At 40.7% G+C, this 105,495-nt stretch overlaps 9 protein-coding genes across 12 annotated transcripts in view; 6 read left to right on the top strand and 3 right to left on the bottom strand.

Annotated features, from left to right (window-relative positions):
- Positions 1-1,310: 1,310 nt before the first annotated feature.
- dhh (desert hedgehog signaling molecule) lies at positions 1,311-8,256 on the bottom strand. 2 transcript variants are annotated; one of them, XM_077512968.1, is made up of 4 exons: positions 7,954-8,256; positions 7,418-7,774; positions 4,076-4,337; positions 1,311-2,769 (listed from the first exon to the last, which is right to left on the bottom strand). In XM_077512968.1, exons 2-4 carry the CDS (start codon positions 7,709-7,711, stop codon positions 1,988-1,990), a joined length of 1,338 nt encoding a protein of 445 aa, XP_077369094.1. In that variant the 5' UTR covers positions 7,712-7,774; positions 7,954-8,256; the 3' UTR covers positions 1,311-1,987. The 2 variants fall into 2 exon arrangements, with proteins under 2 accessions (XP_077369094.1, XP_077369093.1); XM_077512967.1 differs by having other exon boundaries at positions 7,418-8,256.
- Positions 8,257-16,768: 8,512 nt separating this feature from the next.
- lmbr1l (limb development membrane protein 1-like) lies at positions 16,769-30,714 on the bottom strand. Its single transcript, XM_077512966.1, has 17 exons — positions 30,361-30,714; positions 26,308-26,392; positions 23,431-23,464; positions 22,943-23,082; positions 22,566-22,669; positions 22,367-22,490; positions 22,202-22,270; positions 22,054-22,118; positions 21,370-21,442; positions 21,203-21,292; positions 21,045-21,121; positions 20,878-20,955; positions 20,730-20,803; positions 20,529-20,619; positions 19,510-19,576; positions 19,203-19,364; positions 16,769-18,712 (listed from the first exon to the last, which is right to left on the bottom strand). The coding sequence occupies exons 1-17, from the start codon at positions 30,421-30,423 to the stop codon at positions 18,627-18,629; spliced, it is 1,482 nt and encodes a 493-aa protein (XP_077369092.1). The 5' UTR covers positions 30,424-30,714; the 3' UTR covers positions 16,769-18,626.
- Positions 30,715-31,627: 913 nt separating this feature from the next.
- dnajc22 (DnaJ (Hsp40) homolog, subfamily C, member 22) lies at positions 31,628-34,049 on the top strand. 2 transcript variants are annotated; one of them, XM_077515263.1, is made up of 4 exons: positions 31,628-31,709; positions 32,627-33,230; positions 33,305-33,597; positions 33,805-34,049. In XM_077515263.1, exons 2-4 carry the CDS (start codon positions 32,684-32,686, stop codon positions 33,979-33,981), a joined length of 1,017 nt encoding a protein of 338 aa, XP_077371389.1. In that variant the 5' UTR covers positions 31,628-31,709; positions 32,627-32,683; the 3' UTR covers positions 33,982-34,049. The 2 variants fall into 2 exon arrangements, with proteins under 2 accessions (XP_077371389.1, XP_077371390.1); XM_077515264.1 differs by lacking the exon at positions 31,628-31,709 and having other exon boundaries at positions 32,633-32,938; positions 33,036-33,230.
- A 1,025-nt stretch (positions 34,050-35,074) lies between these two features.
- ikzf4 (IKAROS family zinc finger 4) lies at positions 35,075-44,493 on the top strand. Its single transcript, XM_077515262.1, has 8 exons — positions 35,075-35,141; positions 37,216-37,276; positions 37,350-37,430; positions 37,498-37,773; positions 37,879-38,046; positions 38,882-39,037; positions 39,150-39,281; positions 40,657-44,493. The coding sequence occupies exons 2-8, from the start codon at positions 37,216-37,218 to the stop codon at positions 41,448-41,450; spliced, it is 1,668 nt and encodes a 555-aa protein (XP_077371388.1). The 5' UTR covers positions 35,075-35,141; the 3' UTR covers positions 41,451-44,493.
- A 313-nt stretch (positions 44,494-44,806) lies between these two features.
- Positions 44,807-65,926, top strand: wnt10b (wingless-type MMTV integration site family, member 10b). Of its 2 annotated transcripts, none has more exons than XM_077512965.1 (4): positions 44,807-44,878; positions 60,051-60,313; positions 61,945-62,339; positions 64,330-65,926. In XM_077512965.1, the coding sequence occupies exons 1-4, from the start codon at positions 44,814-44,816 to the stop codon at positions 64,828-64,830; spliced, it is 1,224 nt and encodes a 407-aa protein (XP_077369091.1). In that variant the 5' UTR covers positions 44,807-44,813; the 3' UTR covers positions 64,831-65,926. The 2 variants fall into 2 exon arrangements, with proteins under 2 accessions (XP_077369091.1, XP_077369090.1); XM_077512964.1 differs by lacking the exon at positions 44,807-44,878 and adding an exon at positions 59,140-59,320.
- wnt1 (wingless-type MMTV integration site family, member 1) lies at positions 50,985-56,717 on the bottom strand. The gene is made up of 5 exons (XM_077512963.1): positions 56,337-56,717; positions 56,121-56,236; positions 53,197-53,450; positions 52,597-52,862; positions 50,985-52,517 (listed from the first exon to the last, which is right to left on the bottom strand). The coding sequence occupies exons 1-5, from the start codon at positions 56,469-56,471 to the stop codon at positions 52,026-52,028; spliced, it is 1,263 nt and encodes a 420-aa protein (XP_077369089.1). The 5' UTR covers positions 56,472-56,717; the 3' UTR covers positions 50,985-52,025.
- A 4,175-nt stretch (positions 65,927-70,101) lies between the features above and the next one.
- arf3a (ADP-ribosylation factor 3a) lies at positions 70,102-76,146 on the top strand. Its single transcript, XM_077512962.1, has 5 exons — positions 70,102-70,174; positions 72,269-72,451; positions 72,542-72,652; positions 74,080-74,204; positions 74,304-76,146. Exons 2-5 carry the CDS (start codon positions 72,304-72,306, stop codon positions 74,463-74,465), a joined length of 546 nt encoding a protein of 181 aa, XP_077369088.1. The 5' UTR covers positions 70,102-70,174; positions 72,269-72,303; the 3' UTR covers positions 74,466-76,146.
- A 3,391-nt stretch (positions 76,147-79,537) lies between these two features.
- erbb3b (erb-b2 receptor tyrosine kinase 3b) lies at positions 79,538-98,334 on the top strand. Its single transcript, XM_077512961.1, has 28 exons — positions 79,538-79,764; positions 82,059-82,213; positions 82,412-82,598; positions 83,417-83,542; positions 83,638-83,700; positions 83,862-83,980; positions 85,513-85,654; positions 85,748-85,861; positions 85,943-86,060; positions 87,563-87,636; positions 87,769-87,859; positions 88,242-88,444; positions 88,541-88,673; positions 89,000-89,093; positions 89,595-89,752; positions 89,839-89,895; positions 91,563-91,704; positions 91,791-91,910; positions 91,994-92,092; positions 93,081-93,266; positions 93,336-93,491; positions 93,567-93,642; positions 95,256-95,402; positions 95,475-95,572; positions 95,639-95,809; positions 95,885-95,947; positions 96,906-97,209; positions 97,282-98,334. The coding sequence occupies exons 1-28, from the start codon at positions 79,686-79,688 to the stop codon at positions 98,055-98,057; spliced, it is 4,251 nt and encodes a 1,416-aa protein (XP_077369087.1). The 5' UTR covers positions 79,538-79,685; the 3' UTR covers positions 98,058-98,334.
- Positions 98,335-99,046: 712 nt separating this feature from the next.
- LOC144013768 (proliferation-associated protein 2G4-like) overlaps positions 99,047-105,495 on the top strand; it is a 6,993-nt gene continuing 544 nt past the window's right edge. The window contains exons 1-13 of the mRNA XM_077512960.1: positions 99,047-99,354; positions 101,169-101,297; positions 101,365-101,470; positions 102,438-102,507; positions 102,597-102,689; positions 102,776-102,839; positions 102,914-102,992; positions 103,869-103,947; positions 104,055-104,188; positions 104,574-104,668; positions 104,734-104,861; positions 105,031-105,084; positions 105,195-105,495. The exon at positions 105,195-105,495 is cut by the window's right edge and continues 544 nt beyond it. Of these exons, the coding sequence (XP_077369086.1) occupies positions 99,267-99,354; positions 101,169-101,297; positions 101,365-101,470; positions 102,438-102,507; positions 102,597-102,689; positions 102,776-102,839; positions 102,914-102,992; positions 103,869-103,947; positions 104,055-104,188; positions 104,574-104,668; positions 104,734-104,861; positions 105,031-105,084; positions 105,195-105,278 (1,203 nt within the window). The 5' untranslated portion in view covers positions 99,047-99,266 and the 3' untranslated portion in view covers positions 105,279-105,495. The remainder of the gene's footprint in view (positions 99,355-101,168; positions 101,298-101,364; positions 101,471-102,437; positions 102,508-102,596; positions 102,690-102,775; positions 102,840-102,913; positions 102,993-103,868; positions 103,948-104,054; positions 104,189-104,573; positions 104,669-104,733; positions 104,862-105,030; positions 105,085-105,194) is intronic.

Here is a 105,495-nt window from a genome sequence, read left to right as displayed (position 1 = left end):
GACAGAATTTGGGTCTCCCATGTTCTTTATCATTCTTCTTATTATTATTATTATTATTATTAGGTCAGGTGTGTTTTCATTTTTCTTACTCTATTGGTATTCCAGCGCATTATTTTTAGTGTGGCATGTGTGCCACATGAAAGTCGTCATGTCAGTATGTATAATGTAACCTAATCTATCTGCACAAGATTAGGTTCTGCACATAGGCCTACGTGGGTTTTTTTCTTCTGATTTTTATCCGCTTAGTAAAAGTCATTTTTCAACTACAAATGAAAATGTACAGTCCATGTAAAAGTACTGCTTATCATTACATGTGAATCAATTCTGCTAATTAAGAGCTCAGTGTTGAAAAAGTGGTAGCTGCAAGAAGGAAGCGTTATACAATGTGGTCGAGACCGTGTTTACCAACCTTTATTGAGCCTGGATAGTGGATGCATATCGTATATTGGAATAATTGTCATTGATGATAAGTAATTCTGTTGTATGAATGGCAACAGATAGGTTAATGGAATCTTATGCTATCTAGCGGAAAAGCATTTAAATTGTTCTGCCTGTCAGTACAGATCGCTGGCATAGATTGATAAACAAGGGCGCATTATTCGAGGTAATTATTGCCATAAATGCGCCATAGTTTATATTTCGTAAGATCTATTACTGTAAATCTCCAACATTTCAATCAATTAAACTCTCAACAGTGATTGACTTCCTCACTCCATTTTCAGTTTTTTATTTTTTATTTTTTTTTTATCATGTGTCATCAACTGCAGAGGTTAATAAAAGTGGCATTCTTTTTTTGACAAAATAATTAGCAAAAAGCACAGCTCTATAATGTCAAATGTAAGGAATATAAATTAAAAAAATAAAATAAATACTCCAGTACATACCTGAAAAATGTACTTAAGTACAAAAGCCTGAACTAAATTCTGTATTTAAAGGGATACTTGACTCATTGAGCCATTTTCAGCAGTAAAAAGTTGGTTTTTTTTCCTATAATTAATGTGGTAGCTTCATTATTTTTCATGTACAATACCTTTAAAAAGTACTTTTTCTACTTGATGTCAACTGATAATATCACCTGTGCTGAGGAAGTAGGTAATGACCAATCATGGCTCACCTGTTTTCTGGGTTTGGTCAGAAAATGAGCAATGATTGCTCGTTACCTACTTCCTCAGCACAATTGATGTCATCATCAGTTGAAAGCAAAAAAAAAAAAAAAAAAAAAAGTACTTTTTAAATGTACTAATTATACATGAAAAATAATGAAGTTATCAAGTTAATTCTGGACAAAATAGTAACTTTTTACTGCTGAAAATGGCTCAATGAGTCAAGTATCCCTTTAAAACTTAAGAATGTAAGCATATCTTCTGAGAAATAAACTATTAAAATTTTATCTACAGTGATGCCTTGAGATATGACTGCCCTGAGTTATGAGCTTTTTTTTTATATACAAGCCTTAATGACCTTTTATTATTATTATTATTATTATTTTGTCTTGATGTACAAGCAGTTTGAGATGCGAGTGTGCTACAGACCCCAAACACTAGATGGCGGCAGCACACTTAACATCTAGCCACCGTCAATCCAGTATCAACCCCCGTTTCTGAATGCCGTTAGTTTACAAACCAACTACTAGAAAAGAAGGAGGAAGGCACACAGATATGATTTGCCAGTGTGATGCAGCAGCTCGGCTAACCATTCTACTTTGTTGTTAAAAACAACAAAACATTATTACGTCGTTAAATTACATTTTAATATTTGATGACAAAATGTGAAGACAAAAATATATCCAGTGCAATTATTAAAATATGAAACATATATTACATTTCAGATAGTACAAAAATATAAAATCTATTGATTTGACAAAAAAATCTAATGCGTGTGAAAAAATGTCCATATTCAAAAGAATAATTACATATAATCCAGTGCACAGACAAGTAAAGAAAAATGTTAGTTATGCTGTAAAAAAAAAAAAAAAAAATCTACAATTTTAAGGATGAAAAGAATTAGAGTCTAAAATGATAGACCCCACACTGTACAAAACTCGAGCATACCAGTGCACGTTTGATGTCTTACGATTGAGTATCTCTTTCATTTCCATTCTTTGAGCTCCATTCACATCCTGATGTCTGATATGAGAACTATTACTCACGTAGAAACATGTGTTACAATGAAGCGAGGTTGTGTTTGTGCAAGTCGTCTGCTCTTGTGCTGTGCTTCCCCCCCAAAATCGGCGCTCGAATAAGGAGATGAGTCGCAGAGGTCCGAACGCCCAGTGCGCCAGCATGTGCCCCTCCACCAGCGCGTAGCTGGACACGAGCACCCCGTCCACAAACAAAGTTCCATCTTCTGTCAACGGTGCATACACTCCCGTGGTCTCTTGCACTGAAACGGAACTGATTCGAGACGGATGTATCTGACCGTCTGCTGTGTGGATCAAAACGCAGTTCTGGGCTCTGGCTCTACTGGCGAACCGAGCTTGGTACTTACTATTGTCAAGTGTGCAGTCGAGGTCTAAGAATACCAGGTGATGTGGCGTGACGGCCATTCTATGGCCGTCTTCTGTCTCCAGAGACAGAACAGTGACCCGGGCTTCCTGATCCCGATGTAGAAAAAACAGGACGGAGCTAAATACTATTTGACCTGTCATAGACATGGCCATCACTTTGTCCCCAGGAGTTAGTGATGACATGCTCTTCTGACTTCCTCCAGCAACAGTCACCCGGGCCCAGCCTGGGAAACAGCCTCCTTTTTCCACCGCAACTGAGTGATCTGCAGAAAGAAACAAAAGAACATGAAGAGTTGAATCAAAATCTTCTGGAAAAAGGCCTTAAAGGTCAATCATAAAGAGCAAATCATCTAAGAGATTGTACTACCTTGTCTGGGGTCAGCGATCTTAACTTTCAAAAGAGCCATTTTAGACAAAAAGATCATTATTTGATCATTATGACGAACGAAACAGTGTGTTAGTGTTATTCTAATGTAGTATGGGCCCAAGAGCCAATTAGAGCTGCACCATAACAAAAAATGTGCAGATTCCAATGCTTTTACTTTTTAAACTTAGTTTTCATACATTTTTAGACTTTTCTGTCAAATTCTGACATTTTTGACAATGTTATGGACATATGATAATTTTCTGCCTCTCTTCTTCCTTTCCTGGACATTTTAGTGTTTTTTTGTGTTGTTTTTTTGTTTTTTTAAATTTTCCTGCCTTTTTGCTATTAATTTTCTGACATTTAAAAAAATGTGTACATTTTATTGTAATTTTGGGGATTTGTTTTGGTTTTGGACATTTATTTTTGAACATTTTCTTTTTTTACTTTCTTTTTTGAATGAATGAATGTTTTTTTTTTATTAATTAAGTTATTTATTTATTTATTTTACTTTTTTGTCAATTGCAAGGACATTTTATGGGAATTTTCTGTCTTTGTACTTTCGTTCTTAGACATTTTATTGTTGCTTTTTGAACGTTTTCTTTTTCACCTTTTTTAAAAAATAAAAATAAACTTTCTGACCTTTTTGCCAATTTTGTGTACATCTTATGATAATTTTCTGATTTGTGGACATTTTTAATGATTTATTTTTAACTTAGTCATCTACCTTTTGTCTCTCTTTCTTATAACTTCCAAATTCGGACTGACACTTTAAAAAAAATTTAATCATTCCTTTTTTTAATCTAAATAATTAATTCATTCAAAGACATTTTTTATTTAAAAAATAAAAAATATATATACAACCTTTTTTTTTTTTTACTATAGTTGTTTTTATTTATTCATTTATTTGCTTATTTATGTATTTATTTAGTTGCTGTGATTGGCTGGCAACCAGTTAAGGGTGTACCCCGCCTGCTGCCCGAAGCCGGCTGGGATAGGCTCCAGTACCCACGCAACCCTTGTGAGGAGTAAGCGGTTAAGAAAATGGATGTATTTATTTATTTAGAGATCCACAAGGAGCCACAGGGGAGGGACCGAAGAGCCACATGTCGCTCCACAACCCCAGGTTGCAAACCCCTGTCCGAGGTGTATTCACTGAAGCATTCTACCCGAAGACAGTGTTTTCAGCACAGATGTGATCTTACCAGCTTTTACAGAGCAGTGGATGTGATATTTGGACTCGTAGTGGACCCAGTCGAAGCCCGCCTCCACAGCCAGCTGGGCGAGCAATCCGTATTTGTCCGTGTCTCTGTCGTCGGTCGTGATGTCCACAGCTCGACCTTCATAGTGCAGCGATCCCGCAGGATGATGACCATCTTCGTCCCAGGCCTCTGTCACCCGGAGGTGCACCCCTGGCCACTGGTTCATCACTGCGATCGCCAGCCTGTTCAAACATTCCTTGCAGCGCTAGAATAAGAATCAAACACAGTGGGGGTGTATCCGGAGTCGAAATCATCAGCATGTTATTAGACATATTTTACATACAGTTCTGTTAACATTTTTGTTTTTTATATTTTGTTAACTATTCAAATGAAATGATAAATAATGCATTTTACAATTCTTATTGTATTTTCCATCTCGGATTGACCTGGGCCAGCTCTCTGTTGTGAAAACTCAAATGTGGCCCTTGAGCTTAAAAGTTCGCCCACTCCATACTCGATAACAATTTATTCCCAACATTGCGTGGTAGTGGCACATTAGTACACCATGAATGCTCATCAAATTTCATTTAATTTGCCCCCCCCCCCCCCCAACCCCCCCTTTTTTTAATTAAAAAGTACTGTAGGGCGAATAAACCTGTCTACTGTTGCCATTCACACCAGAATAAAAGTCATGGCTTCCTGCGAGTATCAGCCTTGCGTCCAAACAGGTCCATATTCCACACTATATTGAGAGTAAATGAGACAAGATCATCAGCATTCATTCTTTTGTGACTTTTTGTTTGGTGTTTGCCAGTAGATTTTAAATTAAAATGGCTGCATTGGTTCAGTGAAAGATAGGGAAAGGCAAACACCGCAAATAGTAAATCTAATGGTATCAAGGAGCATATGACATATTCCTCCTTTTGTACACATGAGGGCGCTAAGAAGTTTCTTAACTGTGACTGAAGCTGCTGTGAATTTAGTACTGCATTGAACTGCACTGGTAGTGGTACTTATGGTTGCTTGCCTTTACATACATTGGAGCAACAAATCTAGTATTTTGTAATGCATATTTTTATTACTTAGTGAAAAAAGTCATATGGAAATATGTATTAACCTAGGTATTCATTTCACTTTGTTGCTTTCATAGTTCTAACCCATAACAAGAACCGTAAATGTGTTGAATGGAACATTTGTTGCACTCCTAGACACACGTGCACACACAGTGGGTGTTGTACCCTCGTAATTGGTTTGCCTTAGATCAATTGCTTTTTGTTTGTTTCAGCTAAATAACATCATTATGAATACGGGCTGATTATGATTTTCTGTGCTGTGTATAGTGGGTACGCGCGTTTGGAGAGCTCTCAAGCACAAATGTCTTATACACTTGATATTATTTACTAAGATGGGGAATGATGCTATGTGGGTTCATTGCGCACTTCAGCTAACCTGGCAATAGCCCCTCTCCACCTGCAATTTCGTCAGGAAAAGGCGGGACATTCTCTACAATAATTCGAACTGATTGGACGATGCGACATTCTACACGTTTGTTGTAATCAATCACAGCCACGGTTGAAAATGTCATCTCCGTTCATGCCGAAGGGGGGAAAAGCACGAACATCTTACCAGCTAGAAATGCACGAAGCGCCCCTCACTGTTCAACATTCAGCAAGGAAACGGTGAGTAATTCTGCGAGAACAGAATTAATTGCAGTGTCCATTCGTCCATGTTAGGTTTGTTTGTTAGCTCCGGCGTCGGCCCTGGCTTCCTGGTTTCGTCACAGTTGCATATCCCGCCCCCAAACACAATGTCGCTCTGTGATTGGTCAGAACCGAACAAAATACCGTGAGAATTCATCTTCCGAGAGCAAGGTTTTTTTTGTTTAAAAAAAACAAAACATTTGTTACACCTCAGCACTTTCAAGCAGAAATGGGGATTCGAGACTTGGCGTCAAACTCGTCAGAGACTGAAGTCACTATTTTTATTTATTTATTTTTTATTATTTTTTTTAAGACTTGCAACTCGACTAGACACGTCCACCAAAGACTCAAGTCTTGATTCGGACTCTTCTTTTGGGACTTGTAACCATTATGAGTCTCTGTTGTGTACTCTGTACTCCAAATGACTCGTGGTCAGAGACTTGACTTGGACTTGGAACTAAAGTCTTGGACTCGTGGGTCAAAGACTTGACTTGGACTTGACCTTAGAGAATTGAGCTTTCTACTTTCAAGTGTGACCATAGAGAATTTGACTCTATTGCACTCATTTCAACACTATCTTCTACAATGTTATAATCGTTTGTCTTCTGGTGCATAAAATCCTCCTCTCCCTCCTCAAAATCAGGATATGAGACAGGGCTACAGTAGCAAGTTTGCCACATTCCTTTGCCTTTTTCAACAGCGTGACAGAATAATCAAGGCCATTTACTGTCTTTGTTACAAGCCAGAGTTTCATTTGATCAGAATTGTGACTCCTAGTCCTCCTGTGGGCCTTCAAGGCCTTGCAGACTTTAAGTGACCAAACAACATTTGCCTAGAAGCTAAGGAAAGAATCGTGAAAAGAAAAAAAAGCTACGTGAGAAAGGGATCTGGGCATGGGAGAGAGCGCCACTATATGCGCTAGGCATATGGGAAAATGTATTGGCATGCACTTTGGAATGTGACAGTAAAGGGTGAGAACGAGAGGGACAGAAAGCAAACTAGATACATTTTCCTCCCAAAGCCATTGAAGAGAGGCGTTTCATTGTCACAACTACAATAGTGGCTTTTCCAACGGTGCCATTACTTCAGCAGGCGGGAATTCCGTATAGGCGACCTCTCTCCGAGTGACGCACAATGAACGTCTTTCACATTTGGGCAAAAGAGGGGCACGCACACATTGACACTCAAAAGTGGGCATGAGAAGGGCACACATCACAACCACTGATATTCATCACACAGATTTATAGCCTAAACAAGTTTAAAAAAAAAAAAAAAAAAAAGCCAAAGCATCACTGGAGTGGGAAGTGTCGCATCTGTTGATGCGTGGGAAATCGAGTTTGGGCTCAGAAGCCCATATTGGGTTATTTGGTGCACCTGTTAGTAGTATCCCCAATAACAAGGTTTTTGATTAAAGATGAAATGCTGTTGCGTGTTCCTGAATGGTGTTTTCGGCCTCTTATGAGGGAGTGTTGAATTTGTTTTTCTTATCTTTAGAAGAGGGAGGGGAAATTTGTTTGCGCTAGCTGGGCAAGGTCAAACGGCAAACAATGAATGAAGGTGCGTGATTTATTTGATTGGTGTAAAGCAGTATACAGTAGGCGTGCGAGGGCAAATTAATGGAAGCAAACACCACAGTCAGTCCTACCTTAGTCATGAAGCGATCCGCATTGGTGTTCTCTTCATCTTTGAAGACAATATCTGGGTTGTAGTTGCACACCAGTTCATTGAAACGCTCCGAGTTCCTGGTGATCTTGCCCTCGGCCCTCCCGCTGGCCCCCAGGTTGTTCTCAGAGAAGTTGGGGAAAAACTGCTTGTAGTGCATGGGTGAGAGTTTCCTGGGCCTGGAGCGAACGCCATAGCCCGGGCCCGGCCCGCATCCCTCGGCCAGGCACAGGCAGGTCCACAGGCCGAGCAGGCCGAGCCGGGTGGGCTGCTTCATTGGGGAGGCTTGATGGTTCAGGTGGGGGAAGTGCAGGCCGGGTCCATTCCAAAACACTGACAGCTTGAGCATCAAAAGTCAATTAGTGTTAGGACATCCTTTTGGTTTCATTCAAACTGAAAAGCACAAGATCATCAGCTTCTAAAAACTATATTCCCACAGGGTTCATTAGAAAGGTTGTACTCATGCGTATTAGCTGATTTAAAGCCACCTGCGCACTTAAAGTCATCTTCATCTTGTACCTGTCTGGTTGCGACAGCTTTTGCTCCTCTGTAGTCCCCGCGCAAATCCACCTCACGCACACTAAAGTCCGACCGTCACGCTGTCATCCTCCTCTTCTTGGCCCCGCGTGCGCTCCTGCTGAGTTGCGGCGCTCCTGGCCACCTTGCAGTAGCCATTGGGTCTTATTAGAGCCCGGAGCAGATTGCCCTCCCTTCCTCTCTGCGCGCTCCCGCTGCGCCAGGGCAGCACACGCCTCCAATTCAAACTTTGAAAGGACATATGATTAGTCTGCTTGTGTTAACACAATGACACCACTCCACCCACGTTATCCTCTCTCACTCACATTTCAGTCGTATCAGATCAGGACGCTCTGGCCACTTTGCTCGCATCCAACTGCGAAGACAAATGAGGCGTAGAAGTTCAAATGCACTTTTGGATCATCAATCAATAACCAGGAAAAACAGGTCAAATCAAGCGCGTGTTATTAATAGGACTTGAAAGTTAAGGTCATGCCGAGAAAACAAGTGTCCAGCCTTGACACCCCGAAAAGTCTCTCTTACTTCCCGTGTTTGAGGAACCAAGTTACTGCCCCCAAAGACCTTTCTGCTGAAAACACTCAAAAACAACATCTTTATTTTTATCCATCTCAGAACAATAGCTGGGAGAGCCATTAAATGTGTCTGATAAAAATGCCATAAAGGAGGAGAGTGCAATCATTTGCAGTCCCAAGACTCATCTGACATCTGCGACCGGATACTGTACGGGTTGAATTTGTATGTATCAAATTATCTTCCCCTACTGAAATGAATGGAAATGCCATTAATCCGTTCCAGACTCCCTCTCAAAAAAGATTAAAATATATATATATATATATATATATATATATATATATATATATATATATATATATATATATATATATATATATATATATATATATATATATATATATGTATATTTGTAATGTGTTTTTAACTCATTCACTGCTGGACATTTGTGACTGGCTCTGGCAAAAGGGTCCTCATGTGTCTGAAAAACAAAAGGAAAAAAAAAAGAGAGAGATTCACATATTTTAATTCTACACTTACTTCCCTTTAAAATGATAAATAATACATGGACGTACCTCAAAAATCTGCAGATTTAAAGTTTTGGTACTGGTACTTTTCAAATGTCCATAACCACCTTAGTAAAGAGATATTGAGCCCAAAATTTTCAGAAACTATTAAAAGATCACTGGAAAGTCAATTCCAATAGCAGGTAAGGACATCATCCGAGATTTGAACCCTTTAAAAGTTTAGGAAGTTTGACCTCTCAACACTGCAATTGGTTGGCAACCAGTTCAGGCTGTCCACCGCCTACTGCCCGAAGTTGACTGGAATAGGCTCCAGCCCCCCCCCAACCCTGGTGCGGAGTAAGCGGTTAAGAAAATGGATGGATGGACCTCTCAACAGATGAATCAGCCTCAGCTTTAAATATCACATTGAGCTTACAATTCATCTTCTGAGGCATCATCAAAGTTAGTTTTCCATTGTGTGTGTGCAGTGGGAGGCATCTGCTAGTTAGCATCTGTTAGCATCCTTTTAGCATCTGCTGGTTTAGCCACCATGTGTCAAGTGCTGGATCACGTCTTTCATCATCATTTACTAATAAATAACAAAGCCATCAAGCAACAGCAATTTCTACATGACTAACTGATCTACAGGATTGGAAAATCCAGGTCCAGAAACAAAACCCTGAAACAGCTTAGCTTTAGCCACAGGTGCTTCTAGTCAACTGGCAGGCAAACTAGCTCATTTCCACCTGTGGCTAAAGCTATTTCAGGGTTACTTCCTGGACCTGTATTCTTCAACCCCGATTATTTATTTATTTATTTATTTATTTATTTGTCCGTCCATCCATCCATCCACGACAACCTAATTCCTCATGTGCATCGGTTGCCGCGCTTTTGCGAAGGTCACCAAAGGTCGCAGACAAGCATCCTAGCTGGGGGAAGGTTCCAGAAGATCCCAGGATGTTGTAGGGAGGGGTGGCAGGGTGAAATGGCATTTTCCTGTCTTAATGAATAAACAAGGCCGAGCACAAGTCTGGCGCAGGCAGCACAGATGAGAGATATCGGTCTCCATGACAAACGCAGGGCATGACTCGGACAACAATAAAATAGTAACGTTTACATCTTCACCGTGTCGACATGTTTCATCAAAGCAATTTGAGAATGTTACATGAATGGGGGGAAAGGAAGCAAGCGAGCATCTGTGGCATGGAGATGGAAAGAAAATTGTTGTTTTTTTATTTTATTTTGGCGCCCAGTCCTTCTGCCTCCCCCCATGTTGCCGTTTTCTGCATCGTCTGAACTTTTTACTCCCCCGTTTCAGGATGGGAGTACATGACTGGGTGACTGCCTGAGCTTCCTGCAAAGCCACATGAAGGAAAATGACATCTCTCTTCAACCGGTTAGCCATGTAACACTTTGGCATTACTGTCCTAAAACAGTTTTTGTGGCGATGCAGTGGCAATTACTTGTTTGTTTGGTGTTAAAGTTTGAACAAATTGTAAAAATCATACCCAGTATAAAAATCAAGTGGTTAGAAACTTTCCATTAAGATTCTATTGGAAGTTAAACGTAAGAAGTTTACATTGCAGTACCCTAAGTGCTCCATTTTCCCCCCACTTCACTCAAGTGATGGAGTGTCTGAAGATTGCAACACAAAGCAGCAAAAAAAACAAAAAAACAAAAACAAAACAACCCTTTATCCTCTCTTTACAGCATTCTGCCCCCCCAAAAACATCAAACATTTAGAGACGATTTTAAATTGTGAAGTAAATGTGTAATGCCATATTACACATTTACTTCACAATTTAAAACATTACTAATATGTTTCAAACAATGTTTGAATGTCACTTACAAAATGAACACATACAAATAAACACCAGAGACATTTTCTTCTGATGTGGCTATACAAAATCTGCCTGGCAACTTAACAAAAATGTTTTTTTGTTTTGTTTTTTTAATTACCCAAGCCTATGTTAATTTGCAGTTCATGTGACATTGAGATCTTGTTTATGGAGTTAAATATGGATTTAAATATGGTGCAAAAGTAACTCGTAAAAAAACAAAATTGTACCTGTAGAAAGAAATATAATTTTTTATCTGTAAAAGGCATGATTTGTACCTGTAAAATTATTGGGTTTTTTTATGAGTTACTTTTGCCATACTCCATACTTGTTTGAAAGTGTCACTAACTTAGCTGTAGCTTTTTTCCCAAGTTGAGACAGTAACTATTATGTTCTCCCCCACATGTGACTAGGAATGTCATGATAACGGCAATATCGATATCGCCAAATTGAAATTGCCACAATATCGCCGTCGTCATGCAACAATATTAATAGTAGCACATCTGTAAAAACATTTTTTTCTAAGTGTGCAGTTCAAGCACCCTCTGGTGGTTAGTTTGTTAAATGCAGTTAATTTTAATTAGGCATGTTTTGGCCATGGATGTTTAAGACCCATGTTAAAGGGATACTTGACACATTGAACCATTTTCAGAAGTAAAAAAAAGTTAATATTTTGTACAGAATTAATTTCATAACGTCATTATATTTCATTAGAATTAATACCTTAAAAACTGATTTTTCCACTTGCTGTCGACTGAAGATGACATCACTTGTGCTGAGGAAGTAGGTAATGACCAATCATGGCTCAGTTTGCTGATCAAACCCAGAAAACAGGTGAGCCATGATTGGTCGTTACCTACTTCCTCAGCACAGGTGATGTCGACAGCAAGTAGGAAAATTAGTTTTTAAAAAAGTATTAATTGCATATAAAAAATGTAGTTCCATCCATCCATCCATTTTCTTGACCGCTTATTCCTGGGTGCTGGAGCCTATCTCAGCTGGCTTTAGGCAGTAGACGGGGTAATGCCTGGACTCATTGCCAGCCAATCGCAGAAAATTGTAGTTATTAAATTCATTCTGGACAAAATACTAACTTTTTACGACTGAAAATGGCTCAATGAGTCAAGTATCCCTTTTAATTGCCATGAAAGGAAATGAAACGAGTTCCTGCACACATTAAAAAATATGACAGCATCAGCTGAACACATTCACACATTCTGAACTACATAGACCATGATGCTTTGCGCCACTGAGCCAACAGGCATGACAATAAAATGACTGCCTAACTTTATTTCTTTGTCACCGCTGTTATGTACAAAAACACAAAGAGCTCTTTTTAAAAAATAAAAACGAGTTTTTATACAGGGTCGCAAGCGGGTTTTTTTTATTTCTCTAACCTCCCCACAATATTGTGATATCGTCATGTTCCATCACTACATTTGACCATAGCATAAGTTTTTAGGAACGCATAAATAGACATTTCTTGAGCTTTCCTGGCATGTTTATGTGTAATTGTCCCACCATTTTCCCCTCATATTAAAGACTCCACTGAATGGACCTGTTGTAAGATCAAATGTATGTGTTGGAACAATGCTGGCTTTGACATCTCAAGTGTTTGTCTTGTCTCTCGAAGCTGAATCGACGCTGCGCAGGTTCCATTTCCTCAAATGGAGGCCGCCCGAAGGGTCGGGGGGAAAGAAAAGTCAAGGATCTGACACTGCTCCAACACCCATCCTTTCTTTCGGCCCACCGGCATCTTTCACTGTGTTATCAGCGCAGGAAGAGGCAGGGCGGTGCATTCTGATTCGGTTGCACGCCCAGAAATGTGTTTCACGTTACTTTGTTGAGCGTTTTAATTGGGAATAGCCTTGTCGACTATACAGAAAGTTAAGCTTATTAGTTGAAGGCGGTTGAGACGTTTGTCAGTGGATACATATGAGGCACTACCTTGTTTTGTGAACCTGTCACAAAATCCGCCCCCGCATTTAGCATCTGTTCACATATTTCCGAAAACAATTCATAAATGTTTCACCCGCCCCCCAAAAAACAAAACAATCAATCCAAAAAATCCCACAGGCCAGCCCGTGTGAAGCAAGCGTGCCGCGAGCGTGCACGCAGGATGCTGGTCAGAGAGTGCGATTGCCATTATCAGTCGATTAGCCAGCTAGTCTCGCCTTTTTCCTGTGAGTGCTTTGGTCATTTGCGAGCACACAAACGAGGGTGCAACGGCGTCTAATTCATTTTGGCATACAGTTCAAACGACACACTGTCAGGAAAGCTAATCTGTCTCTCCCACCACCCCCCTTCATTCTTATGTTTTGACAATAAAGATAGCCTATCTCATCCCATTACAAGCAGCCTGTATGCTGCCTTGTCCAAGATACGCCTGACAACCAGTCTAATGTTGTGTGTCACCCATTGGGACTGCTGTAACCCTTTGATTGCACCACTTAGTACGCTTAATATTCTTCTGGCAGGGAGAGGGACACTCTCCGACTTCTAAATTGCCGAGATATGAGCCATTTGGCTATTTTTTGCTTTGAGTTAAGAGGAAAAAATATGAGAGTTGTATGATGACAGTAGGGTTGCCAACTGTCCTGTTTTACCTGGGACGCCCCGTATTTTGGGCTGAATTGTTTTGTCTCATATGGGACCTCAAAAGTCCCGTAAAATAATTCTTAATATTTACACAAAATGCAGCAAACGGCATTTTTGCTATTTTTGGACCACGGCTGCTCCCGTAGGTTGACAAGTGACAAGGAAGTTGCTCGTAGCCAATACAATGAGTCGCTGGGTATGACGTTATGTGGAGATCTTGCAAGGTAAGAGAGGCAACTGGAGACAGAGAGAGAGAAGCACTTCCTGGTTTCGTCACAGCTTCATGTCGCCTACATTCTAAACGCCAATCTTAATACGTTGGCTGCGAACGTATCAGCGGGAACAATACAAGATGTATTCTCGTACTATTTATGAACAAATACTGTGAGAATTTAGCTTGCTGGCAAGTTTCACAATCAGCGCTTAACACAGCAAACCGCACTCAGGTCCTAGATCAGCTAAAACGGCAATGTTACGAAGCACAGCACCTGTCAGTCAATCACAGGCATCAGGCATCGTCACGTGCATTTGCTGTAGCAGCTTATACTGCTTAAGTTGCTAGAAAATAATAATAATAATAATAATAATAATAATGTGTCGTGTTGTCTGGTTGGTTAAGAAGAGAGAATGGATAAACCTGTAAGAAAGTCTCCATGGAAAAAGTAAATTTGGTGAGTCATGCTCCTCTTTTGCACCTGTTTTTTTTTTTTTTTTAGGTAAAGAGGCAAATTGTGGTTTCTTTGAGGTTTTGTATGAGGTTACATAATGATGGACTGCAGTAAGGATTAAAGGGAATGTACAAACTTTGTGCATTTCGAATCTAATTAGAATATACATTGATTTCACACATCATGCTCACACCACCATGGCACCGTGCCGTGCACCTGTCCCTTATTTCGGGATGAGAAAATCCTAGGTGACAGTGAACATCATACAGCTAGTAAATAAATCTTTGATAATTCAAGCTGCTTAATACTACTTCCAGGTAATGTTTACTGTAAACACAACAGAGAATTGCACAATGTGTATTCACAACAACCACTTTGTATTTCAGTCTGCTAGCTTAATGCTAACACTTAATGGGAAACGCCATGGACGGGCTAATGAATGCTGTCAAAATGTTGTAAAGCTTAAAATGAACAAATATGAACACAAATTTAGTAGCTAGACAGTAGACAAAAAGTAAGTAAGTAGTGTAACAGTGTAGATGTTGTTCTTATGTTCTGTTACATCCAGATGATATTGTGAGTTGTAATTTTGCTGACTATGAATGTTAAGTTTATGTTAAAACTTATTTAGAATCAGTTATACATTATCGTTGTCTGAACATTTTGCACAGGAATTATTTTTGAATAAAGGAAACCTTTAAATAAACGTTTGTTGGGTTTATTAGATTAAAATCTATCAAAATCGTAATCATCTTGAATGAGTGAAAATATATCGAGATTTTATTTTTTGGCCATATCGCCCAGCCCTACTATAGATAACTGAGTCACAGTAGTTGAGTAAAACTAAAACTAAAACTTAATCTTTTTTTTTTTTTTTTTTTTTTTTTTTTTTTTAAGAGAATCGATTCACAAAAATGATTTATTTCAATGTCTTTTTTCCCCCCATAAATTGATGGGGGAAAAAAACTATTGGAATTTAAAAGTATTTTATTAAATTTACGAAAGACCTGACTTATTACACTTTGACAATTCAGAATCGTTTAAATTTCTATTCACAATTATTGAATTAATTATGAAAATATTATTTACATCTCTGCTGATGTCAAAGCTTTTGGACACTTACGTGATAACATGCACGTGTTACTTTCATTAACAAAAATAAACAAAATCATTTAACCAGTAACGGCCTCTGCATAATTTAACATTTGTGGGGTTTTTCATCATGTCCTTGAAACTTAAATAAAATTAATGTAAAAATAATTAATGAAAGATTAAATAAAAAAACAAGTGAAATGTTTCTTTGACTGTGTGCTTTTTTCACTGCAGTGTGGTGGCCTATTCAAGCACATCAGAAGGAGCTGCAGTGAATTGATCATTATGTAAAAACTGTTTAATTCTATTATGTTATTACTAGAGTGGACCTCCCCATATTGTGGTACGGCACCGATGACCACACCAATTGACAGCTTTTTTGTTTTCAATGTTTTTTTTAAACACATTTTATTTATTTATTTTTGTTTTGGGGATTTTCACAGAGGAAGATAACCCCCATTGAAAAACTCTTTTTTCCTCTACTGCACTTCAATGGGTGTCGATTATACGCAGATTTTTGCCTTGTTGTGGTCCCTATTTCACCATGACTATCGAGGGTCCACTGTACAGTATCCATCCATCCATTTACTTAATTTAACGGCTTGCTCCTCACAAGGGTCTCTGGGGGTGCTGGAGCCTATCTCCGCTGGCTTTGGCCAGTAGGTGGGATACACCCTGAACTGGTTGCCAGCCAATCACAGGGCACACAGAAACGAACAACCATTCATACACACAAGCACACCTAGGGACAATTCGGAGCACCCAATTAACCTGCCATGCATGTCTTTGGAATGTGGGAGGAGACCGGAGTACCCGGAAAACACCCTCGCGGGCACGGGGAGAACATGCAAACTCCACCCAGGAAGGCCGGAGCCTAGACGTGCTAGCCACTGTACAGTATGTTTTTATAAAGTACAATCTTACAGTGCTATTTTCCATACTTACATTTGATCTTTTTCCCCCCACTGCCAAAAACTGTTCAAAAACTTGTAAAAATTAATCTGCGTAAAAGTGTACTAGCCTGTCTCTCAACACACCTTATATCTGGAACTTCCTCAGAGTTCAACCAGCCACCAGATGTGTTCAAACGCAACATCAACGTTTGAGTTCATTTCCTTTGTGGAGAGGAAACACAATGCAAAACAAACCCTAAAGAAAATAAGCGTGATTAAGACATCCAACGAAACAAAACAAGAAATGCAAACAAAAATCAAGCGAGAGAAATTAATCAGGAGTCGGCCTTTTCTTGAACTGACTTCAGAAAAATGGGATGAGGAAATGGACAATGGGCAAGGAAGAGTGATGCAGAAAGACGGTGGGCGGATGGCGGAGACGTGAATGTCAGCGCTGCCGATTCAAGTTTTATTTTTTTATCTGGCACGTGCATCGAAGAAGGGAAAGCGTGGGCTACGGTGAGAGTGGCGTCGTGGTTGGCCACCGCTGAAAGATGGGCCAAAATAAGACTTTCTTCTTTAGCTGATTAAAAGAAGTGTAACCAGAAGGGCGGAGGTCACAAGTATCCACCACAGATCAGACAAATGCTTTTGTTACAGTGTGTGCGCATCAAAAGGCAACCAAAAACACCTTTAAAAATGTGACAACTTTTATTTATTTTTTGCTGTTTAAAACGACAAATGTGTTTTAAAGTAGACAATGCACACTATTTGGCAATCTTTGAGAAGAACTCTAAAGATTGTGTCCCACCTGTACTACAATCAATAACGATCAACATAAGTTTTGGTGCCAAGAACGTTTCAACAGATATTTTGATATAGTTGAATCTGAAAATGAACGACTTGGCTCTAATTTTTGAGATATTACATATTTTTAGTTTAAAACAAAAAGCTGTTAAAATATTCATTGGTATTTATGCTACAACTGTGATGAAGCTGCATCTGTCTTTTTAAAATATGTCCTATAGAATATTCTTTCACTTTTGATGCAAGATCTGAAAGACGGCAATCGTTATCGCTGATGGATGGAAATCATGTTTCATGTGAAATATCAAGCAAAAATTTGGAAAAATCAGCCAATATTAGCCCATTATGAAAAGTTTTTTTTCATAATGCAAAAATAGGAGACGTCAAAGCATAAGCACTATTTTTAGTAATGATCAAAGTGCATTCCAAAGCACATTAATCATACACGTACAAAAAAAAATGTTTACAAAATATTTTTCAGCAGTTCATGTGTGAACACCATGCTGTATGCATTTTTGATATCCCCATATCAATTGTCAATTGTATCAACATTTCAAAAACTAGAGCCAATTCAAAGAAACGGATTATATTTTCAGACTCACCAGCCTACAACTACCCAGAAACCATTAAAATATCTTTGGCACTTGAAAAAAAACAAAAACAAAACAAAACAGGCCAGTGTAACTTGATAACAGTTTATATGAAGCTCCTCCAATGCCCTTACATATTAATTATATGGTTAATAGTGTCCCCTGTGATTCGGGGAAAAAAAAAAAAAAAGGACAAGGAAAAGAGAAACCTCAGAGTGATCCATGTTTAAAAAAAAAAATCAAAAAGACTGCAAAATACAGGGAGGTTGAACTTACGATACATTGCCCCCTGCTGGTCACATCAATTTGTAATAACCTCAGCGGGAAAATGTAAAAATATGAAAAGAGGATCACCCTTTATCCATTTACAGCTGATAAAAAAAAAAAAAATAATTATCCGAAAGTTTAAACTGGACCTATGAGAAACAACCACGCCTACTAAACACAATCACACAGCTGAGATGAACACAGTATAAAATCCCTTTTATAAGTTACGTGTGCTTTACTTTACATATTGCACTTCCCTACAAAATAGCAAATTAATTCACAGTATGGTTGGTCAAAGTCACATGTTCCCCCAAAAGCGGTTTCATTTGGAATAAGAACGTGTAAGGCTTTTCCTTTTTGTGCAATTTTGTAAGTCAGAGGCTGACTTTGTAAACTTGCTCATTTAAAAAAAACAAACAAAAAAAACAAAACCTTCATCTAAATAAAAATTGTAAAGGTACTTAGAGTCTTCATTCCTCACAGCCTACAAATGGTACCCCGTCGTCACATTTACACTCTCTCACAGTTACAGGATAACACTCGAAAATAGCTTTGCTGACTTTCAGAAGCCATCGCACCTTGGCTCCTCGTTTGGGGGGGGGGCTTCACTGCCCGCGTAATATGGCTCTGATCCACGTTTCACCCTCTTGGAGTCATAACCGCGTCTCAGGTTGGACCTTAAGGCTCACCATGAAAGCATACGCCTTGAGATTTTGGTCATCTAACATCTGAGGAGAGCACCCGCCGCACACACAGTGGACTCATCCCTTTGCTCAGTACAAGCCATGTCGCCATGACGACGGGACTGCGCTGCACTTCCACGGGGTGTACATTTGGCTCAGTTCCTTTTTTAAAAAGAAAACAAAACAAGATGAAAAGGTAAAAGTCACTGGATTTTGGACAGTCCACTTGCCAGGAGGAGTCTGAACGGAACAGTGGAGCGCGAGACAGTTAAGGGGAGTCGGTGGAGACCTGCAAAGGAAGAGAACAGAATTAAATTGTGCACAATTATAGGGTGGAGTGCTAAAACCAGGCAAAAGAGTGGTTTAGGTGAAATTAATCATGGAACAAAAGTGAGCTGGGAGGCAATGGGAAAGAATACGTGACGTGGCCTTAGCGCAGAGATGCTATCTGAACTCTAAGGAAGGGGCACAGTGCGTGTGCGTGCATGTGTGCGCTTGTTTGTGTTGGGTGGAGGGTTCGAGGGTGTGTGTGCTGTAAGGGGGTCCAGGGCGGTGGGCCTGAAGGTCCCCCAAGGGAATCTGACTCTCCTCCTGTCCTTTTACACTTTCCTGTATGAATTGTATTCTTTCTATCTGAGGAAAAGCGACCAGCCCACAGGGAAATGGGGCCCGATGCTGGGAAACTCTTGACGGCTATCCAAAGTGCAGTCTATTTCAGCTCAAATCGCTCAGGCCATTTGGACGTGCTGTCATTTGGACACCACTGAAAGAACACCCACCAAACGCGCGTATGAGTTCCCTCTGCACCGCCCACGTGACCGTCTTGATCAGCGAGGCGGAGGTGAGGCCAGCAAACAGCATGTTGTACAGGAACACCACGTAGAAGTTCCCAAGCCAGTTATAGCGGCCAAAGTCTCCCAGAAGATCGAAGCGCGTGATCCCTAAAACCACAGCGAAAATCATAAAACGTCATGTCTGAACCACTCAAGTTTGGCTTCACATGTGGCAAAGGCTACAAACACCCTCTTGTGGCCGTTATTAAAACTACAGGTGCTGACTAACCGTGTGCTGCTTTCACATCCTTACCAAGTGTACGTGAAAAAACTGGAAGGGCTGAGCTCAGGATGAGGAGAGAAACACAGTTGGCAATCATCTAAAGGGAGCAGAAAATACAGCTTATAAATTTTTGTTTCATGTTTATATGCACATGGGCTCTTTGTGTGGTATATTCAGAAGATAAAATGTGGAATTGGGCTGCATTTGCATAACTTTGTTAAAAGTGATAATTTCAGTTGTTTGTTTGCAATCAATGAGACAGACATACAACGTTTATCAAAAAAAGTTGGTACTATATATATATATATATATATATATATATATATATATATATATATATATATATATATATATATATATATATATATATGGAAAATAACTGCCACATTGATCAGTAGAGTAACATGGAGATAATTTGAATTTAAACGATTGGGGTGATGGTATGTAACATGCGTCTTATTTAAAGTCCCTTTGAGGTAAAAATAAAATGCCATTTCAATTTGACACACTGCACAAAACAGTGTTGTTCACACCTAATGAATTTGTATGATTAAAAAAAGGCAAGTATATGAAATCAGGCTTCAAAATGGTGACGAAAAAAAAAAATCACTCTTTTCTCCCCTCCACCACAAACACTGTGGACGTGTGTACTGAATGCGCCAAAAACTACCAATCAAATACCCCTACTACGCCCTGGAAAAATGTATGCGAATTTGTCTAGCATCTCTTTTTATACCTAAATTTAACACCGTTTGGGTACAAAAATCCACTTAAGCGTGTAGCCAGTGTGCACATACTGGCTGTCAAAAGCAAGACTTTTTCAAATAAAATATGAAAAAAAAATACCCAAATAACCTCCATCTTCCATGTGCGATGTGCACACACTCGAGGCAGACAACAAGACACTCTAAAGAGGCCACACCTGTACATAGTTGTTTACATGCATTTTAGATATCTTCTCCTGTGAATTGTTTCGGGCGTTCATTCAATATAAACAGCGATATAGAACCAAAAAAACAAACAAACAAACAAACAAAAACTAGAGTTACCTGTGTGAGGTTGGTGTCCTGTGCACGAGGCACCAAGCTGGTGAAGAGAGGAGAGCTATAGAATCCAACAACTGATGACACCATTAGATAGCTGTGAGTCATTATTAAGGACAACACAGAAATGTATAGAATTCTTCACGAGTGACAGCCCCACACATTTCAAAACACAAAACATCAAATTGCCGTTGCATGAAAGGATACAGTATAAGAACTACTTGAACTGCTGCACCCAGTGAACCGAACATTGAGAAGGAGGCCATCCCAAGGTGCGGGTCCTGAATGCATAAAGAACAGCTGTCATTTGTCGACATACGCCACTTCCTGCAAAAACAGCTCACGAAATCCTTACTTCCATTCCTCTGGGCATAGCCGTCTCATCCAGGAGCAACTCCAGCACATTGAAACAGACCATCAGCACACACAACACCTGAGGACACATAAAATATTAGCAAGAGTCCCATTTGCGGCCTGAAAGAACAGCTTTAATTAGCCTGGGAGAACATCATGACTAATTACGGTGAGGGCGAGGAGCATAAGCATGGCCAGTGGATAACCCAAGTTCCTTTGCCACGGCGAAGCTTTTCTACGCATCTCTGGAAAGACCGAAAGAGGAAATAAATTAAGAAAACAATGACTGGACATTGAAGAACTGAAATTGAAGAAGTGAAACACACCCAAGGCAAGACGCTTTGTTCGGATCGCTTGGTGCTCTTTCTTCATTGCCTCAATGTTCAGCTTGACCCAGCAGGACTGTGAACCGCCACCTACAACCAGAACAAAACATCACCTTGAAACTTCAAAAACAAACAAAAAACAAAAAGAAGGTTCAGAAACTACTCACACTTCAATTTCCTGGAGAGCGAGTCCTCCTCCATTGTGGTGCAGCTGAGGGCATCGTCGACATCTTCAAACAGCTGAGGGAGATCAGAAAAATCAGTAAATACGCTGGATTGTGCGCAACAAAAAAATTCACCGTGATGTTTATGATCCATGACCCTGGCTACCAGTAGACATAAAAAATTTTTTTTTTAGCAAGCTCACACATTCAACCCATGTGTGAGGAGGGTGAATCAAATAATTCTTATGATGTTGCAGTATTTTTCCATAATTGTGGGAAGACATACTTGAAAGGATAGTTAAAAAAAGCAAAAAAAATAAAAATAAATAAATAAAAAAAAAACAGTCATGGAGTGTGACACTTGACATTTGATCACATACTTCTATATAATCAATATGTACACTCTAAAAACAGCTAAAAATAACCCTATTTGGGTCAAAAAGTGACTAATCCGCTACTTGACCCAACTGTTCAAAATGACCCAATTTTGGGGGTTGTTCTATGCAAAACGACCAAGAAAGTTGGGTCAGATTGACCCAAGTAGTGGATCAGTCATTTTATTTATTTATTTATTTTATTTATTATTTTTTTTAAATACTCATATTGGGTTATTTTTGCCTCAACTATTTTTACAGTGTAGCCTCATTGAATATATTGTCTGGCCTAATGTATGGCTCGTTCACTCACCCGAGGTTTGACCAACAGGCTGCCTGTTACACTGAACATCCGAGACAACCCAAAAGGTGTACACACTAAGGAGAGCAAAACCACAGAAGATGTGTTTAAATATCAACGACAGTTTGAAACTCTCAAATCAATGATGAGTAACACCTACACAGGAGCAGTAGAACTCCAAAAAGAGAGATGCCAGAGTACAAGTAAGGAAGGTAATATTCCCACAGGTCTGCAATTTAGAAGTACACACAGGCAGACGCGTAAAATGTGTAAAATGCTGCCACAGACCAAACAGGTGCACTTTATCATTCTGTAGGAGACTCACCATAGAGGCTCTTCCTGGCCAAGTTGTCGTGGAGAAGGGCTGATGCCACCCACACAATGCCCAACACCAGGAGAGCTAACAGCAACAGCAGGACAACTGCCTCATATACTCGCGCCATTACTCCCTACACACAAACAAAACATCTGTCATAATCCATTAGCATATTAGAGCATAGATGATGTTAAGTGTGCACTATTACCTTTTTGGAACCTACAAATCCCTCAGACTCAGTGAAGAAGTAGGCAAATGGCATGAGGAAGACCAGGGACAAATTAGAAAAAAGGAAAACTAGGTTCCACAACCCTGTCAAAAGAGGATGAGCTTTCAGTGCATGCAATTCCACAGTAGACCACTGGGAGGCACAATTTTTCTCTTACTTCTAACTCGTTATGCATCATGATTACAGAAATGAAAAGAAACCTTTTTGATTTTAGGGTGCGGTACAGTGTAGACTATATTAAAATGAAACAATGCCATACATGCTTCCCGATGAGACTTGCGGTATTCCCCTAAAAACTTCATGCAATCACAGTTTCTGATGCTTTGGAATGTAAAAACACGGATAAGAAGATGTACCGTGAATAAGTGAACCATTGAGCCATTGCATGTAGTAGCTCTGCGGGAAGGTGAGCAGCACCTCATTGGACAGAATCGAGATGGGGAGAAGCAGCACCGCACACACTGCAACCGACAGCGTGAATGTACACAACCACAGCCTGGAAGAGGAGACAAGGAGGACAGTTTGATTTAAGTAATACTTCCAACTACGGTCACATTTTGTTTGTTTGTTTGTTTGTTTGTTTTTAACACTGGTCTAGCAGAGCAGCAAAGGTAAAAATGTCTAAGGTGGTCCGTAGAGGTAAGACGACGGTGCCAGCGTGTAGGAACAAAGGGCAAAGGGATACTGGACTGTTCCTATCACAATCAACAGTCTCACACTCGACGAAAAGGCAATAAACTTACAACTGCATGCGTCTCTGTTCACTCACACTGACACCAATCAACGTGAGTGAGTGAGAACAGATTGCCCCAAGTCAGTTAATCATTACAAGCTTTTCACTTACGCAATTTTGTTGACGGTGGCATCCTCAATATCATCTGAAAGAGAGCACAGACATACCTTTCATTGAGTTTTCATTAACAAAACATTGTTATTGAGTTTAATGAGTATTTTAAATATAACTGAAGAGACATGAGTCTTATTGATAAATTCAAAATTGGATGTGTGTAAACTCCAGCTTCATGTATTCATTGCAGAGATATTGTGGAAGCTATAGTAGCAGCGGCCCATAAAGGACTGAAACAAGCTCAAGTTGTCGCTGGCCTCAGAGAGGGGCGTGGAGTCTCCAGTAAAAGGGATTAACAAATTTAAAAAAAAACAAAAAACAAAAAAATTAGTCACTGAGAATACCAATTCTTCAGGAAATAAACATTATCATTCAGTGTAAAATCTAGTGTTGTTCCGATACCGTTTTTTGGCCCCCAATACCGATTCCAATACTCAGTTTTGCTGTATCGGCTGATACCGATACCATACCGATACCTAAGTTTTTTTTTTCCTCAACATGAAAAAGCTGTCCTGCCATTGGTTCAGAGCATTCAAGGGCCAATAGGATATCTTATATCGGGATGCAGTGATCATGTCACATATCAGTGAATGTCGTGCACGAGCAAGACACAAGATGCTGCATCCAAAATCCTATATTAGCGTTAGAATTAATGGTATCGGCATGTTACTTGTGAGTACTCACCAATACCTATACCACTATTTTAATGCAGTATCGGCGCCTCTGCCCGATACCAGTATCGGTATCGTAACAACACTAGTAAAATCCTTTACTTTTGACATCATGGAACAACAGCAATTAAAAGCTACCTTGTATGACCAGCCATACATCTGTGGAACAAAAACAAATTCTTGGCTCCAACTTCCACCAACAACTTGAGATGCGAACATAGTATAAGATTGTATTGCTCAAGTGCCATTTAGCTGCAGGGCCGTACTGCTCCACATGCACTGGCAGTTATCCACAAAACGTAATGAAGTCCACCCAGCCACGGCAAAACAAAGTGACTTGGCCTGTTGGACATCCTACAGCTGCTTTCAATGAAGGCAAGTTATTGAATTGCTTATGTAACCGCCGGCCCCGTAAGCCCAAAGAAATGTAAACAGGATTTTTGCACTTTTGACAACAAAAACTAACACGCAAACATAGTGCGCATGCTAGCCAATCAATAGTATTAATTGAAACAATTATACAGTACATCTCACACGTGAGAAAATCTACCTTCAAAAATATTGAACTAAAAAGAACAGATTTCCCACCCGTTTCTCTACTAATTTATTGTGTACATGCACAATGTTAACACACAAACACTACCGCAAGCTCATGAGCTAGCATGAGACGCTAATAAATCAGTCTACATAGGGTGGCCTGATTTTCAAAATTAGAAACTGCAACGCTAAAATGTGGCCAAATAAATAAATCAAATACACAACAAATTCTCACTAAATTCAAATCGCTAGTCAATCATCGTCAATTGGCACTGAATGCCATTTTGATTGACAGTTCAACAGAGATAAATAAGTGAATGCACTGCCACTATTATTCATTTTTTGCAGCTATTGGGAGCTGACTATGTAGTTTACCTCTCGACGCGTTGGAAACATGCCGCTAGAAAAGCTCAGTTGGTGTTCGCGCTCTCCAGCGACCTCAGCAGCAGGAATAATTTCCCGTTGATTCTTTTGACACGGGAGCAGGAAGTAGTTCTAGTTCTGGTTAGGTATGACCAAAACTTCTCCCGATAAGATTCGAGGGTGAATGAGAATGCAAACGTACATTTGGAAGTAATAGGAAGGAATTAACAGTCAAATTCCCTCTTAATAGGTTTATCATATGAATCACTATGACAACTGTGTGACTGACATGCATTTTGCCAGCGTAAAAGGAGCCTGAAGCTACAAGTCAAAAGTACAACTTTGTGTTTATCTTGGAACATTCTTCACCTCCCCTTCCTTGTCTTGATCCACAGGGAAATCGCCTGGAGACATAGCTGCATGACACCAAACACACCTTCTCTACTTTCAGTATTCCCTCCACACTTTCAGCCACGGAACTGTGTATAGGTGGGTTAAATTTACATTCATGCATACATTGCAAAGTCCTATAAATAATTATTTAACACTGTATACATCAGGAAAGTAATATAACCTGTATGGTTGTTATTTTAATGTTCTGTGTCTGATGAATGTTTGAAGTGGTTGAAAATGAGACTCCCATCTCCTTTCACCACAGCAAATACAATAAAAAAAAAGACTAAACTGACACTGAAGATGGTGAACTGTGCCTAACCATCAATTCTACTCTTGCACTTCACAGTCACGTGAACTTGCACATCACCTTTCACATTGTCCGTCAAAAAACGCTTTTATAAAAGAGCTTTTTCCCTTGTCGATGGACCATGTGAGAGGGACCGACACTGACACAGAACTGTGTGGGCTGACGAGAAACCACAATTTTCCTCGCTTTAGTGGCGGAACAGTGGCTCGGTGAGAGGCTATAGTTGAAAGCCAGGCTTGACGTGTAAAATTTGTTCCAGTGGTCAAGAGGCCATTAGAGGACAATTTACAATCATAGAATGTGCTCCATGTAGTTGGAAACAGGTAACGTAAAAAAGGAGACACTGAGGTTCTCAAACAGTCAAACAGTCTTCAAATTGTGACTTCCAATGACAACTTCAAGTGAACCAGTCGAGAGACGAGATTTCCGAATAGCAATGGATCCCCTCCCCCCACCAGAGATGTGTAATGCTTTGCAGACTGGCCTAACCTCAATGTAGACACACAGTTGAAGGGTTTTATAACATGTCTCCAACTGATCAGGGACAGTCAGCTGTGAATTATCTCCAAATAAGCCCCCCAAAAAGATAGTTTTACTTACCAGTGACAAACTCTGCAGTCTTCTTGAAGCGTGCAAGTATGAGGTAGGACACAATGTAGAGGCACGTAAATAGGAGTACACAGATCTGCACAAGACACAGAACGACATGACATTTGAGGCACATTCATCATAGAAAGGGAAAAAGGTTTGTCAACAGTTTTGTACATAGCTGATTTTTACGCAACTCAAGTCTGATTCAGGCAATGTATATGAGGCTCTAATGCCAACATTATCCACAAGAGAAACAAAAAGAGGCTCAGACAGACAGACTGTCATTCTAGAATATTTTGTTTTGTACATATTAAGATAAAATGCAAAGACGAATCAGATTAAAAACAAAAAAAAGCATGAACAGACAGATGGAGCCAGAAGATTATCACCTCATTAAAACAAAGAGTTATTAATGGGTGACAGTGTTATAAAGGGGAGATTAAGAGTTAAATGTGGGTGATATACCAAGTAATGAAGAGCTGCCCGCAGATATCATTGCTTGACATAAGGCTGTCAAATATCTAGGTCAAGTCTATTGTTTATGCTCTGTTAGCTGATTAAACTCAACATTTTGCCCCAGAATGAAGTACACAGAAGAAGTGTTGGTTTCACAACCACACCAAAAGAAAGCAAATATCAGCATATCCATTTAATGGCCTCTTAGTTAGCCGCCTAAGGGAGAGCTGAAAGCCTCCAATCACCTGTCCTGAACAGTGTTTAAGCGCGCTCAACTGGATTTCTAAATTTGCTTCTCAACGATGTTGACCTTGCTTAATAAAAAGGAAGCGACCTCTCAGCAAACAAGCCTAAGATCAACTTGACTCAATAGAAATACAATACAAAACACTTTTTGTGACTGCAGCACACTGTAATTTATACCATAAAACTGAACACCAAGTTTCAGGATAAATGTCATGACACGTAGGTATGGCAGATACAGTTTCACACAACAGAACTTTGTGTGACTAATTGTCTGTACTCATCTAACTCTCCGTTTACAGTACAAAATAAAAATGTTGACTTAAAAATAAGTATGGCATTACAATTTCATTTCATTAGCTCAATGAAAAAAAAAAAATACAGCTCGGTACGGTAGTATTAAAGGGGCTGTCTGCCGGATTCACTCAGGAAAATGCACTTTTTAAATACAGGATGTACACACTTTAACTTTCTCTCAGTCTACACATCTGTGTTTATGTTAATCTTTGGTGTTGATTTTGTCCTAACCCCCCCCAGCCTGTATTTTGGCATTTTGTGTTTGTTTTGTAAACAGCGGTTTCTGTGGAAAGACAGTGTTTACACCCCTCCAGCCAATTGCAGAGCGGGGGGGGGCGTGTCGCAAACAGGGCCGGGCAAACGTGTAAGCTGCGTGACGTCACTCCCGCGGCAATTTGAAAGCACGCACAGATTATTATTTTTTTTTTCACTCACTCACTCACTCACTCACAGGCGCTTACGTGTGTGAATGAGTGAGTGGAGAAAAAAAAACGTGCATGCTTTCAAATTGCCGCGGGAGTGACGTCACGCAGATGACACGTATAGGTGGAAAAGTTCAGAACCAAATGATGCAATGTTAACTCATTGACTGCCATTGACGGAAAAAGACGTCAAATAATGCATTTTTGCTGGGCTGGCAGTGAATGTTTTAAACACAATGTGCCAATATATTTTGTGATTATATTGCAGCATCCTTTTTTCCCTTTTTCTTTTTTTAAGGCAAATTTTGCTTAAAAATCCGTCAATTTTGGTTACATCTCATCTTAACTCATTGACTGCCATTGACGGAAAAAGACGTCAAATAATGCATTTTTGCTGGGCTGGCAGTGTTAATGATTGACAAAATGTGATATTTTTTTTAGGTCTACTGAAAAGTGATGATTTTGGCGGTACAAGGATTCCGCACGACACCAGTGATATTTTTAGAGGAATCGATTCGCCTAATAATTTGGCAAGCAAACAAACAAATCCTCTGAACTGGATTTGACTTCCCATCCCTATTTTAAAGTTGGCATCAGCTAAATCTCCTGTTGTGGGGAACGTACAGTATGTCAGCTGCCAGATTTTATTGTGACTTACTCGTCAGACATCCTTGATCTCGCTCCAGGTACAGGGTGGGCGCTATGGGTGGCTCTGGAATCTATTTAAATATATTACTGAAATTGTCTTTGGAACGTTACATTCCTGTGCCAAGGAGGTAGAGTTCAATTTGATTGTTTTTCATTATTTTTGTGGTGGCAACGTGAGGCCTGGTTTATTACATTATTAACATGCAATGTGAACCATCTTCCACCATCTTAACATGCATTTTTACCGATATTATGGAGTCAACCAGTCAACCACGCAGCAATTATCCTTGCTACAACTGATGGTTTTATAGAGTGTGTTAATATTTGAGAAGAGGGTAACTAATTCTAAATTACACTTTTAAGGACCATTCAAAATGGTCAGTTATCTCTGGTGAGGGAGGAAGGCAAAATGTGTTCTGGAACCTCAGTCAGGAATGTGGAAAATATGCAACTCGACATGGAAAAGCCAGCCAGCTGGCAGGTTCAGCTTCAAAACTTGTCGCTGTGAGGAAACAGAGCCAACCACATCTGAATTAATTCAATCTATTCATAACAAGGGTAAAATGGACATTCACTTCCTGAAATTCACAGAGCACTAATTATTTACCATCATACAACATCAACAATGTAGTTCAAGGTGCATTTCAAATAATACATCCAAAGGACTTGACGATTAATGTGAGTTCATCTAACTAGTGTGTGAATGTAAAAAGCTCCAACTATGAGAAATATTGTTTACATCACTTACGGTTGCTTTATCCAAGTGTTGAGAAGCTGAGTAAAGTACAAACTTGTAGATATCATATCTCAAATGTGTTAAACTATGTTTTGGCTATTTGAAGAATTACAAGGAAACACGCTGACATTTTCACCACGGTCAAGCATCAATGCAGCAAACTAAAATGATGTACAGTAAGTAAATCATATCACAATCAAAGTAGACGTTCTCACTTTGGTGACGTCATGCTGGGACTCTGACCCTAACTGAATTAATTTTATATACTGTGGAAATTTTCTCAGAAGAGAGTGCGTCACATAAAATACACATAATCATGAATCATGTACTGCATAAAATACAGATTCACAATATTTTACGTGACACAGGAAAAGAACCAAATCAATTACATTTAATTAAAAAAATAATAATAATCAACAACAACAACAAATATAATCTGACTGGACTGCCAGTTGAAGCAAATTGATTTTTAGCTGCTTTTTAAATGTCAACTGAAGAGACAGCTCTTTGATTAAAAAAAAAAGAAAAAGAAATGCATTCCACAAGTTGGGACAAACTGACTGAATGGCTGTAGTTAGCAGATCACAGTGACCGTACTGGAGTCGGACACTTACTGAAACACATGTACTCATGTAGTACTGAAGTATTTTCCCAACTTATTGTGCCAAGGCACATATTCAGTTGAACACAAAACAGGAAGGCATGATTTATTTTGTTGTATGAAGGGCAGCAGGTTAATTGTACCTCCTGCTATTTTACTGTAAAAGCATTTGTTCTTCCTGTCTTCCTTAGTTGGTGCTTGCCTAGAGACAGGTTATGAAAGGTAATTATGTGTTTACTAGAAATAATCTAAGTAACAATGGTTGGTATCAACTGTAATAGTATAGACAAAGTTGTGTCTTTTCGCACATGCTCTGATGTAACTGTGGATGAAATTATCAGCACATGATCCAAGTGAAAACATGCACAGGACTAACAGGAAAAGAAGAGAAAAATAAGTATTGTCAAACGCAAGAGGTGATGGGGCCACCCCACTTCCTCTCTACTAGCTGCATCGTGCATTAAAAAAAAAAAAAAAAAAACTACACGCCTGATAGACTTGATTATTTAAATGACCGTTAAGAAGGGCCACACACGCAACTGTTACAATTCAAATTTAAGTTGTACGATTCCAATGGGCTAAAAGTTCAGCATAAATTAAAGTGTGATATTGCATTGTTTTGTTTGTTGGCATCATAATGAAAGTAACGCAGCACTTACGATGGTCTCCCGGACACGGTTGTGGAAAAGTTGCTCTCTCACCGACACGTCGTCCGTTTCCATCCTCCGACACCATAACAAAGAAAGTGTCCGGTTCAGAAGCCGTACAGTTGTCGGGGTCGTCAAAACGTTAAAAGACGAGGCATCTTGTCAAGAACGCCGTGGTTGGAAAGCGGAGCAGCCCCGGATGAGCGTGTGCTACTATTAGCACCATGCTACTCCACTCAGTTAAAAGCCAGGGGGCGGGTCTGAGGGGCGGGGCTAAGGAGAGGAACGTGCGGCAGGTAGCTGTCAATCATTCTCATCATGGAGCGTCTCAACGTTGTCACAAAAAATGCGGATAATTATGTGGCTGACTTCATTCTAAACATGCCATCTCAACGCTGAAGGTTAAGTTCAGCACACGCACGCGCGCACACACCCTCGCGCGCGCTTTTAATACCTAGTGTCTGATCGCTTTAACTAGACTGACATCTGTTGGCAGTTGTAGGAAATAAAGTACAAAATATATTGGTTTTCGGTAGCTGTACTTTACTTTAGTTTTACCTTTCTGAGTATGACCCCCCCCCCCTCTTTTTACTCTCCAGGAATGACAACAGACCATTTGTGACTTGGTATTTGGAACCAAAATGTCACGGTTGGAACTTGACCCCGCTTTGGGCAAAATGTGAAAAAGGCAAATAGGTTTTTACTCTGATCTCTCCTTGCATGCCTGCCTGTTTGAGATTTGGCGTTGCGTAAATTTAATTTACCTTTAAGTGATTATCCATTTAATAAATTGGATTAAATATGTTTAAAATAGGCTTGGTACTTTTTTTTTCCCAACCAGACGATGAGATGACACTGTTTAAAAAAAAATGAAATAGGAGAGGCAAAGTCAGCCAACTAAGGGAATAGAATTATGGAATATTTTAAAAAAAACAAAAAAACGTTTGCAGTGAATTTTAACGTGTTACTAATAGGTATAATTAATATCAGTTAGAAATAATCAATAATATCCATCCATCCATTTTCCGAACCGCTTGTTCATACATTATTCTATGTGATACAGCAACAGCTACTGTAACAAATTACTGTAATTGCATTACTTTTTAGAATACACAACTACTAGTACACTTAACACTGCATTAAGAAGCAATATACTATAGCATGTACAGTTAACTGGACTGAGAGTAAGTTTCCTATCCACTGAGTTGATCAGGGGCCATAAATGTTGATGTGTGTGTATCACGTGCTGAGTTTCATTGTCATGATCCAAAGTCCAAACTGTTGCAACAACGTGCAGCAACTTCAACTGTAGAAGGACTGAAAATAATTGATCATCTCAAGGATTTCAAGATTTGGACTCAGTAAGTAAAAAGTAGGCCTAGTATAAAACATTTTGCTAACAATAGTATAAAAAAAATAGTACATTGATGTTAATTTTTGTTTGTTTTGGTTTCTTTTTGTTACGTAATGTCTTACTTCTGTGTTTAGCGTATTGAATATTTAATTTGTGAAAATACAACATACAACTAACCTCCTTTTTATTTTACATTGGTGCCTTGAGATACAAGTGACCTGACTTTTCGAGATATGAACCATAGTTCTGCGGAATTTTTGTTTTGACTTAAATTGCGAGCAATCATTTGAGATACTTGTTTATTATGCCACAGCACAAGTAAATAACAATGTACGATTCTGGAACTAACAGACTTTGATAACTGTACAAAGGGGCACTTTGAGTGGAGTGGATACTAGTTTATATCAGTTAAATCTGGGTCCTAAATCAAAGCTCCACTGTACAAGACTGTACATTTGTGGATTCGAAACAACCACTTAGCGTTGCCTTAGTCTGTTTAGCTTCATGCTAACAACCACTGCTAACTTGCATAGATAGGATAAAGAATAGCGTCGATTCCATGGTGTTATAATAATGTCAGTATCTCATTGAGTGGCAAAGGTTTGCGAGTGTTTGTGAACACAGTGAAGATGTTCAAAATTTCATTGTGACAAGAAAAACTGTTTGCGACCATTAAAACTGTTGGCGAACGTCTTTGCGACCCTTTGTGACCTTCAACTAACCCCAACAACTAAAAATCTCAACTTTCGCTACCTTCGAAAACACTTTGTATTTGTATGTTTAAGAAAACCAAATTATATATCCCGTGAAAAACACTTATGCACGTTTTTGTCATTTAAAAAAAAAAAAATGTTTAAGGGATGAAACGGAACTGTTTTCATGAAATTTAGACTTAAAAATTAAACTCATGTCTCCTCTCCACAGGCACTCACTGAGCATGTTGAATTCTTACCTGCAGCAGCGGTGATCAGGGGTCACAAGATGGTCAAAAGTGTCATGGTAGCCTACGCCCTGTGGGCAGTTGGTGGTCTTTTTGGCCTCCACCATTTATATTTAGGGCGGGACAGCCATGCTCTGTTATGGATGCTAACCCTGGGAGGTTTCGGCATAGGCTGGATCAGAGAGTTCATACGCATTCCGACGTACGTTGGCGAGGCCAATCAAGACGCCGAGACGAAAAAGCGAACCCCCTCCGACATCCCGCCACCCGTCAACCCAGTTCGATTCGCTGGCCAGGTGTGTGTTGGCATCTACTTTGGCACTGCGGCGCTGATTGGACTGAGCTCTCTCAGTTTCTTCTTCTTGATTGTTCTGCCTTTATGTGTGGGTGCAGGGGTGCATCTGGTGTCCACTGTTGGCCAACAGACCTCTGATCTCCAAAAAACGCTCACAGCTTGTCTTATAACCTCCCCGATATTCTATGGCAGCACTTTATCCCCTCTGCCCATTAGCCTAGCAGCCAGTGTCGCTGCCACGCAGCATCGCAAGTACAAGAAACCACCGGCAACGGGAAACACACAGGAACTTGGTAGGTCAAAAATATTTCCTCATATTAAATCGTTTCTATTTAATGTTTATGTTTAATCTGTTTTGCACTTTTAGGTCCACGACTTTGCAGGCTGGGTCTCGCTTGGCTGGCCTTCTCCGCTCCATTGGCATATTGTGTGTTCCATAATACCACTGCCACGCTGTATTACCTGTCTGACTGTGTGGCAGCACTGCTGGATATCTTTTGGTTCCTCCCTTGGCTCAGAAGTGTGGTGGAGTACATTCTTTTAATGCCATATCGCTTCATGTGTGTCTTGACTGGTAGAGGCTATTATGAAGAGGCCTGGAAGAAGATGCTGGAAATACTCCTCAAAGACTACACTGAGCGGGAAAAAGAGGCGCTGAAGGTGGGTAATTATGGCATTGCTTTAGGAATAGTTATAATGTACTGAAATTAATGTTTGTACATATTGGACCTACGGACAACTGTTGTGATATTATTTGTCATTATACAATGCAACCATGAGCATTAAGCAAAAATCTATTTCAATGCACTGGTTTCCTAGATTTTCTAATTTCATAATCTGACTTTATTGTCTTAATATATATTTCAGGTTTTATCACTGGGAGAACAGGCCTCTCTTGAAGAGATAACTCGTGGCTTTCGGGAGCTTGCGAAGACTTGGCACCCAGACCACAACCCCAGCAAGGATGCTGAGGCCACATTTGTGAAGATCCACAAGGCGTACGAGGTTCTTCTACGACGCCACAGGCCCGGCCGCTTCAGCTAGTTACTGGAAAAACGAGTCAGCTTGCCATTCTTACCTGACGGTCAATATTACATTGCAGTCTGCATTGCCATTTGGTTGTCTTGAGCTGTCATTGGGAATGGGGATCAATCAATTCAAACGGCTTTATTTATAGCCTTGAGGGCAATGCACGGGCAAAATAGATACTCGATATATTAAAAGCAACCAGGTCTCATTTCTTCTCATTAAATATCTTAACTCATTCACTGCCAGTCATTATAGAAAATTTTTACATTTCCAATACTCACGTGATATTACATTCACTAATTATATATAAACCGAATCTACCAAATAACAGAATAGACTCCCTACTTTTTGTCCCGTCCCGTTCTTTTATAATTCACAGCAGAAAAATGTAGGTTTGCCAAAATACAGCCATTTCTCCCATGGACTCTGAAACTGTGTTTATTTCCTATAAAATGGGGCAATGATGTCATCTACCGGTGGTTGGGCATCAGTAAAGTTGTTTCCAAGTTTGATATTTACAGTGGAGCATGCTCAGATTCGCCCCCATTTAGCACCGCTCTAAAAAATACAATTGACAAGTATACTTGTCAAAGGCAGTGAATGCCTGCAACATATTAAAAACATTTCACTTTGCACTACTGACTCGTCTAGTGGGTCTTTTGAGAAAACAGTAGTTTGCTGCCCTCTTGTGGCGCTCTATTCCTATCCTCCCTTGAACTATTTTATTCCACCGACCAATGTACAGTACATTGCTGTATTACTACCTCGTCTTATCTGCCATTTATTATTACAGGTGCAACGCTTTATATACATTTTTAAGTTCGGATGAATATTGTTTAATGTATAATTTTATGATGTACTACTAATTAAATAAAGCCAGAAAAAAAACAATCATTAACATTAAAAAAACAACAACAACAACAACAAAAACAATCAGTAGTAAAATAATCAGACTCTTCGAGAGTGTTTGTCTTGATATTAAGGGCTATTAATCAATTTTCATCCACATATACCAATCGATGCATTCGGCAATCTGCTGCCCGGAAGTTGTTTGGGGTTCTCAGGTAAAAAAAAAAAAAAAAAAAAAAAAAAAAAAAAATCCAAGCGATGCTGCTGTCGCTTTGAAAACAAACCGCTATCCAGACATAAGGAGGGAAAGAAGGAGAGGTGACCAGGTAAGGAGGCGCCTTGTGGACGAAGCTCGGCGCTCGTTAACACTAGAAAAAGCCTCCATCGACTATTATTTGCAAGCATTTTTTTTTTTCCGCGGGAGTTGAACGCGGGTGAATGCCATTCGTCGTGTGTTCTGCTGCCATAGCAACGGCGCGCGAGAAACATTGAAGAAACATTGCATGGCAGCGCTATGTGCTCGATGCTGGATGACAGCCGCATGCGTGCATGGGGCTGTACAATGTGAATCATGTGACACGCCGTTTTTTTTTTTTAGCCGCGTCCAGCCGCGGTTGTTTGTCGCCATACGTAACAACGAGCGCATGGGGTTGCTCAAACAAGTGGCCGAATATGTATGCGGAGGCTAGGTAATTATTTGGAAATATAAATCGCACGGTCGCCTCCCGCCGAGATGAACGATTGTCAGTCAAGAGCCGGCGCGAGAGTGCGTCTCCCCCACCCCCCACCCTGCCGTGCCCTGGTGTGACTGGCGCGTCTGCATCCGCGCCTGTTGCTCTCCAAGCGGCCAGAAGCAGCATATCCACGTTCCTTTTTTTATTTTTTTATTTATTTTTATTTTTTTAAATCCGCCTCGCACCACCACCGCAGCCCTGCGTTTATTTGTGAACAAGGTGCGGCGTTGTCAATCGACGTATTGCATGATACCGTCACATAATAAAGCGGCACCTTGAGGTTGAAAACATTCAAGAAATATGGTCTAAATAAGTTGAATGGAATTTCCCATGTTTGATTAGATTTGTTACCAAATGTGCTCGGCTAAACTTGGTTCATACATGTCAGATTCTGACCCATTTCTGTCAAATTGGAAATACACTACTCATATAATAATGGGAACACAATCATTATCATCCCGAGTTGATCACATTTCTGAGCAGCAATGTAATTGTATTTATATAGCATGTAGGGGTGTGAATTCAATTCGTATCACGATTCATAGGTCACGATTCGATTCCATTCAATTAATCCCAGTATGATTTTATAAGTCGATTGTTGCGATTTTTCACTCAAATTTAGAAAATACTAAGTAAACTTGTACATATACACTATGAGATTTGTATGAAAATGTATTATTTATTTATCTGAAACGTCAGCCTTATAACTGTGAGCCACTGTATTTAACAAACAGGTTGTAATGTGTTTCATGTTTGAACAGCATTGAAATAAAATATTAAGGATTAATGTTCCATTAATATTCTTCCATGCTTAAGATGTGAATTCTAACCCTAAATAAGACATTTTGTTAAATATTTTTTCCATAAAAAATGGATGTTTAATCATCGATTCGGCTGTCTATTGAATTGATTCGAGAATTGTGAGCTGTAATATTGCAATACATTGCCGAATCTATTTTTTTTAACACCCCTTTATAGCACGTATAAGGCAAAAAAAAGAAAAAAGAAAAAAAAAGAATAAAAAATAATGGTCACAAGAAAAATAAAATAAAAAGACAAAAATCAAGATAAAATACCAACGCGACAGCAAAATAAATAAAAAAGATTAAATGAAATGGTGAAATGAAAACAAAGTCTCAAAACGGATGGATTGGGAAAGTTAAAATCCCAAAATGAAAGCAAAGTTGATGAAAACAAGTTATGGGGTGCAGAGAGGGCGGGGCATCAACATCAACCCCCGCAAAAAAACAAATAAATAAATAAATAAAATGTGTTTGTAGCATGCATGTTGCTTATCTGTAACAAATGCATGTAAATGTTGAAGGGGCATCCTGCTGGGATTAAGGGTCCATAAACTTAGCGAAAGTCCCTCACAACCCCGTTGAACAGCATCAAAACCGCCACTGTGAAAAAGTAGAAACCTGAGAAAACCTTGTTATAATAGTCACATTTACTAAAAAAAAATAACATGCAATCAGCTTTTCTGTTCTATGGGAAACAATAATGCTTGATAATCATTTGTTGGGTATATTCGACACGTTGTTAATAAAGTGCATTATTTCCTGAACGCTGCAAAAATGTTTTCACTTACTTAGATTGCAGTGGAGAGTTAAAATTGAATGTAGATAGTGTACCATTACAATGCCTTTTTTCTTTAATTGTGCAGATGCAGGCATCTGGTGAAAGTATGAATGCTGATAACTGCAATGGATGCTCTCATGCATCAGGTAACTTCTCTATATAAGAATTATGTAAACATGCAGTCCACACAGACAGACTTTTACTTGATGTCTCCTTCAGGCAATGGCCAAGAGTTATCGACAGAGCAGGACTTTTACGGCCCAAACAGTCAACAGTCCTTAACTCGTTGCTCCTTTGCGGGTTAGTTTTCAACTTTCCCACACAGACTGTTTTGATTACAAAGCTAAATTTGATTTTCCCTTCCCAGAAAACTCCATCAAGGTGGAGGTGTGCAGTGAAGATAAATCACCACAGTCAAACGGCAGAGGGCCTGCTGGAGATAGTAGAAGTGGGGATAACAGAATAGAACTGATAGAGGAAGGGAGCGCAGACCATGCTGGGAGTATTTACAATGAGTTGGCAGTTTCCAAAAGTGCTTCGCCTGGACCCATCCGACTTCCGAGCGGAAAGCTCCAATGTGATGTGTGTGGGATCATCTGCATTGGACCCAATGTGCTGATGGTGCACAAGCGAAGCCATACAGGTGACCAGATCTTAGCAAACAGTTTGCGATTATGATTAAAAAATAAAAATAAAAAATAGTTGATCGGGTCTGAGGGTTTTCACGCCTCCATGTGTTTGTTGTTAGGCGAGAGGCCTTTCCAATGTAACCAGTGTGGAGCTTCCTTCACCCAAAAGGGCAACTTGTTACGTCACATCAAGTTGCATTCTGGGGAAAAACCTTTCAAATGCCCCATTTGCAACTATGCTTGCCGGAGGAGGGATGCCCTAGCTGGACATCTACGTACTCATGCAGGTAAATGGGGGAGAAATGTAGAAACAAAAAGATTCTGAAATGCTCGCTTTGGGAATTGGAGAATTAATTTATACAAATTTAAAGTAAGTAAAAACAGCAAGATGACGTGATTTGATCTACCGTATTTTCCGCACTATAAGGCGCACCTCATTATAAGGCGCACCTTCAATGGATGACATATTTCAAAACTGTTTCCATATATAAGGCACACCGCACTATAAGGCGCACCTTCAATGAATGACATATTTTACAAATTTTTCCATATATAAGGCGCTACAGTAGAGGCTGGGGTTACGTTATGCATCCATTAGATGGTGCTGCGCTAAAGGGAATGTCAACAAAACAGTCAGATAGGTCAGTCAAACTTTATTAATAGATTACAAACCAGCTTTCTGACAACTCCAAAATGAATAAACAGCTGTTTTATTATTTTGTCTGAGGTAAAGTATTAGTATTAGCTAGCGATCCAAGATGGCGCGATCTTCTGCGCATGCACATCACCGATCGTGCAGGGTCACCGATAGCGTCTTGACAGCGAGACCTGTTGTGGCTCAATATCTATATATATGATCTATAAATAAGGCGCACTGGATTATAAGGCGCAGGGTCAGCTTTTGAAAAAATTGAAGGCTTTTAGGTGCGCCTTATAGTGCGGAAAATACGGTATTGTGATTTTATCATAGGACAGTAACTGAAATAATTTTAACGCACATTATGAACCATTTTTCCAAAATGACATACAGTTTAAGGGTTCAGATTTACATACGTTGTTAAATTAACTATCTTGGTAACCGTTCATTCATTTTACCTTGGGTTTGGCACTTCATAATTGCAGTTTCTTCACCACTGGGCGGAAAGCCTTTCAAGTGCATCTACTGTAGTCGCAGCTACAAACAACAGAGCACACTGGAGGATCATTTTGACCGTTGCCACAGTTTTCTCAAGAGCCAGGACCCGAAAGCAGCAGCCAACTCAAAGACAGTACAGCAGGGTAAGACACAACAACCATAAAATCCCTGTGCGCTAGTTAGTGTAAGTAGTAAGTTCATTCAATTAGTCGTGGATGTTTGTGCAAAGACAGTTGTTATGTTTTTTGTTTGCAGATGATCAGTCTCTAAATATGGAGAAAGTGGCTAAACCCGCGTTAGACATGTCCAATGAGAAACCACAATTTGCGGATAGATTAGCTGTTAGTATCACCAAGCGCAAGAGGTCAACGCCACAGAAGTTTTTGGGTAAGTTTTCTTTTTTGCTTCCACATGATAGTAAATAGTTTTGCAGTAGTATCATTTTAAATATGTTAATCTCATGCAGTTATATTTGGAGCAATTCCAGTTCCATTGCTATCGTAAAAACTTACTTTTTTTTTTTTTTTTTTATAACAAACTGCTGTAGCTATAAGTATAAGAAGTTAATCTGCCTAATAATATATCCACGATACTCTTTTCAAACTCTCTCAACTTTAATGACCAACAATAAGGAGGCATCATAAATATCTAATTTTTAATCGCTGTGCATTATTTCAGTTGTGCAGTTGTAAGATTAATCTCAAGCAATTATGCACTTTTTTTTGTTTAATAAATTCAATTAAATTCAAAAAATTTATTTCATTCTTTAAAAAAGAAATGAAATGGGACAGAATGAGGTAAAATTTGATCAGAAAATAAAATAAAAAAAGATAAATAAAATAAGAACATGACCTTGTGCTATATATATTTGTCCAATAATTGAGCTTTTATGCATTTAAAAAAAAAAAAAAAAAAGAATGGACTGAGTGATTTATGTTGAATGAATGATTTTAGTTATGTAATCCAGATTGTTCCACAGACTGACACCTTGAGTTGAAATGCATCATTCTTTTTGTTTTGTTCTGTATTTAGGTTTGGAAAAAAAATATATGTTCCTCTTAATTTGTACTCACTTTCACTTGTTTTTTTATTTGCATGTTAATTGGTAAAAATTCATGATAGACTTTATACAATAAAGACACAATTGTGTTAAAAGTATCTTGTGTTAAACTACAGTTACAAATAGGTGTTATAATTTTCTGTATTAAAGTTGAAATGTATGCTGAAGGAAAACATCGACTAACTAACTATTTCGTCGACTAAAATTGCTCTATTTTTGTCAACTAAAATTGGATTAAAATAAAACTAAAATACAATCCAATTATTAAATTATGACAAACTTAAATTTTAGTCAAAAGGCTACAACTAAACTAAATCAAAATTTCTTTTCAAAATTAACACTGGTTATATTTATCAATGAAATATGACATCCAATACACAAGTTGGTGGAGCTCAGAATCTCTCTGCCATCACTTCAAACTGACCAAAATCTCGTTACACTACCTGCGCCAATAGTTAGACGTGGTTCCAGCAGGCGTTAATCTACTTTCAGCCACCAAATTGTCAGGCGCATATAAAAGGAAACGTCCCTGGTCTGCCGGAATGCCCAACATGGTACAGAGAGAGGAAACAAATTCCCAAATAAGTGCATCAGGGCTAGCGGCAGCACAAAAATCAGGATACTCCAGTTTTTATGCTCAAGTGCCGAGCACATTGTGAAAAACACTGTCCATTGACTTTTACTGGTATTTGGTGTTCCCAGCTGAAAAGCACATCCATCTTGACCTGCTTGAAGTCCCTTGTGACTTGTCCTCTGGTTCTGAGAGGGAAGGGGATCATCCGAACCCCCAGCCAGCTGAAGACCCCACTGGCTTGAGTGGGACACCTCTGCAAGATTCCAGGAGCAGACGAGGGAACGGTGTGCTTCACCCGTCCTTCTCGTCTGAGCTGCACGCGGTTATGGGCTCTGCTAACAGCAATGTGCCTCCTCCGGGAGCCCCCGATGGACTCTCAACGGTGCCTCTTGGCCTGCCTGGTCAAGAAGCAGGTGAAGGGTGCGAAGGTCACCCTTCAGTTCATAGCCACACAACCTCGCCCAACGGATGTCCTGACTCGACAGACACCGAGAGCACAGCAGAAGACCTCAGCACAAGGGCCGCAGTCCACACACGTACCTCCAACAACAACCAGCACCTCCACTACCAAACCCTCGCACTGCCCTACAGCCTTTCCACCTCCGGCCTTGGCCAAGCTAAAGAGACGGACCCAGAGTGGGACCGAGTGTGTCCTTCACCTCCCACCCCGGTAAAGAGGAGCACTGGCTCTCCGCCCCCCTCCAGGGAGAAAGTGCAGGTGTTGGACAGGGCCGGCCGGCCCATGCGCTATTTCCACTGCCGCCACTGCCGCATCCTCTTCCTGGATCACGTTATGTTCACCATCCACATGGGATGTCACGGCTTCCACCAGCCCTTTGAGTGCAACATCTGCGGCCACTGCAGCCGGGACCGCTACGAGTTTTCCTCGCACATGAGTCGAGGAGAGCACCAACTGGCCTAATGGAGAGCAGGGAAGGGGTGAAAGAGAGGATTCGCCGGAAGTTTTGTGGGCTCATGTTTGCTCTGCACCAGATCATGCTTTAAATCCCCAGTGTAAAATTCTGAATTTGTTGTTGTATTATCTACAACCGGGTTTACATGCAGGCTTTTTTGTCATTCTGATTGAAGAGCTCTGGTCAATTTACATGTGCCACTACTTTATTCAGAACAGTCGTACAGATGTGTGATGCACAGATCGATGTAAAAATACAAGATTGGGGTGAGTTGTCTATTTAGCGCAGTTGTTGTGATAGATTTTGAACTTTTATTAAAGCGACAGCTTGATAAAAACAAATTCTCACTCACGTCATAGACCAGCTCTGATTGAAGGCCGCTTTAGCGACATCACTGCGCATTTACGTCAAAATAGAGCGAATGTATGACTTCTGATCAGATTGGAAAATGGAATACAGTGTTCCCTCGTTCATCGCAGGTTCATCTTTCACGGCCTCAAGGATTTTTTATAGCGTATATATTTTTACACTGTGCTTTTTAGTTTGTTTATTTTCTTTGGTGCTTGTGCAGCCGTATTTCTCGAACCCTACAGCCGACCGGCGACATACGGGCATCCGTGGATTCGTCTCGACGAGACCTTTCCAACGGTGTCTGTCCGGTCGCTGACATTGCATTCTGGAGATAGAAAATATATGTACTGTGCTCAATAATAAGCAAATTATACTTTTAATGGAAAAAAAAATACTGTGAATGAAAAAAACACCCCATTAATTATGAATGAAAAAGCATTCATAATAAACTAAAAATCACACCAAAATAACATATATAATAAGTGAAAAAAATATATATTGTGCTATATAATAAGTAAATGAAAAAAAAAATACTTTTAATGGAAATAAATGAAAAAATAACATATGTGATGAATGAAAAATCATTTATAACAAAGTAAAAATCAGACCAAAACGACAAAACATAAAATAAAATAAAATAAAATGGGATTTTTCATTTATTTTTATTTTTTTTAATTCAACACGGATTTCCATTATCCCTGCGAATGGCTGGCAACCAGTCCAGGGTGTACCCTGCCTACTGCCCAAAGCCAGCTGAGATAGGCTCTAGCACCCCACGCGACCCTTGTGAGGAATAAGAGGTCAAGAAAATGGATGGATGGATGGATTTCCATTATCGCGGGTAGTTTTTGGAACGTAACACCAGCTATAAACGAGGGAATACTGTACACCACTCTTGTGAATCCGAATTAAATCCCATTCAGATTTGGCCTGTTTATTACAATTCAGGTGTTTATATGAAGCAATTTCGGACATTTAATGTCATTCTGATCGGAATACAAGGCTCCATGTAAACCCAGTTTATTCAACTGAAGCGGACGCAGGTGAAGAATCTTCCAAGAGCAGCGTTTAAAAGGTTTATTGCGGAAAATTATGTATCATGATTGATTGCACTTTCCTATTGAATCATCTGGGCAAAATGTGATTTTGCTTTAAAAGTGCCTTCTTGGGGGATTTCCTCCAAACTTAAAAAAAAAAAAAAAAAAATGAAAAAAAAAAATGAAGGGAACAGGTGCTGAGCAATCTTGACTAGCCATCTTCTTGATTTAAGTTGCTCCATGAAATGGTTGTGTGCACAAGTAGAAAACAAGGCACCGTGTTTACATTTGAAGAATTGTGTTTGGTGTGTCTAAATACGCACTTAAGAGCTCTGTTTAGTGGTGCAGGAGGGCATTTAGTTAGTGAGGTGTGTGGGCTTCATATGCACTGAGAGTTTTGTGCCTCTGGAATTTGGGTGAGCTTTTGTCATAGGATAAAAAGCTGTAAAGGACTGCCTTAACTCTAACTTGTTTACAGTGTTTAAAGTTAGAAACTGGGTCGGGAACCAGTTAGACTGCGGGGATTCCCTGAAACAAAGCTAAACAGTAGCTTGTGTAGGATTTTGGATCTTAAAGTCAGCCTTGAAAATACTGGTGCAGATCAGACCATGAGCCATGAGGTTTACAAGGAAGACCCTGACCAAGCTAGGCCGGGGGTGCTTCTAAATCCGCAGGACTGCACCTGTAGACTCCCTGCTTGTATATGACAAGTCTTTGCCCCAAGCACTTGATGGCTTTACTTTGTTGTGCTCTTTCTCTTGCACTGAAATAACTGCTGAATCCTCACGATGGTCATATAATTTGCCTTTCTTATAATTTGCCTTTCTCAGATTCCCATCATGTTGCACAAGTTACTACACTCAAGTTTGCTTCAGTTTTATGACTGAAAATTGACCTATAGTTTCAGATAAAGCTCTTATGTTATGGCACTTGAGGCGGAGAGTACAGAGATGTTAATTGGCATCAAGGTTATTGTAGTAAAGTAAAACTGGGGTTATGTTGAGTTTCACTCGCAGTAGTCTATCCATTAGTGTTGCTTGTTTCAGCCTTGGTGTATTTAATCAGCTATATTCCAAATCTTATCCAGCATATTCCTCATGTGGATGAGAGATGTTACCTCCTGCTTCTTTCTAGCACCCGAATACCTTATTGCTACAGTACCGTGACTTTTCTGTTCATGTTGATTTTGCGACCACGAATGAGACCAAACTCAGTATTCTCGACTCGTTATTGTGGGTTTGCTGCTTTAATAGTTGAACTTCTTTTTTTTATGCAGAATGTAATGAGATGGTTTGACCAAAAAAAAAAGAGAAAAAAAAGAATCTAAAATAGAGAAACGTGCGTGAATGGAACACAGCATGTGTGCTTGTCACTACCCTGCTTTCACCTGAATTGTGAACAGTTTTTTTTCCAAGTGTGAAGTTAAGTGAAAAACGAGGCATGGGTTTGTCTCCTTGTGTGGAGTTTGTTGTTGCTTTATGATATTTTGTGAGTGATATTACATGACAAAAACAATTTACCTCAAAGTTCAACATGTTTAACTGCCTCATCACTTCAAAAAGTCCTGTTGCTTTCTGAGATGTTTCTGCAGTTGCAAATGTGTTGCCCTCGCTATTCTGCAAACTTTTTACTGTTAATAAATAAAGTTGGGTTTATTGTTAAAGTGATTGTGATTGCTTTTCTCATGCATGCTTTCTATATTTTTTTTTTTTGGGGGGGGGGGGGTGTTAAATAACTTTAATAATCGTTACTAGTGAAGCAAAAGCAAAAATAATGAAGAATGAGTGTACATTCTTCTTAACATCAAAGTTCAGATGTACCAAGAGTGAAATGACCTGGGAATGGGTGGTGCCTCATGCCAACTTCATGACTGGCGACTGCCTGCTGACCCTTCGGCTACATTGAGAGGGCATAGCCTACTTGGAAACTGTTACAATAAATAAATGTGGTAAACACTGATGAACAATCCATATACCACAATTTATGCATCTGTACGACTCATACAAAAGAGGGACGGGAAAAGGTTTTAGGAAGACATTTTCTTTAAGGTATGTATAAAATGTTTGCTAATGCTTTGAGTAATTTAACATAATGTTAGCCTCTTAGCTAACGTCAGCTCTGTTTCCATGTCAAAAGAATGTCTCTGCCATTAAGAAGGGCAACAGAAAAGTAAATTAATAAATATTCACTCAACTGCAACGTCTGAATCGAGACCAGCAAGTCTATTCAAATTTATTTACCGGCTGAGACGTAAATTAGGGCAGTATGGCAATGTACAACACACGTATCATCTTCTAGCTCTGGTTTACGAGTGTCATGCTGTCAAGTGTCAACCAGGGTTAAATCCCGTCCTTGCCCTGTGTTGCAGCTAGTTCCTATTACTACTATAATATTTTCGGGTTCCTCTCCGTGTATGTATGTATGTACAACTTTTTTTTCAAATCAACTTTATGTGTAGTGCCATGTTTTGACCACTAGATGACAATCAAGTCAAGTTAACACCGCTCATTGAACAGCTTTCTCACACTGACACACTGTCGTTTTTTTTCAAAAACAGAATCCTGTCTTTGTTCCTTTTCAGCGGTGTACACGTTCAACTGTACTGAAGCATACTTAGCCAGCGTTATTAACATTTTTTAAATGACATTTAAAACTTTTTGACCCCACGCCAACAGTAGGCTAAATTGCAAAACTGTAAAGTACAGTTAATAATAATAACAACAACAAAAATAATAATAATAATAATAATAATAATAATAATAATAATAATAATAATAATAATAATAATAATAATAATAATAGTCGTTAGGGCAGATTGATTGACGGGATCGAGAACCAATCGTTAATATGATCCACCCGGAAGACGCAGCGACCAAAGATCCTTGAATACACCTTTAAGTCTTGTCATCTTATTGACAGTTCTTTAAAATACCGATGTTTGGTGGTACAACAACATCAGGGCTGTATCATCCTACCAATTATGTCTTACCAATTATGAGAACATTTGTTTATTGAATCAAATTGTGTTGCCAGTCCAAGTAGTGCTCTCTAATGAGCCATGTATTCAAGTTTGCACTGCAGTGTACATTTAAATTGCCTAAATGTACGCAATGTACACATTTGTGCCCTCAGCAATGTATATCAATCCAAGATGTAAATTCAGGGGCCGGATAAGAATGAACTTTGTATTTTATTTTTTAATGATGCAGTGTGTATTGAAACACAGCTGGCAGAACTTTTAGCATCTCTGTTACTCTGGAAGCCATTAGCGATAAAAGCCTGCGTGTGTCTATTACACAGACAAAAGCGGGTGGGAGAAAGCAGTGTACATTTGACAATGTGACACCAAGAAAATATGTGTGTTTTATTGATTGGGCGATTGCAAGAATGGCATAGTTGTGTTATGCAAGCCATTCCCGGCATGCGTGCATTTGGGAAGATGTGTGGCTCCTGTGGTTACTTGTCCCCTGTCACTGCATGGTTTTAATAGAGGACTTGCCAGAAGAAATGTCTTCTTTACTAACTTTGGCTGCCAGATGGGCTGGATAATGGATGGGACTCACTGCTGGAGGAAGCATGCGTGCAGCCACATGCAAGCACACCCCAACATGCACAGCTTGGCCATTTGTGGTCAAGGATGCCCATGTTGTTGATGTGGGACATGGTGCATACTCACTGTGACACACATGGTAAGTAATGTCACTCGTCGCTTGCCCTCGGTGGCAGCGGCGCGGATTCGCTTCCCACACGTTTGTTCATGCGAGTGAGTCTGTCTATCTATCTATCTATCTATCTATCTATCTATCTATCTATCTATCTATCTATCTATCTATCTATCTATCTATCTATCTATCTATCTATCTATCTATCTATCTATCTATCTATCTATCTATCTATCTATCTATCTATCTATCTATCTATCTATCTATCTATCTATCTATCTATCTATCTATCTATCTATCCATCCATCCATCCATCCATCCATCCATCCATCATGTAGTTCTATAATGAAACCTCGGCATGTTTTGTGATTGATCCGATCCTAGAAAGTCTGACTAAAACCAAATGTGAAATCCAAAGCATTTTCCATAGGAAATAATGTAAATTGAATTTTGAATTCAATTTCAGACACCTCTTAATGGAAGACAGAGAAGGGGAGCGATGGAGCTATTTTTGTACTTTCATCAAACGAAAACCAGATTCCACTGTATCTCTTATCAATACAGTATATCCATCCATCCGAAATCCACTCCTTCAACATCTATCTAACTAGCTAGCTATTTAGCTATGTATATATAATCAAGCTATGATCAATCTATCCATCTGTCTGTCTGTCCAGCCACTCATCCAGTCATCCATCATCTAGCTCCATCCCACATGATTGATGTTTAGCCCACAAGGGCTCTAATGTTTCAGTAAGTCACTTTGAGTGAATCCATTTTGGGCGTACTGATGTATTGCTGAGGTGCTAAATCGCAGAATATATGCGTTCCTTGTGAACGTGTGAGTGCAGTTGTGCGTCTGCGAGTCGGAGAACCACTGACACAAGAATGTGTCATAGTTCCTGCAAGCCACTCGGCTCCCAAAGTGCTGCAAATAAACATTCCTCCACTGCTGTGTCAGTGCTGAGCCTTCGCCCACTCCTCCTGTAAAACACAGCTCCTAATTAAAACCAAAAAATCTTTTTTGTTCGCTGCATTGTTGAGCAGTTTAGAGATCATGGCTTGGTGCTGTGTGTTGACTCGAGGAAGGCACGTTGCGGTCCTGGCCTTGTCAACAACATGAGCCAGCTACAGTCAAATGATGGAGATCAGTTCTGTACACATGATACACACAAGGATACATGTCAATTCCCTCCCACCTTCACTACACGGCTTGTTGTCAAACTCACGCCACGGGGGCACCGAGTCTGACCACAGACACCGTACGGATTGCTCAGCGTGCTTGAGTCCTCCATCTACATTCCGAGTCTGATTCACTCTGTGCACAAACCCTCACAATAGAAAAGCTGCGGTTTGACAGTGTCTACATGTTTGCAGACAGCAGTTGGAGTGGAGTGGGCTCCGTCCCTCCTCAATCGGCGCTCTTCGCCCCTCTTGCTTGGCCCGCCACACTTGGAGCGGTTGGAGCCAAATGGACGGGTGCACGGAATGTTGTGTTGCTCTTGAAGATGGAGCGCAATGCCCCCTGAGTGGCGGAGCTCCCGCTCCTGTGTGGTCGCTTGAGGCAGGTCGCCGGATGATGAAGTGATGGAGATGTTAGGAGGCCACGCTCATTGTGATGCTGCGTTGGTCTCACTCTGGAACTGCCATCTGCCCAAAAGGTCAGTTGCTAGGGGACCATTCTCCTGGACTGGGTCTGCCTTGCAGCTGCCGCCTCCACGCATACGCACACAAACACACGCAGAGAGGAAGATACGATGCACGCACCAAGTATATGTGTGGAAACATTTCCAATATGTTCCATTGAATTTTATGGATGGATATCTATTATTTATGGATTTATCTATTCACCTATCCATCCATCCATCCATCCATCCATCCATCCATCCATCCATCCATCCATCCATCCATCCATCCATCCATCCGACCACTACTCCATCCGTTTAAACATCTATTACTGTAGTTCATCCACCAGTCCACACAGCCCATGCTTGTCCACCCATTCATCCATTCATCCTCACACTCATCCATCTCTCATCCAACCATCCACTGATAGCTCATCCATCCATGAATCCATCCATCCTACCCAGCCACCAAACATCCATTGGCCAATCTGTTATCCATCCATCCATCCATCCATCCATCCATCCATCCATCCATCCATCCATCCATCCATCCATCCATCCATCCATCCATCCATCCATCCATCCATCCATCCATCCATCCAGCCAGCCATCCATCCATCCATCCATCCATCCATCCATCCAGCCAGCCATCCAGCCATCCATCCATCCATCCGTCCACCCACATATCCATCCATCCACCCATCCGTCTATATGTCCGTCCATCCATCCACCCACATATCCATCCATCCATCCATCCATCCATCCATCCATCCATCCATCCATCCATCCATCCATCCATCCATCCATCCATCCATCCATCCAATTAATGTATTTTGAGTCATTCAATGGCTCCAGGCAATTCCTCCATTAATACTTGGGCTTCCGTCATAACAATAATCTAATAATTACAGCCTGATCCGTGACCAAAATAGGATTTCACTTCCAATCCGTTTTGCCCACACTGTCCTTCACAAAGCGACCCAGACCAAATTCTGCATTCTCTCCATTGGTACGCCCTTTAAATGAGAGGTCACTCCACCCAACAGGCAAACAGGCTTCCGTGATTCAGAGAGGAATTTTAATGTGAAGCTGCTGTGCTGTATCATCAGCTGTGATATAACTGCTCAAGCATGAGTCATAAACACCTTAAGATGTAAAACTGTCACACTCAATGGATAGGACTCTTGTCACCTCCTCGTAATAATACAGGCCCACTTATTTTCATTCATTCAAAGCAAAAGCAGCATCCCCGGCCTGCACTTCCCCTCTGGTCTTCCAGTGACAGTTTTGTTGTTTTGGACGCCGGCCGTCTCACCACGACTGCCTGCTCGCCGCCTGGCAGGCCCGTGTGTCAAAGGTGGCTGCAGTAGAACAGACTGTGGGAACAGCCGGTTAGCCTCCACTGGTCCCCTGCTCCCCAACCAGAGGGGCAGCCATCAATCCAGCTCTCCCCCTGCCTCTGTACACACACTGCAGCACAAACACACAAATGCTCAACCAAATACACACACGCACACAAAAAAAGCCGACAACGCTCACACCCTCTCCCAATAATCCTCGGAAGCAATTTCATCTCGACTCGGGTGGCGGCTCATTGTCGCCAGCCCCTTCAATCTTTCCTTATTAACTCTCGCTTTGTCCCGCATCCGAGCTTCTGGACTCATCTCTCCTACATTCCGATCGGAGCTGCTCCCAGCACTCCCGGGCAACCTCCAATCGCTAATCCCGCCTCCCCCACCCCGAGGAACTCTCACTTGTTTTGTTTTGTTGTTTTTTTCCCTCCCCTCAACCTGCCGATCACCTACTCACACAGTAAGGTAGGGGCATTAACTCCATTGGTTTTCTGAAGGCTGGAGTGTAAAGGCGGGGTGGGTGAAGTAGGAGGCGGCCACAAAGTGACTCCAGCCCAGACAATTAGAACAATGAGCCGGGCCTGTAGGGTGCTAACACGCTGCGTCACGCCTGGACGGTGGGGTATTTTGTCAGTTTAATGAATTGTCCATCAGGCCAGGGCCACATCGCAGGCTGCGCACGGAGAGGCCAGCAGGGACCCAGACACTAAGTCGGTATTTATTACACTGCCTTTGTCACTAATTGAGCTAATTATCACTGACTCCTCAGCACTCCCACAGGCAACGCCCCCCACACACCCTCCTACACTCTCTCACCCTCCAACTCTCATGCCTGCCATTTGAACTCTGCCTTCTCCCTTCTTTCTTCAAATTCCCCCATCTTTCTTATTACAAACGCTCAGAACAAATAGGAATTTTAAATATGGCATATCAAAACCAATTATGGCTATATTTATGTGATGCTCCCACCTGTAGATTCTAAACAATTTATGTCCACTTCTTGATAAAACAACCACTTGTTGCCCTGATGATGGTGCCTCTGCTATGCATGTGACCCTTGTGACTGCTCCTTGCTGTGAAGGAGAAAGTACTGCGCTTTCCAAAGTCATGTGGTTAATCGCATTGCCAAGGTTTGGAGGGAATTCTAGCTTCGGCACCATTGTTATTATTTTGATTTCTGCATAAAAATGAAGCAAAAAATATTCATTTCAATGCTGTAAAAGCCGGTGCTCTATGAGGTTAAGGTATATGTGACTGGATAAGCTGGTCCTTTTTCAGTGGTGAGCACAGATGTAAGGATGTTTTGTGAGCTTTGCTGCTGATAATAGGATTAAGCTTAGGACACCCAGGGATGACTTAGATGCTCACTTGGTTGAGCAATAAAGAAAAAAAAAAGACAACAACAAAACATAATTTGGACACATTCAAGACTTAAGTGAAAAATATAGACTTTATTGTTCTATCATACAAAAAAACTGTCACCTACATCACTTGTATTCCCTAAAGAGCATCGCTTCTTACATCTTACTATTGAAGTATAAAAATCCTTGGAAATAAATATTTTTATATTTACACTGATAAAAAAAAACAGGCGTGAATTCAGTGCATGGCAAAATACAATACGTGGTAATGTCTTTGTAAAAGTTCTGTATCAGCTACATTACTAAAGAAAATAATTATAATACAAAACAGGGAAAGTAATGACATTTTCTCCAGCATTAACAGGTGCATATACATCATTCAGCAATGACTTCATTATAAATATATCCATATATTTTGATATTTACAACATTTTGGTTCTCTTAGCTGATGCACAGTATGATGTGGGATCAATTCTTCAACATAAAACACCTCTCAGTCCTTGTGGTTTTAATCTGTTCTGCTTTGTTTTAGTGGCTATTTGGCAGTTTAAACATGCTGAGATTATGCAGGGTCACATTTACTCTTATAAACTCTTCAGCCCATTCCAACTACATCCTGTTATTGCATTATGCTATAATACATTCGAATCACATTGCCTTCATAAGATTTGGTCAGATTCTGTTTTCCTTGGCAATTACTTGGCCCAGTCGTTTAGTATTTGGACCATGTTGCGGACAGATCAGATCAGGGTTGTGGAGTAAGTGCTACTCCATCTGAAATCTAAATAGGTCAGGCCAATATGGTTGGGGAAATTTAAATTGGGCTGCAACCAAGAGAACTGAAACGTTTGCAAAAGAATTAACACTTTTCTCAACCCTTTTCGAGTACATGGAAGCATGTAAAGTACTGTCTATTTTTTAACGAACTAACATTATTTACCCGCCACTCCCATTCTCTTTGACGAACACTTTTGAGTATTAAATGTTACAAGCAAGCATATAAAGTCCTCCATACCCTGTTCGTACGTTTGTGCTTTTGTCCACTGATTGAATTTTTGGGTTGATAAAGTTCCCTGTCAGTTTACCCCAAGCATCCACCTGTATACAGTATTTGTGACTTTCTCTGCCAGCTACTTCACTTCTATCAAGTTCTGCGTGTCACAAGCCTAACTAAACACACCCGCAACCCCCATTATCAAAGACACTGGTGTAATGTTCGTGTACTGGTGCAGTTCAGGCAGCTGACGTGACAGCACCAGTGGAAGGTGCAGTTGCACCGCTCCGTGATACTCTCGGCCTGGGTCTCAAACCCACGTCCACAACATAGCAGCTCACATCCATCCAGACCTGGAGAAGAGCTGTTGCAAGTTCTACCCAAAGTTCCCAAAGTGCCAGTTTTGCCATTGTAGGAGCAGAAGTTTGGCGATTTCTCAAAATAAACCAGGTCCATGGCGGAGGGGGGTTTGTGAGCTGGGTTTTCTGGTTCCAGGTGGCGCGGGTCTGCTCTGTGGGACGCGCGATTGCTGCCTTTGTTGGCGTAAACGACTCGGGATGCCCCATCAAAGCGGTCCTTGAGGAAGTCTCCCACGTTGCGGAAGCTTGGGAGGCGCATCCAACAGGTCCGCACGGTGCAGGAGCCTGACATGCCGTGACACTTGCACTCCTGACGCATCTCTGTGGACACAGTCTGCAATGAGAGGAAACCAAAGTCACTATTGGCAGGAAGCCTCGCACTAAAAAAAACATTTGACTATCTCGATCCATACCATTCTGCCGGCCTCGTTATTGTGCAGGTTGGCGAGGTAGCGTAGATCTCGCCCTCTCTCACCGGAGTCCACAAATTCACGAGTGAACATCCTACCGAAGTCTACGTTGTCGCTGCAGCCCCCCCAATGCCAATCGGGTCCGCCGGGACCTCTGCGCCGGTAATCGCACGTGCACGATTCGATGGCCCCTTCTGAGCATGACCGTGCCACCGCGTGAGTCACCCCCGCGCTGGTGATAGCAAACACGAAGGCTGTCTCTCTGCAACCTGAAGAACGACAGCAAGACTTCACATCAGAATCCAAGTGCAGTTGACTTAGGGCACACTGGACAGAGCACCTGTCAGTCACACCTACTGGAAATAGTCCAACTGGAAAACCCCTTTTGGAGAACATGCAAACACAACACAGAAAAGCCTGAACTGAGATTCAAACCCAGAACCCTCACTGTGCAAACCACAGGATCACTTTGCTCTCATCCAAATCCCTTTCATCAATGAAATATTTCATGAAAGGGCCATTTAAATATGAACAAGGGATTCTGTTTCATCCACCCCAAAGACTTCCAAAGATCGCCTGGAGGGGAAGACAAGAGAGACTTACCACGGTTGACAATTTTGCCAAATATTGCCGGGCTGTGGGTGGTCGGGCAGTTCCAGCGGCGGTTGCGGAACTGCCACTTGCATTCTTTTATGGCTGTGTGCAGTCCAGCAGTGATGGCGTGCAAGATGCCAGGATTCTGACGAATCAGTCGACGCTGCCGACGACTCAGTAGGGCCAGGCTCGGGTCCAGGACCAACTGCACATTCTTGGAGTTGGTGAGAAGGTTCGATGAGGAGGCTACGTTGACAATGCCCCTGGTGCAAGGATAAAGATCCCAAATCAAGAGTCAAACTAAGCATCAGAATTATTACATGTGATGTTTCTCTGAGCTCATTCAGTGCCATTGATGGCCATTGACGACTCAAAAGTCCACTACTCACAAACAGGGATATTCTGCTTTCAGGTGAAATTTTGGGACAAACCTAAAATGCACTATAACATTTATAGTTGAACTTAATACACATGTCCAAATGTTCTCCGTTTAAATAATTTTGCACAACTTAATGTTTAACTCATTTGCTCCCAATAACGTGTGAATACGTTTTTTTATGTTTTTAGTGTCCCAAAGACGGATTTATACGTTTTTTTAATTTATTTTTTTTATTTTATTTTTTTATACTAGAGCATACAGAAGGCTTTGATGCAGCCTCTCAACTGCAAAGAACGGTTGCCGAAATGGTAGTTATTACACAAACGACCAGCAGGTGGCAGCAGTGCAAAGGAGACCGACCAGAGCCATATAGAAAAAAAGCTAAATTACTTACAATTTTGAATAGATTTGTGAAAACTGATGAAACTTAGCTCTCTTCTAATGCTAATTGCTGCAAAACCGAAACAGATAGAAACATACTTTTTTTTCCTGATGAAAAAAAAGGCTTTATTCTTTCTTTTGATAGCTTCCATGCTTTTATAGCAATAGAACACAATATTCTGTGAGCCTTGCAAAATCAGACAAAATCCAGTAAAAAGCCGGGAGCGAACGGGATTGTTTCTGTGAAAATGGCTGGGAGTGAAAGAGTTAAGAAGCTGAACGGCAAAACTCACAACAGATCCTTGAGCAATGAAAATTTTCTAGGACATCCAATTTTATGCCTTTCTGTGACTCTTCCAGTCTCCGAAAATGGCAAAAATCCAGGTCCCGAAAGTTAAAACCCCCGCCACAGTTTGGTTTAGCACAGGTGCTTCTATACTCAATCGGCTTGGGAAGCACCTGTGGCTAAGACCAAACTGTGGCAGGGATTTACCCTCTGGATCTGGATTTCCCATCTCTGCCAATCTTTCAATATCTCCGTGGAAACGTGCCGATTAAACTATGTGACATGCTCAGTGGCCACTTCCCCGTGAGAACATCCTGTTTGATACTGTTGATCAATTATGAGGTGTCGTCCTACCTAGACTCATGATGACAAAATGTGAGCAGCATGAGGAAGAGGACTGTTGATATACCAAATCTCGCTGAACCAGGACATTTTTTTGGTCCATTCATGGATCGAACATTTGTGTCATGATGTGGAGTCACAAAACTGATCTTCAGAAAAGATAATATAGTACTTGTAGATTTGCATATGTTGTCTGCAGAATTTGACAGTTTCCACACCACTGTCATAGATTAAATTCTGCTTTGATCTGTGTTTTGTTTGGTTTGGTTTGGTTTTGGTAGGATTTTAGTTGCCATGTGTTCCTTGTGTCCCTGTTGTCATTGTCTGTCTCATCAAGTTTTATCATGTCCACCTGTGCTTGTCATTCCGACCCCTTGTGTCATCCAACCAGCTCCCTCAGCCACGTGTGTCGTGTCCAGGTATCTCTCGTTGTCTCGTCAGGTTGTGTGGATTTTCTGATTTTGTTGGTTCGTTGGTTTGTCGCTTCTGGTTTCATGTTTGCTATTGCCACAATCCGACTCGTGTCAAGTCTTTGTCTTCTCAGTTACTATTTTTGACTTTTATTATTATTATAGAGCCTCATTTTACTTTTCGTGATTTTGAAATTAAATTGTTTTTTGAGGTGAAACCTGCATCACGTCCTTCATCCCTTATGACGACATTTCCTTTCACTTGGGTCCTCATTCCTACCACAAACAACTCAATGCCAAAACTCGACAAATTTCACACATTGATATACTTACTATTTATTTCAAATAGAATATATTTTTGGATTTTGTTCATATTTTTCCCTTTTCATTTTGTCTTTTCTAGTCTATGTCTCACATCACTTCTGTAGTGTTTCATTTGTCTGTACATAAGAAAATGACTTCGTATTCTTCCTTTAAAAAAAAGGAGGGGTGGGTCATGTTTCTGGAATGTCAGCTGTCATTTTATTGATTCTTAAACTCAAAGTTTTTGTGCGTAAAAACAGCAAGCCACTTCCAAAATGGTTTATATCTTTTGTTCAAAAGCTGCCCAACCCACAATTAATGGACATTTTAAACAGCCACATAAAAAAAATCATTGCAACGAAAACTCAAACTTAACCTCAAACCATAGCCTATAATGTCTCCTTTGTGTCAAAATACTGTTGATTAGACGAGCCAGGATAACCGTCTTCTTGTGGAATTCTATTCAGCAGTTAAATAAATTCATATTTGAGCCATTCATTTGACAAAAACGTGTTTTTATTATGTCCGAATGTTAGGGGGAAACTACATTATTATAAATGCATTAAAGCAACCATGACAGTAAATAAAAAAGAATAATAAATGAACTAGTTATCACATTGAGGAGTTTGTAAACAGACAATCTCATGTGGTAGAATTTAGAGAATGTTGCCAAAACTAACGTTATTGGAGCCTGCAATAAAACGCTGCAGCTCGGGATCTTCCCTTGCTCAAACCACCGTCAAAGTAGTTTCCTATTCTTTCTTTTCCTCTTTTTTTTTTTTTTTTTTCCCCCGTCCACGCGCATAGCTATATAAGTTGGACATGCACTCACCACCAGCGGCCACTGTTGTTGACTGCCCCAGTGCCGGAGAGCGACGACACCAGCAGGATGCACGCGGCTTTAACTCCCAGCAGAAGCGCCAAACTCCTCATCGCGCTCTCGCTCACCTTGGAAAGTGACATTTTCCCACCCCTCCATTATATTGCACATAGCCTAATGATGCAACATCAACAGACCTTATCTGCATCTTTTCTGCAAGCTACTCACCCCTCCAAATGATAAGTTAATTGACCCGAGTGCGCGATGAGACAGATTGCAGGGTGATGTCGAAGTGTCCACGCATGCGAGGATGCTGAACTCCTCCTCACTGTGTCCCTCTGAGTGATGCTCTGCGCGGTGCATGGAACGCGTGGGACAGTCCCGCAGACTTGATCCCCTCGGCGGTGACAGCAGATAGGCAACACATTCTTCTCTTATTGAGTGCTACGAGGGGGGAATAAAAAAGGGATTTGCTGCTCACATCTCCCTCTGTGTTTTTTCTCCCTCTTCCTCGGAGCCTTTTCAATAGGATTGGAGGGAGGGATAGTTAATGCTCTTCATAGGGCGCACAATGAATAAGGAAACACAACTGTGCAGAAAAGACAGATGAGGAGGGGTGGGTGGGGGGTGAAGGGGGGTCAGGGCAATCCGTAGCGTTGCGCATAACCAATCCACGCTGGAAAATATTCCCATGCATGTGTTCCTCGCAGGCTTGGAGAGCAGGTGACGTCCGGTGCTCTTGAGCGCAATATGAGCCTTGAGAGGGTAAAAAAAAAAAAAAAAAAGAAGAAGAAGAAGAAGCTCTTTTTAAACCCAAGTGGTTGGATTCGCCAACTCCCTTACCGCATCTCCTCCTCTCTTGAGACATTTGTACATGCGCACTCTCTCTCTCTCTTTCGTTTTGGGTCGACTTTAATCGAATGAATGCACCCACAGCTTCGTGTGATGATGTAAATGTTTTACGCGCACGGTGTCACAAAATGAACGAAGTAAGGGCCGTGCGCGTGCAACCTGCTCGACTGTTGAACTTTGTTTTCCTTTTTAAATTCATGTTTGATGTGAATAAGTCATTCCAACATCTGGCTTGCAGACCTCCCTCGACGCACGTGTGAGCCCGTTTCTTCACTCATCTCAATGTTCCATGTCCCCAAATTTGTGATGCGTGTTTGCGCACGCGCGTGTGTGACACTTATCGGCCGATTTACATACTTCCATATTAGTGCTGCGGAGAGGTAGAATAATCTCTGTGATGACAGTCAAAAGGAAGTGGGCTTTTGTAAAGAGGCTTTGACGACAGCCAGCCTACATTTATAGTGCGATCCTATATATGAAGGTGCCCAAATGGGGCTTCCTAGAGCAGTCATGCGACACCGAGCAGATTAGCTTCAATCCGGATAAAGGGGGGGAGCCTTTTATATACAAATCAACTTCAAATCACTTTTTAAGCCACTTAGATATACACGCCAAAGCAGAATGCTAATGCACTTTTCATTGCTGCAGCTTAGGGAATGGAAGGAGATTAGTTGATTTGGTGTCACTATGCGAGTCGTGTTCAGAGGGGGGTGTTTAACTTAATGTTGTGCATTCCCAGAGTCTATTCTGTTTTTTTGTTTTTTTTTGTTTTTTTTTATTCGCATACAAATTTTAGGCCTACCTTTAAAAGTTGACAAACTTTAAAATATTCACACCTTTATCATCACTCTCAGCTCGTTGCATATAAACACGTGTTTGTTTTGAAAATAAATCCATGCATCCAGTGATGCGTCACAGTCACATTTGAATGAATCGCTATTCCCCTAATATATGCATCCTGCGAAATAAAGACTTGACTAAGTGAAGTTGTCGCTCTGATGGAGGTGGTTGAGTGTGTGTGGGGGGTGCGTAGGGGTGTATTGTCTGTGAGGAGCCGCCTGCCTGCTGCTGCCTCCCGCGTACAGTTGCGGCAACTTCGCCCGCCGCCCCTCCCCATGTGCTTCATTCCACATCCATCAATGACTCTTCTTCAATCTTTCATGGACAAAGTATAACCACATCCATTCTTGCAGGGAGTTTGATTGTTGTTTTGAATGACTCGATGCTTGGGAAGCGGCGCTTGTGCGTAAAAGTGGAGAGAAACTTTTACGCACTGACGCAAGAAGTCCATCTATGCAAAACGGCAACAAATTGTTTTGTCATGGAAGTTAACATATGAAAAATGTTTTATTTTTTCCAACATTTGTGTAAAAATCATCTTGATAAACTGTGAAAACTTCAAGTGAATTCAACTCAAGTTGTTGCATTTCAAAATCGACAAAATGCAACAATAACTAAAATGAACGAAATATGGGGGTGGGGGGGGGCATCAAAATTGCCACAATTAAAAAAATAAAATAAAATAAAAAAGGTAATTTCAGCATGGCACTATAAAAGTTGGGATACAGACATGAATATTGATTTCCAGTATATGTAATAAATACTAAAACACGACGATTTTTATTCCCTTCACGGCAAATTCAGCTAATTTAAATTTAAGATCATTGAAACAATAAATTTGAATCCTATTGTGAGGATAAGCGTTTCAGATAATGGATGGATGGATGGATGCTCCCTCTTCATGCACAAAAAATGCAACTTGAACTGATCGAAGCACATGGACGGGTCAGTTACTTCTATTTTACAGGGCTATTTATTTATTTATTTATTTATTTATTTATTTATTTATTTATTTATATGTTATTCAATTGTTTCCTTTATCCAAAAATGCAAACTGTCTTAAATTGTTGACCTGCAGTCAGGAATTCCTGTTTGAACAGTTATGAAACACAAAATGTGGTTACTGCACTATTGTTTCATATCCCCAAAATGTTATTTTACAGAGCATGTTATGACATAATAATCTGACAGTCCAACTTCAATAGTGGCCAATATTTTGCAAACAGCCGCCTGTGGGGCCTCCTCTTTACCCCCCACACCCCCTCCCCTCCCCCCTGCTCGTCCTCCTGCTCCAGTCTGTTTCGGCTCTTCTCCTCTATCTTCACTCTCCTGTCGTTTGGCGCCGCCGCATTGATAATAAATCCTCATCTCTTAAAACAATCAATTGTCTTTATAAACACGGGACAACTTTAGCAGTGATTTAATGTCACGGCGCGATAGAAAATGGAACTACCAAACAAACTCCGCTTGGACCGGTGCCCGATTTTGGCGGCAGCATTGTTATTACTACCTGCGTTGACGTAAGTGCACTTGAGAGCAAATTATCTTTTAACTGTCGGCTTTAAGACACATTCATCATGTTTGGAAATTGAGAGTGTTTGAAGTTTTAAGAAAATCATTTAGTTTTAGTTTTTATAAAAACAAAAAAAAACGTCACAGATGTTTATGTACAACAAAGACACATACAAACACTTACACCGAGTTATTTATGCATAAACTTGAATTAAATTTAGGCTACTCTAATTCTTTTTTTTCTTCTTCAATGTAATTGTACAATTTTGTGTCTGCCTGTCTGTCTGTCTGTCTGTCTGTCTATCTATCTATCTATCTATCTATCTATCTATCTATCTATCTATCTATCTATCTATCTATCTATCTATCTATCTATCTATCTATCTATCTATCTGTCTGTCTGTCTGTCTGTCTGTCTGTCTGTCTGTCTGTCTGTCTGTCTGTCCATCCATCCAGCCATCCAGCCGTCCGTCCGTCCGTCCGTCCGTCCGTCCGTCCGTCCGTCCATCCATCCATCCATCCATCCATCCATCCATCCATCCATCTATCTATCTATCCGTCCGTCCGTCCGTCCGTCCGTCCGTCCGTCCGTCCGTCCGTCCATCCATCCATCCAGCCATCCAGCCATCCATCCATCCATCTATCCATCTATCCATCTATCCATCTATCTATCTATCTATCTATCTATCTATCTATCTATCTATCTGAATGCACTTAAACTCACCATTATTTCCGCAGTGTGCTGTGTAATGACATCCTCAGCCTGAAGGTGGCAGGAGATCCGGTGCTAACCCCCAACTCGGTGTGCCTGCGCCTGGCCGGCCTCAGTAAGCGTCAGATGAGGATGTGCGTGCGACGACCCGACGTGACGGCCTCCGCTCTGCAGGGCATCCAAGTGGCCATCCACGAGTGTCAGCACCAGCTGCGGGACCAACGGTGGAACTGCTCCTCGCTGGAGAGCCTCGGCAAACTGTTGCATCACAGCAACATTCTCAACAGAGGTGAGAGACGTGCTAAAAAAACAAACAAAAAAACAAACCAACTACAAAAAGACTTACAGGGAACCCACGTTTACTGCCTGAGATACATTCCACTATACAGTACTCGCAAAATGTGAACATTCACTTGTTTAAAAAAAAATAAAAAATCATTTTGTGTTGCAGTTTTACACTTTAAACTCGTGAGTCACAGCTATAGTGCCTTAATTGGCACATTATGTGCCATGCGTGTGTCGTGTAAAATTATCCTCAATCGGTCCTAAAATTATTATTATTACAAATATACAGTTGTTTGACAGGCTGAACAATTAAATGCTCTAGCACTAAATGGCAGGTGGTACATAATTGACTGTATCCAAACAAACTATCAATGTAATTATGTTCCTTTAAGAGGTGGGGCATGATGAGGATGCGTTTCACGTTGGTGATTCTCGAAGTTGTCTGAGCCTGAGCTGTGGCTGACAGTAGCTCCTGCAGGAGAGAGAGCTCACTCAAAGTAAATGTAATGTAAAATGTGTACATTTTCCTGGGACCAAATCTATTTTTGAGAGTAAAATGTACTCTATATGAAACTTGCGGTTTATGTCTTACCTTTGTTGTTGTTGTTGTTGTTTTTACTTATATACAGAGTCTGTACATTTTTCCTTTGTCTTTAGTCAAGAAGTTAAATTGCAGTACTTCTATGGTGGCATGTGAGCGTTTTTTTTTTTTTTTTTTGTTTTTTTTTTTTGGTGTACAAAGAATAAAGAATAATTGCACATCCACTACAGTAGGTGGCAGTGGTGCCCTCATTGTCAGAATGTGCAGGAGTATTAGCTCCTCTACAGATTGTGTGCTTACAACAATTGGATAGACAAATTATATGGAGGGTGGATATTTTGTAGTTCCTCGAGGGTGTAACAAAAACAAAATAATTGAGAAGCACTGCTTTAATTCATTCTGTGACCACACTTGTACCTCAAAACACCATCCATCCATCCATTTTCTTGACCGCTTAGTCCTCACAATGGTCGCGGGGGGTGCTGGCGCCTATCTCAGCTGGCTCTGGGCAGTAGGCAGGGTACACCCTGGACTGGTTGCCAGCCAATCGCAGACCTCAAAACACTCGTATCTCAAATCATCATTCCCTATTGAAATGAATGTAAATGACGTTAGTCCGGTCCAGTGCCCTCCAAAAAAAACAAACATTTTTGCAATGTGTGTTTTAACAAGGAAAATTGTGCTCTGTATGTTGCACTTTATTTTTCATTTTTTTTTTTTTTTAAAGTAAACACAGAATTCAAAGAATTAAACAGTTTGTGCATCATGATTATAATTCGTTGGGCTCTTTCTGATGCACACAACTTGCTCACCATGCTGTAATATTAGATGTTTTTCAGCACAGGATGAATACCGTAATATATTCAGGTGAGTAATCTTACATTGACTGGCTACATGTGCTCCTGCTTAAAATGTTATAACGCGTCCAGATGCTATGAAGTTTTCCATTAAGTGTTAGCATTAAGCTAGCAGACTTAAATGCAAAGTTATGTAGTTGTTTCAAACACGTGTAGGCTAATTCTCTAAGTTGGGGCACTCGTAACTTACATTGTGTTCACTACCACATCTTACATTGAGTACTCTCTTTCCACAAGGTTTTCGTGAGAGTGCCTTCTCGCTGGCCTTGTTAGCAGCGGGTGTGGCGCACTCGGTGGCCTCGGCCTGCAGCATGGGCAAGCTGGGGGGATGTGGCTGTGAGGGCAAGCGTCGCCAGAATCATGACAAGCTCCGGTTGAAGCTCACGCAGCTGCAGCTGCAGACGCTGCAGAAAGGCGGCCTGCCCGCCGACCTACTCCCCGCCCACCACTCCACGCGGTTCAAGCCTTTTCCGGATGAGCTCACCTCCATGCAGGAGACTTGGGAGTGGAGGGGCTGCAACCATGACTTGCGTTTTGGGGAGCGTTTCTCCAGGGAGTGGCTGGATTCCCGGGGATCGCCGAGAGACATCCACGCTCGCATGAGGATACATAACAACCGAGTGGGACGACAGGTGAGCACACAGTGTTCTTCATGTAAGTTCGGTTCTCATACATGGTATGGACATATATTTTACATTTTAAATCAAAGTTGGGCATCATGCATTGGTTAGCATAGCAGGGTAGCTATGTGACATCGTACATTTTTGTTTTACTCTGCTGTTTGTATTGCAAGTGTGAATTTATTCTCAATTGCCTTACCTGGATGAATAAATGAAAAGAAAAGAAAACAATCTCCCTGTGATTGACTGGCTTCGGTCCAGGGCTCAAGACTCGAGTCACATTACTTGACTTGAATCAGACTCGAGTCACCAATTTTAGGAGTTGGCTAAAACTTCTCAAAGACTTGACTTTGATTTGAATGACATGACTTGAAAAGTCATACTATTACTTGTGAAAATCAGAATTTTCAAAATAGTGTGCCTTTTGTTTATGAAAGTTAAGTTTTTCTTGTTGTGCGCCTCACAAACCGAGCAAACCCTGCTGGTAGTTTGCTACGAGACGAGCATTGAAGCCACCTCATTAAGCAAGTATCACAAAGGGAGCTCTAAAGATGATTACATTAGGATTCAAGTATTTTTCATAAAATGGAGACAAACAATGGCATTGTGCTGAATTTGCAACTCAAAAGATAAAGACGTGTACATACCTTCGTCACTATGAAACCCACAGATGTATGTAAGCTTTTAGCTAAGTTAGCTTCACAGTTTAGCTTACTGATAGCGAGTCAAAAATTAACTGAACTGTATATCATTTATGCATTTATTTGAAGAGACAATAATGCGACAGATAATATGGAGGCTGAAAAACATTGTGATAACAAACAAATAATATTATTGATGTAATTAATATTTTATTCTTTATTAATATATTTTTAACCTTATAGGCTAGTCCTCCTGGCTAAAGTTGGTCGTAGTGTACCATAATTCATTTCCTGTTTTTATTCTGTTTAATAAACAGATTTTCTCTCCAGTCTCCAGAGTCCATGAGACACTTCTTAATTTGCCCACTATTTTGCTGTTGAATATTCTCTGAATCTCCGCTTTGCTGATTCAGCCAGGCGTTGATGAAAAGTGGACTTTATCGTTCAAACAGTTAGCCTACCGGTAATTCTGGTTAAATGCTGTCGCTACAATATGTCAATTAGGGTTGCCAACTGTCCCGTATTTTGGGCTATATTGTTATGTCCCGTACGGGACCTCAAAGGTCTCGTAAAATAATTCTCAATTCTTACACGAAATGCAGCTCCCAAAGGTTGACAAGTGACAAGGAAGTTGCTCGTAGCCAATAAAATGAGTCACTGGGTGTGACGTTATGTGGAGATCTTGCAAGGTAAGAGAGGCAACGAGAGAGAGAGAGAGAGAGAGAGAGAGAGAGAGAGAGAGAGAGAGAGAGAGAGAGAGAGAGAGAGAGAGAGAGAGAGCGACAGAGAGAGACAGAGAGAGAGAGAGAGGCACTTCCTGGTTTCGTCACAGCTTCATGTCGCCTACACTCTAAACGCCGATCTTAATACATCGGCTGCGAACATATCAGCGGGAGCAATACAAGATGTATTCTCGTACTATTTATGAACAAATACTGCGAGAATTTAGCTTGCTGTCAAGTTTTGTAATCAGCGCTTAACACACTCAGGTCCTAGATCAGCTAGCACGGCACCTGTCAGCCAATCACAGGCATCAGGCATTGTCACGTGCATTTGTTGTAGCGGCTTATACTGCGTAAGTGGCTAGAAAATAATAATAATAATAATAATAATAATAATAATAATAATAATAATAATAATAATAATAATAATAATAATAACGACACAGCCCAGCAAATCATTTTGGGACATCTCAATGGTTGATTCCGGGTTTTGCTATTCAGTGTGGTTTTAATGAGGCACAAAATGCAAATTTTGCCTGACAAACTCCTATGTGAAACTTACTGGGGTTTTTTTTAGCCTTGTCATGCCATATCTACGCATGTCTGATCTGCTTTTATTATTCATCTTTCCACACACAGATCGTAGCTGACAACATGAAGAAGAGGTGCAAGTGTCACGGCACGTCAGGAAGCTGCCAGTTCAAGACCTGTTGGCACGTATCACCAGAGTTCCGGCTCGTGGGTTCAATACTCAAGGAAAAATTCCTTTCGGCCACCTTGATCAACTCCCAGAACAAGAACAATGGAGTTTTCAATCCCCGACTTGGGAACGTTGGCCGCAGGAGGTCGGGGAGCCCGAACAGAAGTCATGGTGGCAGCTTGTCCCGCGAGTTGGTGTACTTCGAGAAGTCCCCCGACTTTTGTGAGCGTGACGCGGCCGTAGACTCTTTGGGCACGCACGCTCGCATCTGCAACAAAACGAGCCACGGCACGGACAGCTGCGGCTCGCTGTGTTGCGGCCGAGGACACAACATACTGAAACAGACCCACAGCCAGCGCTGCAACTGCAGGTTTCACTGGTGCTGCTATGTTCTGTGCGACGAGTGCCGCGTCACAGAATGGGTGAGCGTGTGCAAGTAAATCTCCATCGGTCCAATCCATATTGCCTTAACGCTTAACTTTATCCTCTGCTGTTTTGGATGCGATTGGTTTTTGATCCTTGTGTAAAATGATACTGGACAATTTGGGAGCTCCTCATCATCTGGTGTGTGTTTACCTTTTGTAGCTGCCGGGTATTGTCACAAGGCCAAGTCAAAGACTGAAGAGGCAACTCGTGTCATGGTGTGCTTTCCTTTTAGTCCTGCTGCCTCATCTCATTGATGTATTTTCGCTCTGAATGTATATTTGTAAATCTATTTTTATTAATATTATTACTGTGTTGTCATTGGCTGAAGGCTCATGACCAGAATTGCTTGGTTGTAATTAGTCTCTTTTAATGCTCTTTAATTTCCAGTTGCACCTGTGGCTTTGGACATACAACAAAACTTTTTTTTTTCCTTTTTTTTTTTCCTCAAGTACAAATTAGATCATGCAAATTACGTTTTAGTTCAGCTTCAATCGCATATACAACACATGCAGGACTTTGCTGCAATACTCTCAAATAGAGATTGGAAAGCTGATGCATTTTGAATAAATTCCATCATAGAGCAGTTGCTACATGTTGTTATGTCAACAATGCTGATGTCAAGTGTGTGACTGTTGAGAAATCCTGACTGAGCTTTTCCAACTCTGCACTTGTGAGATGGTCCACTTTAGTAACACTTTTTATTTATTGCCACTTCATACTGTGAGAGGGGCTTTTAATGCCTGCAGTATATTGTTGACTTAACTTTTACTATTACTGGAGAGAAGCACCAGGAAAGCAGAGAACACATTTATTGCATCAGAGGATAATCTACCCGGAGTTCATAAATTCTCTGTAACGTGTCGCAGAGTCGCTGTAACATGCTTGCCAAGATGACAAGTGGCAATATCCACCTGCCCGTTTTATTTTATTTTATTTTTTTTATATCCTAATAGGATCATTGGTGAACTGGGGCCCAGCTGATTTTAGGTGAAAAACAGGAAACACCCTGGAATGGTTGCCAGTCAATCATAGGGCCAGACCCATCCGTAGACCTCAGTCTTAAGGGGGAAGTCAACTTTAAACATTTCTTGACAGTAATATGTTAGATGTGATCTCAATAGTCTAAACATGACATTCTGATTAATATTACATTGGTGGAATATGAGTTATGCAGAAACAGATTCAGAAAACAGGTGAGCTGTGATTGGTCATTGCCTGAGCCCTGAGCAACTGTGATGTCGTCTTCAGTCAACCGTAAGTGGCAAAATGGCTGCCCCTGAAATGGATAAAAACTGTTGGGTTTTGCTGCTTAAAAAATATTTCACTATTGCAATATTTAAAAAAAAATACCATATTTAGACTAGTGGGGCTGCATAGAACATGTTGTCAATTCTTTGTGGGCTTGACTTCCCCTTTAAGTACTTACTTTTCTCCATATTTTTTGATATTGCTGTACTCTTGCTGCTCCCAGTTAAATAGTCTTGAATGGCGCTCTTTGCGATGACTTCTGGCAAGTATTATTATAGAAAACATTTACAGTACATACACATAGACCCCACCTTGGGTATGTCGACACCTTAGCCATACTGGATGTGGCAAAGTGAAGCGATTTGTGAAGTTGCCTTGTTCACTTGCTCCTTGCAAACGTATTATAAAGCCAAAAGTCATTGGACTCACAGTAAACCATTAATTTGGATTGTATTATTACAATATATGTGAATATAATTTGCTGATTTTATGGCTAATACAACGGCCACATCCAATATGGCGGATGATCTTACGTATCAGGCTAACCGGCTCAAGGCAGTGTGTGCAGCAGAAATAAAGATGAAAAAATGGAAAAGAAAATTAACGTCTAAAGGGTTTGTAGCTGCTGTGACTTCTTTTATGAAGTGGCTTCAAATGCCTCTTTAGATGCCGATACCAATGTAATGCGTCTCTTCTCACTTGCCGTACTGTGATTGTGCAAGGGAGAGTAAACACCAAAATTTATGTTGACATCTTATGCGCAACCTGCAATGATCACCCGAATATTTCTGATTGGTGCGCACTACACAAGCTTATGTCACTTAATGAGGAAAACTAACCTTGCTCTCGCAAGATGAATTCTCGCGGTATTTGTGAGTTCACAAACTCTGGAGAATACATCTTGTACCGCTCCCGCAGATAACTGCCGTTCGGACCAATCACAGAGCGACATTGTGTTTGTGGGTGGGATATGCAACTGTGATGAAACCAGGAAGCCAGCGCCGACGCAGGGACTAACAAACAAACCTAACATGGACGAATGGACGCTACAATTAATTCTGTTATCGCAGAATTACTCACCGTTTCCTTGTTGAATGTTGAACAGCGAGAGGCGCTTCGTGCATTTCTAGCTGGTAAGATGTTCGTGCTTTTCCCCGCTTCGACAAGAACGAAACAGGAAATTTTCACACGTGACCGTGATTGGTTAAAACAAACGTGTAGAATGTCACATCGTCCAATCAGCTTGAATTATTGTACCGAATGTCCCGCCCTTTCCCGACGAAATTACTGTGGTACCAGATGGATATTAACCATCTGGCTATTGCCAGGTTAGAGGAAAACGCTTTGTCTTTAAAATCGAAAATATTGAGGCGATCATTCTGATATTTTCAAAGGTTGTACCTGTGCGTAGTTCCCCCGACTTGCTGGTATCTCTTACTATCAGAGTGAATAATATGAATAAATAAAGTGTAAAAGTTTTTAAGTTCTGGTTAAAACGGTGCTCCTTTCCCAAGCTTATGAACAGATAGCTGAATAGAGATTGGAACCCCAAACTTGTGCGAGACACACCAACCAGAACACACAACAACCCAACAGGCATCCTTGTGCACAGATGAGCTTTGACCCAGTACTCGCGATGACCTGCGTTTCTCTGTCATGCACTTTCAGCAAAATGCTAATGTCAGCACCTGGCTGGGATCATTTGTAATATCTCATATGTCTGTACGGAAAACTTCTTCTGCCGCTGGATTTAATGCCAATTATGTACTTTTAGTTCAGACTTGAGTAAATAGTGTTTGACTCCTGAGGAATGGTCGTGCCAGTGGCTGAATTGAGTACTCTGATTGTTTGGTTTTTCGAGAGGGGGAAGAAAGACAGCGACTGGTATATGAAATGATAAGAGCCTGAATTTCTGGTTTGCATTTATTCATCCTTTCACCCCGGAGCTGCTGAAAAGCGGAATTTCCTGTCACCGTTTCTCCCATGTGTCAGACAGAGGTTGGTGGACGGACTGGAATTGTTTTCGCTCCCTCACTGCTGCAGAGCTTGACACATGCAAAGAAACACATTGACAGCGGCCGAATAATGACAACCAGACTGGGTTGAAATTAAAGAGAGGCAACCAGAGAGGAAGTTGGGAGAGATAAAAGTGACCCGCAGTGATTGACATCATGATTATATGTATAACGTGAGGCGATTTAGTGTGTTTAGTTGGAAGATACGAAGATAGAGATACAGTGCTGTAGCGCAGGAGTAAAGGACAAACGGGGGCTATAGAGAAGGGATGAATACGTGCGCACCGTATAAATACAAGCCTCACAACATCTGCTTCTCGACTCCCCTTTCATTTTTGATGTGGGACAAGACTGGGAAGGAGAGCGGCAGAGAAAACACAAGGAAGCAGCTACCCAGAACATCAAAGCCCCTGCCCTCAACATGCAGGCCCTCATTAGTTCAGCTAGCAGAACCGGCCAGACTTGTGATTGTGTTTGCTGGGGTGCACGCTGGCAGATACTTCAGAAGAGACGTTCCTTTAAGTCATAACTAGCCACCCCACCTCCGCCACCCGAGCCCGCCGTAACCCCCCCGTAACCCTCACCAAAACTCTCGGCTCGCACAAAACCCGCCGTGAGCCCCCACCATCCGCTCCACCCCGTAATCTGGTGTGCAGCTGCAAACATCTGCTCCCCGCTTTATTCCTGTGCCTTCAACCGCCGGATTGATAAACACATCGAGCGCTGCACTTGCACAAAACAAAAAAAACAAAAAAACGTCACCGAGGCCACAGCGACTGGCTCCAAGCAGGCTTGGATTTAATGTTCCTATTTGGTATTTGTTTGAGCACATTGAAGATTAACTGTGACCGTTACTGTTTTGTTCCATATGACGGTTTGAGTACCTACTGTAAATTGCTTTTAACATGTTATTGTCAATCAAATTCAAGTTAAAATTTTTAGCTAAAAACACAAATTAGAAATTCGGTTCCCAAAATGCATGGATTTTCAAGATAAAGTTCTCCACGTTGTTTTGTTCTGGCGCTTACTCAGTGTTTAATTTAAATGAATGATATAGCCAACATTAGCACATATGAATTACTGTGCAGTGTTTGGATACAACAATTTGGTTGGGAGAAACAAAGACTCATGTCCCCGTTGACTGGCATCAATTTTTGAAAAAGGGCAAGAGCACTGAACATTTGTCAAGGAAAAGACGTTGATTGCGGTTTTCACCAATCGGAAAGGGTGATCTCACTCCTGCCAAATATGCTACATGGCCAATACATGGGTTGACACGGCTCACCTGTTTTCTGGGTCCGAGCCATGATTGGTCGTTACCTGTTTCCTGAGCACGGGCGATGCCATCTGCAGTCGACAGCAACTGGAAAAAATATGTTTTTAAGGGTATTTATTGGTCATGAAAAATAATTAAGTTCTCACATTAATTACAGGCAAAATATTATCTTATTGCTGTTGAAAATAGCTCAAGATTCAAGTATCCATGCATTTAACTCATAATATTGCTAGTACAGAGAAGAAAAATAAATACTCACATACAGTGCTGTTAAATAATAAAGTAACCAATTCAAGTTAAGAACAGTGAATTTGTGTACTTTTACTTGACTTCTCACAACTGATTAAGTTTATGCTTCACTACACTCTCACACTACAACGCCCATTATGTGACACCTTGGCAGGAGGAGTCACAAAGCATCCTATTACATTTGACTTATTTATTAAGACGATCTCTGTGTTAATTATTCAAGAAAGTTTGCTTTTAGATTCTTTGTTTGTGTCACAGTGGTTTGGTTCCTTGTTGTAAAGCACACCGGTTTGATTATTAGTATGTACTACAAAAACGGTGTGTGTGCAAAACTGAAGGAATTTCTCAAATTCAATGGAATAAAAAAAAAAAAAAACACACAGTAATGTGTGTTATTCCATTTATGAAGAGACACATTGTATGATTGTAACTGAACGTTCGTTGTACTGCTGCAATAATGTAAGCAAGCGCGACTACCTAAATACCGCGAGATTAGGTGGCTGTGTCATCGCGAGGTTTGCGACTAGCCTGACTCTCGCTTCCATCCAGCTGGCAGCCTCCCGTTAACAGGTAAGTGGAAATGAAATGCCAGCGGCAAAATGCGCCATCATTTAGTCGAGTAGACTTGACAATTGTGTCCCCGTTTTTCTGTTCTGTTTTAATAAGTATCACTGAATTGATGTTTTTTTTAATCGACGACATCAGGCCGACCGGTGTGCTCCAGTCGTGACTCTCTGCGGCGATTGCAGCACACACATTCGTGGGCACATCATATTAATTTAACGTAATCAGGAATGGCTTGCTTTTAATGTGTGCCATTCGAACACGGCGCCTGCTTCATTGTCATCATCATCATCAACAACAACAACAACATGATCTCGAGCGAGCCAGTTGATTAGGTACACGTCGACTGCAGCATAATGCAGTAACCTGCAATGAAACCAAACACGCTGAGCATATCAATGCTTAATTCACGTTTTGTTTTAAAGGGGATTTTTATTGGACTATTTCGAGACCGCATTGGCGCATTGAGTTGCGTTTACTCACACCATGCCGCAGCATATGTACACCTGCACCATCTAAATAGTTTTGACACGGCCATATTTATTTATCCACTGTATACGTCCAGTATGTTTAATTTAATATTAAATGCAGTGAAATTACACCGCAAGGAAGCCCTAATATTTTAGATGTATAATCAGGGGTTAAATATTTGGAAAAAGCTTTCAGCGATTCGGTGTAGTTAAACAGAGATACAGCTAAGGCCAAACGTGAATAGCATATGCCTAGTTGCCAGCAGGTGTGCAGCAGCATTACAAGACCATGAACATAATAAAATAAAAATAATAAAAACATAAAAATAAAATAAAAAATTAAAATAAAAATTATATCGAAAGCTGTGTCAATTTTATTTTTATTATATGCCAAGGGCACACGATAATAAGACAATATTCACTGGCATGAATTATTTATCCTCCGCAAAGAGCAACCAATACTGCTGTACTGAGAAACTGAGGGAGGAGCTTAGTCTCCAGTATCTGTCTGTTTTATACTGAACCCAGATGGCCAAAACTTGCACACTAGAAGTAGCAGCACATTATGCACATCAAGGCCCAGTGACAAATAGGGATGTAATGATATCCAAATGTCACGATACGATATTGTCACGATATGAAGGTCACAATACGATAATTATCAGGATATTGTGGGGAGCTTGGCAATATTAAAAAAGGTCACAATATTGTAAAAAAAAAAAAATAGTTCATACTAAAAAAAGCATAACAGAAATGCACATAAACAACATACAATCTCTAATAACAATTAATATTGAAACACTTATTTGCTAATGTACGCACACATTGAGTTGCTCCACATATTGACTCGATTCAAGTATATTACATTCCCCTTCATCTGACCATTAGCGTGGATTTTAAACATAGAAGGGCCAAAACATGCCTAGTGAAAATTAAACTGCACAAAAAAACAAATAACCACCAGAGGGTGCTAGAACTACACAAATTGAAATCAACTTGACATTTTTAAGAGATGTGCTGCTTTTAATATCGTGACATGACGATGATGAATCTGATATTGTGGCAGTTTTAATATCGCGATATCACGATATTGTCGTTATCGTTACATCCCTAGTGACAAATAAAACTATTAATATAAATTTCATCCTTTATTTGTTGTTAAAGTTACTTTTGATATAATACTTGCATCAAGGCTTCAAATGTGACAAATTCAAACCTTCCATCTGCTGTGCGGGCAATATGTCTAATCTTAGTGATTAATCTATTGCTGCATTTGTGAAAGCCAGTAGCTTAAAAGTGGTTATTTGGCACCACATGAAAGTCTCTTCACATTGAAAAAAAACAAAAAAAAGAAGCATTGTGACTGCTTTCTCCACCAAACTACTGGTGTGCAAAGCATTTTGCAGCTCCACCGCCTTCTGAGGTGTGAAGCACTTTTACTGGCTTTCTTCTGAGGTGGCTCTGCCATAACAGGGTAATAATGATCAGAGCAGTTTTTTAAGCGCCGCAGTGTCCCCGCCACATGTTTTCTTGTGCGGTCTAGACGTTTTAAACGTGTGGTTCACTGTTTGTTTTGCTTTTCCACCGTGCATGCTATACACGTAGTCTTTAACAGTTCCTCGTGTCGTAGTTCTGTTGCAGCTGAGGAGCGAGCCGCCGGTCATCATGGGCAACATCTTTGGAAACCTGCTGAAGAGCCTGATAGGGAAAAAGGAGATGAGGATTCTCATGGTGGGGCTGGATGCCGCTGGGAAAACCACCATCCTTTACAAGCTGAAGCTGGGCGAGATCGTCACCACCATTCCCACAATTGGTGTGTGAGGCGAGAACCAGTGAAAAAAACCCAAAACATCTATCTCTGAATTCAGCCTGTGTGATTCCTTTATCATTTCCTTTTGTTCAGGCTTCAATGTTGAGACGGTGGAGTACAAGAACATCAGTTTCACCGTGTGGGATGTGGGCGGCCAGGACAAGATTCGTCCCTTGTGGAGGCACTACTTCCAAAACACTCAGGGTAAGTGGCCACGTTGGCTCTCCGATGTTGCTGTGTGCACACTCTGTCATGTCTGACTCATATTTTAGTTTAGGCCATTACTCTACAGCTGAACGCAGCCCACAAATGTATTAGTCATACCTGACAATAAATGCAATTCAGCAATGAAGAACATTTCGTGCTTAAAGTCTTGTGAAGTGAAAAATAAATGTCTTGTGACGAGTGTTGTTAACAACCCTGTCAAATGTAAATGCTAATAATTAGCTAAATATATCGAATGAGGCTTTGAAATAGTGTGGAATGAAGCCATTTTCTCTGCTGTCATACGCTGTATGTGCAAAATGTGAAACCACAGCTTGCTGAGAAATGGATGCTACTATATCGAGCCTACACAAAATTATATTTTATTAAAAAAAATGATGCCTGAAATATATAATATTCCATCTGATCTGGAAGAGATGTGCCACTGCTAGCTGCCAGCTAGCGCGCAAGCTAACAGGCTTCCTCTGGGTTGGTAGACTGGCTGGAGGCCGGTCTGTGGTGTCCAACTCATCATTTGGATTTTAAATAACAACACCGAAGTTTTCTATAAGTTTTGGCCACCAGGGAAGGTGCATTTTTTAGATGTAGGCGTAGCTAGCTAGCTGTAGTGATAGAAATGGACAGGATTAAACAGTAAGTAACTGTGGTCTTTAGCATGTGTGTGAAGTGTGATGACATTTGACCCACAACTGACATTTTGGCTTGAAAATGGCAGATTAATTCCGACCAGAGCTTGTTTTAAACTGCTTGTAACTTGTTGTTATCAAACTGTTGCTTGCTTTAATACAAGTGGAAAACAATTCAACTAGTGTGGCAAAATAGGCGACTGGACTCCAATCTTGATCATTCACATGATGTTTACATTGATCTGCACGGGTCACACGGCTGTAAAACATTTGTTCAATTATTACCAAAATAATCGGTCACAAAGACCATCAGATTCGAAATAATCTTTATTGGCCAAGTATGCAAACACAAGGGAATTTGTCGTCACAGTCATAACCCGTCCAAAAGACATATATATTTTAAAAAAAAAAGGAAAAAAAACAAAAACAATGGCCAACAGAGGGAGGAGAACAGGAAGGCTGCCACAAGTTGCTTCGATGACAAAAGAAACAAAGAAGGGGAAGGAAAAGCTCAACCTCTGCTACTTTAAAGGGGGGCACAGTATAAACCTGGAAAAAAAAGTGGTTGTTTTTGTCATTTTCCACTTCTTTACATAAAACAAGTGGTTTAAATTCTTATGAAACTTCAAAAAGTTTCTGTTGGTTTGATGAAGGTTTTATGACAACCACAAACATCCGAACAAATCAGAGGTCAACAAGCATCTTGGAATGCTTGTACAGAACATTCCACTTTTCCTTATTGTTGCTTAATGAGACAGTGCTCTCGTGTTCCCTGCGCAGGCTTGATCTTTGTGGTGGACAGCAATGACCGCGAGCGTGTGAACGAAGCTCGAGAGGAACTCATGAGGATGCTGGCTGAGGACGAGCTGCGGGATGCTGTTCTCCTCGTCTTCGCCAACAAGCAGGTATAGACTTGGTTGAGCGTCTTCGTCGGCGCCAGATGACGTGATACGTCAGCGAATGACATGACTGACGCAAACGCTGCTGCCATTTTGTTTTCTCAGGACCTGCCCAATGCCATGAATGCGGCGGAGATCACGGACAAGCTGGGCCTGCACTCCCTCCGTCACCGCAACTGGTACATTCAGGCCACCTGCGCCACCAGTGGTGACGGCCTTTACGAGGGCCTGGACTGGTTGGCCAATCAGCTGAAGAACAAAAAGTGAAAGGGAAGCGGGGAAGTGCCAGCTCCTTCGGATGCATTGCGTTTCCATGGAGAGGCAGTGCTGAGATGCCCCTTCCAGGTGACTCAATGGCCTTTCCCCCACAAAACAAACTTCTCATTCTTTTCCGTGATTATTTATTTGATTTATTGACTTGCTTGGATCTGCTGTGAGAGTTTTGATCATGTGCAAACCAATGTAACCTAAATGTTTTGCTTTCTATACACTGGATACATAAATTGGGATGTACAATGTGAATCATATACTGTATAATGTTATTGAACTGGAACATGTACAGTATTGTCCCTCCTTTGCCTTCTTTATGATTTTGTCATGGTTTAAACTTATGTTGGAGGATTAATGTTACCTGACTTTACTAGATGTAAATGATAGCAAATGTTATATTAGTATTGTGGGACTAGCAAGTTGTTAAATCCACTGTAGAGACGTGTTCATCATTATTTAGCCAAACAATGCAGTGCATCAGAGTAAAAATAAATATATCTATTTAGCTTTTTTTTTTTTAAAGACTACATATGTTTATTTACCTCATAACACACTTGACACATTTCTAGTGATAACCTTTTTTCAGAGTTTATTCTGAAGCAGATTTGAAGTGTAGTTACAGTATATAACACAGTAGGCTATACTTGTTTGCTGATGGAAGCAGTGAAAGAAGACGACCTCAAATAAATGTATGTCACTGCTTCCCATGCTGCATGTTAATACAGACAAATCAGGCTTGTGGGCTTACGGGAGCCATGGCTCGCTGCTGTAAATAAAGATGGGTGTTTGGTCCACTTGCCGTACGCGTCGGTTAGGTGTTGCCGCTGTGCTGATTGCAGGTGTCAGAATGAGGAGGTGGAGCCAACCCCAGGCATCTCAGACACTATTGGTTGGACTTTGATTGAATGTTTACTTTTCAACTACATTGTGAAAGCAGCTGCATTATATCTGTCGAAGCACTTGTCATTGCTTGATCCCGAATCAGCCAAACAGTCTGTTTTTTTTTTTGTTTTTTTTATGCATTTGTCTCATAGTACCATCATGCACAAAAAAAAATCCCACACTATTAGAATATACATCGATGTACTGTATGTATGTTTATTTTCCAAATGATGGAACATTTGGTTTAGTTTTGTTCTTTATTTGCTAGCTTTTACAGGTTTACATCATTTAGGAAAAAAAAAAAAACAGGCGGAGGAGCACGATGAGGCATTTTAATACGGTACAAGACCCAACTACTTTCTAATATGCAACCGCATGCTTTTGTATATGATTATAAAAAGTATATCAAGGGATTTCTGATCAATTCAAACATTTTGTTGATGTACCAGCATTATTACTGACTGTATGCGTGTGAGGTCCTACATTGTTTTTTTTGTTTTGTTTTGTTTTTTTTTGTGTGCAAGCATATGGCTTACATTGTCACTGGTTGAGTTCTATTTAACAAGCAGATTTGGTCAGCTAAATATGTCTCATCTCCAAAAAAATAAAATAAAATAAAAGCAACACATATTTTGTCGGCATACTTAACCTTGACGAAATAAGCAAATATGTTTATGAATTGTGAAGAATGACAACATAGACTGAAGTGTTCAGTTTAATTAATTAATTAATTAATTAATTAATTAAAAATACTTCTGTCCTTAAATCGCCTGATCAATAAAGAGAATGAACATGTCTTTGTTTCACTTGTTAATCACTGACTGTTGCTCATTTGGATAGTTTTGCTTAATAATGCATAAATAGGTTAAGCATAGTGTATAGTTTCATATGGTGTCCATAGCTACTATAAGATCATGAGACATTTTAACTCATTCAGTGCCATTGACGACTATACACGTCAAAGATAACATTTTAACTGGGCTGGCAGTGAATGAGTTAATGAGGGCCATCTCGGGAGAGAGATATGATGGTTTTGCATATTAGTCTGAATTTAACACAAGAGTATGTTTTGATTTGAAGGTGATCAAAATGGTATGAAAAACTTAGATGTCACGTCAAATGTTTAAATAAATAATAAGCAAATAATCACGGCTGCGGCACAAATTACATTTTGAAGAAAATATGTACAGTCTTCCCTCGCTACTTCATTTGTGACATTTGTAACCGGTTTCTGGTTAAAGTAAGCCATTTTAAGATTAAAAACAAAAACTCATAGTTATTATTACGTTCTTGCAACAAGGTGCGAAGGACCCTCCCAAACTCTTCCTACGAAAAATTATCTAATCAACCACTGAACGTGTGTCATATTACTTTTGTAAAAAATGCCAAATAGCAAGTGAAAAAGACTAAACACACTAGCGTGCAAAGTACATTGACGTTAATATCTGAAAATATGAACCCAAAAGGGGATGTACAAAAACATAGAGGAACAGTTCTATTGCTTTTCCTTGAAGCGGAGTTTGGCACAACATAGCTGCTCTCATCGGAGGTCCGTGTATGGGAGAGTACCACTGTGTCTCCAGGGGTGTGACAGCAGTATGTGAGTCAGAGCTGCTCCCGGGGCCACCAGCTCTCCGGCCCCCTGCGGGATAGCTACAATAGTCGCCCCAGGGCAGATGCCATAGCTGGGATTCCCACCCGTAACCGGGACGCCTTCGCCCAGGGCACAGACACACTGGCAGCAGCTCCACAATCAATTCATCAATCTTTGAAGGGAGACGTAACTGCAAAAGGCCACGGCAGTCACCCCCAAAGCTCGCCTCGGAAGGGGCCACCAGGGAGACTGGCTGTTTGCAGTGCAATGTGGAGAAAATCATAAAGGACACAGAGACGACCAGACAACAAATAAGCATACAGGCATTTTGTATGAGAGTAGTTGATTTTTATTGTCTTAAAAATGTGTTTATTTTTGGCATTTTTTGGCAGACATTTTGGCTGCAAACATTGTAATGTTGTCCAGGGGCTTGTAGCACGTGAAGGGGTTTCAACTTGATCCTGGAGATCTTGAGTCTCTGTCTCCTCCTGCTGGACAATATGACGTCTTTCACAAAGATAATATTAACATTATGTATTCACTTTGGACTGACATTGTCATGAGTAACCTCTCAGTGTCACATTTTTAGATTTAGTGGCACTATAATGACCCTATGTAACTATTTTACAGTCTTTTGTTTTTTTAATCAGAACACAGCATACGACAATTATCAAGGCCAGTGTGGCAAATATTTGACAAGTTCAAGCACAAACGCTTACAAGTGCCAATGAACAGTGAAGTAGCATTTGTGTGAACGTGAGCACTGAACAGAGCCTATCGATCTTCTGTAAACACCCCACAATGCATCTTGCTACTCCTGTCAGCAGTCACATCAACAATAAACATCAACAGGGCCATTCCATTTGTAGCCATATTAGATACCAATGCCAACACTTTCTCCACCATGTTTGACACATGACGTGGTATGCTTTGGATTATGAGCCATTCCTTTCATCACCACACTTTTTTTCTAGACATCATTCTTAGATCCATCCATCCATCCATCCATCCATCCATCCATTTTCATGACCGCTTATTCCTCACAAGGCTGGCTATGGGCAGTAGGCAGGGTACACCCTGAACTGATTGCCAGCCAATCGCAGGGCACACAGAGACGAACAACCATCCACACACACAAGCACACCTAGGGACCATTCGAAGAGCCCAATTAACCTGCCATGCATGTCTTTGGAATGTGGGAGGAGACCGGAATACCCGGAGAAGACCCACTTAGGCGTGGGGAGAACATGCAAACTCCACCCAGGAAGGCCAGAGCCCGGACTCAAACCCGAGTCCTCAGTACTGGGAGGCAGACATGCTCACCACTCAATCCACTGTGCCGCCCGCCTTCACTCCAAATTCCCCAAATTTAGGATCCTACAATTTACAGAACATCTTGGTGTCATTATTAAAATGCGGAAGAGGAACTGATCTATTCAAAATCGTCCCTGCACTTATACTGTCTAGGCCGCCTGCCCACATGTGCGAACGGCTCAACCTCCCAATGTGAGAATGTGTGGCCTGATGGCTTTAACTGTTTTTTACTGGATATGTATGTCAGAATGCAGACAGATCGAAAGGCGGCAAGCAAGGACACATAACAGCGACATAACGGCCTAGTTAAGTCATATATCTAGTCATCAAGAGCCCTGATCTAACACCACATTCAACAGAGGCAGCAACTTGATTTTTTATTTTTTTTTTGCATAATTTCAAAGCTTCCTATTTTATACCTTACCTTTTATACTTTTACCTTTCTTAATCACTCAAATTTGAGAGGTTTGATGACAACACTAGTTTCCATGCTATGTGGTAAATGTATGACATTTATTTTCACTTTACATGGAGTATAAATTTAGCAACAATGAGGCTGAGCTAGCGTGATTCACCATAAGTCAGTAAAAGTTACTCACGTTCGCTCATCTACGAGTTGTTTCACTCACTGTGTCACGTTGAGGAATCTTGACTACTTTGAGGCTATTTTCACAAATTAAGCCTGTTTTGGGGCTGAGTAGTTGACCATGTGACAATGTGAGCATTGTGGCCGGCTGCTCCATGCGCATCAAAGAGGTGATTAAGAAGCAGGCTGCAAGAGGGACAATGCTGCTTTTTACAAGGGGAACAGAGTAGTCACTCAGTGCAGTGCAGCAGTGCTTGGACAAGGGCAGGCTGGCATGATGAGACACATCTGTGCTTTAAAGGGATGCGCAGGGTTCGTAGCGCTTACGCTGACACAAACACAAAGGTTTCGCTTTACACTCTGTTTTAAATATACACTGCTGATCATAAAATGCAATTTAAAACACTTCATTGTGTTTGACATTTTGCACATGGTACAAAGACAGTTATCATAAATTACAATAATTTTGCATTTATTCATTTTACACATGCTGAATATTCAGTGACACAGCTGTCCTTGGAGTCAATAAATGAAACAACAACACAGAAGACGGACCAACATCTGATTGGTGGGGAAAATCCAATTCCCTGGCCAATCACAGCAGCCGTTCTGGGAGGGAAGTTCCTGCTCAAAATAAAATGCCACTTGTTGGCTGTTTTCATCAGCTAAATTGGCGCGTTTCGCCAGAGTTTTTACACATTCGACCGTTAACAAGAAGGACTTCCCCTGAGGAGATAGAGCGACGGAAAGTTGGATGAAGTCAAGACTCAGCAAATGTAAACATTAGGTTTACATACTTATGTGATAGGGTGATACTTCAGTAAATAGGTTCAATATCATCATGAACCAGTGGCTAGTCATATCAGTGTCTGTGACATTGTTGTGGAGTCTACAAGCAACATTAACTCAAACGCATGATGGTAAGTGAGCTGTTTGTTTCCCCTTCTGAACTAACTTTTTGTGCTCTTATGAGCTTTCTTGTGCTGTTATTAATTATTAATGCATGCTATAAAAGCGACTTTTATAAACTGCTAGTGATGAATGGAAGCTATATAAATTCCTTTTTAACCACACAACATGCAATACAGCAAAGGTGGAATTTCTTCATTTTACTAATGGATTTATGTACAGGATGGAAAAGGTTAATCAAGATATTATTCAGGCAGAATTTCTGTATTTGAGACATACTGTACTTCTCGCAGCTTTTTTTTTTTTTTAGCTGTATCACCCAACTCCTAAGATATTTGTCCATAAGCAGATAAATAAATAATACTTTTGTCAACTTTTGTAATTTCTGTATGTTTGTGCAGAAACGATTATCGGAGGTTGCTAAGAGATGGTTTGCATGTGTCCTCTTCCGTTCATGATATTTCCCTTCCCATTGCTAGAAGAGACGACTCACACACGAGCCATTGTCTTTTGCTATGATCTCAGCAGCACAGCCCCTCATCTCAGCCGCACATATACTGTATAGAACCCTGTGCGCGCACACTGACGTACTGTCACTACACTGAGAGAGACAGAGGGAGCGTGAAAGACACTGTCCACATTTATAGCTTCACCACAATGAGAACTTTGTATGAGAGAAGCCCTTTCTCCTCGACCCTGAGCCCTCAATTCCGTCAGCCTGAGGCCTGGACTACTTTGTGCGTCCAAGTGATGGACTATAGACTGTTTTTACTCTTCTGAATATTGTGCAACCACCAGCGGAAATCACAACAAAATACTGCAGGAGCATAGCATCCAGACCACTGCACTCATACAATTGTTTGACACATACACTCATACTGAAGTACTGTAGATTGTGTTTGAAGCCAGGAGATTGTGAATTATTTAACTTTGTGAGTAAATGTGCAACTGTGTTCTCTATGGTATTTTCATTTCCAAAAAGGAAAAAAGGTTGGTCATCTTCTTTATACATAATGTGGACTGAATTTGGAAATTAGTTGCCAGTTGTTCGTGTACAAGTGATATACTATGTTGATCTGACTGAGTGGCAAAACTTAAATGTGTGTGTGTGTGGGGGGGGGGGGGGGGGGGGGGGGGGGGGGGGGCTTTAGAAATAGGAGGGGACACCAGTGTGTGTGAATATTTTGTTGGAAGTGTAGTGTTTGAACTTTTTTTTTTTTTTTTTTTTAATACTTTTGCTGCAGAGTACGTATGTCATGGTTGGCGATGCGAGTGGGTGAGGGGATTTAATGTGGACATGGTGGATTGACCCAATGGTGGAGAGACAAAGCAGGGAGACAGGAAGGGCAATGTGAGGAACTTTATTTACCACAAACAAGTAGACTGGATGAGAGGACTGGTCGCCAAGACCAGACCGGGCAGGAGGACGCAGGTTGCCATGATGGGGCAGGACGTGAGCAGAGTGGTCGCCATGACTGGGCAGGACGTGGGGCGACTGGCAGGACGTGGTGAACTAGGCAGGATGTGGGTGAACTTGACAGAGACGAGGATGACTTGAACAGAGACCAAAAACACCGTTGTGACTTGACTTGACTTGACTTGACTTGACTTGACTTGACTTGACTTGACTTGACCGACACATACACAGCATGACACCACAAGACAGCGCTCCCACCCCAAGTGCACAAACACCACTGACTAAATACTCCACATTAACGAGACACTAACAAGACACACCTGGGAAACACGTGCCGAGGGCACTGATTGGTCACAGATCGTGGGAAGGGAAGACACAGGCAGGTGGACAAGGTTAACGTTAACGAGACATGTCAACACTTCTGGTTCATGATTGCATCTTACTAACCAATCACAATCGCAAGTTGATTTGCATGATGTTCAAGTTGCATATAAGCTTATACGTTTAAGCCATATTATCCTGGCGTTCACTATAACAACTGAAAATATGAGATAAAACCCCCCCACACACACGCCCCCTCAAAAAAAAAATCCATGTTGTTCCGATGTGTGAAAATAGTCTAAATCAGCAAAAATAAATAAATAAAATAAAAATTGCCCAACAGAAAAAAAAATGCAGGTCTTAAGGGGTTAATAAAAACATGGCTTAAAGACCAGAGGTTTGAGGATGGAGAAAATATGAGATTTAGGGTTGACTTTGAGAGATCTCAGTGCCTTGCTCAAGCAAGGCATAACAACAAAGCACTGACACTAAACTGCTCAAGTGTGCAGCACTGTTTGCTTCGATTGCTGTTGTAATGCATGTGTGTCTTCTTCTACTGTGTGTTAGTGGTGTGTCTTGGTACCCAGAATGGACTGAGCTCCACAGGCTCTCAGGAGAATCAATACAACCTGATCAAGGAGCGCTATGATAGCTGTGAAATCATCATGGGAAACCTGGAAGTGACACAGATTGAGAGCAACTGGGACTTCTCTTTCCTTAAGGTAAGAAAACAATGTCCACCTCTATTGGTCTGCAAAGTGGAGATGCATCAGATAGAATAGCACAGACATCGCTATTCTTCTCCTGGTTGTCACTGTTTGTCCTTCCGCTGACTATGCCCCAAAAACAGTAGGCCTACTTTAAATCAAGCTGTCTTGTTCAGCTCTTTTGTTTCATGAGCCTCTTCTACCTGCGTGCAGACAATCCGTGAGGTGACTGGCTACGTGCTCATCGCCATGAATCACTTTCAGGAAATTCCCCTCGAGCAACTGCGGGTCATCAGAGGAAGCAGCCTGTATGAAAGGCGCTTTGCCCTCTCTGTTTTCTTCAACTATCCCAAAGACGGATCACACGGCCTGCGGGAGCTCGGCCTTGCAAATCTGACAGGTGACAACAGGAAATGACACGTGGGGAATAAGGGAGTACACCGACTCCAGATGGAACATAGGGTTATTTTAAAATAACATTGAATGCACTTCAATGAGGACAATGACTTGTCATTTCATTTGATCAATAATTTGGAATGTCATATACACATTGTCAATTAATTAATCTCCTCATGTGCTCATTATGCTATACAGATAAGAGGACAGACATGTCCTTTGTGAATTTAAAAATAATTACAAAAAGAATAAAAAATGTACATGCAAAATATGTACATTTATTTCAGAATTAATAATATATTATGATTCTTTAGTTTCATTTAGACACAATGTTAACATAAGATTTGAAATTATTTATTTTGCTATATAAATAAATAAAAAAAAATTATATATATATATATATATATATATATATGCCCTGCAATTGGCTGGCAACCAGTCCAGGGTGTACCCCGCCTACTGCCCAAAGCTCCAGCACCCCCCGCGACCCTTGTGAGGAATAAGCGATCAAGAAAATGGATAGATAGATAGATAGATAGATAGATAGTAACATATATATTTTTTTAAAATATTTTATTTAGAGATGAATGAAAACAATAAATACGAACTGAATATTTAAATATCTCTTTTTATGAGAAAAAATGAGCTAAATTAATGCAACAGATATTACGGGAATCTTGATAATTTAACAGTCAGAGTTCAGAAAGGTGTGGGCGTATGGTGTGGTTCATACTTTGCCCACCACTCAATAAAACTTTTTGCACAGATGACAATATGCGAAAAGTTAACCAGTCTGCTCTTTTTTTATTTTTATTTTTGCAGAGATTTTGGAAGGAGGAGTACAGATTATTAATAATAAATACTTGAGTTATAGTCCATGGGTTTACTGGCGAGATATAATCAGGGACAGCAATGCGCCTATTGACATCTACTACAATGGGGAGAAAGGTTTGGACAGCTCTTTTTACCAAATGAAATTAACTGGTTTTATTGGCGTGCATTGCGTGGTAGTCATTGTCCTTGTGCTCTTTTCGTTGTTTCAGGGCCATGCCACAAATCTTGTGGGGATTATTGCTGGGGGCCAAATGAGAAGCAGTGTCAGATCTGTGAGTGCACAATTGCTCCCATTCTCTTTTTAGCCACGTCAGTGACCTTCAGTGTTTCCTTCCATTTCCACTGCACTCTTCAGCTCTTAAGGGAATGGAATTCATATGAAAAGGCCGAACTGCACACGGTTGTTACTGACCACGTGTCAACTCTGTTTCAGTGACCAAGACGGTGTGCGCTCCACAGTGTAATGGTCGCTGTTTTGGGACGAGCCCCAGGGATTGTTGTCACATTGAGTGTGCAGCTGGATGCACGGGCCCTTTGGATGTGGACTGTTTTGTAAGTGTTGTATCTGGGACTATAATGAGTCAACTAGGGGTAAATATTTCAATTCATCACATCCTAATCGTAGCCAGCTTTTGCTTTGTTGCTTGGTTGTTTATGTTCTACTTCTTACCCAGTTAATTAAAACATAGACGTTTAAAACAAAGCGACGTGACAGTTGCAAGTGTTCAGCACACGCCTTGCCTATTTTACCTAACAAACGCTAAATCCAAATTCATTCACTTTAGGCTGGCAAAAACCTTAGCGGTCTCCGATGGCAACAGTAAACAATTAAAACCTTATATGTCATTTGATAAAGGCAGAGCAATTGAGAAAACAGGTTAGTGTGTTGAATGCTTATTTTAACCTTCTTTTTTGACTCCTGTGGAAATGTCAGTCGAAGTCAGAGACATTTTATTCAAGTAAAATTCTTCCACTGAAAAGATGTAACTGTGGGGCAACGAAAATAGATGTAGCTAGCATGCTAGCATGTTTTTGCTACATTACTCAAAGACAACCCAACCAAACATTTTACTGTTTATACTCTATGTACATTTTTGTTCTTTTAAAGGAAATTGAAAAATCCTTAAACATTTTGGGGTAGGCTACATCTAAACACAACAAAGTTTTGACATTCTTTCAGTTTCAATTCAACGGCAATCCATCACTTTGTGTGTGTTGAATGATTATTTTAGCCATACTTATTTTAGCTGTCTTTTCTGACTCCTGTGGAAATGTCAGTCAAAGACATTTTTACTCGGGTAAAATTTGTCATGTTTTGGTTCTGTTTGGGTTGGGTTTTGGTTTGTTTTTGTTGGGGTTCTAGTTTTGAGTTTGTCGTGTTTATGTTCTGCTTTCCTTGTCTTGTTAAGCCTTGTCATGTCCACCTGTGTTTGCCTGCCCTTCCTCATGTGTCAACCAATCAGCACCCCCTGCCACTTGTGTCTTGCCCAGCTGTGTCTAATCATTGTCAATTAGTGTGTGTATTTAGTCACCTGTTTTCGCTTCACTTCTTGTTGGTTCATTGTTCTTGTTTACGCACATCCATGCTGCCATTGTTCCGTCTTGTCTTGTCTTGTCTTGTCTTGTCTTGTATCGTTTTCCCGTTCTGGATTTTTTTTTTTTCTTAGTTATCAAGTACCCTGTTTGCCCCTTTTGTTTTGTTTGATTAAATTGCACCTTTTTGAGCACCTCTACCTCCCTGACTCGTTTGCCTCCTGCACTTGGGTCCTAAGCCACACTTCATAGACGTGACAAAATTCTTCCAACAAAAAGACGTAACTGCGGCGCAACAAAAATGGATGTGGCAAACATGTTAGCATGTTTTTGCTACATTACTCAAAGACAACCCAACCGAACATTTTATTCATACTGTGTGTGCATAAATATTTTTGTTCTTTTAAAAGAAATTGAAAAATTCTTAAACATTTTGGAGTGATCTAAAACCCAAACACTACACGGTTTTGCCATTTTTTCAGTTTCAATTCAACGGTAATCCATCACTTTATAGTACTCTTTCACCTGAGCGTATATTTGTGTGTGCATAGGCATGTCGCCATTTCAACGACTCTGGAGCCTGCGTGCCTCAGTGTCCACAGGCTCTCATCTATAACAAGCAGACTTTTCAGATGGAGACCAACCCCAATGCCAAATATCAATATGGATCCATTTGTGTCTCTCAGTGCCCCGGTGAGTGCACTGTACGGTATATGTAAAAATCAAATCATTCGTCTTATTTTGTCTCACTTTTTTTTGTTTGTCGTATACTGCTGCTTGTTGTAGCTCATTTTGTGGTGGACGGTAGCTCCTGTGTGAGTGTCTGTCCTCCAAACAAGATGGAGGTGGAGAGAGAGGGACACAGACGCTGTGAGCCCTGCTCTGGACTCTGCCCTAAAGGTTCGACTAAATATTCATTCTATTACCTGGTGAACAAAAACTGTGGTAGTCTTGTAATTGTGTTGCTCTTTATCTTGACAGTATGTGAAGGCACAGGTGCAGAACACAGGCAGACTGTGGACTCCAGTAACATTGACAGCTTCATCAACTGCACCAAAATCCAAGGAAGTCTTCATTTCTTGGTCACAGGCATTCTTGGGTATGTCCCAATCTTTTTCATATCAGGAATATTTTGGCTCTGAGTGGGAGTGGGGTATAGTGGAGGTGTTCAGCTCAGCAAAAAGGAGCCAGGATATGAAGGGCTTTGTAGGTGACGGGCAAGACTTTACATGAGGTATGTCTGAAAGGTTCCAGGTCTGCTGTCACAAAAGATATAGTATGTAATTCAAATCTGAAATACAAACTGCTGGGTTGCCTCTCCGAAAGGAATCGCCCTGGTGTTCACGACACACTTTCTCCGCCTTTTCTTTAATGCCTTCATGCACTCCTAGAAGGATTCTAGGGAGGTTGCTTCAGCATGAGAATGATCAACTCAGCCAGGAACTGTCAGATGCTCAGGGTGTTGTGAGCAGGCATGAGTTGTCCTATCAAAACTTATTCCAAGATGAACCAAGGATGCTCAACAGGATCTCTTTAAAGACATGCTGATTGCTCATCTGGTCCACCTGAACTCATTCACTTCCAGCCATTTTCACAGAAGCAATCCCCTTCGTTTCTAGCTGTTTTACTGGATTTTGACAGATTTTGCACGGCCCACAAAATATTGGGTTCTATTGCTATAAAAACATGGAACGCACCAAAAGAAAGATTGGAGTCTCTTCTTTCACCAGGAAAAAAAAGTATATTTAATCTGTTTCCATTTTACAGCAATTGGCATTAGAATATAGCTAACTTTCATCATTATTCACAAATCTATTCTGTTTTGAATTGTGGGGAAATCAGCTTGTTTTCAACATGGTCCTGGTTGATCTCTTATACTCTGCTACCACTTGCTGGCCGTTTTTGTAATTACTACCATTGTTTCACCTGTCCACTGCAGTTGAGAGGTTGCATCAAAGTCTTCTGTATGCTCTAGCATGGAAAAAAACAAAACAAAAAAACAACATAATTAAAAAAACGTAGAAATACATCTTTGGGACACTTAAAACATTTAAAATGGAACGTATTGATACATGTTGTGGAAATGGGAAAACTCTTAGTATGCAGTTTGAAGTTGAAATGTATATTTTTGTGACACCTGTCCTGGAGGTTTTCTGACACACCTTGTAGTGTTGCTCTGAGTTAATAACGGGATTGTTTTGTAGGACCAGTGTTACATGCTCATGAATGCATGTAAGTGACAGAAGGCTGGCAACAGAATTTGTGATCTCGTTTTCAAACAAAATAGCTTGTTTGATGGTTCCAAGGCTGAATGTTTCATTGGGCTTACGCATAAAAAGCCCAAAAGCTAATCCAGCCATCCATTTTCTTGACCGCTTACTCCTCACAAGGGTCGCGGGGGTGCTGGAGCCTATCCCAGCTGGCTTGATGAATCCATTTAAAATGTTACATTTCAGAAACAGGAAGTAAGTGAGATTGACAAACAAAATAATGAGAATCCTCTGAAAACAACAATGATCACAATTGAATCACTGCCCTGTGTCAGATATGAAACCAAAACAAGATGGTGGATCTTTTGTTGTTTCTGTTTGTCTTCCTCAGAGATGACTTTAAGAAGATTCCACCTCTGGATGCTAAAAAGCTGGAAGTGTTCCGCACCGTTCGAGAGATAACAGGTACAGTGTCTCTTAACATGCACTGCTTGTACTATAAGTGCTTTCCATCATGTTAAGAGCAATATGCTGAGTCGTGTATAAACAAAACTATCTCTGATGTTGTTAAAACTTACATCTGTGTTTAATTACCAGATATCCTAAATATCCAGTCGTGGCCAAAAGAGCTCAGTGATTTGTCTGTGTTTTCGAGTCTTAAAACCATTCAAGGGAGGTCACTTTACAAGTAAGTCCTGTTGAGAAGAAATGTTTACATGTCTTGGGGTGTTTCTGTGGGTTCATTGTGTGTAACTCATATAGCCGAATTTGTGGTCAGGAAAACACAACCTGATGCATGCAATCGAGTGTATAAGTGTAAGAATAATATATATTTTTGGCTAAAAGTCACATTTTCGGGTGAAATACATTTTTCAAAAACTGTAAGAGCAAGACAAGTAGAGTTCGGACTCAATTCACACCAAAATCTTTTGAATTAAAAATAAAAATACCCAAAGCGACTTCATGCATAATATAGCTTATATTTTTGGTATTATACCCTACAAAATTCATATGAGAATCCACAAAACAGTCACCCAACATTTCGTATATTTAAAATGTTTCCATGACAGGCGTTTTTCCCTGATGGTGATGCGCATCTCCACCCTCACCTCGCTGGGTCTGCGCTCTCTCCGAGAGATCAGCGACGGGAGCGTGTACATCAGCCAGAACGCCAAGCTGTGTTACCACCACACTGTCTACTGGGCCAAGCTGTTCAGAGGACGTCGGGTCCGAGTCAACAGCATCAACAGCAACAGGCCACTGGCAGAATGCGGTGAGGTCGGCTGCATGTGTCTCACTCTCTTTATCTTAACTCGCTTGATTTATTTTTGAACCAAATGTTTGTGCATTTTTTGATTCTTTGTTACAGTTGCTGAAGGCCACGTTTGCGACCCATTGTGTTCGAGCTCCGGTTGCTGGGGCCCGGGACCCGACCAATGTCTCTCCTGTAGGAATTACAGCCGAAATGGCACATGTGTGGACAGTTGTCATTTTTATACTGGGTCAGTATACTTAATTTAGGGTCAATTTTCACGATGAACCTAAAATGTGCTCTAACCCAATAATGTGAACTTAATTTGAGCTTCTTTAAACTTTCAAATGCATATTTCCAAATGTTAATGGTCCAGTAGTTTTTGCACCTTGTTGTGGATTTTGCATTTCAGCTCCAAGTTTGAGGAAAAGCATGTTTTGCAAAAAGTATTGAAACATTGAACAGTTGGACATGTGCATTCAAATGTTTAGACAAGGTTAAACAATTAATAATAAAAAATAATAATTAATGTTTAACCTAACCATACCTGTCTAATTTTGACATTTGTGGCTTCAGATTTTCGAGAGAATTTGCGAGGGCTGATGGAGAATGTGTTGCGTGCCATTCAGAGTGTAAACATCTGCATGGAAAGTCCAGCTGCACAGGGCCGGTAGGCACTTTGATATCCATTTTTGCATTAAACCTTCTTCTCAGTGAAACATCTAATCTGTTCTCTGGCAGCCTTACCAAAAATAAGAAATAATTATTTTGTTGTTAAAATGTGCTTGTCATATTTTAAAGTAACATTAACTGTTATATTTCAAAATATGTTAAACATGGTAAAAAGTCAAGGGATAGTGATAGGGATAACATTTAATAGGTATTGCTAAAATTAATAAGTGTTATGTAAAGTGTGTTTAGATTAGCAAAGTCTAAAAAAAAAAAAAGAATTAGTGTGTAATGAATTAATTAATTGATAAACATTGTATGAGCAGACACAATCTGTCCTCATATGTTTTAGGAAGTTCCAATTCTGGCTTTATAGTTATCATGATACTTTTCATCTCTGCCAAAAAAGTGCCCACATATTCATTCTATACAGACTTTTTTTTTTTTTTTTGCATTGGGTTTCCATCTTTTTCGTCACTTTTCTCACATCTCTTTCTCTCAGGGTGCTTATGAATGTGCAGAATGCGCCAACCTTCGCGATGGTCCATACTGCATGTCATCTTGCCCAGCTGGAGTGAACGATGGGCAAAGGGGGCTCATCTTCAAATATCCCAACAAGGAAGGTCACTGCGAACCATGTCACCACAATTGCACCCAAGGGTGAGACTGGATGCACTGAGTTGTTTTTTTGTTTTTGTTTTTTTAAACCCTCCCTATATGCAACATAAATTAAATGTATATTTTAGATGCTCAGGCCCAGGACTCAGTGATTGTTTGGAGACTGTCAGACTGGCTGCTAGCAGGTGAGTTTCTCCATCTGCCGGTATTTTCGTCAACACACATTTAGACTCGGCTAAAACTCTCATTTATAAACAATAACTGGGAATAAATAAGTATGCGTTTTTGTCGACTATTGAAGAATAGACAAAAACGTACTTCACGTAATAAAATCTATGGACATTGTAGTTCATGAACAAAGACGAGACGAAAATTATATGATTTTGTAAAATCCTGTCTCTGCTAATCTGTCACTGTGACACTGTGATGTGACACACATTGACCCCCCCCCCCCCCCCCCCCCTTTGAAATCTGCAGCTAGCGAGTGCAACATGCACAAAACCCTGGACAGACAGGAGGGAAAAAAAGAAGTAAATTATAGTTACAACATTAATCCAACAGCTGTAAGGTTTCAACAATAATGTAAATCCGACCAATAACTAATGCTGGCTAACTTACTAGCTTGTAGCATGGAGCCTTAGAAGCCACTTGTTGATATACTCTACTTGTGTGTTGTTGTTTTTCATCAAAAAGATGAGAAAATTTGATGTGAAATACTTTTAGATCTGAAATGTTCAACATTATCTGTTGACAATAAATAAATAAATTAATTAATTAATAAATTAATAAATACTGTTATATATACAGGACTGTCTCAGAAAATGAGAATATTATGATAGTCCATTATTTTCTGTAATGCAATTAAATAAGCAAAAATGCCATACATTCTGGATTCTTTACAAATTAACTGAAATATTGCAAGCCTTTTATTATTTTAATATGGCTGATTATGGCTTACAGATGAAGAAAACTCAAATATCCTATCTTAAAAGATTAGAATATTACCTCAGACCAAGTAAAAAAAAAAAAAAAGCCATAATCAGCAATATTAAAACAATAAAAGGCTTGCAAAATTTCAGTTGATTGTAATGAATACAGAATGTATGGCTTTTGCTTATTTAATTGTATTACAGAAAATGGACTTTATCACAATATTCAAATTTTCTGAGACAGTCCTATATATATCCATTTTCTTAACCGCTTACTCCTCACAAGAGTCACGGGGGAGCTGGAGCCTATCCCAGCTGGCTTCAGGCAGTAGGCGGGGTACACCCTGAACTGGTTGCCAGCCAATCACAGTCCACACAGAGACAAACAGCCATCCACGCTCACAAGCAGACTAAAAATGATGTTGACTAACTATGATAAAAACTAACAAACGTGATTGAAACTGGACTAAAACTGAGACCGAATTTTAAAATATCTGATAAAATTATCACTATATGGAGCTACTGTTTACTTCCTTTTCATTGTACAATGACAGATGGTACTTCGACTAAATCGTCAATACTAAAAATGTGTCAAAAGTCCAGAAGTTAATCGTGAGGGAGGCTATCCATTATTTTGAATCTACTCGAATAAAATAACAAAAATATGATTGTATTGGATGTTATGTCAAAATAGATTCTTCTATGTCAAAGTGTACCTAATTTGAGTGACTCTGAGTACTATTCCGCAGCTGTGTGATGCCCACAAGAACATTTTTTTTTTTTTAATCATATCTGGTCTCCTTGTTGCTACTGCCACAGGAACCAAATCATGACATCACGATCCAACTTTACTTGGCGCTATTTCTGACCTTTTTGCCCCATGTTTTCAACCCTATCATCTCACCGTCTCCTTCGCTCTGAAGTGGCCAGATCACAAGCATCGCCTTAGGTGTGCCAGCTGGCTTGATATTCTGCCTGGTGTTGTTTTTCTTGGGCGTGCTATACCACCGAGGCTTGGCCATCCGCCGCAAGAGAGCCATGAGGAGGTACCTAGAGAGCGGAGAGGTGAGTCAGCCCCATGAGGGGCCATTAAGGTGCCTTTGCATTGCTAAATATACACTTACGCGAGGATTATTCTTGTGTCTTGGCAGAGTTTTGAGCCACTGGGTCCCGGGGAGAAGGGAACCAAGGTTCACGCCCACATCCTGAAGCCATCGGAGCTAAAAAAGCTCAAAGTCCTCGGTTCTGGTGTCTTTGGCACAGTGCACAGGGTATCAATCATCTGCTTGTCTTTCGGAGTAACAGTTGATGAATGCAGAGTGTATTAGTGCAGCTGCATGTTTCCTTTTGAAAGGGGTTTTGGACTCCAGATGGAGAGACCGTGAAGATCCCGGTGGCCATCAAGACTATCCAGGACAGCTCGGGCCGTCAGACCTTCACCGAGATAACTGACGTGAGAACCAAATTGTCATGTTTTGGGTCCGTGTGGTTAGGGTTTTGTTTAGCTTTAGATGTTTTTGTAGTGTTTTGTTTTGAGTTCTCCCCATGTCTCGTTATCGTTAACCTTGTCCACCTGTGTGTGCGTGTCTTCCCTTCCCAGTATGTGTACCAATCAGTGCCCTCAGCGTATTGTTTCCCAGGTGTGTCTCGTTAGTGTTGGTGTATTTAGTCAGTGGTGTTCGTTCAGTCTGGGTTGGAGCACTGTTATGCCACGTCCCTGTCAAGTCAAGTCAAGTGTTGGAAGAACAGCGTTTTTGGTCTCCATTCAAATTTCCCCCTCGTCTTTGTCACGTTCAGTCACCCAAGTCTACCTCGCCTCCGTCAAGTCAACCCCCCATTTTCGTCACGTCTAGTCATCCATGTCACCCTCAAGTCTTCCCTCGTCTTCATCATGTCCAGTCGTCCACGTCACCTTCAAGTCTTCCTCGCCTCCGTCAAGTTCCCCCTCGTCTTTGTCACGTCATCGTTGTCACTGTCTAGTCGCCCATGTCACCTCCAAGTGGCAGTCAAGTGCCTATGTTCTGTCAGTTTGCCCACATTCTGCTAAGTTGTCCAAGTTTCGTCCCGTCTCTTCAATCCAGTCAAGGTGACCTGTCCCCACTCTATTCAGTCAGTCTCTCGTTCATTCCAGCCATGGCAACCGGCCCTCTCACATTCCGTCCAGCCCTGGCAACCCGCTACACCTCGTCCGGTCAAGTCATGGTGACCAGTCTTATCTCATTCAATCAAGTCTTGGCGACCAGTTCTCTCACGTGCCGTCCTGTCTTTTACTATTCTTACTGTCAATAACGTTCCTCACATCTCTCTCCCTGCCATGTCTCCGCCATTGGGTCCAACCGTCACATCCACGCACCACCCATCCATGACACAAATGTCAGGAATCATTTTGGCGTGGCTGGCAAAATAAAAATTCACTGTTGGTATCTCCGTGTTATCTACAGCACATGCTCTCCATGGGCAGCCTGGACCACCCCTACATCGTGAGACTTTTGGGCATCTGTCCGGGGTCCAGCCTGCACCTGGTCACCCAGCTCAGTTCTTTAGGCTCCTTACTGGAGCACATCAGGCAGCACAAAAATAGTCTGGGCCCCCAGCGCCTGCTCAACTGGTGTGTGCAAATCGCCAAAGTAAGTTCACTTGGAGTCCACATACCGTAGCTGGCCTGAGTGCACAATGATGACATGTTTTCGTGTCAGGGTATGTACTACCTGGAAGAACACTGCGTGGTACACAGGAACCTGGCAGCACGCAACATCCTACTGAAGAACAACTACCAGGTTCAGATCTCGGACTACGCCGTAGCAGATCTCCTTTATCCTGATGACAAGAAATACATCTACACTAACACCAAGGTTGTTGTGTGTTTCTGACCCATTTTGTTGGCTGGTAACTGCATCGCACTGTCTGATATTTATTTCCTTGTGCAGACTCCGATCAAATGGATGGCTCTTGAAAGCATCTTGTTTAGAAGATACACTCATCAAAGTGACGTGTGGAGCTATGGTAAGACCCTGTAAAGTGAATTTGCAGTAGGTTGTTCGCTGGCTAGCTATGCCTACACACCGAAAATGCATCTTCGCCTCAGATATTTTGCTCGCAAGGCCACTTTGTTTCATTTCATTTCATGTTTACTTGAATAGGGACAGATGCCACACAATATAGAAAAATGAAAAACAATCTCTAATGTATGGGCGTCACAGTATTTGTAGCTAATGCTTGTCAAGTGCGTCAGCGCACACACGTCAGGCAGAGGCTGGCAGAAGAGTGAGGAGGGGGGGAAAGTTTTTTTGGGGGGAAAGTCTGATTTGACAGCTAGTGTGTGGACCAGAGCAGGCCAGCATGGCCGCTTTAGAGCGCCTTGTTGTCCTGTCCAGTCACCGGAGGCTTTATTACTGTATGTGACTGTAGACATAAGAAAGATGCTATCAGGGATGGGAAACTGGCAGCCAAAAATTCTTCATTCTCATGAACATTCAGTATACGGTTTCCATGGAAAACTGTGAGAAAAAAATCATGGGGAAAAAAAAACAGGAAAAATCCAAAATATAGGGGGGAAAGAGGAAAAAATACATGAATATGAAAATCAGTGGGAGGCAAACTGAGAAGTCCAGAAAAGCACTATATAAATAAAATAAATATAAATCTGATTTATTATAATTATGATTATGATTATTATTATAATTATTATCATCACCATCATCATCGTTATATTATATGCAGGGTTTGTGTGTACTAGTTTACGTTGTAATATTACCAACCACCACTTGATGGCAGAAATGGCTTAGGTGCGCTTAAACTGAGTCATACCTTACTACATGAGTAGGCTAATTTTATTTTATGTTAAAATGTATTTATTAATTGATTTATTCATTATTAATACATATTTATATTTTTAATATAACATTTGGAGTTCGTTAACATGAGTTCTCGAACATATGTTTTTTTTAACAGTTATGTATGTGCGCTGCTTGAATGTTAATTTTTTATGCAAGAGAGCCCTTTGCACTGGAAAAAAAATAAAGTATGTGGTTATTTTGCTATGTGCTTCAAACCCTTTTATACATACATTAAAAAATGTATTAAGAAAAATGAAATATATTAAGAGCATGTTGGCCTATGCATGTAGTTCATCCATGTTTAAAATACCTTTTTGGTTATACATATAGTTAGATAGATAGAAAAATTTTGACCACCGCCAGCATTTAAGTTGTCCATCCCTCTGCTAGATGAAGGCACATTTACAGCCTTTGTCCAGTTTGGAGCAGTGATTTTTGATTGACAGTTGAGTGGCGCGGGGTTTCAGTGCATTGAGCGGACACGCCTTCAGCCTCTGACAGTGACAAGAATAACTTGATTTTTCACAATTTTGAAGCCTCATTTTGTTTGGCGATTCATTTTATTTATTTTTTATCTGGAGTCCCTTCTGAATGGATCAAGCCTGTGATCGGGGGAAATACACTATAAAACACCAGGTGTACAGTGAAACAAAAAACATGAAAAATTGTGATTTATAATGGGACTCAGTGGGCCAACTATTGGCGCACTTGACTTGACTTAGTCACCCTCTTAAAAAACAAACAAAAATTTCCTTTTTTTTCTCTCTCTCTCTCATACAGGAGTGACAGTGTGGGAGATGATGTCTTTTGGGGCCGAGCCTTATGGGTCGGCACAGGCCCAGGAGGTGCCGTGTCTGCTGGAGAAGGGCGAACGTCTGTCACAACCTCACATCTGCACCATCGACGTCTACATGGTCATGGTGAAATGTGAGTGCCACAATACATACAGCGCATACAATCACGCACACAGGAAGTGAAAGCGAGCTGTTTCCTGTTCAGGTTGGATGATTGATGAAAATATACGGCCCACCTTCAAGGAGCTGGCAAGCGACTTTACACGCATGGCAAGAGACCCACCCAGATATCTCGTCATCAAGGTGAGACGATCATCTTTTAATTAAGTCGATAAAAACCCACAAATTTCAACTTTGTTTATTCTGCAGCTGGAAGGAGAGGACGCCACCTCGCGGGATCGCAGAGATTCTGAGCGAGGGCTGCTTGACCCAGATTTGGTGGATGAAGATGAGGACGCACTGGAGGAAGGTTTCACCACACCTCCTCTGCAACATTCTCCCTCATGGAGTCTCTCTCGTTCCAGGATTAATTCTTATAGGGTAATTCAACACATTTTAATTTGGGCTTTATCATAGATTAACAGTTAATTAAGCACTTTCCTCATTAAATTGTAGAGTGGTGCCGGACCGGTTGGATACCTGCCGATGACTCCAAGTCCTGCAGAAAGTGTCCGTCAGGTTGGACGCATATACACACACAAGCATGAGATTTTGCTCAACTTTTTGACTAAACATCATGTACTCAGTATATTGGCGTTTAATATGGTTTGTTGATCAATAACAAAAATGATATGGGCTAACGTGTTCAAATAACAAAACTAAATATTGGACTTTATTTGACAGTTTATCAAATTCAAAAAGTCTCTCGCGCTCTCTTTTTTTTTTTTTTTTAATTGAATTTTATGCTTACTTATACTAAATGTTGCCAATCTTAGTTCTGTTTTTTGTTGATTATGGCGGCACCAAATGGACAAAAGAGGTAGTGTTTTGCATAAGGGATGATCACGTCGCTTATAGCGTCGTCTTGACTCTCATTTTATTCGGATAGCCTCCCTTATTCTTTTTTTTTTCTCCTCTGACAAAACCTCCGTTGTTTTGTACCTTCTGCCATGACAGCCGCAATCGCATATAATACGTTAGACTCGACTTCTGTCTTTGTCACGATTGGGGAAAGGTGGAAGAGACATCTGCTCCTCTAAAGCAGTCCACATTTGTAGTTTTTGTGTTTTTCCTGCCACCCTCCTCAAAGTTACTTAGTGGCAGTAAAAGCAATACAGACCCCCCCACCCCAGGCCATGACGAAAGGTGCCCACTAGCTTTAAGTTGATGTTTCATCAGAAGAGTTATGAAAATATTTTTTTGATGGTTGAAAAGTTCTTAAATATTTCATTACAGAGTTGCCATGTTAGAAAGAACCCATGATGATTTGGTGCCCATCTGGTTAATGGATTCTGGTTTATTTATTATTCAGGATTTTAAAAAATGTTCCTAATTGTGTGAAAATGTGACTTTACTGCCATCCATATTGACAATATAATGCTCAACTTCTTTTCTGCTGCAGTATCGTGAGAAAATGTACGTACTGTACTTTGATTCTACCTTCAAGACTTGCATCGATCTCTCCTTTCTTTCAAAGTTACGCTTCCAAAGGTCCCGCCGGAGCTCTGTGCGGACGTTGCCAGAAAGGTCAGAGGTCAGAGGGAGCGGCGGAGAGGCAGACCCTCGTGGCGAAGGCTTCAGGACCGGTGCTCCTCACAGGGCCCGGCTTGGCTCTGAAAGGGCTGCCCCTCATGTATCCAACAGCAGGCATAGAAAACTCTCCACAGCATCAAGTCCGTCTTCATACAAGGTGTGGACATCCGGCGAAAAGGAAGAGGACGAAGAGGAGGCGGACCACAATGGTTACGTCCTTCCTGGATCATTGAGCACTCCAGAAAGAGGTAAAATACAAAATGTGAAGAATGCACATGATTTGATTCACATGAGAATGACTAAATTTTTATGACTCACAGTTTGTAAAGTCACTCCACGAGTAAGCAAGGTGAAAAATTTGGCCCTGGAGTATGAGGTGATGAACCATAAACAAACGATAAAAGACAACTCATCACAGGGTGAGAACCCATCGCTGGCTCATATGACGCCACCTTGTCCAACTGTTGTCACTCTGCTTCCTGACCATGAGGACACCTTGACACTGGCTCCAGCCGCAGAAGATCAGCAGGTCAATGAGAGCCGCGGGGACGAGCTGGCAGACTCCAAAGAGAAACATCAGTTTAGTATGGAGAAGCAGATTCAAGCTGTGGAGGACAATGTGCAGGCACCGAAGGGGAAGGGCAGGTATGAATACATGGACATTAGACGCTCTGACTCCACAGAGGAAGAGACGTCGCCGCAGGAGAGGCATGAAACATCTGCAACACAACCAGATGTAACGTGCGAGGAAGAGGAGGGTCAATTAGGAGACGCACAGGAGTGCCATCACACAAATAAACAACAAACACTTGAGGGGGATGTCGCCAGTTCGCACAAGCCAGATGCAGTCACGGATGAGGGAGACAGCGAGTATGAGGAGATGGCTACATTTGAAGGAATACCCAGCGGGTGGGAGCAGGCAGACTACCAGAACCTCCCAGTGAAGGGGGAGGCGGGCAACGGCAGGTGCGCGGGGATCGGGGGATACATCAAGGTGTGCGCGGGCATGGGCGAGCCTGGCAGCAGCTCTTCATTTGACAACCCAGACTACTGGCACAGCAGACTGTTCCTCAAGCCAGATGCTGTACGCACCTAATAACGTGCGCTGGGACGCGCACACTTCAAATGCTGCAGTTACTGTAAGTGTGTTGTTCTCCAGTGTGTGCTTTGTGATGTTGTGATGATGAGAAGGCTGGAGAGCAAGCATGAATGATTTTGCAGATAATGGAATTTTTGTACCAAACAGTATTAAGATGGATAATTGTCATTATTTTGTAAGTAATCATTTGTTTCAATGATCGCTGTACAATATGTCTGTTTTGTTTTGTTTCTGAAATTTTACAGTTTTGCCATGTTCAATAAAACCTACAAATTTGCTTGCAGAAAATGATCAGTCTTTTGATTTCTTCACAAAATCCAAATTTAATGTAAATTGTTGCATAAATGAACCAATTGGCATAACTAGCATCTGAGAACACACCACATAAGGTGAAATTTTCCAATGGAAAGTAATGTAAAATTGTACATTAGTAGTATTAGATCCTTGATATGCAGTATGTGCATTTTATCATGTAATATAACAAATATATATTAATGTTGTACATAATATACTGATAATAGCTATCAATATATTTTTATATCAAAAGCCATCAACACTGCATGCTTATTTTCCTTCTGTCTGTCCACTCTTTTCTTTCATCCTGCTTTATATTGTTTCTTCCATCTTCACTCCCTCCCTTACTACCTTCTTTCATATCTTCATTTATTTCCTCCCTCCATCTCTCCTTGCATTCCATCCTTCCTTTTTTATATGCCTTTGTGTCCTTCCTTCTTTCCTACCTCTTACATACTGTCGACCATCCAACCATCCTCCCTTCCTACAATCGATCCTTTCTTTGTTCCTACCATTTGGCCTTCCTACCACTTTATAATACGTTTCCTTCTTCCCACCATCTATCATTCCTTCCCTTTTTTGTCCTTCCTTCCTGTGACCCATCCGTCATAAAGAAAATCCAATTTGATTGATACAACTCCGTTGATAGAACGATGCTCACAAACGTATTAACATGAACCTCCTAGTGAGGTTGATGGTTGAGCGTATGGAAACCAAACATCAGCGGTGTGACGTTTACTATCTTGACTTGAGTTGAATGCATCTTTGGCAAGGGCGGGATCTAATGGTAGTGGGTTGGCGGCGTGCGTGCGTGCACAGCGTGGGCCCTCCTGTCCTGCGACTCGCACACATCACCGGGAGGATTGTTTGGAAAAAAGAAAGTTACTCTGACTTCTTGGACATACTGCCAACATGTCTGGGGATGAAGAGAAACCGGAGCAGACCGTCGCCGATGACTTGGTGGTTACCAAGTATAAAATGGGAGCCGAGATCGCTAACCGTAAGTAGTTTTACAGAGAGTTCAACGTGACAGCAGATCACGAATGGATTCTTCTAATGTTAGCTAGCAGAGGCATGCAGCTAGTCGCCAGCCGTGTGTGGCAGCTGTTGTGCCATGAGCCACAATAAAGCTGGTGATCTCATGTCCTCAAAGCTCCCCCGTCGTCAAAACCACACCAAACTGGACCAAGTTCGAAATGTTTCGCTGGAGTTTTTCTTGTAACGTGACGAGTCGTTTGTCGCCATGCTGTTGTCTCATTAGCAACTAGCTTTGCTGCTAAATGGCTGAGTAACGCAGGCTAGGCGGTGCTAGACAAAGTATATAAATGCAAATGTGTAATATTCAAAAGAGACATTAAATAACAATTCTGTTTGTAGATAACCTTGCAAGGCGTGTACGTAAGCCTGACGAGGTGAGTGAAAGAGGCAAGATCCATTGCCATTCTGTTTTATTTTTTATTTTATTTTTATTTTAAATAAATATCGAGGTCAAATTAGGTTGTAAATTGGAGCCTGCGTACTCAGAAAAAAAAAAGAAAATCCTGACACGGATACGTTCTTATTAAATGTGCGTTGCTCAGATGACAAATTGGCATTGGTTATTTTGCCATGACCGGCTCTGATTGGTCGATTCCCGGATCGAAGAATTATTGGCCTGCCGTAAATTGGCTATTTTATCGTGATTAGTCTGCTTCGTTTCACCCCCTTCTGCAGCTTTTTGCAAAAATAGTGTGCATTGCCAGCCCACTATATTAGATTTCATTGATTCATGACTTTGAGATCAAAATGTTTTGTTTTGTTTTAATTTCTTACACATAAATTACTCTTTATGAGGGATTTTACAACATTGCAAGGCTCAGAGTTGTCATTAATAGCCCTTCAGAGCAAGTGGAATTAAGCTGGTATCTTATTGAGCCGCCAAGGCAAAGAAATTTTGAGCTGTTTACATTTTTGATGCAGACAAGAAAAGCTCTTTGCGAGCATAAAAATCGTTTACGAGGTTCAGGCTAACGCCTTTGCAACTTTTTGCAATCTTGAACGAAACATGATGAAATACCAACACTCACTCCATGCGCAAGTCGGTGCCATTCAGTGTGATACGGGCTGTAGGGACTAAGTTGACTTGACTTTGTGATGTTAACTGCTCAGTTAAGTGCTCGCGAGGTACAATGTGTTTTGCCTAACACTCACCCATATAAGTGATGTGCGCGTTAAGTTTGCACATGCGTGGGGGGGGCTACCAACTCCCCTATCAATTTGAATGGCGGAGATTAGAGTGGTGACAATCTTTGCGCAACTGTACACGTTAAAGCTTGCAAGTCAACTTCCCTGATGTCAGTAAACCACATGCTATGCATGTTAATTAAAAAAAAAAAAATAGCAACATTCCAGCGGTTGAAACGTTACTATCAGAGCTGATTCCAATGGATCCAATTCATTTTCAATGACCGTTTCGTGGTTTTGCCTACCCACAATGCACCATGCCACTACCCATTACGCACCTTGAATTCGAGATGTGCATATCGCTTATTCAGAGATCAATATTTACAATTGCAAACAAATTTCTATCTTGATTAAATGTTGCTTTAAAATTAGAACCTTCGTGCTCATATCACCATTGCCTGTTATAATAATTGTATTGTACTAATAATAGTAGTAAAGGGATGGGAGGGCACAGGTTGTGGCTACCAAAACCCAAACTCCAAAGCATTGGAATATCATTCAAGTATCAAAATGGGCTTGGTAGCGTTTATTTGTTTTTAACATCGACTTGAAAATTTAATTTAATTCCATGCCTTTTTGTCAATCTTGCAGAGGCCCTGAAGATGGTGGTTGAGGCAGCTATGGCTGGCGTTTCAGTGCTCAGCCTTTGTGAAAAAGGAGATGCCTTCATCATGACAGAAAGTGGGAAAATCTTCAAGAAGGAGAAAGAGTTGAAGAAAGGTATGCTTTGCCTTATGTGTTGTCCAAGTTTTGAGTTATCAAATTCAAACACTTCCGCTCCTCCCAGGTATCGCCTTTCCAACGTGTGTGTCGGTCAATAACTGCGTGTGCCATCATTCTCCACTCAAGAGTGACCCTGATGTCGTTCTTAAGGACGGAGACCTCGTCAAAGTGTAAGTTGCTGGAGACTCTAAACCAGGGATGTCAAAATATTTGTATTTATTATTATCATTGCTGAGTTATCCGAACTTCTTAACATTAACGAGCACACAATTTTTTGCGTCGAATCCGAGCCAAATTTCAGAATATCATATAAGTGGTTGTCATTGTGGTGGCCTCCAGTGGACAAAATTAGCAACAACAGTTAATTTTTGTGAAAAACTGTAGTTTTAGTTTGGTCCTAAGTCCTAACCAGGGTTATTATAGTTTTGGGAGTTTTCATTTTAGTTAGCTTTTATTTCGTTTTGAGTTTTGTTTTTTATGTTAAGGTAGTTTTAATTAGTTTTCAGGGTGGTCCTGTTAGTTGTTATTAGTTTTAGTTCTTTAAGAAATGCTTAGTTTTAGTTTAGTTTTAGTTAGTTTCTGTATTAGTTTTAACTTTTTAAAAATGTGTTTTACTTGTGCGTAATATTCAAAAAACAACTTGGGAGTGACGTCATCTGAAGGTGCTTTTCTATTGGCTGCTGCTAGATGACGTCACTTCTGTGACATACTTTCAAGCGTCATTATTCCCGTTAATATCAATTTATCGAAAATAAATCTACTAAAAATCACATTTAAAATCATGCCCAATGGCTCATCCATTAAATGAATTACCAAAGACTAAAACGAAGGACATATTTACTATAATTATAGTTAGTTTTAGTTGGTAAACATAAAATGTAGTTTCAGTTAGTTTTCGTTTTTTAGAAAGCATTTTCGTTTTTATTTTATTTCGTGAACAAAGTTGTATTTTGAGTTTTAGTTTTTCGTTAATTTTAGTTAACTAAAATAACCTTGGTCCTAATGGACTAGATTGGACCCCCTGACGGGCCGGTTCTGGCCCGCGGGCCGTATGTTTAACACAGCTGGTCTAAACTAAATGCTACAGAGATGTTTGCATTCATATTAAGATATTGGCCATTTTGCATACCTGTTTAGTGATCTTGGCGTGCACGTGGATGGCTTTATCTCCAATGTGGCTCACAGCTTTGTTGTTGGTGTGACCAAGGTAAAAAACAAACAAAAAAAGTATTTATTTGCTTTTAAAAAATGGCGCTTTTTCACTCAATTTTCCTCCCATGCGTTCACTATCTGTAGGAGAAGCCCCTGACAGGCCGCAAGGCTGACGTGATGATCGCAGCTCATCTGTGCGCTGAGGCTGCCCTGCGCCTTGTCAAGCCAGGAAACAAGGTGACCTTCTCACACATCACCTCTGATATGATCGGCAGTTCCGTCAGCTTCGGCTTGGTCTAATCACTCTCCTGCCTCCCTCTCAGAACACACAGGTCACAGAGGCGTGGAACAAGATCGCAAAGTCATTTAAGTGCTCGCCAATTGAAGGTGAGCGTCTGGGTGTTTTTTCTGTGCTCTGAATAGTATGTACTTAATTAATAATTGGACATGCTTGTTCATAGGCCTGCTGTCCCATCAGCTGAAACAGCACGTCATCGACGGAGAGAAAACGATCATCCAAAACCCAACGGACCAGCAGAGGTGAGCTTAATGGGCAAGAAGCTATTCTTTATTTGCGCCAAGACGTGTTGTACAGCTCACCACAGTACGGTTTGGACCATGATCTACTTGTGGTTTCACTGTGGGATTGTGATGGCAATATCGTGATATTAAAACTGCCACACTATATCGTCGTTATGTTACGATATTAAAAGCAGCACATATGCACAAAAAGTCAGTTTGATTTCCATTTGTGCAGTTCTAGCACCCTCTGGTGGCTAGTTTTTTTTAGTACAGTTTAATATTGACAAGGCATGTTTTGTCTCTTCTATGTTTAAAATCCACGTTAATGGTCAGATGAAGGGGCGTGCAATATGCTTGTGAAGTGAGTCAATATGTGGAGGAACTCAATGTGTGCTGCGTTAGCAACTAAGTTCCTCAATATTAAGCGTTATTAGAGATTGTAGTTGGTTTATATGCATTTCTGTTATGTATAAAAGCACAATTTTTTTTTATTTTTTTTTTTTATAGTATTAGCTCTTTTTTTTTTTTTTTTTTTAATATTGTGACCTTTTCTATTGTTTCGCCAACATCCCCACAATATTGTGATAATTATCGTGTCGTGACCTTCATAGCATAATAATATCGTTACATCCCTATAAATATCAGGGGTGGAAACTGGGAAGGTACAGGTCATGCTCTGTACTTTTTTGGGCTATGGTTTAAGCACATTTTTGGTGGCCTTTTACATTCTCAAAATTCTATCTCTTTTTGCTTGTCAGTCATTTTGATGCCATTCCCAATTTTGACAGTAGCGGGGCCTGTCGTGCTGAACTAAACGACACTACTTTTATTGTTCTTGACCTTGTGAGTGTGCTTCTCCTCTGCTAGTGGTAACCTTTTTGTGTGTCATCGTAGGAAGGACCATGAGAAGGCTGAGTTTGAGGTGCATGAAGTGTATGCAGTGGATGTGCTCATCAGCACTGGAGAGGGCAAGGTGAGACAAAAAAAAAATGTTTGTTTCCCAGTTTGTTTTTTTTACCAGCAGATTTTTAAAAGCAAAAATGTGTTGTAAAATAAACAACGGTTCGTGTTGCAACTCAGGCAAAAGATGGCGGTCTGAGGACCACTGTTTACAAACGAGACCCAAACAAGGTGTACGGGTTAAAGATGAAGACCTCTCGGACGTTCTTCAGTGAGATGGAGAGACGGTTCGATAAAATGGCTTTCACGCTGAGGTATTTTTATTTACATTTTTTGTCCAATATGGTGTACAAAGGATCAATTTCCATAAAAATGTATTCCCATCTGAAACCATTAAACATTATGAAATGTGTTACCTTTACAAGGCTATGATTTAAGTCAATTATTCAACCAAAACCTTTAACTAAAAAAATAAAAACACATAGGGACAGAAGTCTCTTTTTCAAGGGTGATTTGGAAAAGTGGGAGCTTTATTCGAGCTTTATTCGTTAGTAACAAGTGACATCAGTGGAATGAAATGGAATAAGATCATAAAAGATTTACTAAAGCTAAATATGATCCAGGCATACTTTTTTTTTTTTTTTTTGCCCAAGTCCTAAAATGTGATTTTTCACTTTTGGCTCTTCTTTATCGCCTCAGAGCATTTGAGGACGAGGGCAAAGCCAGGCTGGGCGTGGTGGAGTGTACCAAGCACGAGCTGCTGCAGCCGTTCAACGTTCTCCAGGAGAAGGAAGGTGAGTCGCCATCTTGTTTGCCATCTTGTGATTACATAACCTAGCTCAGTCCTCTTTGTGTGCAGGTGAGTTTGTAGCGCAGTTCAAGTTCACTGTGCTGCTCATGGCCAACGGACCACTGCGAATCACAAACAGCCTCTATGAACCCGAACTATACAAGTCTGAGAACGAGGTGGACGACGCGGAGTTGAAGGTAAGAAGCGTTTGATGAATGGGATACCGCATCCTCTGCCAGAGACAACCGTGTCTGACTAATGGACCCTCATAGAGCTGACTTGGCATTTTCACAGCCATTAAATGTTGATGTACTGTGTCCTGGTCCTTATGAGGTTATCAAAGGCGTTTTTTTTTTGTTCATTAAGACTTTGCTTCAAAGCTCAGCGAGTCGTAAGGCGCAGAAGAAAAAGAAAAAGAAGGTGAGATAAGCGGTTCGGAAGATTGATGGATGGAGTTTTATCATTTATCATTTAGCATTTCGATGCAACTCATTCTGATCTAAAGACACTTTCTCGCCCTTTTCATCAAGGCCTCAAAGACTGTGGAGAATGTGACAGGACAGTCAACGGAGACGGAAGCTGCAGAATACGTATCACCATTGAATAATTTGTGATGCAACCTAGGAACAGACGTCATATTCGCTTGTCCCAGCTGCCGGAGGCCGTTGAGGCCAGGTGACACCTCTGAGATCCGACAGATGTCAGTCTGTCAGGCTGCTCTTAAATTCTTTGATTTTACTGCAAACACACACTTGTCACTCACACACACACACTGAGTAAATCTTACTGACCTTGAGCGAAAATTTGAGTCTGCAACAGCGGACACAACTC

The sequence above is a fragment of the Festucalex cinctus genome, chromosome 2 (genome assembly GCF_051991245.1).
Source record: "Festucalex cinctus isolate MCC-2025b chromosome 2, RoL_Fcin_1.0, whole genome shotgun sequence".
In the NCBI taxonomy this organism is placed as follows: Eukaryota; Metazoa; Chordata; class Actinopteri; order Syngnathiformes; family Syngnathidae; genus Festucalex; species Festucalex cinctus.
The sequence above is the reverse complement of the archived record's forward strand: the minus strand, read 5'-3'. Positions and strand labels throughout refer to the sequence as shown.

Excerpts from the sequence above, each read along its gene's own strand:
- lmbr1l (XM_077512966.1), bottom strand. The coding sequence starts at position 30,423 with ATGGAAACGGACGACGTGTCGGTGAGAGAGCAACTTTTCCACAACCGT. Across the intron at positions 21,122-21,202 it reads AACAAAGCGTCTTGCCTTGG|AGATGCGTAGAAAAGCTTCG; the intron begins GTGTGTTTCACT and ends CGGTCTTTCCAG. Across the intron at positions 20,620-20,729 it reads GTTCAAGTAGTTCTTATACT|CTATCTAATGGTGTCATCAG; the intron begins GTATCCTTTCAT and ends AATGACTCACAG.
- wnt1 (XM_077512963.1), bottom strand. The coding sequence starts at position 56,471 with ATGCACCGCGCAGAGCATCACTCAGAGGGACACAGTGAGGAGGAGTTC. Across the intron at positions 53,451-56,120 it reads AACAACAGTGGCCGCTGGTG|GGGCATTGTCAACGTAGCCT; the intron begins GTGAGTGCATGT and ends TCCTTGCACCAG. Across the intron at positions 52,518-52,596 it reads ATAACGAGGCCGGCAGAATG|ACTGTGTCCACAGAGATGCG; the intron begins GTATGGATCGAG and ends CTCTCATTGCAG.
- wnt10b (XM_077512964.1), top strand. The coding sequence starts at position 59,244 with ATGGAACTACCAAACAAACTCCGCTTGGACCGGTGCCCGATTTTGGCG. Across the intron at positions 59,321-60,050 it reads TTATTACTACCTGCGTTGAC|TGTGCTGTGTAATGACATCC; the intron begins GTAAGTGCACTT and ends TTATTTCCGCAG. Across the intron at positions 60,314-61,944 it reads CAGCAACATTCTCAACAGAG|GTTTTCGTGAGAGTGCCTTC; the intron begins GTGAGAGACGTG and ends TCTTTCCACAAG.
- ikzf4 (XM_077515262.1), top strand. The coding sequence starts at position 37,216 with ATGCAGGCATCTGGTGAAAGTATGAATGCTGATAACTGCAATGGATGC. Across the intron at positions 37,277-37,349 it reads TGGATGCTCTCATGCATCAG|GCAATGGCCAAGAGTTATCG; the intron begins GTAACTTCTCTA and ends TGTCTCCTTCAG. Across the intron at positions 39,282-40,656 it reads AACGCCACAGAAGTTTTTGG|CTGAAAAGCACATCCATCTT; the intron begins GTAAGTTTTCTT and ends TGGTGTTCCCAG.
- dhh (XM_077512967.1), bottom strand. The coding sequence starts at position 7,783 with ATGCTCAAGCTGTCAGTGTTTTGGAATGGACCCGGCCTGCACTTCCCC. Across the intron at positions 4,338-7,417 it reads CGGATCGCTTCATGACTAAG|CGCTGCAAGGAATGTTTGAA; the intron begins GTAGGACTGACT and ends TTCTTATTCTAG. Across the intron at positions 2,770-4,075 it reads CCACTGCTCTGTAAAAGCTG|ATCACTCAGTTGCGGTGGAA; the intron begins GTAAGATCACAT and ends TTCTTTCTGCAG.
- erbb3b (XM_077512961.1), top strand. The coding sequence starts at position 79,686 with ATGAACCAGTGGCTAGTCATATCAGTGTCTGTGACATTGTTGTGGAGT. Across the intron at positions 83,701-83,861 it reads TGAGAAGCAGTGTCAGATCT|TGACCAAGACGGTGTGCGCT; the intron begins GTGAGTGCACAA and ends ACTCTGTTTCAG. Across the intron at positions 91,705-91,790 it reads GGTACCTAGAGAGCGGAGAG|AGTTTTGAGCCACTGGGTCC; the intron begins GTGAGTCAGCCC and ends GTGTCTTGGCAG.
- arf3a (XM_077512962.1), top strand. The coding sequence starts at position 72,304 with ATGGGCAACATCTTTGGAAACCTGCTGAAGAGCCTGATAGGGAAAAAG. Across the intron at positions 72,452-72,541 it reads CACCACCATTCCCACAATTG|GCTTCAATGTTGAGACGGTG; the intron begins GTGTGTGAGGCG and ends CCTTTTGTTCAG. Across the intron at positions 74,205-74,303 it reads TCGTCTTCGCCAACAAGCAG|GACCTGCCCAATGCCATGAA; the intron begins GTATAGACTTGG and ends TTGTTTTCTCAG.
- dnajc22 (XM_077515263.1), top strand. The coding sequence starts at position 32,684 with ATGGTCAAAAGTGTCATGGTAGCCTACGCCCTGTGGGCAGTTGGTGGT. Across the intron at positions 33,231-33,304 it reads GGGAAACACACAGGAACTTG|GTCCACGACTTTGCAGGCTG; the intron begins GTAGGTCAAAAA and ends TTGCACTTTTAG. Across the intron at positions 33,598-33,804 it reads GGGAAAAAGAGGCGCTGAAG|GTTTTATCACTGGGAGAACA; the intron begins GTGGGTAATTAT and ends TATATATTTCAG.